General features: G+C 46.3%; 1 protein-coding gene and 1 pseudogene across 1 annotated transcript; both read left to right on the top strand.

The window, feature by feature from the left end:
* The first annotated feature begins 34,430 nt into the window (after window positions 1-34,430).
* On the top strand, window positions 34,431-95,489 carry LOC120845831 (phospholipid-transporting ATPase ABCA3-like). The gene is made up of 6 exons (XM_040217400.1): window positions 34,431-34,582; window positions 47,330-47,585; window positions 51,052-51,239; window positions 59,384-59,557; window positions 89,500-89,719; window positions 95,136-95,489. The coding sequence occupies exons 1-6, from the start codon at window positions 34,431-34,433 to the stop codon at window positions 95,487-95,489; spliced, it is 1,344 nt and encodes a 447-aa protein (XP_040073334.1).
* A 45,776-nt stretch (window positions 95,490-141,265) lies between these two features.
* On the top strand, window positions 141,266-143,511 carry LOC120845827 (annotated as a pseudogene).
* Window positions 143,512-144,179: the final 668 nt, after the last annotated feature.

Raw genomic sequence — 144,179 nt, 5'->3', positions numbered from 1 at the left:
CAGATGTAACTTCAAGCATCTAAGTTCCGTCATGCGGGGCCAATGACCCCTTATTCTGAATGATGTTTCCTCTTATGTGGCACAGCACCGCTTTAAAGTCAATGCACTCGAATGCTGTCCGTTTGGTACGGGATAACTTCCCCTAGCGATGCTATCAATCAACCACTTTGTCAGGCAAATGAAACGTTGCTTCTTTGAAATTAATCGTCACCGTTCAAAAGACTCAGGCGCAGTGCGAGTTCAACAAACCATCTCAGTCGTGGTAGGCGACGGGACCTGAGACTGAATGTAACGTTTTGTTACTGACGACCAATAAATTAGCAGTTGGTGCAATTCAGAAACGTCAAAAGTTACAAACTGTGCGCGTAAATAGGCCGCGTCAAAACAGGTACTTTTTTGTGCTAATTTCACAGTTAGGAGTCGAGTTGAAGGTGGATAACCTCTAGGCTTGAGAAGTGTATAAAATGAGTGGGCGAAATGTTATCGCCATAGCTCGACCAGGAAAGAACCTGCAAACAAGCTTCTGCCATCAACATCCTGAGGTAAGACGAATGCTTCAGACGTGATGACTCCGTTAACTGACACGTCATGTGCAGCACGGAGTAGACTCTAGGACCATGCTTTCTGCCATACTTTCTTGTTTCGTGAGATATTAGAAGTTTCTGAAGTAATAATATTTTTCATTATGAACTGTGAAATGATAGCCCAATGTCGAAGATAAGTTCAACGATACTCTCTGCTCAAATTCCTTGATATTGCGGAAGCATGCATTAAAGTTTCGCACATTTACTTTGAACCCGTATTGAAATAACAGTCTTTTTTTTTCAAAAATATTTCCTTTTACATTTTGTGAAAAAAATTCAACATGATATTTTATCTAAATATTTCGAATGAATTAATTTTTTTTTACTTTTTTTAGATCATCGTGCATTTATATTGTCAGTTAAACACGTTGAGTAAGAAGGTGTACAGCAGCACAATGTTGCAAAATGTTGTGCAAGAGAAAACTAAGAACATTTAAATATCAGATTGAGCTTTATTTTCTTTAATTACATTTCGTAAGACACCACACTACCCGGCCTATTTCGGTTAAGAACCAAATAAAAAAAAAGTGTTCTTAACCAGGTGACTAGAAACGCTCCAGACTGAACGCAAGTTCAAAGAGAGACATTAGCGTAAACTACTTAATGAGTCTTTATCAGCGAAAACAAAACATATCAAAAATTGTTTCACAGATTTTCATAGCGTTGGGAGAGGAAGGATGGAAGATCAACGTTCTCGAAGACTATGGGAGAATTAGAAATAAAAAATAAGAACTTCGTTTTTTTTTAACACGCTAAAATAGACAAAATGAACAATCTATTTGATATGACGTGAATTGGGAGCTACAATTACCTTCTTGTTTTCGTTTTAGAGATAATCCCTTTTTTTGAAAATGAAGTTCGGTGCCTGCGTCCTCCCTTTCGCTCTGGCTATGCTCGTGGGTAAGATCCTTTTTTTCCCTTTATTGCGAATAAACCTTCTGCTCGATAATGACAACATATACCTGAAAGTTTTGGAAATCGTACGTACTGAAGCACCACATTTGGAAGCCGAGAAATACCAGAGAACTGTGTCCGGATAAACTTCTATATCAACATAAAAACACACATTCCTTCTAGAATGTTTTATAATCAGAAGCTAGTAGTAGTGCTACAACTGAAGCATGAACAGCCTGACGATAAAGTAAGGTGAACTACCTACACATAACTCTAAAGCTGAACGCATACATTCCTCCTTTCTGTCCTCTGAAATATGTGAGAAACATTAATGGGAGGAATGTCCTCGTCCATAAAACTAGTGTAAGGTTTCCTCGAAAAAAAGAAACATTCGTATATTTGTGGTCGTGCACACAGTCAACAAAATACAATGTTGAATCTCACTTTATTGTCCCATCCTTCACTCCGTCACCCTCGCATTTTATGCGCGCGAGGCCCAGAAGCCCTCAGCCGTTTCACACAATAGAGCACACACAAAAAAAATTCAAATATTTAGGAGTACTTTTCCATCAGGGAAATGTAAAAAGAAGTGTCACGTCAGATAAATTCTATTTAAGAAGAGGAGTTGTAGAAAACTGATACCTGTGACCGTGCACTTTATGTGATCGCGCACAAAACACTGTCACCGCTGAAAATAAAGATTATGAAAAGAAATTCAATTGACACTTCTCTGTTAAAATGAACACACTTATTTTATTGCTAAACACAGAAGTGAAACAATTTTCAAAGCTCATGGAACAAGACATGGCGTAAACGCAGTTAAAAATAGGCAATATACAGGGTGTGCAAACAATATTTGGGCGTAAATGAATTCTTATATACAAGCAAATAAAAAGAAAGGGCTTTAAAACGTTTTGTAAAGGTGTCTTTAAGTGGTGCATTAATAACACATATAGTAATAGAGGTTTTAGAAAAAGCAATTTAGCCCAGAAACGTTTCTTTCTTATATTATCAAAGAATAAAACGACCAAACATTCTGGCTGATGCTGCCACTATCAAATGGCACCACATACTCTTGCATCTGCTGGATCTGCTTGAGGGTGTTCATCGGCATTTGGTACCATGTTCATCTATAAGACACATTTATGTTTTTGCTTTATGCTGTGCTGTTTTTGAGCAGCAGCGTCCACAAGAAGGTTTTTGCTGTTTCCCTTCTTGACCCTACCAAGAAAGAAACATTTCTAAATTTGAACCGGTTTCGAAATGGCCGGCCCTTTTGGAATCCCAGCAGGTTGCAAAACGGTCAACCCGTTCACGTCGTGAGATTTCGGGATACGGTTATCCGTTTTCTATCGGAACGCGTTTAATAAGAGTGCCCATGGGTATTGGTACTCGTTTGATTACGGCACACGTTGAATACGACACCCTTTTGAGGGAAATTTTTAGTCAGCCCCCACTGGGTACGGTTTGAAAGGGGTCGACGTGGCACACGTAATTAAGGCACCCTTGACGCGTTCTTCGGTATAGAATTTTATTAGAGCTCGTGACGTACCTCTTGCGAGTAGGAAAGTTACAGCAAATTCGATAGAATTCGTCGTCAAAAAAAGACAGGCCTTAGCATTCCGTCGATCATGAAATTTAGGTTCAAACAAAGACATGTCCTGAACATTACAAAGTACACGGGGACACCGCTAAATTATTTATAAGGACACAGCAGAAAAGTTACACGCAGAGACCCATTAAAATGAACAATGCACTCAATTAAAGCAACGCGAGGTGTTGAAGTTTAAAGTTCAAAGTGCCAAACTGAAAATTTGGAGTGTAGCCGCGGGTGGCAGGTGTAAATGAGATTAGAATTCCTAGACGCGGCCAATGAAAACCTACAATCTCGCTGCTCTATTGAAGCTTGCGCTGCGTGCACATTTGTTTTCTTTCTTTGTCTCCCGGGTGCACCTCTTCTGGTAGCGATTGCCTCTCGTCGACCGCACACGTCGTCTGTCTGCTTACTCGCCAAAATAACTGTCGTTGTCTTCCCTTTCCGAAGATTTCCTCGGCGCTCCTAAGAAGAGATTTGACCGACCTTGAAAGTTCCCTGGAAAGCTGTCTCCGCCTTCGCTCTCTCTCTTCCTTCTTCAAACCGGCCCGCCACGCCGCTTTGCAGTGTGAACAGGTGTGCATACCTCTAAGGTCAAACATTTAAACAGTTTGACTGGCAGCTTAGTAGTTTGAGCAAACCTGTGAGCCGTTTCAAACCGGGCCGCCACGCCGCAATGCGGTTTCATCAGGTCCGCTACCCTTAAACCTGTGAACAGTTCGACTAAGGCGATGATTAGTTTGATCGAACCGGTTTCGTAGTGAGGGTATACTGCTAAACGACGTTATGAACCTGTTTGAATTTCATATCTGTTTTTTTTTCAGTCGGGGTGCAGAAGTCAAAACAGGGTTTTTAGAAATAATTTTCTGAAACCTACATGAATAAAATTTGAGAATGGGAAGCACACGACAGAAGGACATTTGTGTGTGAAGTTTAAATGTACTCCGTTCATTATTCTTTTATACGCTTTTTTATGCCCGAATCGCGCTTGAAATTAAGCAGTAAATTGAACTCATTCCTGGACATTGAATCGGCTGAACTTTTTTTGTTTTTGATTTAGCTCACTTCCCATTTCACTCATGAAACGCGTTTCAGTGTGTGAACAAAAATTTAATTAAAAGAATGATACGACCTTAGTGGGTATTGCTTTAGAGCACTATAGGCGTATAGACAGTTTCTGTTCCCATATTATTATTAAAACTAATATCTTTATTCAACCCTGGAGGTGGACAGCACCACGGAAAAGGCGTTGGCCCGTATCTGAGGCCTGTGGTGGCGCATTAATTCAAGAAACACACCTCGTCTAAACTAAAAAAAGACACTCACACATAAAATAAATATACGCAAATTAAAGAAAATAAAGGAAACAAGAGATGTGGTTCATTGTCCCTAAGGAAAGTGGGATTCCTCCTTGCACCAAGCTTTTGAGGTGTTCCTGCTTTACGGGGAGTGCACTCCGCCATGTCTTTCGGTAGAGAGCGCCAGAGCGTCCCAGTTCTCATTAGGGACGAGTTCTTATGCTCCCCGGTACGCCAGAAGAGTCGCTGCAGGCCACCAAACCTGACAAGTGCTAATTGTTGGGCAAGCTGGTGTGGTACGTTAGAAAACATAATTGCGCTTTGAAGGCAGGGACATAGGAGAAACAGACACCACAGAGCGCTAACTTTCAACTGATTTAATTCAAGAGCCTCAGCGTAGAAACACACTGCGACATCGCACCACATCTCAACCAATCCGTCGCCCCGCCACTGACCGCAAGTACGCCAACTCCTTATCCGCCAAGTCAATTGAAGCCACACTGGCACAACACGTGCCGGAACTATTTATAGCGTCAGCCTATAAGCGTATGCACCGCTCATGTTTCCATAATAATATTAAAACTAATATCTTTATTTAACCCTGAAGGTTGACAGCACCACAGAAACACCATGGCCCGCATGTAAGGCATGTGGTGCCCTATAAGTACAAAATCTCTTCCAACCTAAAAAAAACACCCACACAAAATATCAATATATACAAAAGAAAGGAAGGGAAGGAAACGAGAGGTCGGGTTCATCGTCCCTCAAGGAAGCGTGATTCTTCTTTTCACCAAGCTTTTCAGGTGTTCCTGCTCTGTGGGGAGTGCACTCTGTCATGTCTTTTGGCAGAAAGCGCCAGAGCGCCGCAGTTCCAATTACCAAACGAGCTCCTATACCCCTCGGTACGCCACAAAGATCGCTGCAGGCCACAGGACCAGGTTTGGCGAAGATACCGCAGTAGCGGGAGCTCGGAGTCCCTCTAAAGGAGGCAATTTTCCGGAGCTGGAGGGTTTCCCCTTGTCGAAAAAGTGTCAGATAGGTCAATCTCAACACTTTCAAAAGCTCTTGTGCAGAAAGAATGCCACGGCAGCGTGTGACGCAAAGGGAGGCACGCCGCCTTCGATCTGCATAAGCAGCGCGTCGCTGCACAGTTGTGAGGGATGCTGATAACGCGAGTTGATAGGGGTCCCAAACCGTGGCACACAACTCCAGGTGTGGTAAGACTACTGTAGTGTATAGGGGTCGTAGAGCTGTATCGTCAGCTCCCCCGTTAACCCGCAGCAGGAAACGAAACATCTGCCTGGCACTGGAAGCCGCCTCATCAATGTGAACTGAGAAATTTATTTAGGGCCTATTAGCTTTGCGCGATCGATAGGAGGGAGTGCTGTTTCTTTGAGCTCCAGACTGCTCATCGGAAACACGGCTTCTGGACGTGGTATTCAGGGGTGATCTGTACTTGTTAAAATTATGGTAACATCGGTTTTTATTAACCAAGCGCGGAAAACGTACAGGACATACTGAAGTTGATGGTGCTCGAAGGAGTGCTGGACTGTCTATATAATGACGAGGTCATCGGCGTACAGACGGGGAATGCAATGCTAGAAGGACGTTAAATCATAAATGAAGGTGTTGAACAGAGTTGGTCCAAGAAAATTTCCTTGAGGGATTCCCAAATGGCGAAGTTTAGCGCTTGAATCTGCGTCTCTGAAGGCAGGTCTTTGGAGACGATGTTGTGGAAAGACATATACAATTCTCACGACAGCCGTACTGTCAAGGTGAGAGTCGTCTGTGCTGCTGGATGTGGGCCAGGAATTCGTGTTTTGCTGAGGATTCGTTCTCTAGTCCTGCACATGACGGAGGCTTGTCAAAATGGGCCCGTATGCGGCAGCCGATGATGTTGGGGAACTATTCCCTTTATACCCCGGCGTGACCCGAGTCAGTTTACACTGGTACGGGGCTACTAGCCTCTAGAACGTTGATGAACAGACTCGGAAAAACCATGCTTAAACGTACGGAGCAGGGACACAATAGGATGAAGACCATCGGGGCCGCCACTTTGGAATGGTTTCGGGTTTTTCAGTGCTTTTTAAACTCGTCGCCTTCTATGCCAACATGGCAGGGTTGCACTTCACTTTAGCTTGGAAGGATGCGAGATGTGTGAAGGATGTCGGGTGCAGTCCTGGCTAAAAAACTTTCGTCACTAAAAGAATGTCAATGGCTTAGAAGCTTTGCAGGATGTCTCATTCAACCGAGGGCGATGAAATTCCTCAGTGTCTGACATACGATCAGAAGAGTTTGAGACATTTGACTGCTTTCTGCGTGAGTGTGTTTACGCAGAAGCTATGTGAGGTCCGTCTGGGCCTGTCATGCTTAACTGTCATGCTCTTTTAAAAAGAATATTTTCTTCTGTCGGGAGAGCAGCAGGATGCTCTTGATCATTTCAGGAAACTCTGTTGTACACTGGTAGTTTTGGAGGGTAAACAATTATTTGAATGTAAACTTTTTTGTATTGCTATTTGTTATACTCATATACAAAGTTAGAGTTAATGTTTGGTTGACATTCGATAAACTATACTCAACTCAACAGGTAGGTAGAGGTAACGCTGGCTATAGATTTGCACCAAAGAAATATTACATGAAACAATGCCACTGGCACTCACATCTTGCAGGTGTGGCCCAAGGCCAGTACGATGTCGAAGGTTTTGTGAAAGGTAAGTTTCACCGGTTCGGGAATAAATAAACTTGGAACAAAAATGGGCTCGTTCCAAAGGAGGGCTCTATCAGCCTGGAACTTTGTTATTTTCAACTGTTCTTTTCAACTGGCGTGTTATTTATATATACGCTGAACTTGTAACCGTTCACTAGCAACAAAAACTTCTCGAACATACCAAAATTTTAAACCTTTGGGATATCTCACGTATTATTCTACTGCGGAAACCATCCTGTTTAAACTTCACGGCCTCGCAGATTCCGTTTTGTTTTATATTCGACGAGTGCAACCTGATCGGCGTCACAGACAGGTAAACTTCACCACACTAGGTAAACTACATAAGAAATTGTAAGTGCTAAAACAGTTTTATACATGCTTAATGTATGAGTGAACATTCAGGTTTTGAGTTTTGCAGTTTAGTAGCGCTTTTACTGTCCTCGTTCATAGAATATATTGCAAACTGAATTTATTAGAAAATCAAGAGTGATAAACCACCAGGCCGAAAATGTGGCACTTTACTATGATAAAACTGTGCAGAAATAAAAAAATAACTCCCAATGTAACTTTTCTACTGGGAAGCACTTACAAATTAGTTCAGCTAAGTGGTACAACCACGACTTGTATTTTCAAAGGCACCTGGATATTTTCATGAGCATACTTGCAGCATCTAAAGTGTCTAGCCGGAAATAGTGTCTCGCCGGAAATTATTCGTGCCACGAATGAAACATTTTTTTTCTTTTAATTTGCAAACCCTTTGGTTGTTTAAGCCAGAACCCTGAATAACCCGTAGTAGTGTAAAATTCAATTATTGCTGATTTTTTATATTGCGGTTAAAGTTCGCTCCTGCTCTTAGAAAATATTTGAATGAATCTGAAAGTGTTAGAATAGGATGATATGTGTAGAAGGGAAATAAATATTGCATTTTGCTTCCATTCAAGATTGAAACGTTCTATATACAGTATTGATGCTTGCTATGATTGCTTTGGTTGATAGAATGTTTAAGGAAGTTGATTGGCTAGGTCTCCCTATTTTGTGAAATTCTTAAAACTAAAGCGTTTTAACATTTTTTTAATGTGCCTACCCAGATGCTGTCCCGGCCAAGAATGTCAGCGCCAAAGGTAAGCTTGCTGGTGAACACAATAGCTTAGTATCACTTAATGAGTCTGATGCGAATCTGACTGAAATATTTTTTAATAATAATAATAATAATAATAATATTTTTATTACGTGACAAGTAAAAAGGTACAGAATCAGGCCTGCCAAAGCCACATCGGGCTTGTCTTAGTTACAAATGTAGTTCTCGAGTTACAAATGTAGTCCTCGAGTTAAAAGTGCCACAAAAAATAACAAAGAGCAAGCAAACGAAAACAAAATTGATCGTCCTCTACATTTTGACACCTGAGAAGCAGAATGCACTGTGTCACTTACATATAGCGACAATAGTGATTTAAATTTTCGATTCTAAGTTTTTTTGTGCAAAGCACTCCTATACACAAAAATATTTTTTGCTGGTGTTCGGATAGTGTAGAGGCACGAACCAAATACATTTTTCTGTATTAGATTAAAATTAGATCTACGAACTCGGTCATTGTTTGATCACAAATCTTTGTTGACATCACAACTTTTGCTTTAAACAATTTCTGGTAGTCTGAAATGTTTATTTCTTTTTAGGTCAAGACCTACTCTTTCGTGTGGAATACATCAAAGGTTAGTGAACCACAATACTCAACAGAAAACCCGTTCATAATTGTTCGAGACTTTGAATGCTACAAAAACGTTACGAGAGATGAGTCACACTTGTGAGCCTTTTGCTCTGGCCTTTCTTTTGGATCGCGTACAAACAAACAACAAAAAAAACTTCCGGAGATGTTACAAACACAGATACGCATATACTGCAACAATAAACATTGCTATTCTTAGTTAGGGAAGTTTGCTTTCTACAAGGAAATAACACGCGTTTCAAAAGTAATATTTTTAACTTGTTTTTAAAAAAGGCATTGTTTCCTTCCTATTCCAGGAAAACTGTATGTCGGCATTAATGACCTTGGTGAGTCACGGATTAAATAAAACTTTTATTATAACACAAAATTTGCTTCTTTTTTGTTTTGTTACTGTGTATAAATTAGTTCATCATACTTTTAATACATTAGAATCGGCCACATCTGACCTGCTATGTTCGTCGTTGTACAGCAAAGCACACATAATGCTGCTGATATTAAGCTGCTAAACAACTAAAAAGTATTGTCAATTATTTTTATGTTTATCTAAATTGTACATTTTTCTAAAATATGTTCAATCTCAAAAGGAAGATTTATATTCGAGGGCATTATATGACACTGACCAGGCTCTCTATGCAGTTGCTAATAAAATGCATTATCGAAAATATTTTTCAGGCTGCATGGTTACGGATCCTTGAAAGTATAAACAACATAAATATATTTTATAATGTATATTATCATGAATCTTTTGTATTAAAACAAATGGCATCGAATATTATACGAAACATCCTGAAGTATGGTTTACAGATTGTTTCAGTACCTCTAGGTGGAGTAGTGCATAAAATTAGTAAAATACGGTACTGCTGCATGACACATTTTTGCTTTACGCAGGACAACATGTTGCATAAAGAGGGCGAAATAATATAATGATTGAAAAATCAAACAGATAAGTTTTTTTCTGCGTTTGATTTATATGTTTCAAAAGAAAGATTTATATTATATTATTATTATTATTATTATTATATAAGATTTATTTGCTTTAAATTAAATTTACTTGAATTAAAATTGATAGTTTGAATTAAATACCAGTAGCAAGAGAAAAAGTGATACGTTAAAACTAGATATATCTCTCAACATGGCAGATCGAATGATCAATTCGTGCGATCACTGATAATGATGGGAACAAAAGAATTATTAAAAATAAAATGTACAATTTATTTTAAAACGTTTTATTGATGTAATCTATGCAATCTAGAACAAAATCGCTTGATGATGCTAATTGGATGAAATCATTCAGTATGTTTTTTTTGCGTTCTCAAATGAATGCAAAAGAACATTACTTTTCCGGTTTTCGTTTATTTTGCGTTCTGGTTTAGTTGAAGTAGGTTGGCACGTGACTGACGAATGGATGGAAGGTGGAAATCAAATTGAACACTCCGATGTGCTCAGAAGAGCACTTAAGTTTGCTTGTGTTTTGTATGATATCAGTCTTGTTTGCTGCATGATTCTTTAATAGTAAATACAAAGAAATGCCTATAGAAAGCATCAACTGATAGACAAGCGTTAAATTAAAAATATTGGTGGAATTAATTTGGCGCCATAAGCTTGATTTTCATCATCATAGTAAAACTGCTTTGACTTAAGCCGCACTTTGAATCGCGAATTTTATTATAATTTAATTCCAAAAGGCGGAAAATGACATAATTAAAAAGAGCACCGATTTGACACAACAGAAAGAACTTTTTAATTAGAAGTACCGCCTCCTGTGGGAGAGGCATCGTCAGTAATTACAAAGCAAATGCAAGAATCAACCACACGTCAAGGCTATTTATCAGGAACGTCCTTGTAAGCTTCGTAGAGAGGGCGCGGTTTTTGTTGCGCACGGATTTTACTCTGCGGACGAATCACGATTCTGAGTGTTTTGGGGGACCCCACCTACCCTCCCTCGCCAAGGTCGTGGCAGCGGCAAATTCATGAGAATGGCCCATTGTCGACGCATTGTCCACCAGTTAAGTTTTCAGTCGCGACGTCACAAATGCGTTGTTTGAGCCTGGTCTCTCTCGTGCATGCGGTTTTACGAAAGTGGGACGCCGGGCAGTCACTTCAGGGGATCTTGTAGATAACGCAAAGAGAGGCGTTATTTACAACATCAGCTGCAGTGACTGCCCGGCGTTCTACATGGGTGAAGCCGGACGCACGAGATAGACCATGCTCAAACAACACAACTGTGACGTCACGTACGCGTCCCACGGTACGCGACTAAAAACTGAATTACTGGGTCATGCGTAGACAATAGGTCATGTCTTTCATGCATCACTAAGCAGTATGATTTATCAAGTTTTTTCAGAGTCTTCCAAACGTAAGAACTGAGGTGTTGAATTGGTTTTGGAGGTAATGTGGACAGAAGTGGGTCGGTGCTGACACTTAGCGGGAAAGAAGAACACGCATGAGAGCGTAATATTTACCAAAATTGAAAAAAAAAAAAACTCGAATTAGAGTGTTTATATGCCATTATTGAAGACCGCTGTGACTTGAAGTTTGTTCCCAAAAATATGTTGTTGGTTTTTTGTTTTTTTTTCACCACCGCCGAATTTGGAGGGATTTTCGAAAGCATTTGCAGATATACGTTCAATGTAATATTTTCACTCGGATAAAAATATGACCACAATGAATATATTAAATTGCACCCGAAATTGAGGTGCCACAAAACCGCATTTCAACTTTAAAGTGTGTATATAATTGAGTTTCCTCCTTTTTATCGAGATCTTTCAAACTGCAATTGCTACGCCGATCAGACCAACATAGCAAAGCATCTGACAGCACCGTAGTAAACTCGGTTGGGGCAAACTGACAACGGAACGGGGCATCTCTTAAACACTGACATCGGTGGTTCCGACAGAAAGAAAGAGAGCAAAGCAATAACGAAACCAAGAGTTCATGAAGCGAATACGCAACCAACATGTGGCAAACACCGCCCGGTGGCGCCTGCTCTGCGTGCGGCGCGATACCACTGCTGGTTGCCCGCTCATAGAATAAGCGTGCCTCTGTTCTACGTTGGTCGGCCTTTAACTGCGTATTCACTCCAAACAATTAGGCCTTTCTTCGTTTCTTTTTTTATGCGACGCGGTGAAGTTATATAATTAATAATGTAGGTGTTCCGCGGTGTTCGGCCTTCGCCAGATGATTCTGTAGGAAAATATTGCAAATCACAACACTTTTAATTTCGCCTACTCTCTTCTGCTATCTTTTATACCTCTAAACACTATAATAAACCATAATGCATTGACATCTCTGTGTTTCAGGTGACGTGTACGATGAGATTAAAGCTCTTTTCACCAAGGGTAAGTCACTCTTTAACGACGGTCAAGTTGTTCACTTGTATCTTCGTCGGTTTAGCTTCAACGGCACAGCAGGCCTACATTGGTTTGGGCTTCAACCTTTCTGCTGCATCGTGGCTTTCCTGAGCCGAAATAAATAATGATAATATTATCATTGTTATGATCCCCCTTTCTCAATACCGAACAGCATTTTTTTTTAAATTTTGTATACCTCAAAAATATATAGAAGCAAACAAGTTTAAACTTTTAGACTATTGTTTCGGGTCTTTGGGCTCTATTTTTTTTTTTTTAAGAAACAAGGTTATAATAATTCTACCACGAATAGATTGAATAATCTAAATAAACAAGATCATCTTGACAAACAGACTTCTATACGAAGGTGTAAGAACTCATAACCTAAACAATGAACCTCCTTGACTTTACAGACGGTGTTGATTTCAAGAACAGCGTCCAAAACACTGGTAAGGAATATTGTGTATCCTTAGAACCGAGAGCTGATGTTATATTATCTCAGCTTGGTCTGAGCGAAGACAGAGTGCTAGCACTGACAGACGAGCATAAAGGGAACTTGAACAGAGATTCGGTGTTCACAAAACAACGCTGAAACGATAGGCATGACGCTGTGAATACTGAAAGTGCAACGTAACTACGAAAACAAATAAGCAAAAATCTACATTAAATGTTTTTATTTAATTGTTTTCGTTACCGTAACGGTAGTCCAAATACCCAATATCCGCTGAGCGTATTAAATTTTAAATAAAGACGGCATCCATGTAACCCTCGCCCAATAGTTTCTTAAAATTTAGTTTAAAAAAAACATGAGAGAATGTTAAATTATTCAAGAAAAAGTTTCGTTACATGTAAGGCAAAACTGAAGTGTAAACTAGCCCTGCCGTATCGGGCGCATAGCGTAGTAATAGTATCCAAGATTGAGAAATATAATTGAAAAATAAATAGCTTTTTATAACTTTTTTACGTGAATTAGAGCAATATTGATCAGCGAGATGGTGAATATAATATAACAGGTACAGGGCATAAATCTCCCATATTTATAAGCGCGCTATCGCAGGAGAGATGGTATAAATTCTATTGAAAGGAAACGTGACAGAACGAACCATATCATACATTGAATGCAATCCTGTTGCTGTTTATTGTTTTCTTGGTTCTGAAATACTGGTCACGATCATGAGTCCCTATATTTAACATTTATGCTCAAAAACGTTAGGTGACAATGTTATTCGAATTATTGTGAAGCTGACAATCAATAATATTTTTATTTAAACATGTTTGAGCCAATGTACCACAATATGCTGAAAAACATATCTGTAGAAGTGTCTTATCCACCAGATGAATCTAAGATAATCTCCCCCACAAATATATTTGAGTGTTTTAATGGAGGTTAATAAATTACCTATACTTCAGCTTCTAACATAACTTATGCACAGTATTCCGCTTTGCTAAATTGCCTTCATTTGCTTTCCCCCGTACAGGAATGAAGTTGATGGAAAGAGTGAAAGGCACGACTGGTATGACTCATCGTTTTCTGCGTCACGTATTTATGTCAGCCCACCGTTTACCCTTCTTACACGTGTTATACTAATACCACAATCGTGAGGGGAGGACATCTATGGCTGTAATTTATACAAACAAGCCGTTACATATAAGCAGGGGGTTCCAGTATTGATATATTCATCTTCTAAATAAAAAGACTCCGCCTAAATTTTCCTCATAACCTGGTGCGCGAATGCCAGTCTGAACAAATCATCCCGGAACCTACTGTTTACGAAACAAGTAATGAAATGGGCAATCTATCCATGAAACGTGAAAATTCGGAAAGTAGTTTTTTTATCAACTTATAAATGGCAGTGCTATTAATGATACACATATAATACATTAAAGTTTTCTTTCACCCACATGTTTAAAACCGGGGCTGTACTTCTCAGATGCTTCGATATAAAACACATCAAAATTCGAATGTTTCGCTTGTCTTTTATAATGCCTATAATGTGCGGATTCAATTTCGATGAAAGAAAAACAACAAATGCCGCACAATTTATGCCCTGCTTTGTAAGGGCCACCGGCATCTTTTTTGGTACGTCAAGCATGATGATGCTTAGTCGGGCACGTCGTTGGGTTAGTTGGTTCATCTTAGTTAAACATATAAAATAGCGCAAAAAAGACAAGGACAAGAAGTATACAGGACAAGCGCTAATCCCACAACCCACGGGTTGAAGTGATAAGAATAGGAAAAGTTTCCTGTGCCCAAATCGCCATTGCATGCTCATTCGTTTTGAAGGGACGACCGGCGATTTTCAGGGGGTGACTTAAAGTGCGTCCGAGTTTAATATAGGAGTATGGACTAACTGTTGAGCGAAACTAAACATGCTTTTTTTAATGTTACTGTGTTCAGTATAATATGTTTTGCCCTAAATGCTATTACGTAATTACCTTAATAGCATATCAAACCGCTCGTTACTATCAGTTCTAATGGACGCTTTTTTTTCTTGCTTTTCAGCAAAAGTCAACGTGGGAATAGGCGATCTTGGTCAGTGATGCTCATCAGAGTTTCAGCGCCTTGGAAATAGTTCCCACCTTAACTTCACCAAAGCCCTATCATCGACCGACTCCCGTTCTCTTCATAACCTTGCAAAAATAGATACTGTTCAGAATATAATTCTAAATCACGATGAACGACAATACTGTTGTGGCATCGAGACAGTAAACTCCTTATATTTATTTTGAAGCCCATAAACCATAAAATTATAAAGATCAAAGGTCCACGGCACTATAGAATCTCATCAATTGGCATGCATGAAGTCGCACCATAAAGATAAATACTAAAGTTAGGTTCAGCAAAAACCCAGAAAAAACTAAGTGAACGTTGGGCTGAGCCCCGTACTATCTGCTACATGTTATTAGACTATGTCTGTTTATGGGCTTGAGCTACATGAGAACAAATTTTTGTATTATCTGGCAAACCTAATGAGCTAACATAAAAAAAGTTTCGTAGATGACCGAATATATACGATGGAAATATCGCCGCTGCAGGTTTATATCTCTGCTCATACACCAACAAAATGTTTCATTATCCTGCAAAAAAGCATACATTACACGAAAAACATAAAGAATGGCATCTGAAGAATAGAGATGAATAAATACGCTTGTAAATTGCCGCAAGTTAGTAAGCCATTAGGTGGTGTTACTGTCTCCTGTAAACGGCTAATTTACCTGACATAACCAGAGGCAAAGGTCTTTAATTTGAAAATTTAGATTTTGTTGGTATTCCGGCGTTTTCTCTACAGTCCCAGATTTGCGGGAAATTTTGATGAATACAGCAAGAAACGTTGCTGAAATAGTAGCCTAAATATTCAGCCGAAAATAATTTTTTACGAAGTTATTGAATTAACAATTTTGGTCGTCAGCATGTTTTTCAAAGTGAAAATCACTACTTGCTACAATAAGAAAGTCAGGTCAGCGGAAGTCAGGTGTTTAACTCTTTTGGCTTGTAGACTTTGTTCCCACTAATTACAAGCAGCTTCATGGTGTAAATTGAATGATTTGTAAGCTCGCTCCAGAGTCGGCGCAGCATCACGAAACAGATGCTCGGCATCTTCCATTTATAGAGAGCCCAGTCGACCTGAAAGTGTGCCTTCAACTGATATCACGGCAATCAAAAAGTGCGGGTATATTTTAATGTTAATTTTGGCATAATTTACACTTGTTGATTTCACTGTAACTATTTCTCGATACTGAACAGCATGTGGGAAAGGTAAAGGCCGGTGATTCCGAAGATTTCGTTAGTTTAGGTAGCTCAAAAAATTGTCGGAGAACCTCTTTAGCGATATGTGTCATGGTTTATAAAGAAGAGATATAAAGGCCAATTAGAAATTTCTATGCATTATATTTGCGCACTTTGAATTTTTTTAATCACTCATAATGTGTTATTATTAAAACATCTTTTACAGTCCCCAAATCTTGTTAAATTCAACATTTAATAAAAAAATGCGGCATAAAGCCTTCCCATCAAGTATTTCCTGACGTGCTTGCCCAGCGCGTTAAAACCATTTATATTTATTTCACACCAAGCGAAAGTTTCAGAAATATGTTCTCTAAACAATTTGAACACCTTCGGCTGGTTAACATAAATCATTTAAAATAAAATGGACATAAAAACCGGGAACGTCTATATTACATATGTGTAATTACAAATCACAATGTTTATCGTTTTTTTATCACAGTGGTCCTTTACAATCAGCTGGGCGAAATTGTTCCCAAAGGTAAGCGACATGTTATCAAACCTCATGCGATAACTTATGCGGTAAGCTCGGTCATTCTGGCTAAAACTAAGTCACAACGAAATACTATATGTAAAAGACCGCTGATAACAGCACAACTAAAGCGGTTCTGTAATTAAAAAAAAAAAAAAAACTTAAATCGCCTTTACATGGCCCGTAGTATTACGAATATCAAGATTATATTTCAGATTGATGCGCCAAGGAGCCACAAATGCGCTTTCAAAATAGCGCTGAATCCCCTCCTTCCCATCGCGTTCGGTGCAAGAAGGGAATCATGACGCATTACACAGAAGTCTTAGAATGTCCGCGCATTCTGCAAGCTTTACACTAGCAGGCAAAATTGCTGCCGGCGTTACTCCCGAAGCGGCATGCGCCAAGCAGCAAAATCTTCTGCAAACGACGTAACACAAAGCGTATTTCCCCACGTCTATAGATTCGTTAGGGTCAAATGCTTGCGATATTCAAAATCATGGATGCCAGAATACACCAGAATTTCGTTCTTATTCTAAAACATACTCAGCGGCCCTTTAACACTGCATGCGCTTCGTCATTATCTCAATTTAAAATTACTGAACTTTTGTATCTTAAGCATAAAACATTAAGCTGAATTTTCTCGGATAGCTTAATGCCCTTAAGCTTTTGAACTGTCAACACTTGAGGAAAAAAAGGTGTATTCATTGACAGTAATCTGCAATAGAGAGGTTTTCTTTTAGCTTTATTTTGTCATTCTGACGTAGACCACAGAGCAGACAATGCTTGAACATGGTTAAAGCTGCGCGACAATAGGAAGGAACAGAGGAGAGAGAAGAGACAATTGCCTCCCTTGTTCCTTGCTATTTGCGCGCAATTTTAAACATGTTCAATCATTATCAACTGGCCCAACTAACCACCGTACTACACACAACCCTTTCTTAAGGGAAAGTTAGTTTTTTTTAATAACATGTTTAGCAATCTTTGAAACTCGGAAAGTAGAGAAAGGATCATTGCTTTCAACTTAAATTTAGTTCTTTAAGCAGTATTTTCGCACCGCAGGTTCACCTTCCAGCGGAGATAAAGGGAATTCTCCCGGAAAACTCGCAAACCCCAATCCATAAATGCGATTGAAAGGGCCGCTCCCGAAGGTCGCTCTAAGACCTTTCAAAGATTCAGTGGTCTGTTACAGCACAGCGTGTCCACGTCCCGGGGTACTCTAATGGAAAATAAACTTTGATCTAAAACATCAACATCCAGTATTTTTGCACACCTTTATTTGTAACAGTTAACATAGTGTACTATCGGGGAAAAATGAAATGCGAACAGAGGAGCGCGTGGCTCGCGGTACAGGCTGCGCCGCCTGGAAGTGAACCTAGGGGCGAGGGTGCGTGGCCTACTTCGATGTGTTCACGCCCCTCGATTGGCGCTCCACCAGCTTCGGCAGTGCGCCTCTCAGTGCGCTGAAAGCTGTCACCGCTATCTTTGCCTGCTCGGCGAGTGCGGCGAGCTTCTTTGCACCGCACGCGCTGAGCCAGCAAAGATAGCGGTGATAGCTTTCAGCGCACTAAGAGGCGCACTGCTGAAGCTTGGGGAGCGCAGATTGAGGGGCGTGAACACGTCGGAGTGGGCCACGCACCCTCGCTCCTAGGCTCACTTCCAGGCGGCGCAGCCTGTACCACGAGCCACGCGCTCCTCTGTTCGCATTTAATTTTTCCCCGATAGTACATATTGTTTGTTTGCAGATAAGTCATACACCATTTCCTACAGTTTAAAGATTGAGACAAAGGCACTAGAAGGAACTTACTTTTCGTGCGTATTCCTACGGTCAACAGTGGTCGTCGTAGTCTTCTTATTATAAATGACGACACGTTGAAGACACAGAAATGACAGCAAGAATGGCAACAAAAAGTATGTAAACTCTTGTAGTTTGTTTTTATATATGAAGATACTATTATAAATTGATGCAAAAATGTACACTTCGACGTCATCTCCATATCGCACGAAGTGGCTGATCATATGATCAAAGTTATGATCTGTGTATCTAGAGTGGCGCGTGTGGCCGATTGAGGTTTTACCTACGGGAATTATTTTGTGTGCTGCTGTACACTAGCCCAAAATACAAAATATAAACCTTCAAGTGATCGACGTCTTTGTCCGCGCCTACTTATCACATTCCCCAAGTAAACAAGTTAAATGTGTTTTATAAAATGGTATCTTCGTATTTAAATTACCGCATACATGGAGGGGTTGGCAACGCGCGTGGCTACCATGCGGCGGAACGGGGTTAGAATAATGCTCGGCCTGGATTTTTTTTCTTTTTCTTTTTTATAAATACAAGTCTTTTTTATGTTTCTCAAAGTTGCAACCTATTATCTTATTGTTCGTTCTGATTCAGAACATTTCTGAATGTACCGCGTGTATAAGAGCAACGGCAACACGCTGATCCGGTCAGTCACTCTTTACTATGCAGAAGGTTTATAACTGGTTCAGGTAGCCCGTTTGTTTAAAAAATCTAATATATGATGAAAAAGAACTAAAGGTTTATCTCCCAGCAGGAAGGTTGGATGAAATGGAAGATATTCGGAAAGTGAAGGGAAACTTGTTTGACGTTCTTGATCAAAGAGTTTGCAGTGCCATAGAATGTGCAATATAGTTAGCGATTCACCACGATGCTCGCCGAATGGCGTGTCCTCCCTACAGAGAGACGTCGATGAGTCAGACGTGAATGCCCATTTCTCAAACGACACATTAAAACTTCAAGGTGACGGTCTCTATGGTGCGAACTCTTCCATACCCCCAAACGTGGTTTGACAACATGCAGCTTATTATCTATTTCTTTGTAACAATCTAGCTGCCAGGCATTATAAATTGCTTTTTTGAGAACTGGTGTAAAATCTTCTTGAGGCAGCCCAACGGGTGTATCCAGAGCATCCCTGACAGAGGTTGCTAACCTATCCGCCTTTTCATTACCTGAAATTGCCACATGGCTTGGTACCCAGCGCAGCTTGATAACTTATCCCATTTGGGAGGCCAGGTTTAACTCTATACGTACTTGTTGCACAAGCCGATTCTTATGGCGAATCCCACTGGGCGTTTTGGAGCGCGCCGGGTTCAGTTGACCAGATCCGGAATGGAGCACACGATCCGAACGGGGTCGCGCCGCCTACGGATCCCCCGTGGAACATGACCACTGCTCCAAGATCGGCGGATGCCTCCCCGTCATTCACCTGACCGGGAATCCCCTTTCCGCGGCCGCCGCGGTCGTTTCGAAGACGTTTTCGCAATCGCGGCGCGTGTTTGACGCACGAGCCGCAAGAATTGCTCATTCTACTAGCAAAGGTTGCCGGAATGCCGGTAGCGCGGCAAAACCTTCTCTTCTACTTCCTGAAAAACGAACCGGCTGTCGAACCAAGGGGCAAGCAAGCAGCCATTACGAATTCTCCTGAGGCGAGATGGGCGAGATCAGGCGAGATGCCCCGCAAGAAAGGAAGTCACGTGTGTGCGCTGGCCCGGCTGGCTCCCGGTTGAATCCTCCGAAATCGTCGGAGCGACTTTTCTCGGATCCAGATCGAGATCTGGAGCGGGAGCTAATCCAAAACGACCAGTGAAACACGTCAGTCTCGATCCCGATGGCCCAGTGAAATAGGCTCGCTCTCGAAAAGTCGATCACGGCACGCTCCAAAACGACTTGGAATTCGCCATTAGAATCATTGAGGGAACAGAGAGAGAGCGTAGAGCACTCTAGGAGTCCACAAACAAATTAGCTTTCCTGATATTGTTGCCTAATGTATATTTAATAACCATGAACACACCATAAAGCTCTGCTGTAAAAAGGCTGGCAACAGAGTCAAGCAGTCGAGCTTTCACAGAGGGCTGCGATGGCCACTCCTTGCTTAACATTTTTAGAGTGTCCGGAATCATAAGGAAGAAACCCTTTTCCCGATCGTGCTTGGTATGGCCAACAGACATGCCCTGCTTGGAATTTCAACCCAAATCAAGAAACCGAATTGATCTATTCACTGGAGTTTCATGGGTGAAAGTAAGGCCCATGCAGCTTTTTTCGAATTGTGTCAAGGTGGTTTTGAGGCATCCATCAGCTAGGTCGTCGACTTCCATGGTGCAAAAAATAAGAAAATCATCTACATACCTAAAAATAACCCCTATGCGTGCATCTTGTGTGACTTCCTGGATGGCTTTTCCACACCTCGCAAGAAAGATTGCGCATAGATGCGGGGCCACTTGAGAGCCAATGCAAATGCCACTCTTTTGCACATACTGGTGATCTTGTTGGGCCACTACCGTCGATAACAGGTAGAAACTTACGATTTCCAAGAAGGTGCCTAAGCTCATTCCTGCTGTGTTTTGGAATTTTGTGAGCCCTTTTTCTTCGATGGTGGTTTGGAGAACATGCATGAGGCTTGCGTGCGGAATGGACAAATTGAAAAACAAAATATCAAACCGGCAAAACGTTCAAGTTGTGAGCTCGGCCCCCAATAAGCCTTATTCTCTATGCCGCTAGATCACTCAGACACAAACGGACGAGAAAGACATGTGTCACACCCGACACAGGACAAAATACCTTCCGTGCCAAAAAAGAGTTGTTTACAGCATACCGTTCACGTGTCGACGATGCTATATTGGACAGACCGGGAGATGCATAAAAGACCGCACACGAGAACATGTGGCCAACGTTAAGAATCTCGCGGGACCAGTACACCTCGCTGCCCATAGTCGAACTTGCAAGTGCAAACCAAAGTTTGAGCCAGCTAGCATCATAGGGCACCATAAAATCCAGCTTGCAAGGAATATATTGGAGGCCTTGGCTATAGACAACGAAGAAAACTGTGTGAGCTCCGCCTCAATAACCCTGCAACCGCAAGAAAAGCTTTCTGAAGGGCGCCCTCTCTGCTAAGTAAAAATAGAAATAAGAAAAAAAAAACACAATAAAAAAATTGATACTCATAAGATTTGTAGAAGAGGAGGACGATTCATTAAAATAGTTGGTAGTGCACCGATTGGTTGTCTTTTTTCTTTCTCCTTCCTTGAATGTTCAGCTGGTTCTACCCGCAAGTTGACTCTCTGGATGGCAGATTATACTTCGTTTCAGCGTCGGTCCAGACGCAGCCGATGCTACAAGCGCGAGCATGTGGCCCAGAACAGTGCTTGCACCGCACGAGCGCGCGTGCTTGGCAGGGATGCTGAAAGCCCGGAGGTCGCGCTTGTAGCTTTGGCTGCGTCTGGACCGAAGCTGAAACGAAGTATAACATTGCACTGTATAAACGTTCAAACAACCAATTTATTTTAGGCTGTTTTTTGCGGTTTCTCTGATTCTGGTGGAAGTTCAAGCTTGTATACTTGGCTCTTTAAATTTCTTTAGCTATAGAGGAGCCAATTCATCAGCAGGCTTTTTTTTTTTTTTTGAGGGGGGGGGGGGGAGGCTAATTACCTATTTTCTGTGTGCTGCACTGGAAAGAACTCCTGATGACATTTATCGGTTACTGTAAATAACCAAATTTTTATTAAAGCTTTATTTTTGAGAACTTTAAAAAATGAAAGCCGTTTACAACTCCCTGTAACGCCGAATTAGAGCGCAGCCCTTGAGGAGGAGGAGGGAAGGATACTGGGGGGTGGGTCAAGTGACCTCGGGGGGCGGGGGGTCACGTGACTTTGGGGGTCAAGTGACCTTGTGCGAGTCACGTGACCTTGTGGGAGTCACGTGACCTTGGGGCGTCACCTGACGTCGGGGGGTCACGTGACCTGGGGCCATGTGACGATGCCGATGACGTCATCAGTGACGTCACTGATGACGCCATCAGTGATAATGATGATGACGATGCGGATGCCGGTGACGTCATCAGTGACGTCACTGATGACGTCATCAGTGGCTATGGCGTCAACGGGGGTCACGTGACATCGGGGGTATCCCCAGGTCACGTGACCCCGGGGAAGTCACGTGACCTGGGTAACCATCGTGACCCTCGTGAGGGTAACTCTCGTGACCCTCGTGAGGGTAACTCTCGTGACCCTCGTGAGGGTAACTCTCGTGACCCGCGTGAGGGTAACTCTCGCGACCCTCGTGAGGGTAACTCTCATAACCCTCGTGACCCTCGTGAGGGTAACTAACCCTCGTAACAATCGTGAGGGTTGCGAGGGTAAGTAACCCTCGTGAGGGTTACGAGGGTAAGTAACCCTCGTGAGGGTAACCCTCGTGAAGGCAACCCTTTTGAGGGTAACTAACCCTCGTAACCCTCGTGAGGGTTACGAGGGTAAGTAACCCTCGTGGCCCTCGTGATCCTCGTGAGGGTAACCCTCATGAGATTAACCCTCGTAACCCTCACGAGGGTTAATACACAAGTCCTTAACCATAAACACATCTAAAACTAAGGCTGTCATTTTTAGGTCTAGAAACTGGAAAGTAAATGTTGAAACCAATCTTATGATTGGCACCTCGAATGTGGATATTGTTCCTTTAGTAAAAAACCTGGGAGTGGTCTTTGAAGAAAACTTAGTTTGGAATAAACATATTGAGATGGTTGCAAATAAACTTGCCCGCGTTGTTGGAGTTCTGACAAGGCTGCGATATTTTCTACCAACCAGTATAAAATTGATTATTTACAACTCACTTTTTCTCTCGAACATCACCTACTTAGTTTGGGGGAACACAACCGTGACAAACACTTCAAAAATATTCTTGCTACAGAAAAAGCCGTTCGCGCAATCTCTGGTTCAGCCTACGATGCTCACACAGAACCACTTTTTAAGTGTCTTAATGTTTGTGCTGTACAGTTTTTATATAATGACTTGCTGCTCAAGCGATACTATGCGGAAAAAAACAAAATAACAATTTTATTGAGCAATTATCGAAATTAAAAAGAAACGCTAGCAGCTATAACTAGGGTGTGTACTTTCCGGTGTTTATTTGTGAGAAAAATCGGCGGATGTTTTTCGGTGTTCATTTATTTTAAAAACACCGGTGTATTTCGGTGAAACGTCTCGCGACGAGGCTAAAATCGGTGAATATCGGTGAAAAAAAAGCGATTGATCACAGACAGAGAGTTCCAGCTTTATTCACATAGTTCATACACTGCTTCTCTAGGAAGCAACTATTTCTCACACACAGTTATTATAGGGTGATTTCAGATAAGATCGACCAAAGGATGGCTAGTCGACATTTTCAAATCAACTGATGTTTTTATATGTTATTGTCTAGTGTCTGGTATGAACGAATCCAAACTTAGTTTTGACTAGAAAAAATACTTGGGGACAGGAAAAATCGTAAGGCATGAGGTGGTGGACAGTTGCATTAACGCGCACTGATGGAGGGGGCCCGTTTGAGAGTGAATAACTAAAGCGATAACATTAGGAGAACTCTAATAAGTTTTAGGCGCAAACTATGGGTATAGCTTGCATGTAATATGAAGTAATCATATTTATTTAAAATTTATTTATTTTTCTAAAAATTGACAAACATGCCTGCTCGAACGACAAATGGCAAACTTTGGAGGTCTGTATCTCATGAAATAATTTAATCATTATGATATAATTTGCAGATATTATTTTACTAATATATAGCTAATATTTAAAAAATAACTAAGGTATCTGTGTGATACAATAGTTAGGATATATTTAGTCAAACATGGAAAAAAAATCAAACAAAGAAAAATTCCGATGTGAATAAAAAAAAAACACCACCCTCGATTTTTTTAAAATTTAGGTAACCTGTTATACTCTATTTTGGCATTCATTTCCATTAAAAATATGTTGCATCATTTTATTGAGAAAGAAGATACAACTCCCCAAATTAGGGTCCTTTTTCAAAGCCTACACTTAGCAGTGTTTTATACAAGAACTGACTCTGAGTTCCAGTTTCATGAAACCAACACACATCTTTTATATATTTTTATTCAGATGAGGCCAATGATAACTAAAGAAATCGTTCACACACTTAAATTAAGGAGAAACTACTGTGTACAAAGAGGTATCATATTACGGACTAGTGATCCGAGAAAAGATCATGCAGCCATCGGCCACTAGGAACTTTGTTTACTTTATTCTCCTGCGACACTATATGCTATTCCCTCTTCCGCTCTACCTTCATCTCTCTCTCTCTCTCTCTCTCTCATATATATCCCTGATATATATCCAGAACAAAAACATGTTCCAGCATTCCCTTTCTGCGTGGTAGTGTTCCGTGGCTAGCAAAAATCATTTCCTCGCTAAGCTCACGATTATGGCAAAATAGTTGCCGGAAACCGCAGACGACACTCGTCGCTAGTTCTGGCAAAACGGCCGATACAATCTTTTTTTCGCATTTCCCCGCTCGCTGTCAAGGACAAGGGGGTTCGCTTCAACCAGCAAAACATGGCCGCCGACGCCTGTTTACTGAGCAGTCATGCCTGTCGCCATCTCACTCGCTGGCGTCACGGGCGATAATATCAGGCACAAAGGGGCACACCAACCGGCAGCATTATCCCCAAATACTCGAGCCTCGCGTAAATACATAGAGTGTAAACGCTGTCGCCATGTTATCGTAGTAAGACCGCCCCCCCCCCCTCCCCCAACGGGGGACTGCAGTACGCGACGGCGTACTAACACAACGGCGACGATATCGACATCGCGGGCTCCGAATTTTCCCATAGTTCTACTCCACGGGCATTTCTCGAAACGCTTGATATTGTGTACGCCCGCCTGGAAGGATTTCAGGCGCGTAGTTAAGATAAGGCGGTTCTCCGCGGCAAAAGAAAGCAATTTCACAAAAGCTTAAAAGCGGCGGCGACGCGTGTGCGGTGGACGCTTGTAGTTTTGGTGTAGACAGGGTGTGTGTGTTCTCGTTGTTGACACCAGCCGGCGATAAGGCACTGCAGGCGGTAGCTCAGTACAGCAAGGGCTAATCCGAGTGACCATCAACGTAACCCCACCGCCAACCCCTCGCGAACCGGTCGCCGACATGGCTCAGGCTGTGTCATGAACCACGTGGTAGAAGCTCGGGTGCTTTCATATCAGCGCGTGGAGGGACGACAGTGCGATTCCGAAAAGTCTTTTTCGAAGGCCGCTGACCACAATTTTTTGTCTGGAGACTTTCCCTCTTTCTTCCTTTGACGTGGATCAAGCTTTGCCGACAGCCTCAGTTGTGACCTCTCTTTTCAAATGTACGTTTGCAGTGAGAGAGCTCCTCAGCCTCGGACTTGTCACTTGTGCACCCAGTAGTTCTTTCACTTGGCAATTATATGTCATCAGTTGGGGTTTAATTTCTATTATTTATGTATACATTATGAAGACGTTTTGGAGCTCCGAACGAGTGTTTTGTGCAGATTACTTTTGCAAACACAAAAAGACTATACCAAAGCAGCGGAATTTTCGAAGTGCTGGCGAGTTGGACCTAAACTCGTTGAAGCAAATTCTTCCGCCTGACTGTTCCACCAAAGTGAGTGCGACGGACTGCCTGTGCTACCATTGCTTCATGCACATCACTAAGGAGATCTCGATGCGAAGCTCAGAGCAGTGCCCTGACATATTTGTGCCAGCTGAAGAAGCAATTGAAGATCTAAATCGCAGCATACTACCTACAGATGTGTCGCCGCTGAGACAACCAAGCTTCGTAAGAAGTCGGGACAGGCCTGCCTATGTCAAGAGAAAGCAGACAGAACTGGAGCAGGTTGCTGTCAAGAATATACGCTCAAGGCTACGTATTGCGTACGACAGGGACGCACCATCGGGGTCGTCCGAACCAACATGCTCCACATGCACTGAGTGGGTGGACAACTTTCGGCAGGCCTTTGAAACCGCCACCTCTCTCCGGGAACGTTGTCAACTGCTTACACTCCTGCCGTCAACACTGACGAAGAGTGAGGTTCAAAAGATGATTCCACAGGCTTCAATGTACCTCATCAGTAAATCCCGAAAACTCAAGGAAAAGCATGGCGTGTGGTATGAGCCGGATCCTTACACGAGGTGCAAGGTGAGCCCTGAGAACCTGTCTGCTGCCCTAGAGTACTTCACGAAAGACGAGCTACAATGTTCGCGCCAAAGTCCCAACCAGAAGGACGTCATCTCTGTCATGCTCCACGGAGAGAAAACGTTCGTGCCAAAGCGCTTCATGACACGCTCAATACGAGAGGCCTTCCGTATACACAAAGACAAGCATCCCGATTCCGGCGTTGGGCTAACGAAATTTTATTCGTTGCGCCCTAGATGGGTCCAATGTATTCCACACCAGGAAGTGTGCGTTTGTGTGCGCTGCGCCAATTATTATCTTTGTATTGCCGCTCTAGAGAACGTTACAGGCTCAACATTCAACACTGGTGAAATGAACTCGGCATTTCTGTGCGACCCAGCAACAGAACTGTGCCTTCAAGGAGACTGTGATCACTGCCCAAAAGGCCAGTTTCTTACACTCCAGGAACTTGATATCCCGGAGGATGAAGAGATTGTGCTTGCAACATGGGAGTCCGGCGACCTTGTGAAAAAAACTTTGGAACCTGAGACTTTCCTAAAAGTCATCCAAGTGACGGTTGGAAGTTGGGTACTTCACAACCATATCCGGCAAACGCAAGGTAAAGCGATCTACGATGAAAAACAGTGCATGCAACGCGGGAGCATTGTCTTTCATTTTGACTTTGCTGAAAACTGGACCATCGTGCTTCCTGACGAAGTGCAAGCATATCACTGGAAAAAAAAACAAGTTTCGATATTTACATGTGTAGTGACGACAAGAAAATCTACAAACAGCTTTGCCATCATCAGTGAGGACCTGTGTCACGACGCCGCTCACGCTTGCTTGGCTCTAGAAAAAAGTGAAGGAGTCAGTTGAAGACAACGTTGCGGTATACTCGTACGTCACGTACGTAAGTGACGCCGCCGCCAGTCATTTCAAGAATCGCTACCAGCTTCACCAATTTGCAAAGGACGATTGCCCACAAGCCCAGTGGTTATTTTCTGCATCTGGACATGGGAAAAATGCATGTGACGGAGTTGGCGGACTCGTGAAGCACCAGGCCACGCTGAACAACCTGAGAGAACGTTCAGTAAGCGCAATTCAGACGGCCAGGACAATGGTGAGCGTTCTATCAAAGAAACTGAAAGGCGTGCATCTTGTATATCTGGACGAAAATGAGGTTGTTCGGTATCGTGAACAAAAAAAAGAAGAGTGGCTGACGGTGCGCGCCTTCCCTGGCATTCAGTCTTGGCACGCGTGGCGGCTCAGCAAGTCATCAACAGAAGGGACCTGTGGCGTATATGTAGCACGGACAGTCGGATCTGCTTGGAAGCAACTTTATTAAATGGGTACAGCGAGGAAAACCTTAGCGTAAAGTGCCGAATTTGATTTCCCAAGGACTGCTCATTTTGAATGCAGGGACATCTTATTTATCACATTTTTCTTCACGGGGTATTTAACCTACTGCTTTTGTTGGTGGTTACTAATAATTTTTATCTGATCACTATAAAAAAAATCCCAAAATGTTATCCTCGAGCAGGATAAAATATATCGGCTTGCCACGATTCATTCATACACCGAGAGCATCGAAGCTGCTCCAGTTAGGCACTATGGCATCCGTCACCTGAAATTGTTTGTAATCGTAAATACACAGCCAACCTAAATATCTTACTATTATATCTTTGTTTTTGTGTGTGGAAGTAAAGTTATTTATTTTACTCTAGATGTAAAATATACCGGAAGGTACAACTTGACACTGCATCATCTTTTCTCAAATCATTAGTCTCTAATATGATACCACTTTGTACGCTTATGTAAAATGCTGTATATAGTTTCTCCTCCCTTTTACTGTGTGGCCGATCGCTCTTTTTATCAATGACCTCATCTGAATAAATTTATATAAAAGATTTGTGCAAGTTTCATGAAACTGGAACTCAGAGTCACTTCTTGTATAGGACACTGCTAAGTGTAGGCTTTGAAAAAGGACCCTACTTTGGGGAGTTGTTTCTTCTTTCACAGTCCAATGATGCAACATGTTTTTAATAGAAATGAATGCCGAAATAGAGTATAACAGGGTACCCAAATTTAAAAAAAATCGAAGGTGGTGTTTTTTTTTTATTCGCATTGGAATTTTTCTTTGTTTGATTTTTTTTCCCATGTTTGCCTAAATATATTGTAACTATTGTGTCACTCAGATACCTTATTTATTTTTTCAATAATAGCCATATATTAGTAAAATAATGTCTGCAAGTTATGTAATAATGATTAAATTATTTCATGAGATACACATTTCCAAAGTTTGCCATTTGTCGTTCGAGCAGGCATGTTTGGCAATTTTTAGAAAACTAAATAAATTTTTAATAAATATTATTACTTTATATTACAAGCAAGTTGTACCCATAGTTTGTTTGTAAAAAGTTTTAAAATTCTCCTAATTTTATTGTTTTAATTATTCATTTTCAAACTTGCCCCTTCCATCAGTGCGCGTTATTGCAACTGCCCACCTCTCCCTGCCTTACGATGTTTCTTGTCTCCAAATTTTTTTTCTGGTCAAAACTAAGTGTGGATTAGTTTATACCAGACACTAGACAATGTCATATAAAAACATCAGTTGATTTAAAAATGTCGACCAGCCACCCTTCGGTCGATCTTATCTGAAATCACCCTATAGTAGATGCAAGCATACTTCCATGCTTGCATCTACACGCAAAGAACGTGCTGCCGTCATGGGAGCACGTTCCTTGCGGTTCGCAACCCGCAATTATGAAAACGCACGCTCCTGTGCGACACGGACGTTGGCAGTGTCTTCCAGGAACCACAGCAACCTCTGAATATATGGCTTGCACCGACATCACTTGGCCAGACACATTAAGGAAAAGGCACGTGAGAGCCTACCCTCCACTGTGTTAATTTTTTTCACAAAAGGGGGCCATGGGAGACACAATAAGGGAAAGGTGTATGAGAGCTTAGCTTCCACTGCGTTCACTAGAGCTTTTGACCCCCAGAAAGGAGGGCGGACTGACGCCACCTGCAAGCCATGTATAAACACGGGAAGAATGCAGGATCCACGAGATAACACGTTTGACGAACCTCTATGGGGAAAGAGTTGCGCTAGGTCGGAAACTAGCAACGACCGGTGTTTTTCGGTTTTAAACAGGGCAAAAATATCCAACCACCGGTGTTTTTCGGTTTTAGCCGATTTTATATTTTCGTAACCGACGGATGTTTATCGGTGTTTTTCGGTTAAAACCGGAAAATACACACCCTAGCTATAACACACGTCACAGTGAAATGTGGAATATACCCTTTGCACGTACAAATTACGGTACTCAATCAATTCTTTACACACTGGCATCATTACTCAATTCCTACACTCATTAGAAAGTAGATGTGTTTTTGATGTTATTATGTTTCCTTTTATACAACCTTGTTTTTCCGGTTTTTGTTTTCACTGCATTGTTGGCCTGACATATGCTAAGTTCTGTTTTGCCAACTGCTGTATAGATTGTTACTTGTTCCTTGTTTACTATTGTATAATAGCCGCTGTCGCTAATTAGATCAATCGGGGGCACAGACCTCGTCAAGCCACACTCCAGTGGCTTTTTGTCTGTGCTCCCGACATCACCATTCTTGCACGATGTGGTGTCAAATAAATTTGATTTTATTTGATTTGATTTGGTGCTGATGATACTGATTTTGTTCATATGTAGTGATGATGGTGCTGATCTTTTTTTATTGCTCATAGGTAGCGCTGAGTTCCGGGTTGCGTTTCGACTTCATTATTACAGCTTTATGGTCGGTCAAATGCAGAGCCAGTGGTTGTTCTAGCGGATCAGCTTGAATCCGCTAGAAGCCATGGGAACGCATCTCCACCGCTTAAGCCAACGGTCCATGTCAGAAAGAGAATGTGTGGTATGGATCCTGGTTATATACGCAGTTGAGCGTTTGACCGCAGCGCCCTCTCGTCTATAAACGTTGAGCCAATGCATTCAAAGTTTAACGCGATTATATACGCATTTGACCGCAGCGCCCTCTCCCGTATAGACTTTGAGCGGCTACATGCAACGTTTCACCCATGACATCCCCAGCCCTTGAGTTACTACCATATTTCAGATCCCCCTACTCGTCCCGCAGTCGTGGCCTAGTGAGTAAGGCGATGGACTAGAAATTCATCGGGGTCTCCCCGCACAGGTTCGAATCCTGTCGACTGCGCAAACATTTTATTTTTATTTTTTTAAGAAGACAGATGGGATGGCAATCGATGTGAGCACGGACGCCGGACGGACAAGGCTAGACACTAAGGAGCTTCGCCCCTACAAATACTGGATTACAAGGAATCCGTTACTTGTAAAGGATTACTTCCCAAGTCGGCTTCAAACGTGCAAACATGTCCGCCAACCCTTTGTGGCGCCAAGACGGGGGTCCTCTTCGCGGGGCCGTCTAACCGTATCCAACAATCACCTGACAGATCATTTACATACCTGCTTACGATAGGGTGCGCACTATTTGGATCTTCGACAAAACTGAATCCTGCGCTTTCAGTGACTTCATAAGACGAGTGTGAATTGAACAAAGCAATGAAGCTCGCTCCTGCGCTGGCACGCCTCGTTCGAACGTTCGAATTCTACAAAGAAAGACCGTCATGACTCAACCTCGTCGGTAGCCGGTCAGGCGGCTTTCGTCGGACGGGCGCTCGCCCACGCATGCGCGATGAACGACAAGCGCCTCGCGAGTCATACGCGGAGACCAATTAGCAATCTCGTGTGCGCCAATCAAAGCAAATCACAGCTGTCAAAACTTGCGGCACCATGACAGAACAGCACACGGCAAAACAGCACGCGACAAAACAGCACGGTCAAAACAGCACGCGTCAAAACAGCACAGCGTCAAAACAGCACGGCGACAAAACAGCACGCGTCAAAATAGCACGCGACAAAACAGCACAGCTTCAGAACGGCACAGCGACAGAAGAGCACATGCCAAAAAAGCACGGCGTTAAAACAGCAGAGCGTCAAAACAGCGCAGCGACAAAAGAGGACAGCGTCAAAACAGCACCGCGACAAAAAAGCTCAGTGTCAAAACAGGACATTGATAATATAGCTAGGGTTTGGCGTTTTCGGTTTCTATTGTTTTGAAATTCGGCGAACTTTTTTCCGTTTTTATCCAAACAAACGTTTTCGGCTTATCGCGGTGAATATTTGTAGACTCATAAACTTCTCGGTCCTTTTCGGTTTATTGACGAAAATCAGGATACTGACGAAAATTCAATATGTAAAAGCGTTTCTTTGAAATGTATAGTAAGTAAACTAGGTACTGGTTTTGTTCTTTGTTGCTGTCTGTGGCAGCCGACGCACTGGCAGCCGACGCACAATCACGACAGGGCGCAAGACGCACTTGCGCCCTGTCGTGATTTGACATTATCGTCGTATGCTCATATTTGTATAATGGACTACCACTTCGGTCGGAGAGGCAAATATCAAAATGCAGAAATTTTCAAGCATTGTACTCAGTGCGTTTTTTTCCCCGATTTTCACGACTGCGAGAGGTGGTAAATTTGTGCCGACCACAGAAACGACAATAAAACAATCGTATTTATGCCCTCCTCTAGTAGATGGAAGCTAGGAGTGTCATAAAATGTGCGGCATTTACGGATGCCCTTGATTTTCATTTTTCAGTTCACGAATAAACTCTTTTCTTTGAACAAAGAATTCGGCACACAAAACTCAGGTGAAAAGATTTCGCCTTGAAGACCCTTGCGCCTCCGGAGCTTTTGTTGAGAGTTAAACTGATCTCGGAGACAAGCTGAAAGCTGCGAAAGGAAGTGGTCATACGGTCATTAATAAGTCACATCCCCCCACCCACCCCTCCGAACGCCGTAGAAAATAATAACCTTTTTCAGTTAAAACCGAATTTGGAAAATTAATTCGGCGTACCTTTACCGGTTTTATGCGGTAAACGCTGAACCCTAAATATAGCGTATGGAGTTAAAAAATACATGTTTCAAAGTAGGTACTGTAAAGAAATGAGGGGTCTCGGCCGATTCGTCGAAAGCCAACACGTCGACGGCCAATTTGTCGAATCCGTTCTGTTGGGAGCAAGTTCGGAGTGGGGAGTATACTCGATATGGTGGCACGTGAAGGCTTTCTGGGCAGTACCGAAGCCTCCGCTGGTGCGTATTCTGGCTATTTCTCGAGCAGTTCCGCTAATTTTGGCGCGCAAGTTTGCTGGTGATGTCGTCTACAGTAAATAAATCATTCGCACGGCATGTTGCTCTCGTTAGTTAAAAGAAAAGAGAAACAGAAAGCGTCTGCGGCAACGATGCGCTCAGCACATGCTGTAGGGCAACAGCATTGAGGCTGTGGCATGTTTCTGCTTCACCGGTTTTCACTTGATCGATGCCTTCGGCGGCAATAATCTGTGAATTTAACTCAAAGTAACTTCTCGCCTGCAAGCTGGAGCCGCGTGTTTCGGGGACATTTTATTCACGGCGAATGAACCCTGCAGAATCAGTGCCCATGTCCACCTTGAATACGCTCAACATTAAAGTGCCTTATCTTACCGGTTGTACCAATGCACCTGCAATCAACGCATCTCCCACTTTTCTACTCTTTTGTTGTTTTTTGTGTTTTTTTAAGGGGGGGGGGGAGGGGCGTTTTACGCTTAGGTGGTAATTATGAAACAGCGAGTACTACGGAACCTCACCGGACCGACGCAAACCAGGCGGTTCATAATTTGAACTTATGGATTTCTTTTTCCCAATAACTTTTCCTCTTTCGCTAATTCTACAAAAAAAAACAAAACAAAAAAAAACAAGACAACGCGGCTAACATCGCCACGAAGAAATCACCTCTAACTACCCAATCTCTTCAGAGATCACCGTAGTTAAGTAGTGGTAGTAATAGGCTCTCATCCTTTACAACCTAGCGACAATAAATGAAAGCGTCAAGGAGGTTCGAAAGTATTCGCGCAGAGAGAGGTGAAGAGCGAGCTCGAAGTTGATAAATGCGTGCTGTTTTGTCTCCGTGCTGTTTTGGCACGTGCTCTTCTGTCGCTGTGCCGTTTTGACGCTGTGCTCTTTTGTCGCGTGCTCTTTTGACGCGTGCTGTTTTGTCGCCGTGCTGTTTTGACGCTGTGCTGTTTTGACGCGTGCTATTTTGACCGTGCTGTTTTGTCGCGTGCTGTTTTGTCGTGTGCTGTTCTGTCGCGTTCCCAAAACTTGCACCCTTTGGGAGGTAATATTTTGCTTACTTTTAGAGCCCAGGTCACGCGACACCCCCAGGTGCGGGCGTCACGTGACCCCCTCCACCCCCCCTCCCCCCGCGAGATCACGTGACCCCCGTGAGGGGAGGAGGACGGGGGGGGGAGCAGGGAGGTTGAGCAGGGGGGACGAATCGGAATTTTCATTACTCCGAAAAATGATGTTAAAAGACTTATCTCTTGTCCCTCGGCCGGCTTCCAACCGGAGCCCTTTCGTTCAGGAGTAGCAGGCAGGATCACGAGGGAGGAGAAGGATGGAGGAATATACCCTCCCCTCAGTACCCTTCAACCCTCCTCCTCCGCAAGAGCTGCGCTCCAATTCGGCGTTACGGGGAGTTGTAAACGGTTTTCATTTTTTACTTCGAGCGTTACGGCGGTAATGGACGCTAAGAGGTAAAAGTTCGCCTTCCCCTCTTTTTCGTACTCCTTTAAAAAAAAAAAAAATGAAGCAGAGCCGAGAAAACGAGCTCATTCGACAATTTTTTAAAAGCAGTTCTTTCTAAAGGCTTTCCAAGTGCCCACGCTGTCCACAGGAACCTCTTTGTGGAGGCGAAAATCTTTTTCATAAAACAAGTTCATATAAAGTAAGGTCAAAAATGAAAATGATCGAGACGCAGCCTTCATCAAAGCGCACATTGAGAAGGAAGTGGGCTTCTGGCAGGTGTGCCGCATCCTGAACGTCTCCGACAGCCAAGTGCGTGTCGCGCGGCGCTACTGGTTCCTGGCCCGCTGCTGCAACCGGCGACTGGCGTGCATGTCGGGGGCTGCATGCCACTGGCCCCGGACCTACCTGCTGGGTTGGAGCCCCAACTCCCTGTGGCCGGAGATCTTTAGCATGTGCCTGATCGGGATGATGGCCCTAGCCGCAGTCTGCCTCGCCGAGACCGACCTCTGGAAGATGCTGAGCCGCGTCTTCTACAGCACGCCGCACCTGTACGTGTCCCGCACGCCCCTGCATTGCCTCCTCTCCACAGAACAGGAGCGAAAGTGAGTATAGCGCAGACACGCTTTGCGAGAATACGCGTGCGTATACCTGCCAAAGAGGTCGAAAAATAATGCAGGAACTGAAATTGCACACCTTTTTATGTAATGTTTTTAGTTTACCAGTCACTTCGTACTAGCCATGTCTTACAGATGTCTGCAGCTCGTGGCTGCAGGATAGCTAATTGAATGACAATCTCTTAAGTGGCTGCATAATAGCTAGTTGAATGAGTGTGTCCTAGCCTAATAAAACAGTTTTCGCAAATTCCGTCCACCGACCGCTTAAACGTCATCCTTTCGTTCCTACGCATGACCTTAGAGAGAAGGCAAAATTGATTCCATTCTTCTGCAGGCGTCCAAAGAAAAACAAAGTCAAGGCGGGCAGAATGAATTGAGTTTCGTCATAGGGCACATTGCAATATTCATTGACCGCCCAATTTTCGGTTAATTGAAAACTAGATAAATGGGTGACTCCAATTGTACACGCGACGAGTGATATAATGGAGTGTCAGTGAGAAAATAGGCAGATCTGTTACCGCCGAAACCTCATGGCCATTGATATGTCGGATTTCCCCCTCGCTGGTGATGGCGCTTAAAGTAAGCATTAGGGATTTTCATAAAAGTGGACACTATTTTAAGAATATTTTTTTTTAGAAAAACATTTATGTATTGTGGTTCCACACCCTCTAAGTCGACAAGACCAGCCATGAACACCCAGTCGTCGCAGACCTTGACCGCACCATCTGTCGTCTGTATGCCCGCCGCCCCAAGAAATCTGACGCCTTTCCATGATGAGGCCCACGAGGATGTGGAGGACTGGCTTAAACATTATAAACGCATAGCCCGTCATAACGAATAGACTACGGAACAGCGCCTACAAGATATTTACTTCTGCCTGGAGGAAACTGCGAGGCACTGGTTCGAAATCCACGAGTCTTCGCGGACGTCGTGGGACGGCTGCGTCACCGAGATGAAGCAGAACTTCATGAATCAGCATTGTATGCAGACTGCCACATATCATCTCCAGGCGAGGTCTCAAGCACCCAACGAAAGCGTCACGAGCTCTCTTAAAGATATTCTGCGGCTGAGTACCCGTGCAGGTCGTTAAGCCACCGAATAAAAAATACTGCGCGTCCTTATAAGAGGCCTCGTCCGAAAACCTCCAACGGCAGTCGATGGGCTTGTTTCAGAAGCAAGAAATATCGAGCGGGCGCTAACGGTCCCAGCTTACCACTATCGTCGGCTCAACGACGTATCAGCTATGGCTTCAGCCCGCTCAGAGCTCAGCGCCAAAGCCGACGAACTTTGCGAGATCATCTGCGACGTTGTTCGCGAGGAACTCAAGAAACGTCTGTTGGCAGTGGTCCCTCCAACATCCTTGCTCATCGCCGAAGTCGTGCGAGAAGAGCTTCAAAGAGCCAACGAACCACAAGCTCCCTATCAACCCTGCGCCACTCGAGCGACCGGCGCTCAGCTACGCCACCATGGCACCACGACCGCTGTCTGCTACCCGTAAATACCAGTCGCTGTCCCGACGGGAGAATCCAACACTGCAGTGCCCGCGACACCAGGAAGAACAAGTCTTGTGCGTCTGACCAGAGCGTCCTTCACCGAGAAAAACCGACACGTGGTGAACGCCGACAAGCACCCGCTTTTCTACCATTGCGGGAAAGTCGACTACATCTACATCCCATGCCCCTAGCGACCACGGGGCTGCGCGTATTCCACCCGAGCGACCCGCACCCAAGTTACGGCGAACGTCCTCGCGACATCCATGAGTACCTCCGACGCTCACCACCCCTAGCCCCGTCTCTCCGCCGTGAATCCAACTCACTATCGCAACGACGTTCAGCGTCTCTAGCGCCACAAACCGTATACGAGAAAAAACTGCCTCCACTGCGGCACTGGAAAAACTAAGTGCGACAACGCCTGGAGGTGGCGTTGCCGATTACGATCGAAGAAAAAAGTGAAAGCCGTTTACAACTCCCTGTAACACCGAATTAGAGCGCAGCTCTTGAGGAGAAGGGGGGGAAGGTTACTGGGGGGGGGGGTGAAGTGACCTTGGGGGGGTCAGGTGACCTTGGGGGGTCACGTGACGATGCCGATGATGTCACCAGTGACGTCACTGATGACGTCATTAGTGACGATGACGATGCGGACTCCGATGACGTCATCAGCGATGATGACGATGACGATGCGGATGTCGGTGATGTCATCAGTGACGTCACTGATAAAGTCATCCGTGATGATGACGATGCGGATGCCAGTGACGTCATTAGTGACGTCACTGATGACGTCATCAGTGACGATGACGATGCGGATGCCGGTGAGGTCATCAGTGATGATGATGATGCGGATGCCGGTGAGGTCATCAGTGACGTCACTGATGACGTCATCAGTGATGATGACGATGACGATGCGGATGCCGGTGACGTCATCATTGACGATGACGTCACCGGGGAGGTCACGCGACCTCGGCGGGGGGTCACGTGACCCTGGGGTGGTCACGTGACCTTGGGGTGTGTCACGTGACTTCGGGGGTGACCTTGGGACCACCAAGGTCACCCCAAGGTCACGTAACGCCCAGAGGTCACGTGACCCCCAAGGTCACGTGACACCCAAAGTCACGTGACCCCGAGGTCACGTGACGCTGGGGGAGGGGTCACGTGAACTCTGGGGGTCACGTAACCTTGGGGTGACCTTGGGGGCCGCGTGACCTTGGGATGACCTTGGTTACGCCGACGCCGACGCCGCTCAAGCCGGGAACGGGCCCCTAAGAGCTGCGCTCCAAAAACTGCCAAGAACACCGGAGCGCTCTCACACTCTCTACTCCACGCATCAAAACGACGTTCCTGCAACGGTGCCCAACAACCTAAACGTTGTTATCGACGGCCACGACACATCGGCACTCGTAGACACCAGAGCAGATTATCCAGTCTTGAGTGGGAGGCTCTCTCGCCGCCTGCAAAAAGTTACAACGGCCTGGGATGGACCACACATTCGAACCGCCGGAGGACACCTTATTACAACCGTCAGAAGGTGCACTGTCTGAGTCCAAATTCACGGCGAGACGTGTGATGTGAAATTTCTCGTTCTATGTGACTATGCCAGAGACGTCATTTTCGGCATGGACTTTCTGTGATTACGGCGCCGTCATCGACCTTCGAGAAAACAGGTTAACGTTGCCGACACCTGTTATGCCTTTACAGGAACCCCAAACGACGTCAGTTGCCACCCGAGCCGCTGCCGAACACGTAAACCTGACGACGTGATCAAGTGCTCTTCTACCTGTCGTAACCCATGCAGTTAGCTGCGGCAAAGTTGTTAAGAAAGTCAACATTCAATTGCTCCAAGGAAGAAGAATAGGTGTCGCAAGGGGTGTAGCTGAACTTCAGGATGGACGCACTGGGGTCCTCGTGACGAACGTTAGACAAGAAACGCAATACCTCACGAAAGGTGCCGCTGTGGGCCGCGTCGAGGAACTCCGGAACTCCGCCGAAATCGCCGGGATTGCTGGAAAATCCTCGCCGCCTAAGCAAGAAAACAAGTCGCCGGCGCAGCTTGACATTGAAGCTTTTGGGCCCGAAACGACGGCAGCTGATTAACTTCCTCGCCTAATACAGCGTCTGCTTTGCGACATCGTTGAAGGTGCCCCAGACCGCAGTTTCGAAGCACCGCGTCGTTACCGAGGACGACGCATCAACCGCCGCACAGAGTTTCCGTAAAAGAAAGGGAGGTCATTTCAGAGCAAGTCCAAGAGATGCTGAACGACGACAGAATCCAGCGTTCAAGCAGTCCGTGGGCCTCCCCAATCGTATTCGTTAAGAAGAAGGATAGAACGCCTAGGTCCTTCGTGGACTACCGGCAGCTGAAAGCGGTGGCTAAAGAAGACGCCCATCTAACTACACCGCTACACCGCGGCACGTCTATTCACCTACACCGCTACACGCTACACCGGCTGCGCCTCTCTCGGTACTTTTCATCCACGAACTTGAAGAGCAGCTACTGGAAGATCAAAGTCAACGAATGGGGGACCGAGAGAAGACAGCCTTCGTCACGCCGGAGGAACTGTATGAGTCAGGGTGATGCCCTTTAGATTATGCACGGCGCACCAACTTTCCAAGACGGTGCCCTTTTAAAGTGGGGAGTAATGTCACGCGCGTTTCAGGGCAAGCGTGCCCGTGGCTGAATCATTATCGTGCTTGGCTGCCACGCAAAGGCCAAGGTTCGATGGCTGGTAGCAAAAGCACATTTTTGTTATTTTGGTAAATGTCGCGTTCTTGTAAATTCAAGGACATTGTTGCTTATTCGAGGTTCTACACCCCAGCCTTCTACGCCGCTTGTTCCAGAAGCCCTCACGTGGGCAAAAGGATTTCCGCGTGGCGAGCCGGGGGCAGTCTCGCCCCGGCGTCCGATTCTGCTGGTTTGCCGACATCGACGGCTGCAACACTGAACTTCTATTTAGTTTTGGGCACAAGATCGCCCCATTAAACGTCTAGTTACTCGAGTTATTCGCCGTCTCATCAGTTGTCACTCGTGACAATATGTAACTGGACTCCTAGAAATATTTTCAAGATAGTGCTCTGGCACAACTCCATCCCCAAAGGAAGGTCCATTTGGCGACAGCCACGCGGTGGGAAAAACGATGGGCGCGTGATAACAAAAAAAAAATAAATAAAAAGCTATTTCCACACGAAGCTGGGCATTACTTCTGCAACCTCCACACAACAAAAATACAAACATTTCTTCCCTAATATAGGTGACACCCTCAGTATACACTGAAAAATGATACGAAAGGTAGGACAGTCACTATTGAATATCCCTTTGTCAACGTCATGTAAGTAGCCGCATTGGGCGTTACACACCGGTGTTCCACGACTCCAGCGCTGTTCTCGTGCCAAAGTCGTATCATTGTCCAAGTCGACTGAGTGCCCCGTCATCCAACGGTGTTCGACGAGTTCAGTCTTTGTGCTTGTTGTGCGAGTCGTTTTTGTCATGTCTCTTTTGTGTTGTCACACTTTCCGTTTTGTTCTCGAAATGTGTATAGCGTCAGAATCCCCACACTGTACTTTATATTCCACCCCACTTCTAATGCCCCCATAGGTAGAGCCTTTTGGATTTGTGAAAACATTCACCAAAGTGTAATATGAAACAGCTGTACACCCCATGAATGTAAGGCTCTTCTAACAGTGAATGACACTTGCTAGACATATGGAGTAGACACAGTCGATGTTCTCCTTCCCTCACTCTTTTTTCCTAGCTTCCTGGCTGCACCTTCACGTGTAGCAAATAACTGAGGATAGTGATGCTGACCTACTAGCCTGATTTGTGAAGTTTTGCAACCGCGGATGTTCGCTGGATGAGACGTCTCCAGATTGAAGAATGGGCGTTGGGAAGCCAACTGTTCTTAGAGCGCAGCTCTTAGGCGCCCGTTTCCGGCTTGAGCGGCGTCGCCGTCGGCGTCGGCGTAATCACGCGGTGCATTATGGGTCAATTTCCCCGCTGAATTTAGTGGAAAAATTACCCCGCTAAATATAGCGGAAAAATTGCCCCGCGAAATCTAGCGGAATATTTTCCCCGCTAAATCTAGCGGAAAAATTTCCCCGCGAAATCTAGCGGAAAAGTTTCCCCGCCAAATCTCTTCTAATGAGCTCACTGACCTTTCCGCAGTTACAGAACTAAAGCAGCTGTCGGTGTCAGTCAAACCACCCTGTAGGTTTGATGCACCAACCAAGTTATAATGGTCATCGCGCAAGGCAGCCATCTTGACAGGCTTCACAGTCCTCCTGACGTCTAAGGTCTTTTTTCCGAAAAACTATCCTCCATCATCACGAACCAGCGCAAGTAGACAGTTATTAAAAATCCAAACACACAAAAAAATACACTCACACAGCGCTGAACTATCAACTGAATTGTATTTCAAACTTCCTCTTCTTCGACCCCAAGGAATAGGTTGCCAAGGAAGAAAAGGGGAAAGAAAAGGCAAATGGGGGAGGGCAAAAGAAAAAGAAAAGGAAAACAGATGAATAGAAGACAAAGAAAAGGAAAATAAAGGAGAAAAATACTAATGCATCAGAGTCCAAGAGTTACAAAAATTACAAAAATAATTACAAAATTAATCACGCACAGGTATAAACCAGGTGATATGCCGGCCTACTGTCGACTACACTCTACCATTCAACTCTGCACATTCCAAGCTTGTAAAAAGAGGTATAGTGAGGTCATGCCTTAAGGACTCTATTAGCAAGTCATGCTTACATTCAATGCAGGCAAGCTTCGACGCTCAAGTATCAAGGCTAAGGTCCGCTGGATATCCTCTACAAATATTGACGTCGGTAACCGAGGTTCTCCTCAGAGAAATCAAGCTCGGTAGCGCCGCAAAAATACCCAGAGACAGGACAACCAGACCGATAGTCGTGCCATATATGCATAATATATCGCATGGTCTAAAGAAAATAGCGAACAGAGTAAATGTAAATGTAGTGTTTTCAGCACCACACAAACTTCACAGCCTCTGCAAAAAAGTAAACACCTCCTCAATCAGCACCGTCAGCTGCGCAAAGAAACACAGATCCAACTTTGTCCCATGTGTTGAAGGGGTAGTCTATTCGTTTCCCCTTTCCTGTGGAAAAGAGTACATTGGACAGACGGGGCGGTGTTTAAAGGGAAGATGGGGCACTTCTAGATTTGAGAAAAAACGCTTGAATTGCGTTCATTTGGCCTTTAGAATAACATATATCAAAATTATATTTCAATGCGACGCGCCGGAGAGCCATAAGAGCAATTTGAAAATAGGGCTGAAGCCCCGCCTCCCTAGCCTTGGCAAGCCAAAAGATCCGTCGATGACGTCACGGACAGCGACTCTCTTTCGCGTTTTTCTCCCGTTTAACAATACTTACGCGGCAAATGGTTTTGGTATTCGGGTTCACGAGGTAAAAATACACTTGAATTCACTTCTAACTAATTTTTTTCAAGAAGCTCCGTAGCTTCCCTTTAAACGACCGCCTGCGAGAGCACAACAACAACATTGCCAATGCCAACTCCGGTCACCTAGGTATTCACTGTAGGGATTATGGCTGTTTTGCGCGACTGGACAACTGTGCTGTGTTAGGCAGGAGTAAAAACCAGCTCACCCGAGAAATTATAGAAGCGGAGAACATTGCAAGACGAGAAGCCCAGTGCGTTAGCACTCCGTCCTTAGCTTTATCGGAGAAAGAACTACATTATTTAGACAGAAGGTGTTTAAGACAATAAGCCAGTATAACCACTGATTTTTGTTTACATCTTATATTATTTAACAACTAATTTCTGTAACTCTTGGACTTTTTGCATCACTCAAACTATTTACGCCGAGAGTGTAGTCGACAGTAAGCCAGCATATCACCTGGTTTATACCTGTTCGTGATTAATTTTGTAATTATTTTTGTAATTTTTGTAACTCTTGGACTCTGGTGCATTAGTATTATTCTCCTTTATTTTCCTTTTCTTTGTCTTCTATTCATCTGTTTTCCTTTTCTTTTTCTTTTGCCCTCCCCCATTTGCCTTGTCTTTCCCCTTTTCTTCCTTGGCAACCTATTCCTTGGGGTCGAAGAAGAGGAAGTTTGAAATACAATTCAGTTGATAGTTCAGCGGTGTGTGAGTGTATTTTTTTGTGTGTTTGGATTTTGAATAACTGTCTACTTGCGGTGGTTCGTGATGATGCCTTACCAACTCGCCCAATCTGCAGTATCCTCCATCATTGTGTCACAATCCATGCGAAACCTCCCACAACTATTACGCGTTCCTTATCGCTATCCACTCGTGGATACTCTTTATGCTTCGCGCACCATTGGGTAAAAGTCCTCAATATTCTGATGGTCACGTGAAACGAAAACGCAAAATTTTCGTGCGAGAATTATTTGAGATATTTGAGCACGACATACGTCGGCATCTATGTCAATGTCTGTCACATCTCGCGCGATACGTGCTGAGCCATAGCCTTTATTCTAGAAGGCCTATCAATTCCTTGACGGAGGCAATGAGCGCGCGGCCGCTAGAAAAAGGCTATACAGCTACTCTGGGTTACCCCTATAGGGTAATCCAGAGGGGTAACTTATAAAGCATATACAGCTACCCTGGGTTACCCCTCTGGGGTAAGACAGGGTAGCTGTATAGTTTTTGCTTAAGAGCCAGAGTAACGCGCTCCTTTTTATTTTGCCGCCAACTCCGTATTGGCGGAGAGGCGGTCACGTGCACCGAGCTGGATTCGACGTTTGTGCGATAAAGCGACCTTGCAGGAGCCGAGTTTCGGGCGGATCATGCTTCTCGCTTTGCAATTCCGAAATATACAACCTACACTAAAACAGAAGGGACTGGAAGCTTTCTTGACCCTTCAACATTTTGTGTTGCCACTGGATACAGTATAACTGCGTTGTTTTATAATGCGAGCGATGTTTTAAAACATGTTTTCAAAGTCAGGGAAGAAGACGACATGGAGGACGATCGCGTAGCTCTCACAGCCGGGGCTCTTGCAAAAGTGAAGGTCGCTTCCTGCAGTGGGGCCTTGGATTCAACATGGCCGTCCTGGAATCACCATTGCGGTACTCTGCTCCGCAAGGCGCAGTATATACAGTTACTCTAGAGGTGACCTTTCAGCCAGCGCCAACAATAGGCGCGGTGGTCTCTCTGCGAAACAACAAATCAGAGCGGAGAAAAAACAAAGGAGGCTGTCGGTGCGTGGACAAACGGGAGAGGGGCGGAATAAAAATTAATCGACGCAAAATGTTCCCGTGTTCCGAAAAAAAAAAAAAGGAGTGCTTTTGTGTTTGTCTGGTTTTTATCGCTGTGCATTGTTTGGCGCCACCCGAGACAAACCCCGTGAGCGCCCTCTCCGTTGATCTCCTTTCCACTTTACAGAGGCCACGCCCCTTTGCGATATGACAGGCTTTCTATTAAAACAGAGGCTATATGGCAAAGCAGGTTCCATTTATTCGTCGTCTGCCCAGGCAAACGTGGCATACGCCACAATTTCTCATTAATCAGCTCCCACAGAACGGTTGTCGCGGGTAAACGCGTCTCGCACCGCTGCGCTCGGCCCATTTCTGGGTGCAGCCATGTTGACGTCACGTGACCACTAATAGGGTATTGTAGTAGACCGTTCCTGCAGCCCGCTAAGCACCCGGATAGCGCTCCGTAATCCGCCACAAGACCTTGAACTATGCAGACAAGGCTGGCGGCGCAGATGCGCAGCTGCGGCGTTTTCTTCGGGGATACCGGAGCGGAGGAGAAAAACGATCTACTACAACTCCCTAATATGCCCAACGGGAAAGATATCGGAAACCGGTAAGTTGCCATTTTTGGCCGCCGGTGTGCAGCTCTAATTTCCCGAGATGCTCGTGACGCATTGACAGGTAGTCGTCGTGAAGGGTGTCGATGGAGCTATAATGAGTTAGAAGGGTAGCTCTGGCAATCACTCGCTCCTGTTAGCGGCCGAGAGCGGTTTTACGCTTCATATGAGTCACTGTCAGAACCAACCACAACGTCGCAGCTCCACCCCGCTTTGCATGCGCAGTTCTGAGCTACTCTCGCCCTTATGCCATCTCCCTCAAACACTTTGACTCTCTCAGAAGCTCGGCGAAAGGATGGCCTGCAACGCCGGAACTTGATGCATCTCCTCTTTTCTAACCTTGAAATATTAACGTTTTCAAATTCATTGCACTAAACCTTAAAAGACACGTGCAAAGGATTTTTCAAACAACCTACAGGGTGATTCAAGGAGACGCCAGGCTCTTTAAATCTACCGCAAAATTCGGTTTCTTAACCTATCGCGCTACGACTTTGTGCAGTGTTGCCCACAGATGGTGCATTTTTTTGTAAAATTTGCAAAGAGCGAACCTACCTGAGGAAAAAGTGAGCAAAGAAAGAAGCCTTAGCTCTTATGGAAACGCAGCGACGCCACCGGTCTTCAAACAACACGGCACCGTTTCGCACGGAGACAAGAGATGGCGCAAGTGGTCGCGACGCCAACTGCCGCCAACGAACGAGCATACGACGCATAGAGCCGGCGTATTTAGCAGACAAGGAACTGCAGTTCCTTGTTGTTACCGCGCCTGTTTTTGTTTCTGTGACTGTCGCCGCCTGCAGAACGCGCGCCGCTTTTGAGTCGAAAAGATCGTCTGCTAAAGACGCTGGCTCTCGGCGCCGCATGCTCGTTCGTTGGCGGCGTTCGTTGCGCCATCTCTTGTCTCCCGTGCGAAACGGCGCCGTGTTGTTTGAAGACCGGTGGCGTCGCTGCGTTTCCATAGGAGCTAAGCCTTTTTTCTTTCTTTACTTTTTCCTCAGGTAAGTTCGCTCTTTGCAAATTTTACAAAAAAAAAAAAAAAAAAAGCACCATCTGTGGGCAACGCTGCACAAAGTCGTAGCGCGATAGGTTAATAAACCGAATTTCGCGGTCGATTTAAAGAGCCTGGCGTCTCCTTGAATTTCCCTGTAGATGAAAAAAGAACGCCATAAAACAAAACTTACAACGACAAAACTATTTTAGAGCTATATTTACGGCGCGAAACGAATTCGTATTTGGCGCCCCCTGGCGCTCGTGGAAAAGTGGCCGCTATGGTCACGTGACTGGCCACTATGGTCACGTGGTACTTGCGCTCTTTCGGGAGCTTCATATGGACTCTAACAGTTACTTATTAATCTTCGTTTTAAGTACAACAAAAACGAAAAAAAGAAGATTAATAAATAACTGGGTATGACGAGAAGGCGTCCGCCGATCACGGAGGAGCGGTCATGTTTCATGGGGGATCGGGAGGCGGAGCAACTCCGTTCGGGTCGCCTGCTCCATGTCGGATTTGGCCTACTGATCTAGGCGCGCTCCCAAACGACCAATGGAATTCGCCATTAGATATGTTTGCGCATGCGTTCGCCTCCTTCTCACCGCGCCGGAGCAAAGGCTCGCAGCGCAGCATCGTAAATCGCTAAAATCACAATATTTAGGCTTCATTTTCACTAAGATTAAAATACAATGATAACGTATCCTATTCAGTTTCCTGTAGCCTTATTCATTTCTTGCTATCGGCTTTGAACGCATTGCGTGGCCTTGACCTGCTGGTTACGGGTTTTCGTTTGTCTTAAGGGATGGATCTCGCGCTTGTCGCGTGAGCTCCCAGCCCAAGTTATGTCCAGCGACGAAAATCACCAGATAACGAAATAAAAAAAGAAAAAAAGAAAAGGAAAGAAACAAGTTCAAAGCTAGCTACAACCTCCTTCTGAATGCCACGGAAGTGAACATATTAGACAGTTTTAGTATAGCGTTGCTGGCTCTTACGTACGCCATAGGCAATAGTATAGCGTACGCTAAAAGTGACCTGCTCGGACTGAATTTATTTGTGCGTTACATTTTCGAGTGAACACCGCGCATGATTTTGGTTAAATTTGCAAGAGCCGTAGAATTCCGCGTGCTTATAGCGCAGCCATGCTCCTGGAAAGAAATATTGAAAATGAAAACGTGTCAATCATTTTATTTCAAATTAAACCAAGCCGCAGCTGCTTCGTCAAGCGCGCTTTTCTGCGGGGTACAGAGGCTACGAGTACGAGTGCGTAGCCAAATTCGATCACAGAGCCTCCCTCAGTCGTCCCGTGGAAACGGCACTTTTATCAATGCTATCGCGAATGAAATTCATGACCTACTGATGTCCACTGCATAGCGAGAAATTCGGCGATTTCTTTTAGAGTCGTTCGTCCGTCGGCGATGAACTATGCGAATAGGCTTAGCGTTCAGCAGATCGCACCGTTGAGGCACATTCCGAGCGGCGAACATTTTCACTGTTCACTCCTTCAGCTGCACGGCGATCTGATTCGACTGCGGTAGGTCCCAGAAAGCATTGCCGAGCTGAACACCACGCAATTTCACGTAACACAGAACTTCGAAAACACCACGTTGCCCCCTTGTTGCGCCAGTCGAGGTAACCGCCACCTTGAAACTGGCGCTCTCGTCGGGTCCGAGATCTCTCGAGAGCGTCCCGAAAGCCCGCTAGCCCGCCAAGCAAAATCCCCAGCGTTGCGTTCGTACGCAATACGCTAGCCTTTCTACTGCGTTCTGCGCACGCACACTCACGACCCGCAGTCTCCTCGCGTACGCAAAGCTATAGCGTACGGTCCACTAAAACTGTCTGTTATGTATGCTGACTATTCAAGGAAGATCAAGCAAAGTAAAGCGTAAAAGTTGCAATGCGGGAACAGTAATTCATTTGACTAAGCCCCTTCTTCAAAAGGCCAGGTGATGTCAGCGCGAACCAGCTGCGCGCAAAGAGGTTAGGCGCTGTCGCGTGTACCTGGAACAAGTGGTGTAAGCACATAGCTGCGCGCTCGCAATGGCCTAATGTAGGGGAGCTCTTAGCAGCGGGCGAACAATCTCTAATGACGGACTCTGAGCCAAGGTTGGATGACTGCGCTTAACGTTTCGCCTGAGCTCGGCTCGGCTCGGTAGAACACGGGTGGTGTGTAAGCGCGCGGCGAGTACTCACATTCTTCGTGCCAGGATGGATGAATGAATGGATGGATGTTGAAAGTTACACCATTTGTAGCGGGCGGTAGCTTGCGCCACCTAGCAGAAGTCTAAAAAGACAAGCATACGATTTCTCCCGCCCTTCTAAAACCAATTTTCTTTTCCTAACAAGAAATGGTGACCACCAGTGTTGGTCGATAAAATTTTGAAAAGAATCTACAAGGAAAGCATTTATGAGCTCTAAGTCAAGGCCGTACGTGCGTTTCCAGACTCAGGCGTCAGCTGCCTTCCAAGACGCTCGCGTGCGAAGACACGCTGTACGTGAGCCACCTGCGGCAGGAGGCTGGGCCGTACGCGCCATTGCACGACGTCACCCTGTGCCTGCACCGGCGCGAGGTCGTGTCCGTCCTGGGCCCCACGGGCTGCGGCAAGTCGCTCCTGCTCGAGGTGTTGGCCGGTCGGCAGCTCGTCACCGACGGAAACGCCTACCTGCTCGGGCTCAACCTTTTCATGCACACCAACCAGGTACACCTTCTGCCGGATGGCCGTCATCCCGGCGTAGAGTAACGGCTCCTATACTTTGTTCACCCTTAAGGTGAGACTTGAGCCAAGTCTACGAGAGCGACAGAACGGTATCTGGGCTTTGAAAGGCTCTTCCGCAAAACAAGCTCAAGCGCCAGCAAGGCACGTTTCAAAACAAGGTGCATGGGTTAGCTCCTGCTTACACCTTTAACTGCAGCCTCACCTTAATGGTGAACGGAGCTGAGGTGGCGTCGTGTGAAGTCATGTAACCGTGTTATCGCGTCTCCCATCTACGGGGGCAAGGAAGATAGTGGAAATGACAGACTTTTGTATCGTCAATTTAGTATACTTTTGTTTTAGTGCTCATAAAATCCTGGTTAATTTTGGAATTCCCCCGGGAAGACTCTTAGCGTCTATTTTATTTTTGTTATTAAAATCTAATATTTGGAATAAAATTTCTTGGAAGCCGCGGTTATACGTCCAATGACCGCGCAATTGATAAGAAAGGGAACGATTTAATCAAGCAGTACCATTCGAATCGGAAAATTTGGGTTTGATTGAGAAGTATCGTAACTCAGGAGAGATGGGCATAACTTATGGAAGAGCGTTATGTCCCTAGCCCACGAATTGAAGCACACTCGTGTTGGCTACATGCTTGGAAACCCGAGCCTTTCGGAGGTTTCAGATTTTAAATATTCTGAGATATACATAGTCTACCTTTTAAGCTGCATTAAGCATATTACCTGCGTATGTCAACCTCCTCCTAAATTTACCAAAAACTAACTTTATAAGATATAATATTAAAAATATATGTTCCTAAATTATGAATATATTTTTCGGCAGTTGCGGGATGATGCTATCGGGCTTCGGGGAGCCGTTCACGAAACCAATCTCTACGAAGTTAAAAAGGATTGAGGATAGAATGGGTAGGTTTGTATATCGCTAACCAGATGACGTCAGTGGCTGATCTACTTCAGGGAGCTGGTCTGCCATCAGTGACGAAAATAAATTGAGTATTCCAATAAAAATGCTTACGTCAAGTCACATATAGGTCTTTATACAGGGGGTGCGAGTGCTCCAAAATGCTTGTTTGGCGAATGCAAGGAGGAGCACGCCTATCAAACGGAAACACACGGAAGGCGCAGCCAATCGCGCAGCGTTCTTGGTTCAGGTCGAGGTGCTCAAGGAGCAGACGAAATTGCACGCCGTATAGTAGTGCCCAATAGTGAAAAGGAATACCTGTTCTTTTTACCCGAATAGTTAAAGTATACGCACCACAGAAATCTACAACTTCGTGTGACGCTATAGCGGTGCCGACAGAATGGAAGTTTGAGTACATAACATTAACAGAATCGAAACATTCAAAACAAAGACATTTCTCGTGAGCGGACGTCGAGTTATTGGTAAAACAAACTTTCAAGAAATGTAATTGTCGGCGCCTGTGGCATTAATTTCAGCTAAAATAACCTCGTTTCATCACGAATAGAAGCAAGACTGTCCTTTTTGCTGCAAACCCAATGATCGAACAAATCCACTCGATTCATGAACTGGAAATTTTTTTTTTAGTATGGGTATACGCGAAGGCGTCTTCCCACTATATTATGGACATTAGCTTAACCCTTCCTCTACAGCAAAAAATAAAAGAAAAGAAAGCGCTGTCACATTTTCCGGCTTTAATATCCCATAAACAACATCAGCGGCAGTAACCTATGAAGTTCCAGCTTTATAACAATTGAACTGCCATTGAGCTTCATTCGCGCAAGTAGGAGTCGTTGTGGTTGAACTTTAATTACAATGAAATTCTAACGACAACGTCGGAAGTGCTCTGAAAATGGGAGCTAAGGACGAGAGGAGGAGGAAGGGTGTTGAGATATATATTCAGCTTTCCGAAAATCAGCTATAACAAAAACTAAATATTTTCGTCTAAATGCAGCCAATCTACTTAGGAGAAGCTAAGTTTATGGTAGCCCTCTTGCCTGAAAACGGCACGCGTTTTGTCGCCAAAATCATGAGACGCATGGAATGCAGTACTAACGCATGAAAGGCTTTTTAACAGAACCCCCAATCCCAAAGTTGCGTCCGTCTGTCCGAATGTCTGAGCATTTTCTGCTACATTTAGCTTGAAAACTGAGATCACGTGACCGATATACCAACTGAGAAAATTAACATTACGTGAGCTATTCATCAAGTCAATTTCCCTGCTAAATTTAGCGGGAGTAAAAAAAAAAAAAAAAAAAAAAAAAACAAGAGGATATTATGATAATGGAAGTATTGCAAAGGTGCAACCGAACTGGACAAGAATTACGATAATAATCCCTGGAGAAGGCTAACAGGAGGCACAAGGGACAGACACTAATCTCCAAACACAGCTAGGGGACTGGTGCGCGACCGAAAAAATCCGCCTGGTTTAGGTATCGAACAAGGCACCTCTCCGTTTCCAGTGGCTACCAACTGAGCTAAGCAGGAAATAGACGTCAGTAGAGCAAACGGGTTTTATATAGGGAGACTTCATGTGCGCTTTGCTGGGGTGATGCCACTTTTTGTAATACCACTCGCCGACAAACCAGCAGCCATTTTGGTCCTCGGCGACAATCTGTGGACCTGTAACCCTCCCGGAAACAAGCACCTTATCTCACAAGTTCGGAGCAGCGTTGTGGAACCCACGGAGGGAGGATTAGCACTTCCCCCCTCGGATGGGAGGACCGATGGACACAAAGGCCACTTTCCGGCGCACGGGGAAACAATGAGGAACAAAATGGCGGTGGACGAGGGTGTGGGAAAGGGAAACAGGCAGTTGGCATCACCTTATGCGAAGCGCACATGGAGGCATACTAGTTTTATCAGCTGCCACGAGTCTACCACCAACAAGGTTTGTTGGTGTTAGATTGGTGGCAGCTCATAACACCCGTTTGCTCTACTGACGTCTAACTCCTAGTTAGCTCAATTGGTAGAGCGCTCCACTGGAAATAGAGAAATCCTTCGTTGGATACCAGGACCAGGCGCGTTTTTTCGGTCGTGCACCAGTCACCTCGACCTGTTTGGAGATTTATGTCTGCCCATCGTCTCCCTTGTTCCTCTTCTCCAGGGATTATTATCATCGCCAAGAGGCCCTGGGTTTGATTCCTGGTGAGCCAGTGTTAATTTATTGTCTGAAAAAATGATTTTCCTCGTTGCCTTACTTATGTGGCTGTGGTACCCAAACCGGTCGTGCTGGCAAGCCCTACCATGGTGTACCTGCGGACGGATGGACGGATGCCGGTACGGACGAATACATTTTTGGCACTAGAAGGTTCTGCTTTAAAGCATTTCAAATTATAAAATACATGTGTCGTTCAAATTAAGGTGGCCATCGCTATCACGTGAATTGCTTGAGCACGCTCTTGAGTAATATAAAATTGTGGCAGAAGTATTTCTGCGGCTGTCCAAGCTAACGCAGAGCGTTTGGTTAATCGCGCCTTTTTTTGCGCAGTTTGTGCGTCAGCTCGGCTACATGCCCCAGGAATTGGGAAAGCTCTCCTGGATGACGGGACGGCAGCTCATGCAGCACATGGCCAGGATGCGCCGGATTCCTGCAGCTGTCATCTATAACGTCGTGAACCAGGTCATGTACATGCTGGATCTTTTCGACGATGCCGACAAGCCCATCGGACATTTCAGGTATATCTTTTATTTCCTCATCTCTATTTCCGCCACCAATCAAATAAACACAGTATAATAGATAAAAAAAACAGTGTATATTGGCGATGCTTTGCTACAGACTACGTCGAAAGGAGAAATCATTGCTTGTCTCCCGTAGTCAGTGACAGGTTATGGAATTTCCTCCCACCTCTTGCAGAGCAAACGCTGGAGAGGACGAGACCTCCTCTCCGACATTCGCTTTAATAAAGTGGAAAGAGGTGGGAGGAGCCTCTAGTTTACTCTTCACTTGCCACCGACTAGTGTACTTGAACAGCACGCTTGTTAGGACTATTTTAATGATATTTTCTGGCGGCCCTCTCGCGCGTCGAGCACAGTCACACTGAGTAAGTTGGCGCTTCCTTTCAGCCATTTCCGCGCAGGTGGGCAATAAGGAGACGTGAACGGCACATTAACTTGACTTTCCCGCGACCCGAGCATATGTGAGCTATAATGGGAGCATGTCTCCGGCAGCGCATGTACACCCGCCGGCAATATGAAGATGAACACTTTACCTGGTTTCTTGCCTGTTTTACGGGTCCCTAAAGCTCTATTAACTCTCAGCGTCTCAAATGGTACGTGGCCAAGGGTCTAAACTTTGCGTTCTAGCCCTCTTCTGGGACAGAGCTTGTTCCAAAACTTGCAGGATGTCAAAAACAAGAGGGCTGTTCACCTTCATATCGCTCACGGGTGTAAGGGCGTTTTGATGTGGTGATCGAAGTTTTGGCGGGGAAGGGATGACTAGACAAATTGACAAGAACGAGAAAATTGCTACCGCCTTCCAAAGAAAATCGAACTCAGGGCACCAACGTTTTGAGCCCGGCGATGAATCACTACGCCGACGGGAAGTCTCGGGATGCGGTATTTATTATGTGCCCCTATCCTTATAAAGTGCGTGTCGGGCCAAGGTCCGAGGCGCTTTCTGGACGTGTCGCAGACATCTCATCTGGAAAGAAGAACGAGCGGTGTGAAGATAAGATGACTGAGCAGAAGCTGCGCCGTGATGAGTTTGTCTATCTTGAATGGGTGAAGATGTACAATATTCGACAACTAGTTGCCCGATTATGGGTTTGTCGCAATTTAATAGAACTCATATGAATGTAATCTACAGCAAAGAACTGTAGAAATACAGTCGCGATTTTATAATCTTTATTTGGTCTTGTTTCCCAGTATATACAAAGTGCATTTGGTATGATCACTGGAATATTTATTATATTTATTACCCATTTTGTGTTCGTTTTGCAACCGTTTAATAATGACATACCCCTAAGAAAAAATTCATCGTACAAGGGACGTACCATATTGATTTACCATTTATTTTTACGCTTCAGATACCGGTCACTTAGGGGTCTGTACATATGTCAACATTCTCAACAGACTGACCTTGGTGCCCAGTGCCCTTGCACTATCTGTGTAGCTGCCTCTCTATGCCTTGCTGGAACCACTTTTCTAAGTGCCTTGCACCCATGCCTGGAACGGTGCTTTCAGCTTATTGATCACCTTTAGGTGTTGTCTTTGCAGGGAGTTTTTTCATGCCACTGAACGGGTAAAAACACGTGGGGGCTGTCGTGCCGGGCTGTGGCCGGCGGTCAAACCGCACGGCCCACCAGCGACGGCAAGCAAGCAACTGAGCCAACTGAGCGTCCAGAGCCGGGAACCAAAAAGCATGTTTATCTCACGAGGCAATGGCTTTTTACAGAAAACGTGGGCACAGTGTTCGCAACCCAATTATCGAAAGTGTCCTAACTTGGCACTCACGCCGCCCACAACATCTCCCCCCTTAAAAATGTCCGAGAATGTCCCGGGCATTTTAGCTGTGAAAAAAAAAAAAAAACAGTTTTACAGATAGTGTCTTTTGGGAGCAACCACTTGTCTCCCAGAATGGGTCGTGTAGGCTTGGCCTGTGTCATAACCACGAACACCTGGTGGTAACGCCGGACGAGGCACATCACAATGAGGGGAGTCGTCAGGTCCCCCCGAGGCCGAACCATCGCCGGAAGCTGGAGTAGCAAACGGCGTCGAAGATGCGCTCCTGTCACTGCGTCAACGACATAAGACCTCGGGCGTTGAGCCGGGCTTAAGGCAGTGCCACGCAGCCTCTCGGGTTCAACCCAAACTCAAGTGCCCTGTTAAAGTCTTGGAAGAGCACGGGCTCGATGACGGCTGTTGAAGTCTGCTGTCTGTTTCCTACAGTAGTCGGAGTCTCGGGTGACAACCAGGTCTCGTCCCGGATTAAGAGGCTGTAGCTGCTCCTTCCTCTTCTGAACCCGCGTTCGAAGCTGGCGGCCCATCAACAGCTGTGCTGGGTTGTAGCCGGTGACACCTTGCGTGTCTCTGTAACTGAGGAGCGCCAAGTACGGGTCCTTGGCCTTGCGAAAGAGGTCCTTAATGGTTCGAACCATTCGTTCAACTTCACTGTTTGACTGGGGGAAGTTTGGGCTACTGGTCACACGTGCGAAGCAGCAGGAGCTTGCGAATCGGCCGAACACCAGAGACAAAACTGGGGGACCGTTACCAGACCGGAAAGTCTTGGGGATTCCGTGACGATCAAACATACTCTTGAGGACGTCAATGACCTTCCCTGCTGTCGTGCTTCGTAGCGTCGCCCGGGGTACCGGGAACAGTAGTCAACTAGAAGAATGAAGGTTTTGCCGTTCAAGTGGAAGAGGTCGACACCGAGGACTTCCCTCAGAAGGCACGGGCTCTGGACTTGCAGCGGTTGATACCTTGATGGCCTTCGTGGATCAAGGCTAGTATCGTCGGGCGGAGTGCTGCTGAGATGACGATACGGGTTCCCTTCAGCAGAAGACCATTGCAGACTGAAAGTTCTTCCAACACGGGTGCATACATTGCAACGTGCGTAGGTAACTTTCCCTTGGATGCCAACCGCCCTGGAAGGATGAGATGTGGGTACTGCATTCACCCTCGGATGTTTGAGCCATCTTGAGATCTTCTATGGAAGCTGAAAGCACCTCAGAGGAGCCGTCCACTTTTTCTGCAGCGAAAAGCTCGATGGCGTCCAGCTCTCCCGGCCCGACGATGGCCTTGCAAGGGATTCGAGACAGTGTGTCGGCCGTGACTAGTAGTTTTTCAGGAACGTGCAGCATTCGGAATCGATACGGCATCAGTTTCTGCCGCAACCGTTGAATCCGCGGTGGCACGACGTCGAGCTACATCTTTCCGAAAAGGGAGACCAATGGCAGATGATTCGTCTCAACATCAAAGGAGATGCCATGCCTATACTCACTGCATCTCTGTACAGCCCAGGTAACCGCCGAAGCCTCCTTCTCCACCTCTCTGTAGTGCTGCTCAGTTGTTGTCAGGGGTCTTGGCGCAAAGGCGACAGCTGGACTTTCTCCTGTTGGTTGAGTCAGGAGCAACACCGCGCCTAGGCCGAAGGAGCTTGCATCCGCTGAGACCGTAGACGGGTAGGCTGGGTGGTAATTTCCCATACAACGGTCGGACGTCAGCAGCTTCTTGAGAGCATCAAAGACGACTTCCTGTTCGTACGATCAGGTCCACTCCGTGTTCTTGCTAAGCAGAGCCCTGATCGGCGCTGTCACTTGGGCCACGTGTGGGAGGAAGCGGGCCAAGTGATTCACCGTGCCGAGAAGTCGGCGTACCCCAGCGACGTCCGTTGGTGGGTCCATGTTTTGCACGGCGGACAGCTTGCCGGGATCAGCCCTTATCCCTTCCGCTGAGACAACAACTCCCAGGACTGACACTTGGGACACTCCAAAACTGCACTCCTCCCTTTTAAGGGTAACGCCGGCTTCGGAGAGACACAACAGCACCTGCTGCAGGCGTTGGCCTTGTTCCTTCTTCGTTCTGCCAAAGACTAGGACGCCGTCGACCATGTTAACTGTTCGGTCTAGGCCCTCTGAAATCCAAGCCATCTGTCGCTTGAAAAACTCTGGGGCCGACGTGATGCCAAATGGGAGGCGGCAAAAGCAATAACGCCCAAACGGCATAATGAATGTCGTAAGCTCTTGCGGGTCCTGGGGAAGCTTGACCTGATAGAAGCTTCAAGTAGCATCGAGCTTCGAGAAGACTGCTGCATCCCCCAGAAGTCACAGGACTTGATCAACAGTGGGGAGCACATGGCGGCCTCTCAGGACAACTTGATTTAGCTTGGTAAGGTCAACACAGAGGCGGGAGCCTCCCGACGACTTTGGAATTACGACCAGTCCAGCGCACCAAGGTGTGGGGTTGGTGACACGCCAAATGACTCTGTCTTGCTCCAGTTTGGCCAGCTCCGTTCGCACCCCCTCGCGCAGGGGTATTTTAATGTCGTCCAAGAACTTGACCACACCAAGAGCCTGGATGGCTTGGACCCCAAACTGGGGCACGGGGAGGGACTTGATCACGTACAGACGCTGACGACGGGTCTTGCCTCGCCATAAGAGGGTAGCCAAAAAAAACCACGACTAGCGACTGGTCTCCCGGTCCTGCCAGCAGGTCGTCGACCATGTGCAGATGACGAGGTCAGTTCGGAAAGGCTTTCGAAACAGCAGACACGTCCGCGCCGGAATCTACCTTGAATCTCGCCGTGTAGTTGTCGACAGTGACCTCGACGTACTTGGCCTTGGCTTTCTCAATCTCGAGGATTGCGTGGAGCTGTAAGGTCGCCACCTTGCTCTGCTTTCGTTTACGAGCGCGAATGACATCCACGAAGTGGCCCTTCTTCTTGCAGTAGTTGTACGGAGACTGCCGAGCAGGACAGTCGGAGCGTGCGTGGGGGGGCTCGACCGCAGTAGCTGCAGGAACCCCAGTCGTTATCGCCACGTGAAGACACGGCTGACGCGTCGTCTGACCGTTTCGTTGTCTTGCGCTGGTGCGTCGGACCACGACGAGACTTCGTAGCGTCAACGTTGACGGTAAGCTGGCCTGACTCACGCCCACGAGTAGTCTTTTTTTTTTTTTGGCGTCTTCGGCCTGTCTCGCCTACGTCCACGCGTCCTTGAGGCTCAGCTTGGCGTTCTGGCAGAGTTGGTCGGACAGGCGTCCGTCGCAAAGACCGACAACGAACCGGTCGCGAACCAGACGTTCTTCGACATCGGGGGACGGGTAGTTGCACGGCTTGACAAGCTTGCAGAGCTCGGCGTGGTAACTGTCGACGCTCTCTCCCGGCTGCTGTACCCGCTTGTGGAACCTCGATGACTTGTACACCTCGTTGAGGGGGTGCACAAAGCGTTCCGAGAAGCGTTTGACTACCGTGTCGTAGTCGTTCAGGGAGGCGGCGTTCAAGCCGAACGTGTCGAGAAGGACCCGAGCTTCGGGGCCCATACAGTAGAGAAGTGTCCGCACCTGAATGTACGGTGGTGCCTGGCGATGTCCGGAGGCATAAGCGTAGCCCTCGAATTGCGTAAGCCACGCAGTACAAGAATCGGTGTTGTCGAAGTTGAAAGCAGCGGGCTGACGTAGGGAGACGCCCACCCACGTTGGAGCTTCTTGCGAGTTCGCCATGAGAACATGAGACTTAGGCCTAATGCGCTGTCATGAGGACCGAAGGTACGTATGCCTAGTGGACTGCTTCTGGCACTATGTCGTGCCGGGCTGTGGCCGGCGGTGAAACTGCAAGGCCCACCAGCTACGGCAAGGTAGCAACTGAGCCGACTGAGCGTCTAGAGCCGGGAACCAAAAAGCATGTTTATCTCACGAGGCAATGGCTTCTCACAGAAGACGCGGGCACAGTGTTCGCAACCCAATTACCGAAAGTGTCCAAACTTGGCACTAGCTCCGCCCACAACAAGGGCCAGGCCATGCCATGCCATATCCATGCACAACTAAATGTTCTACTGGTCGTACAACGCGTCAGAAAGACGACCGCACTCGGTCAGGTGCTGGTCAGTCACGGCCTTACTCAATGCACATGACAGTGATTGGCGGGAGCTTCATCGGGTGTGGCCGTCTTCCTGACAAGTCATACGACCTGTCGGGTGTTTGTTCGTACATAAGAACGGCCTGATCGGGCCCCCAGTGGTTATAACCTGTGACGTGGCATCAAACAAACCCTGCGAGAATATAATTTTGTTAGGTATAGCTGTCAGCTCGAACATAAACACGAAAACAAAAAGGATAAAAAGGGACATGCACACCGATGCGTACACACCACTGTGCAAACAGCGGTGTGTATGTCGCTTTCTAACCTGTGTGTTTTTTTAGTTATTTTCTAGCTGACACTTATACCTAGCATGTACCAGCTAGCTCAACTTACGACTGTATTGCACAGTAAAAAAAAAAAAAAACGTGCTTGACGTTTTTGATTACAGATCGTTAATACAACAATATGTGCAATACAGTAAACAACCCAGCACAATGCGCCACACAATGTACGAGTAAAAAAGATAAAATGAAGGAAAGAGGGCTCATTCCGGAGCGGATTCAGCACGGTCAAAAAGCCTGCGCTTGTGACGCCAGAACTGGCCGCCAGTTTGGGAGACAGAACGACAGATTGTAAAATAAAGAGCACAAGAATAGTATTGTTCTCCGGGAGAGGCGGACACATTCCGAAACACATTTCTATTCCTTTCTTTGTTTTTTTAAACTAAATTTTTCTGGAGCTTTTTTTACTTACGACGTATCATCTCTCACTACAACTTCGCATCCTTACACTGCCACTAGGAAAGAAGGATAAGGATTAGGCCTTTTTAGAGCGCATCTCTTAGGCGCCTGTTTCCGGCTTGAGCAGTGTCGCCGTCGGCGTAATTGCACGCGTTGCGTATGGGACGTCACAGACCTACACAGCAACTCAATTTCCCGCTAAATTTAGCGAAGAAACTGAATTGGTGGGCAGCTCTGTGACGTCCCATAACGCAACACTGCGGATTCAATATCCCCCGCTAAATTTAGCGGGAAAACTAACGTCGCATGAGCTCAACCCCAATTCAAAGTCCCCGCTAAATTTAGAGGAAAAATTAATTTGTGTTTAAATCACGTCGCGTCAGTTTTTCCGCTAAATCTAGTGGAGGAACTGAATTTGTTCATAGGTGACGTGACACAAAGTCATAAGACGTCATTTTCCCCGCTAATTAAAACAGGAAAGTGAACTGGGGTTGTAATGACGTGCCATCAATTTCTCAGCTAATTTTAAAAGGGAAAGTGTGGGCGGAGGGGAGGGTATGGGAGGAGGAGGGGAGGGTACGGAGGAAGATGGGAATACCCTCCCCTCCGTACCCTTTCCTCCTCCTCAAGAGCTGCACTCTGATTTCGAATTCCAGAGATAGGTAAACGTCTCATTTTTTTAGAGCGCAGCTGTTAGGCGCCCGTTTCCGCCTTGAGCAGCGTCGCCGTCGGCGTAACTGCGCTTTGCATGCAACGCGCATGCAAAGCTTGCAAGCGGCGTAACCGCGCGTTGCATTATGGGCAGTTTCCCATAATGACGTCACGAGGGTTACCCTCGTCAGGGTTACGAGGTTTACTCTCACGAGGGTTACCCTCACGAGGATCACGAGTGTTACCTTCACGAAGGTCATGAGCGTTGACGCCACGAGAGTTGCGAGGGTTAGTTACCCTCAAAAGGGTTACCCGCACGAGGGTCACGAGGGTTACTCTCACGAGATTCACGAGGGTTATGAATTACCCTCACGTAACCCCCGCCTGAGATCACGTGGTTCCCCCTGAGGTCACGTGACCCCCACCCTGGTGTCACCTAACCTCAGCTATTTTTCAGTACCTTTCCATCCTCCTCCTGAAGAGCTGCGTTCTAATCTGGCGTTACAGGGAGTTGTAAACGGCTTTTATTTTCTTTGTTTCCCCCACAATATGCAAAACCAAACGAGAAGTGGTTCGCCTTGCGACACCTATGCGGCACTGCCTTCAATATGCTCTCCTTTTTACCTACCACATCCGCCTCCCCTCTTTTCTTGCAACTTGGCTGTATAAAGTACTGTCACCGAGGGTGCAAGCTTTCTCTCTTTGTGGTAGGCTATGGCACGGTAAAGCGGAGCATAATCCTAGAAAAAGTGGTGATGTTGAGGGCGATTATTGGTCAATTTCCTCTGTAGATACATATCATTTAGAAAAAACGACAGCTGCACCACACAAAAAATGCACTTTAAAAGAAAAAAAAAATATCAGCTTCATTGTATTTCTTAAAACGAGCCAAACGTGCTCTCTGTTTGCAGCTCGGGGGCCCTACGCAAGCTGTCGATGTCCTTGGCAGTCTTGGGAGCCCCACAGGTGCTGCTGCTCGACAATCCGACCCAGCATCTGGACCCCGTGTCGAGAAAGCGCTTGTGGCACACCATCATCACCTTCGTAAAGAAGACGCACGCATCTGTGCTCATCGCCACAGACGAGTGAGCTTTAACCTCCGAGACCGGAGGTTGATGCATTTAGGATCTGTCACGACTAGGGATGTCGTGATTGTTCGTAGGACCTTGAGGTTCGACTGGTCCAGCGACTTTTCACATGCTTAGCAAACGTCGACAAATTTAGGCTTCAAAGAAAAAATTTGACTTCTTGGGGAAACAAAAAGTTGGAACATGCTTAGAACTTGAGATAACAAGAAAGAAATTTACACAACATAAAAACAAAGAAATAAGCATTTCCAAATATTGCGGATTTCAGCGAACTAAGGAGGGCACTCTGGTTAGGCAAAATGTTGGAAGAAAATAGGTCAGTTTCATCATTTAGCACGCCAAACAGCTTAGACGTCTAGCGTTGCATCGTGCAGTAGATTTTCGCTATAAAAATAAAGTGCTTTCTGGGCGGTAAATACCTTGCTTTTTGCGTATCTGTTACCCGAGCCGCCACCAGTCGACGCGTCCTCCGAGACACCATTGCTGACCTCCACATATGATCGCGCGCCTGCTCTCCCAGTTTACAGAGCCATCGTTTGCGGCCGCTAGCGTCCGATACGCGACAGCAGTAGGACGCGTAGACTGCGTCTAGCGAGAAAAAAGTGATCAGTGCTAGTAGCTTCCGAAGACTGCGGTGACGACGTTGGGTTCAGGAACCACGATGCAGCGCCCATGGACTGTCCGGGGCTCTCAAAGAAGGCCGTTGTCGCAGCAGCACTTTTCTGTCTGAGCCTTTTCTTCATATCTGCACTTGACACAAATTACAATTGCCAATGTGTCAAAAAAAAAAAAACAATCCTGAATTGAGTTTATGTTTTACGTTGGGGAATAATACCTTTTCACGATGTCTTCTCAGAGCTCCTCACGGAATTTTGCGCCCAAAACAACCTCCGGGGCGTAAGAACTAGCAGCAGCGCCCCCTAGCAATTCGAATTTGCACGGGAGCTGCTGTGACGACACAATCGAAGAAAGAAAAGGAAAGCTGAGGCATTTTCTGCTGACGGAGAAACGTCTGCTTCGATCGTCCGACTGTGTCGTCACAGTCGCTCTTTCTTGTGTTCATGCATTAAAAGAAAAATAATGTAATCATTTTACTTATCTTGTTCTTCTTTCTGTCTTTTTGAGACTTCTCTCAGTAGTGAACATGCAGAGTAAACAAAAGTTTTAAATTGTATTCGGTGTCCCTTAGGTTACTATATGCTAAAGCCTTTGTAATCAATTACTTACCAAAATCATAGAAGTTTAAGTAACTGATCGTATTGTTGTTGCATTTGAACAATAACGTTTACAGCTCCACTCAGCACAGCCATGGTATGCTGTAGTAAACAAAACCTGCCAAACAAACATCGAGCTGTTTATTTATGTTCTTATTTGTAACTAACTGCAAACCCCTGGATCTTAACAGGATGGGCACAAAGTAGGAGAAAGAAATCGCACAATCAAGCTAAACAATCAATGCCGCTATAAAAAGCAAACATCGTTATCTGACGCTGCAAATATTAGGAAGTTTTAGGGACCCGTTTTCGCACATCCGATACGGTACGATAGGCCCTGCGGTAGCGCATGCGCAGTTCGTACCGGAGGGCCCATCGTACAGTATCGGATGTGCAAAAACCGGTCCCTAAAACTCCCTATTACGATTGTACACTTAGGCAAACAACGCGTAAGATATAAAACATCACTATCCAATAGGTTTACAAGGTATTGGCAGTGGCGAAATTATATGACAGTTATAAATCTTTATCTTAAACAAAAAAATGCACACAAAAGCGCACTCAAGCAAACAGCGCAGTACATTAAAAAGTGTAATAATATAATCACATTTCAATAACGCTTTCTAGTGATGATGCCAAATCTGAAACATGAAACAATTCAGCCGACGTTGCTAATGGAACAAACCAAGCCGCATCAAATCTACAAGTCACTGGGTCTTTTTTTTTTTAAAGAGTGGTTCAGAGATGGTAAAACATGTACAGAAAAATGGCAAACGCCATGATGGTGCCCTTTTGACGTATGATTGGTCCTATAAGCTCGTATTGTCCGCTGCATCTAAACTTAAGGTAAAGCAAAGCATAGGGGCAATATATACCACTCATTTTCTCTCTGCGGAAAGTATGAGAACATAAATATATTAGTACGCGCCAAATATGAAGTTAAAAAATAAGGCTCCAGTCCACGCTGTGATGGTGGTTGGACAGCGAATCTGTGGTATCACCTGCAACGATTGCCCACTGCACGATAGACCCTTTTTATGGCAAACGTCACCAGGTGGTGCTCCAGCCTTTGACGTGCCAGAGAACTTCCGGTTAAAAAAATTAACAAAGCCGCTTGAACACCACCGCTTGAAACGTCGATGAAACGTTTAACCGCCGATTCTCCAGGACAACACCAAAAGAACGAGAAAGTGCGAGATCTGTTAAAATGTTTCGACTGGTCTTGTAAGTCAACTTGCCTTCCCCAAGATGCAATATTGTACAGGCGAAAACCCTCGTTAAATCTCAAACTTCGTTGTTCGTCTAGAATTTATGCTTTCCAGCACTGGTGACATAAGCAAGCTCAACAGGTTTGCAAAGACGGTGCGACCGGAAGTCGCCTGGGACTCAAGCGGCAGTTCATATTGGTAAACGGCAAAAGGGTCTATACCAAATGAATAACTTAAGAAAAGCAAATGCACTGCACCGAAACCTGTTTATAAGCTTTTCGTTCTTTTTCTAAGATTTAGAGATCTGTTTAAAAAATGCCGTGAAAGTTGCACTTACGCGGTTTGTGCGGTTGATTTATACAGCCAGGGGGACATTATGTGGGCGGTAATCTTTGCGATAAATCGGCTAATTACTTAAAATTCGTTAATTAACTTTTTAATTAGTGAAAATAGTTATGTGATTTCAATTAGAAACTTATTGAGGGCCATCAAAAACCACTAAACCAACTTTTTTTAGAACTACTTGCAGCTCGAGAGGAACTCAGCAGCACAGCAAAGTTACTACTAATGCAGCAGGCGCAAAGCTAGAAGTGGCAAAACGCGGATGACTTTACCATCGCGTTCCCACACTTCAAGCTTTGCGCCTGCTTTACGAGTGATAAGTTTGGTGCGCCCCCAAATACGAGCATCAAGTCGTTCTAAAAAGAGTTGATTTAGTGGTTTTCGATGACGTTCAGTAGGTTTCTAATTGGAACCGTATGTCTATTTTCACTAACTGAAAAGTTAATTAACAAATTTTTATCACTTAGTCGACTAGTCGCAAACATTGGCCACCTACATAATGCCCCCCTGGCCGTATAACTCAGCCGCAGAAACCGCATCAGTGTAAATTTCACGGCTTTTTTTAAACAGAAAAAAAAAGAAACCAAAAAGAAAACAGCCTGTATATGAAAGACTGTGCGCTGCAGCTTATGCAACCGCAATATTTACCGAGAAACGAATGCGGGGAGCGCAACGTGCTTATCATCGTTCGCGCGCGCCTTATAATCTATCACGTGGCTTTGACACTTGTTTTTTTTGTTTTTTTTATTGAAACAAGTCTCAAAACCGCATGATCAATGATAAGGCGCGCGTGTGGGTTATTTGTCGACGGACACGGAAAAAGTCCCACCTGCGAATCATATACAGCTTCGTTGTAAAAGTGTTCATGGTTACGTCTATATTTCGTTTTACCTTAAGTGCAAATGTGGCCGACGCTACGAGCTGATGGTACCAATCAGAGGGTGTTCAAAATGCACAATCATGGTGTTCGTCATCTTCCTGTACGCATCCTATTGTTCCTGAACGAATGATAAACAGAAAAGCCCAGTGACGCGCTTTTGACGCTGCTTGATCGGTCCCATTACCTCGTATCAGGGAGATTTAGCGAGTCGCTTTTCGAGCACACGGCTCCGAAATCACGAACGGTGCAGCTGGTCCGTTCCGTGAAACCGTATACGTGAAATTTGACAAATTTTAGCGAGTCGTGAAACTGGCGCAACTGTGTAAACGAGGATGATGATTGTGTTTGACGGTGGCGCCATCTTCTAGTAACACGTCAAACATTCTGCAACGTGTAAATCCGTGCCGGCTTGTGTTTCCGGCGTACGATTGATGTAAACAAGACAGCCGACGTAGCAAATGCCGGTCAGAATTTCAAGAACTGCGAAGCTAGATAGAGTAGTAAAGTGGTAATTTGAGCTAGTTGGTACATCTTTAATATTAAACAGCGCACAAAAAGTCGGCGGAAGAGAAAAGGACAGTAGAACGAAAGAGCGCTGACTCCCAACTGATTAATTTCGAAAGAAGAGAAAAGAAGGTAAAAGAAGCCACGAAAATTGGACCGCACGTAAAGTGAAGAAAAGATAAAAGAAACAAAGAAAAGCGAAGAAGAAGAAAAGGAAGAAAATATGTACAGTGGGATCTATAGATTTAAGAAAAACAAGAAAAGAAATATAAAGGTAAAAAAGAAGAAATAAATGGATAGAGTAAAATGTTTCTGAACAACCGTAAAGGTATAGGGAGTATTCACTGGACGCCATATTTGTGGGTACTGTTTAAAGCGCATGCTCAGAACGAGCTCACATCAATATGGCTAAGGCCGGCACTCTTGACCGGCCTGCAAAGGCCGGCACGTTGCAAAAGAACTGTGGAAGCTCGCCATCAGCACGCGCTCAGCATTCGCGCACACAGCTATGGCCGTCAGTGAATACTTCCTATATGGTGCGTCTCCGTCATCTTGAGCGCGAACGATCGTCCACGCTGTGTGCCGTCGAACCCAATCATTTCGTCTGCTCGCGGTCGCCATGGCAGCTAGTCTGCCCGCATATTGCAAAAATTTACTAGCATGTACAGTTTACAGCCTTCACGATCGCTTACCATTGTGGGCAGTCCTAAAAATGATTTGGTTCAACCTCTCAAATAAAGCAGACAAACAGGATGGAAAATCTCCTCCCGCTGTCCTATGCCTAACGAAGCAAATCGCCAAACCGACCGCCATCGTTTTTGTCCCCCGAGAAGTGAACGGTACTGGCTGCGTTGCGGTGATGACTCCAGCGGCCGGAATGGGGGAAACGAACGAGAAGAGCCTCCCGACGCCCCCAACAACTCGCACGCGCATGCACAGTGGCGTCGCCGATGCGCTCACGGACGAACCGTTCGTGTGGATACGACCTGCTAAAACTACCTAATGTCGGCTACGTCTGGAGTTGCAGAAGAAACTGACAAGTTGACATCACTGAAAGCTGCCTTAAAGGCCGACCTACAAGCAGAAAGGAAGAAAACTCTCTTTCGATTTCTCCTTTCCTTTTAAATAAAAGGGAGACCATCCTCGTTTCGGCGGGGAGTATTTGAAACTCGGTATTGTGTGTAGAGGGGACGACAATGCGAGAGGGAATGGAAGGAAGGAAACTGGAAACAGATTTCATTCAACCATTCATGTAGATATTCCAAGTAATTACTACAGTTATGTTAGATGGCTTTCCGCACTGAAGCCAGATAGAAAATTTAGCTGTTTGTCTCACTTTCTGCGGGTTTCGGGAGGAGAAATAATTCCGTCATGTTTCGATTCTTCTGTTTGCGCTAACCTTTTGTTGGTGCTTCTGTGCACTTTGCACTTTGAAAATGGTGGAAACGCAAGCAAGCTACTGCCAGGTTACCGCGGTATGAGACGTGGGGGGGGGGGGGGGTGCTTGCGTGTCCCAATAACTATTTCTGGCTATACGGTCTATGAGACGTGGGGGGACGGTGCTTGCAGGCCCCTATAATCCTTTCGGGCTATATCGGCCAGAGTCACTCAAGCCGAACAGGCCGGAGGAGGTGGGACAGACAAGCAGAAATACCTGGGCAGAAACCCATCGAAGCATCCCGTGCGTAGGATTATATTGCAATGCGGGGGAAAAGGCATTTTGGCGGCAGAGCTGTCCCTGATGATGATTTGTACCATTCAGAGCCCCTCGAAGAAGGCAAAACTCCGGTTTGCACTTGGTGCCCTAGATGCTGGCCCTTCAACCATGTGCTATTCGGAAGGCATTCTACTTCTTTCTTCCCTTTTACTTTTTCCTTTTTCACTGTCCTATACAAAAATGGTCTATGGTCGGCTATACAAAATCCTTTGTATGGCCGGCTATAGCAAATTGGCCCAATTAGCTATAGCCGCTTCTATGGCTGTCTATAACTTTTCCTATGGTCTCCCCTATGGTTGTCAATAGCTTTTTCTATGGAAATTTCGCCATCGAATTTTGTATGGTTTTATCAATGGGTCCCTTTAGAAAGGATGCTATAGGCGCCTATGGCTTTTTTTTTTTTGTTCTTCTGGCCGTCTATAGCTTCATGTAAGGACTTCTATAGAGATCTCTATGGCTTACTTTATGGATCTTTTTAGACACCGTGCTATAGCTGACTATGGCTTTTCCTATCGTGTCTTCAGCCGCATATTGCTTTTTGTATCGTCCGCTATAGCTCCCTCTATAGTTCGTCCTATGGTTCTCTCTACCCATCGTGCTATAGCCGCCCATGGTTTTTCTTTTGGTTCCTTTGGCCGTCTATAGCTTCGTGTAAGGTCTTTTATAGAGATCTCTATGGCTTACTTTATGGATCTTTTTTAGACACCGTGCTATAGCTGCCTAAGGCTTTTCCTATGGTTTCTTTAGCCGCCTATTGCTCTTTGTATGGTCCGCTATAGCTCATTCTATAGCTCATCCTATGGTTCTCTATACCCATCGTGCTACAGCTGCCTATAACATTTCCTATTGTTCCTTTAGCCGCCCATAGCATTTCGTATGGTCTGCTATAGAAATCTCTATGGCTTACTCTATGGATCTTTTTAGACGTTGTGCTATAGCTGCCTATGGCTTTTTCTATAATTTCTTTAACCGCCTATTGCTCTTTGTATGGTCCGCTATAGCTCATTCTAAAGTTCGTCCTATGGTTCTCTATACCCACCGTGCTACAGCTGCCTATAGAATTTCCTATGGTTCCGTTAGCCACCTATAGCATCTTGTATGGTGTGCTATAAAAGTCTCTATGCTTTACTCTATGGATCTTTTTAGACACCGTGCTATAGCCGCCTATGGCTTTTTTTATGATTTCTTTAGCTGCCTATTGCTATGGTTTGCTAGGTTCTTCTATATCTTGTCTTATGAGTGTCTTTACCATCGTGCCATAGCTGCCTGTAGTTTTTCTTTTAGAGCGCAGCTCTTAGGGGCCCGTTCCCGGCTTGAGCGGCGTCGCCGTCGCCGTCGGCGTCGCCGTCGGCGTAACCAAGGTCATGCCAAGGTCACGTGACCCCCAAGGTCACGTGACCCCTCCAGGTCACGTGACCCCTCCCAAGGTCATCTCAAGGTCACGTGACCCCACGTCTCCCAAGGTCACGTGACCCCTCCCAAGGTCATCTCAAGGTCACGTGAGCCCAAGACCCCACGTTACCCTTTGAAGGTCACGTGACCCCCAAGTCACGTGACCCCTCTGAGGTCACGTGACCCCCGAGGTCACGTGGTCTTCTCCCCAAGGTCACGTGACCCCTCCCAAGGTCATCTCAAGGTCACGTGACCCCAAGGTGACCCCCACGTGACCCCAGGTCACGTGACCCCCCCTCCCCGAAGTCACGTGACACCCCCCCCCCCCCCGAGGTCACGTGACCGCCCCCCCGGAGCATATTAAAGAATGAGGGGAGGAGGAGGGGTCTACCCTCCCCTCAGTACCCTTCACTCCTCCTCCTCAAGAGCTGCGCTCCAATTTGGCGTTACAGGGATTTGTATACGGCTTTCACTTTTTTTACCGCAATCGTATGAAATGTGAAACAAATTATTTGTTGTCACTGGACATCTTAAAAAAAACCTTGTAAGACATGCCGAACTTCATAGCCCCATTTAAAACAAAGAGCTAACATTTCAACAAAACAACAACAAAAAACAAATGCACTCACCTAGGTGTTTGCAAAAGCACAGGTAAACAGACACAAGGTATTGTTTTCAAATCTCCTAGAAGTTTATCACACACAGCCCATTCTGTAGACAAGCACGCACTAAGCAATCTGTACTATGTGAACAGGTACCACTGAGCTGTTATACAACTGAGAATATTGCAAAACAAACAAGATCCAAAGGTAATTCCTGGGTAGTGTCTAGTCCCCCGGCAGCCGGCCGAATTCCCCACTTCCCCACGAAATTCTAATTCCAGTCGCCACTCATTGGCGCTGCAATCAGTTCATTAAAAGACGTTTCATCGAGATAGTTTCATCAACACGTGATGTTTATAAACAACTCAAATTATGTTTTTTTTTTTTTTTTTTTTTGTAACGAGTTGCCAAGAAGTGGCGTGAACGGGTGGGCTGAGTCGGTGAGCACGCGCCTCAGGAATACAGGCGCGACGAAATGTCCCTGCAGCGTGCAATTCGCATAACGAGTGTCGACTAACCGTGTGTCCAGGAAACGTGTATCCACGAAAAGGTGTCCATGAAACGTCTTTTCACAAAACGCAGGGAGAATAAGAATGTAAGTATTCTAACTGCAGTTTTCACATGATTTCAGAGAGCTAATGGCAGGCGACTGCGGTAGAATTACGGGAAAATTATTCTCCCATCTGTCAGAAGATAGGCACTGTCAGGAGATAGACACTACAGAACGGTCAATTGTCACCGAGTAGGTTGCAGCGCACTTACGTTCAAAATACCGGACTTGAAAGATGTAATCCAAAATATACGTCGACACGGGCACTGCAGACGAACCACTCAAACACAAAACCGAGAAGGAAGGGATCCGTGAAGATTCACCACGATGTAGCACAAGCTCTCATTTGCCGAACCGAACACTGAACGCATCACAAGAATGTCTTGGGCTTCTTTGAAGAAATCGCTTGTTGCCGACATACGGGTAGGACTTTTCGATCGGGATGCCTTTTACCATAGAAGCGAAATCAACAGCAGCCCCGCGGGCCGCACGACACGCGAAACTAGGTCCGCAAGCAGCCTCATTCAGGGACTGGCAGCTGCTAATGCGTCATCCGTAACCACGTGATCACGCTCCTTCCGTTATATGCGCACAGAGAGCAGAGTGAAGCGATAAAAAAGTCTACGGTTGATTGGTCCGCCGAGTCCGCACCTTCTACAATGCTTTCAGCTTAGGGAGAGAAAGAAAACAGCAATTGAAAAACAGAGCTCCTTCAAGGCCAGAACGGGGTTGCGATCACAAAGACTAATTAATCTTCGGGGGCATACCAACAATGAACACAACGCGAGAATGTGTCACTTATATCCTGTTGACAGTTTGAGCCAAGGTTGATAGTGCAGTGGATGCTATGTGTGGCCTTGGGCTTAAGGCAGGTGCCGTGTTCAGCGTTATCACCAGCCTCGAGACAGTTGTCACGGGACCCTAACCGGAGACATGATTGACCTCAAACACGCATAGCGTCTACTCTGCTGTCACTACCGAGTGAACAGGACAGCTCCATGAAGGCCAGCTTTTGGACTTCTAAAGCTGCACTTCCCAGAAGTGAGGGAGGTTTGAAGATATCATATTTTACGTCGTGGAACGCACATTATAATTTAAAATGAATAATTAATGGCGAATACTTTTTTTTTCGCAGGATTTCCACAAATAAATAAATAAATAAATATATATATATATATATATATATATATATATATATATATATATATATATATATATATATATATCTTTTTCTTTTTTTACCAAGCACTTTTGAATTATGTGTACACTGCTAGGTTCGCATTTTTAAACTCCAATATTTTTAATCTTTGCATCGTTGTGGCATTTCTGATTGCGTGGTTTAAGAAATTTGTGCCGTAATACGTTTTTAATCCGTGAGTTCAGTCTATATCACTGCCATCAATTACAATCTCTGAGCACCATGATGCCACATGGTGGGGCTTTGTGCTCCAAGAAGCTCCAACGACTTTAATGTCTTATAATTTAACAAAAAAGAAGAAAAATTAGCCACAGCACTTGCTGATTTGTTGAATTCGCAGAACAGAGATATAATAGGACGCACCTAGGGTAGCGCGTGCCAAATGATATTAATTTCTTTTCGGCTGTTATTTGTGTATATTTCGCCGTTCTCGAGATGGGCGTTGACGGACATTGCACCGCTGCTTACGCCCCTGCCGGGGTAAGCGTTTTTGTTGTCACGACACTCTATCGCGCTATAGACGCGTCGATTTTACGCTCATGAAGTCTCGAAAGAACTGTCAATTGTTTAGTCAGAGCAACGACGCAGCAATCGCGAAGTGAGAGACGACTGCCCCTCGATCTGGCTGTCCGCCTTCACTCTGATAAAATGTTAGCGTGGGACTCTCGAGCAGCGTTAGCTTGCTGATGGTACAGGACGCTGCTTTGTCGTTGAGGATCATTGCCCTGCGAACGCCGGCGAAAACGTTCCAGTGCTCGGCGTACCTTAGGCAGCAGCGCCTGTCAGCGACCGCCCGCGCAGCATCGCAACGTTTTTGGAGCCTACAGGCAGTCTGCGAGCGCCGACGATTTATCGTCGCGACTTGAATGGGAGCATTTTATGAACTCCTGCGGCGAACATGAAACACCGCGAACATAAACTCCCGCGAACATAATCCCCGCGACGGCGAACCGCCGGCGCTCAAAGACGGAGGGTTCCGATGCTGTGCGAACGGTTGTTGGAGGACGCTGCGTAGGGTATACACCGGGCGCTGGAACGGCTTTGCAGCCATTCGAAGGGCAAAGGATTCGCGACGACAAAGTAGTGTCTTGCATCTTTAGTAAGCTAACGCTGCTCGAGAGTCCCAAGCTTACATTTCCACAGAGCGAGCGTGGCCGGCCAGGTCGAGGCGCAGTCGGCATTCGCGTCGCGATTGCTACGTCGTTGCTCTACCTACACTGATGACATGTGCACCGGCATTCGAAACCGCCCTCTCAAGACTTTATTCGAGTCCAATAGACGACTTTATAGCGCGATAAACCGTCGTGACAAGAGTATAAAGCTCACCTCTGTAGTGGCGTAAGCAGCGGGTTTATGTTCGTTGACGCCGCGTCGAGAACGACGAAATATACACAAAACATAACATTAAATATATTTAATACAGCAGGCAGAAAGAAATACAAACATGGCAGGGACACGGAAAAAAGTAGAAGGCGCGCTACGAAATAAATATTTACTTACAAAATACACTGGAAACGACAGATAATTAGAGCTAAAAAACGGAAGATTGAGATGACGTCAACGCCGAAATAAGGCAATGTGCAGGGAAAGCAGCCGACAAAACTGCAATAGTCCTATAGGCAGTTAAGGACGCTTTTGTGATCGCAGGTGTATAGCCGCGGCGACGTACGCCCCGTTAACCTGGCTGAAGAAAATTCTCGCCCGATCGAGCGCGTGAATGACTCTCCTTCCACTTTCCTACATCTGCAGGAAAAAAAAAAAAAAAAATGGTCGCGGGCCTATAGCCTAAGCAATATACCCCATTCACAAGGTCAACATAAAGGTACCTTTAGCATGGGTCCCTTTGCTACCGGCGAATCAGCCCGTCGTCTTGTGTCGCGAGCACACGCCACGTTCGGAAGATCGTTAATTGATTGGCCGCAGAGCCTAAAAGTCCCTTAGCTAAAGGTACTTTTACAGTAGTGTGAATAGGGTAAACCATTGAGCCGGCTAAAAAAATTGGATGGTCGCAAGTCTATAGTTCGGGAGACATACATCCCTTTATAGCCGGCTAAAGCACATTGAAAAGTCGGTGGCTATAGCTTTGGTGACATAGAACACTATTGAGTTAACTAAAGAAAATTAAATATTCGCGATTCTATAGATGTAGGGACATACAGCCCTCTATAGCCGGCTAAAGAACATCGAAAGATCGGAGGCCTATAGCTTTGGTGACATAAGACACCATAGAGTCGGCTAAAAAAAATTCGATGGTCGCGATTCTATAGGTTCAGGGATATACACCACTTTATAGCCGGCTAAAGCACATTTAATAGTCGCGAATTTATAGCATTATGGACATATATATTTCTATACCTCGCTAAAGATTACTGAATTATCGCAAGCCTATAGCTGCATAGTCATAAATTATTCTATAGCCAGGTATAGAAATCGAAATGGTCGAGATTCTATAGCTTTGAAGATATACATTTTTCTATAGGTTGCTATAGCGTGTATAATGGTTTCTTATAGCTGACCATAGAGGGCCATAGAGGGTGATAGCTCACCATAGGATTTTACGTATACGTCCATAGGCTATTTTTTTATGGGCTTATACTTCCCCTTTGCCACTAGACATCCAAAGCTAACCTTGTTTAGGAATATCATCGTCTTTTGTGACGATTATGTGATGGGTCATACCTTTTGCTAGCTTGTTTTTTTTTAAGTATCGCCTCTTCTGGCAAGGTGCACTCGAGATGCACCTTTATTGAACTCCATGCTGGGTGAGCAAAGTCAGTGGTGAAGTGAACTTACCTCTTTTGACAATATCATGCCAAACCCTCATGACAGGAAATCACTTCGGACAGAAGAAGACGAACTAGTCGAACCTAAAAAATAAATGTACACAACGTTTTGAGAAATAACGAGCAATGAGCCGTATTATCCAATGAGTAAAACCTCAGCATTCCTTAAAAGAAAGTTACGAAAAGGAATCCCAACTGTCACAAACATCAAGAAAATGACCACAGGCGACTTCCCTCTGGGGGCATCATCCGAGGCGGCAGGCACGACGTTCCTGAAAGCCAAAGTTCTCGAGTATATCCCGGCCACTGTTGCACGCCATCGCACTCTCAACTCGACCTGAGGGGTGATGCATGCGTAGAACCTCCTAGACAACTCCTCAAATACAATTCTCGAGCGGCCCAATACTTGCTCATCTTCCAAATACTTGACTCACCTTTACTCACCAAGCTTGTCTACCTAAGATATAAAATTTCGCCATACATGAAGCAAAAAAAAAGGGGGTGTTGTATAGCAACGCATTCATTCTTTCTTGAAACCAGTCCGATAAGCTTTTAATTTTGGAATAACACTATATAGTAATAAAGTGTCCGGGTTAAAAGTTTTTAGGGCTTTTAATAATTATTTTCGAGATCTGGTTAAAACATCAAATTATACTACAGACCTGCTTGTAACATCGTGATTAGTTCTTAATGAATCTATACCCTTTTTCGTACTACAGAATATAAAATTATTAGTACTTTTTAATTCTTAATCACACCCAGATCGCAATACATATACAAACTGCAAATTAAACCAATTAAATATGATAATTATATGTTTGCTTCATCTCTTACGTACATTTTTAACCTTGCCTAAACGACCAGTGATTTTCCAAGGAATGCAAAAAGTAAAAAATAATGGTGCTACGTAAGGGTGGAGATAAAAGTAACCTAATTAACCATAGTCCAATATCAATTTTACCCGTACTGTCTAAGGGTCTTGAGAAAATAATTATTGTAAGACTTACCAGCTTGCCTAAAAACATAATCTTCTCTATAACTCACAATTTGGCTTTCGAAAACACAGATCAACAGAAACTGCATTATTAACACAAGATTAACTCACTGCTGACGCATTTGAGGGTAAAAAGCTTGTTCTAGGAATATTTATTCACCTCACTAAGCGCTGGACCCTATAAACCATGAGAAACTAAACTTCAACTTCCACTTTATTGTATTAGAGGAAGTCCAGCGTTACAAATTCAGTCTAACTCGGAGTACCGGTCTCAATATGTTTGCATAAATTCTATTTTTTCTCCGCTTGAAACCATTTCAATCGGTGTGCCCCAGTCAGCATCTTCTTATACTTATACTTTTTACACTTTACATTATCCTCTTATTTTTAGAGCGCAACTCTTAGGGGCCCGTTCCCGGCTTGAGCGGCGTCGGCGTCACCGTCGGCGTAACCAAGGTCACCCCAAGGTCACGCGGCCCCCAAGGTCACGCGGCCCCCAAGGTCATCCCAAGGTCACGTGACCCCCAAGGTCACTCCAAGGTCACGTGACCCCTCCCCCAGTTTCACTTGACTGCCAAGTTCACGTGACACCCAAAGTCACGTGACCACCCGAAGTCACGTGGCACCCCCCCGAGGTCACGTGACCACCCCCAGGGTCACGTGACCCCCGCCGAGGTCACGTGACCTTCCCGATGACGTCACCGGCATCCGCATCGTCATCATAATGATGACGTCATCACTGACGTCGCTGATGACGTCACCGGCATCCGCATCGTCATCATCATGGATGACGTCATCAGTGACGTCACTGATGACGTCACCGACATCCGCATCGTCATCGTCATCATCGCTGATGACGTCATCGGAGTCCGCACCCTCATCGTCACTGATGACGTCATCAGTGACGTCACTGATGGCATCATCGGCATCGTCACGTGACCCCCCAAGGTTACGTGACGCCCCCAGGTCACTTCACCCCCCCCCCCAGTACCCTTCCCTCCTCCTCCTCAAGAGCTGCGCTCTAATTCGGTGCTACAGGGAGTTGTAAACGGCTTTCACTTTTTATATCTTCTTTTTATACTTTACGTAAATGACGTTTTCAATATAGTGACTTCAGCAGGATTACTACTCTAGGACGCCGATATAACTCTTTTTTTTTAGTGGTACAGACACGACTACGGTTTGAGAGACGAACAGTTCATTTTTTTATTTAAAACAATAAATGGATGCAAAGTATCTAAAAAATGGACCATACCAAAAATATAGCCATTTTTATAGACGTAGAAATGAATTAATTAGTGTACAAAAATATGTCCCCCTTGACAACCAGAAAATAGAAAATTAAGAGAAATAATCTCTTTCGGCGTTCATTTTTCCGAACACCTCACATGGGACATTCACGTTAATCACGTCTGTACAAAAATTAACAAAATAAACAGCCTGATGCATAAACATACATACAGCCTACCGTTTAATATTATAAAAAAAATATTGTACAATGCCCTAGTTATGCGACACCTAACTTATTGCCATATTATATGGGGTACAACTTCAAAGCAAAACAAACTTAACCTTCTTCCTACGAAAAAAATCAATTATAATAATAGCTAATCTCACATGGAACGAAAGCACAGTAAACTATTTTCAGCGGCTACGCGTTTCAAATATATATATTTTTTTTTTCTGTTCTAGTTCAAACTCACCTGGCCTTAAAGATATGTTTTACTCACAAAGTCTCGATACCCTATTGGAAAAACGTACAAGAAACAAACCTGCTGCTTGTACAGTTCTGGTCTGACACCAGTATAATTTCTTGTTATTATGTATGCAGCTAGTTTGGTTCGGCTTTTTGCATAACTGGAGATACCGGCACCGCTATGGTTCCGGGTCTGTCTATACTGGCAGCCAGTTTGCTTCCCGATATGATTCGGTGTGCTGGTATGATTTTGCGGCCGATGACGTAGGCGACCGCAATCTTTCCAACAAAAAACGCTTATACCACACCACCACCGTTATATCCAAATCATACATGAAGAGACGACCGCCATCTTACAACAAAACGTCCATCGTTTACCACCGGTATCGTTACATACACCATACATGTCGAAAAAGAACATAAGCCGCGTTTACATGAATGCGACTTAGTCGTATTGAATCCAGTTGCCGCATTCCATATGCGGTCATGTAAACGGCATAATGCGCAAAGCGCATCGCATTAAAGTCGCTAGACAGAGGTGGATCGAGATGTCGAGTGCGCATTCATTCAGCCCATGTAAACGGAGATCGCATCGCATTTTGGAACGGGGAGGATTATCGGAAGGCGCTCGCTGCGGGAGCGAGTGAACAGCTGAGAACATGGAGGCGGCCAATCTCGTCGGCGGCGCGGAGAGCGGTCCCGCAATTTTTTTCCCGAGAAAAAACGCAAGCTTTTATTGTGATCATAACTAAGCGGAATATAGCGGAGCTGCTCGGTGTGGGCGGCCCCGTCCAAACCTTTGCGAAGTACGACTTGCGTGTCCGAAGGGGTCACAAAGACATCGGTGCAAGCACGAACGACACCGAGAGCCCCGAGCACTGTTGAGCACTGCATGGTAGCGCAGAACGAGCAGCTCCTACCTCGGTGCCGTTCCCGGCTGCGCAAGAGCCTCTCGGACTCGGGGTCCGATTGGTCCGGTCGCGATCGGCGAGTTCTGGCGCGGCGAAACGCGGAGGCTTCCTCAAAGCGTGCGCACACATGTCGCCTCTCGTTCAGAGTGAACCGGCGGCCCGGCCTGGAGTCCTAAACGCCTTGGTTTCGATGCTTCTTCCGTCTCGCAACTTCTTCTACAGCACCGAAGACAGCGGGCACCATCTTTACGGTCACTAAATGCGTCGAAAGGCCTCCACGTGCGATGCACCGGAAAACGTGGTGCGGCTGGTGCCGGAACGGAACTGCGTAACTTCGAGCTTTGAGTCAGCGTGCACGGCAACAAACCGATCGTGACACCAAGCCGCGGATACCGCATCGCCGGTCGACAGCGGCAAACGGCCCGTTGCTCGTATCGTGGGCCGTGACTCGTACTCGGCCAACTCGGCGTTTTTTCGTGGCCCCTCGCGTCGTCGCTACCAGCCGCAAACCCGGCGTCGGAGAAAAGTGAAACCGAAACGTAAAGCTTCCGCCCAGTGGCTTCCGCTGTCGCGCCTTTTCAGACTTTCCGGCTTCCACGCTTCCGGTCGTCGCGGAGATGGCGACGTAGTGGTTTTGGCGGTTTTGGCATCGCTGGCTCGTTCTGCGTTTTGGGGGACAGATGTTTTACGGTCCGTTTCTACTGCGTCTCTGGCTCTCAACTCGACGGCGCCTCTCATAGTTCAACCAGGCGTGGTCAACCTGTGTCAGGCCGGCTCGACTCGTCCGATCGCCGGACCGCAGGCGACTTCCCAGTTCGGCCGTCAGGCCTAGGATCCGAAGACGTCTGTCTCCGTGAAGCGGTAAGCGAATCTCGTCCCGTTTTCGTTCTACTTTTAAATTACGTTAGGTGCGCTACAGTGTAAGCATGCGTCCCAAGTGTTCGTGACAATTTTGAACTAGAATAATTGTGCTTCATTGCGGTTTGTCATTTACGGAAAATATAAATCGAGCAATGAACGAGGAGCCATGCTTGAAAACGATGCATGTATGTACGATGTTAACTTCTACCTCGGCGGCTTTAAAAAAAAAAGTCAAGACTGGTTACGGTTGGATGCGAGGCTGGTCCCAATGCAATGGTAAGCACTTAGAGCGCCTTTCTGAACGGCATGTAAGCAATATAGCGATCAACGAGACGAGCGACGGCGAGAAGCTACGAGTGCCGGCGCCGAGCGACGAAGATTTCTCACTCTCGCTGCTTGCGCCACTCGGTTCTTGGGCTTCTCAAAACGTCGCTCATCGCTTTGGTCGCTCGCACCAATCGCTTTCATAATGTGTGTCTCGTCGCGCGGCTGACTACCGTGTTCATTCAAGTATAAATCGACCTTTTTTTTTTTTTTTTTTTTTTTTTTTTTCGGAAATTGCGATTAAAGACTTTTGACCTACATTCGCGACCAAATTTTGCGACCCTACCGGAGGCATGGAGCTATCGAGTCACCGAGCCGGAGTTGCCGTAGAGCCGCGCCGCTTCTTGTTTCAATACGCTTTTGGTGCACGAAAACAACCGCGGTGGAAGATGGTTGTTTCGCCATCGCGTTGTTTCGCCTGGTTTCGCCATCGCGCCTCTAGCCACTACCGTTCCCCTTGCTGGGCAACGGGGAAGGAAAGAAACGCGATGCGCCATGCACTTTGCCCTCCATCCTCGCAAACGCGCACAAAAAAAAAAAAAAAAAAAAAAGTTACTTTTGTTTGTTGTTTGAGGCGGCTCGGCTCGCGTGTTGCTCATGGCGACACGGCGGCTTTGCTTGCGTCTTTGTAGTTCGTATTTTGTCGCTTCGCACCTTGTTTCGTTTCTTCTTGTCGCCATTTTACCACGGTGTCAGTGAAGTATTGTTGCGAATTTGCGAGGATGTCTACCAAGCTGACGAAGCTTCGGACGACGATGACATGTCCAGAAGTTCTGACGGTGATTAAGTTTTTGGCATCGCCCCGTGATTTAGCTGAGAGTGATGTAAATAAAGGTTTGTTTCTTTTGCCCAAAATTTCCCCCGTTTTTAAAAATAAAAAAAAGGTCGACATATATTTGAACTATTTATTTTTTTTTATTTTCGGTGGGTCCAACAAATAGGCTTCGACCTATTTTCGAGTAAATATGTTAACTTTAATTTTTATTTTGGGTTACGTCGGACGTAACTCGAATGCTTGACAGTTACGTTGGGCGTAACTTTAATTTTTATTTCGAGTTCCGTCGGACGTAACGTTAGACACTGCGTTAAACTTAAGCAAAATAGGGGCTGCTGGTTCATCATATAAACCAACCATTTGTGTATGATTAAAGCGCATCACTGGCCTAAAAGAAATACTGCCATCCTATAGGAATGTAGCGCTTCATATAAATTTGTTAATTTTCACTTTTAGTCCCTGCCCCACCAGATACAACATCTGACCTAAAGCAGTGTTCCGGATCTCCTTCCAAGACCTCAGGCGGGTCGTCATTCAATCCAGGAGTCGGCGGCGTCTCATGGGCGTGTTGCTGGTGCTTCTTACTGGATGGTGCTACCGAGGGAAAAGTGGTCGTGCTTGGGAAAGGCAAGTATGGCCGCCGTAAGTATAGATATTGTTTTTACCTTTGCTCGAATCCACCTTTAAGTAATGCACAGTTCGCATGTGTGCATCTCTCAATGCTTCTACAGTCGGCTGTTAATATTTGGAGTGCTCCAACTCTGTTAGCGCTAGTGTCTCTAGATCATGCAAATGGGATGCAGCAATAAACCACATATGCTCTCGCAACAAACAGCGCTGTGCCGAAACACTGTGGAATTTACTCTAGCTTAATAATGCAGCACAAAATAGTTGACGCCAAGTATAACTGCTTTTGTGACTCCGTTTTACCAAAAGCTCTGCCGAAACAAACTTGCCGCCTTATAGGTAGTGCAAAAGAACCTCGGTGTGCCTAACCTGGAGAAGGACATTTTTTTTCATAGGTCAGTTTTTTCTTAAAGCAATACCTTCAGCCTCCTTGAAATGTTAACATCATGTGACACTCAGAAGAACAGTAAACCCCTTAATGTTGGCGACCCTTTAATTTTCGTGGCCTGTAATTTTGCGGAATTCAGTGGCTGTGATTATGTCCTCTGTGACCGATTCGAGAAGAAATAGGGGCCACCAAGATAAGGGGGTTTTACTGTACATCGGAGGAGAGAGGAAGTCACTTTTGTTTGTATGCAAGAGTAAAACCAACAACAACAATCATGGTGTCGACACTTTGTGAGCCTATCTGTGTCTATTGAATGATATCAATTTTGTTTTAGTTCGTTAAACATTGTTGGCTGTACACTGTGGGATGTCGTCTTCAACAGGAGCAGTGGTTTTCCTCTGAAGCAGGCAGCATGGACGCGTGCCGCAGCACAACATAGTTCATTTGCAGGTGGTACCGCAGTTTGAAGGATGGTTCGCACAATATCGGGGAATCGCAATTCAATGTTCTACCTCGGGCGTAGACAAGATTTGCTCATTCTAAATCATTTTGTCTACAAATCGGGAACTTGCAACGAATGTACCCGCATGGTTGGAAGGGCCAGACAAGCCTTGTGAGTGCTTCGTTGTCTAGCCTCTCAGTCCTGAACCTACTCACGTACCATATGTGTAGATGTTACGATAGGTGGGAGCACTTACTTGGAAAATGGTGAATGGCAACTGTTGTTATCTTTAAGGTGGACTGCATATTTGCAGTACTTTTCCTCACTTAAAAATATGTCTTACTAAAAATATGTAGTATAGCCGATGACAAAAAGAGAATGGCTGGGCGTCCTCCAGCACGTGCTTGTGCTTTTCACCCCGCTTTGGACAGATGTGCTCGCTCTAGGCTCATCAGGCGCTGAAACGTCATCGAAGGCAGCAGACGGGCTGGAGGTGGAACAACGGAGACTTCTCCCTGCCTTTCTGATGGTGTCAGTGAGCGTGTACTTCTATATTCTAACTTAGCTTAACCTGCACAGAGCTGAGTAGAATAGGCTTGGCAAGTGCCCTTATTGCATATGCATTTGTACAGCTGAGGCACTTTCTAAATCAAGAACATTGTGTACCTTACCTTCAAAAACACATCATTTTGGGGGTGCAAAAGGAATTCTAAGGCATATTTTTGTTTGTATTGTCCTATTACGCATCGACTCCTTCAACTTAATGCAGAGTCGACCCAGCCTCTTAAAAAATTTAATGCTTGCCAGGTAATTGTTTTGCATTTAGTTGATATATCAGTATTCAGTTAGGTATCCCAAGTCATTAGTCGTTGAGGTGGAGTCTCTCTGTAAGTCAATCATGTTTAACATTCATAGAAATGCTTGTCAAATAATGGCACTGTCGAGGATATCTATTCAGCTCGGAACAATCGCTTTGCACAAGCTGATCGTGTGGTTACAGGCAGCAAACATCCCGGTTGGAACGTCCTATTTCGCAATGTAGCTGCAGACTAGGTGAGGGCCCCACTCATAAACGTCTATACTTTTAGTCTCTTTAAGCTGGACCACTTTTGACACTACAAGCCATTGCAGCTAAAACAGCATGACACATGATTATAAGCTAGACGTACCATGGCGTCCAACTAGAAGGTCACATGGCTTGCTTTGTGCACTGAATTTGCAAGGATGGCTTGAAGCTTCTGTCGTGGTTAACTTTAAGCTGAGATACTTTAAAATAATGCTCTCAGTTTTTAGTGTTGCCCGGCATGGTTAACAAGTTGGTGATATAGCGCTGCATTGAAAAGTCTGTGCATTCATGACTGTATCACCTTATGAATGCATACGAGCTATTAAACTCTTCGTTTTTCAGAGAAATGAAATGCACTTTGCTTCCAATTGCACCTGCTTCTGTAACTTCATGGTATGAAGCACCTTACGGCTGCAAGCTCTGACCGATCTTGTTCTCTGGTCTGCGCAGGCCCATATCAGGGAGTCGCTCAGAGAGCCTCACCAAAGTTTCCTGCCCGTGGTCGTTCTAAATTTTTTTTGTTGTAGGTATGCATCCTTTCTGTCTTTCCCTTAATTGTACTCAAACGTCTTCTTTTCATTGTCGCCGATTTGCCTCAAAATTGGTTAAGCACGCAAATGGACGCTGTACAACTGTATTATACATATTTTGTTCAAGGTAACTTTTCTTTGCCACAGTTACAGATTTTTTTTTATGAAGGTTAGTCTTTTTTGTTTTTATTTACAAATTTATGTGAGTTTCCATGGGCAACACTAAAACGTTATGCCAGGAGCAAGGAGTTCACTGCTGTAATTTGTTCTCAACTGATTGCAAGAAATTTCGTTAATGTCGTGAAACCTCCTTCCAGCGCTTGCTTTGCAGCATAAAAAAAATTATACATAGGACATACTCTGTTTTTTAAACTGCTTGCTCAATCTGCAGGTCTGCCTGCCATAGATGTCGTGCTACTGGAGAGCAGGCAAATTCGATTGCTGGTTTTGCCATTGCTTTTTTTTTTTTAGCCGTTGTCTTAGTAGTTCTTGCAAATTTAGAGATTTTCCTAAAAAGCAAGCCGGGAAGAATATTTAGTTTAGTTAGGTAGCTGAAAGTAATGATTTAGTACCCCTTTGTCAGTAAAATAGATACTGTGTGCCGCTGTTAGTGTCAAGCCGAGATCCACGCTTTTTTGGCATTTTGCTCAGAGTAGTACCCATTCTTATTCGTTAGCCTCTTGGTGTGCCAACTAAACTCTTTGTATACAGACACCTGCCCTCTGCTGGTACACTCTACCCTCATGTTCAGCGAGTGTATGAACTGGAGTTGTATCCACAGTCGACACTCGCTGAGCACGAGGGTAGGAAAATCTTTCCATTGCAGCAGAGCCATATATGGGGAGAGTCTGGCAGTCGATGATTTCGCTGCCGTAACGTCTTCCTTCCGAGTGAGCTGATCAGCCCGCGGCACAGAGCAAGAGGCGTGAGCGCATGCGCGTGAACTCTAGGCTGCTCCCAGCTGAGCGGGGAGGGCCGCCATTTTCATTCATTCGCCCGGCATGGGATCGATATTCAAATTTCGGTTCTTTCCTTTTATTTGGCAGGCTCTGGCAATAAAATGATATAGTGTTATTCCTCGGTGGCTTAAAAACCTAAAAAAAGAAGTTCCTCTATGTTTGAACGGACTTTTATTTAGACAAAAAAAAATAAATAAGCCCGTAGCAGACGACTCATAGCCTCAACAGTGCTCCGTGCCGACAGCTTTGCGTCAAAATGGCGGTCATCTCTTTGCCTCTTTGCTGCCTTCTCTATCCCTCCTTCGGCGTTCTCCTCCCTTTCCTCCTCTCCGGCGCCTTCGTTGCCACACCCGCTGGCTAAACTCTCCCACTATACGGCTTTGCATTGCAGTAGTAGTTTTATTTGTAGTCTTTACAGTTGAATGTGAATATTTGACAGAAGTCTCTCAGGTTGGGGCGAAAGGGGGTTAAATGAATGCATTTGATCATTCGCCTAAATTCGGTACCCATCATTTTAACGCCTACGTAGCCTTGTCCTGGTGGGTGACTATGACTAAAATAAGAGGATCTATGTGCTGATCACGAAAGAATATGCTAGCCATTCTAATGTAGCTCTGCCAAGTACTTGATTGTGATTTGTTTTTATTTTCAGCTACTTGGGTGCCTCGAGATCTGGAGATCCTAGTGGCCACAAGCTTGGACTCAATCTTTTTCTGTGGTCTGGCCAGGACCATGGGGGAGGTAATCCCAGCAACAAGAGCATTGCAGTATCTCCCTGCCTGTGACTTTCGATCAGCGTCACGACAGGGGAGTCCTCGTGCCACCAGGCGTTAGGTATGCCACTTGAAATAAGCATTTTTCTTACCTATTAATAGAACAGCAAAAGCACTACTAAGCCTAAAATGCAAAAAAAAACATATTCAAATCTTGGGTTGGATGAAATTCCAATTACAAAAAGGAGTCTGCAGACATGATTATCATGTGAACTTAAAGCCCGCAGATGTAGGTTCGACGGTGTCACAGAAATAACTTCTCGCAGATCGCCTTGCTCGTGCTATACCCAAACAAATTCTTAAAATAATCATTGTGTTTCGTTGGTGTCATCAATCTTATGTCCCTACCACACCCACCAGTCGGGACATGTGAAATATAGAAAAACAGGAACTTGCACGTTGTCAGCTCTGCAAAGATTTATATAGTAAACAGAGCATAGCACGTTCAGCTTAAGAAAAAAATTTAGTGCAGGCCTATATTCATGGTTCACATATGTGTGATTGCTCTTTATAATGAAGTGAAAACTGCTTAAGTTGTGGCCCACTACAGGCTTTCCATTAGTGTTAAAAAGTGCGGTAGAAAACATGATTGAGCTTGGAAGACGGGGACATAGGAAGGACAGACACAACAGAGCGCTAACTTTCAACTGATTTAATTCAAGAACCTCAGCGTAGAAACGGACTGTGTCACCGCACCACATCTCAACCAATCAGTGGCCCTGCCACGGACCGCAAGTACGCCAACTCCTTATCCGCCAAGTCAATTGACGCCACACTGACACAACTTGTGCTGGAACTATTTATAGTGTCAGCCTCCATAATCTCGCTAACAGTCCTATCTTTGTGCCTCTCAAGAGCAGTAGACGAAGCAAATAATGGTTTGCACCCGCAGTCATGACAGTGACACGACAGATCATGACTGCGAGTGCAAACCATTATTTGCTCAGTCTACTGTTCTTGCTAGGCACAAAGATATGACTGTTAGAGAGATTATGGAGGCTGATGCTATAAATAGTTCCGGCATGTGTTGTGTCAGTGTGGCGTCAATTGACTTGGCGGATAAGGAGTTGGCGTACTTGCGGTCCGTGGCAGGGCCACGGATTGGTTGAGATGTGGTGCGGTGACGCATTGTGTTTCTACGCTGAGGTTCTTGAATTAAATCAGTTGAAAGTTAGCACTCTGTGGTGTCTGTCCTTCCTATGTCCCCGTCTTCAAAGCAAAATCATGTTTTCTAACGTAGTCAGCACTTGTTAAAAAGTGCTCTTGTGTTTTAAGCAGCTCGTACCAAATATTTTCTTGAAATACATTGGTTCATGCAAATTATTATGTAGATGTTGGCAGACAGTCATGGTGAGGCCAATCTTTAATGCCAAGTGGTCCACTTATTCAGAGTTAATTGAGTTTGTAAATATTGTAGGTCGCAAATTAAATTTTTATGGTACGCAATGGGCACAATCATCCGTAATGACTAGCTCTACCTAGGGGAACTTCATACGTTTACTACGGCAAGATGGTTTCGAAAAACAAAGTATTTAGTTTATTCAACTCCTGCACTAACCTTGTCTTTAGAAACTTTTTATATTCTTTGCGATGCTGAGATAAGATTCTGGAAATAGTTTTTCTAGAACTACTCTAGATATTTCCAGTTCATCATTTTTCTCGCAAAGCATTCGAGAGAGCCAAACCCTGTAATGTACGGAGGGAACTCACAGAATGATGCGACTGACAGTTTGGAACATTCGGCACTGTAACAGTAATAATGACATGTCACTTATGTAATGCTCATTATCGCAGATCAAACTGCTTTTTCCGTCTACACTCATTTTCAGTAGACTCATTCAGCGAACTCCCACCTGAGACTGCAGCGCTGGGTTCTGCAAAGTAATTTGAATGAATATAGATGCAACAGGTTTCTTTGAGCGTGCATCTAACACACATTCTTCATATTGAATCTGCTAACTGTATTCATGACCATGTCCATAATTGTATCCACATTCCAGCTTATTTTTATTTTGACATTTGAGTTTTCTTCAGTACTTTTCTCAACATCTGTGCTTGCTGAGCCGTACTCAAGTCCATACATCTTGTCTTTCGCTATTACATTAATATATAAAACTGTTGATGCCAAGTGAGAATTCAAGGTACCGAATCTGTCGTGCGAGCTAAATAAGAGCCAATAAAAAGCTCTACAAAGGAAATTTTGTTAAAGGATGCTGTATGAGCATTAGAATAGTACATGCCATGCTAAAAAAAAAATACAAATTCTTGTTAGGTATGCGAGGATGACAGTGCTGTGCTGTTTCTGATGTGTCACAAAAAAAAAAGAAATCAGTGCCATACAGTGTTCCTTATGGGAGTACAAACTGTTGAATTCGAAGCCCAGAAGTTTTATTCAAGAATGTTCCTCAATACAAATGTATTTAGAGATCTGAGCTACTGACTCATACATGACTATGTGGCAAACATTCATTTTCATGTGGATTATAGTTTACAAGGTCTAGTCTGCATTGATTTATTGCATTCATGCTGAAACTGGGAGGGGTTCTCTGTGTATGAATAAAGAGATAAACATTTCTTGAAATCAAAACATTTGAGAACGGACAAAAGGAAGGATCTGAGAACGGTATCTTAGATTCTCTTCTTTTTCTTACAGTATCTCTAATGTTCACTTTATTTCACCTGATGCATTTAGTTTTTAGCGCAGCTCTTAGCACCCGTTTCCGCGTTTTGCGGCGTCGCTGTCGGCGTAACCGCCCAACTAAACTTGGCAGGAAATTGAATTAATGTTGTGGTCATGTGACGTTAATATTTCCGCTAAGTCTAGCTGAGAAACTGAATTTTTTTATGGATGACGTGACACGGTCATGCGACGTCATTTTCCCCGCTACTTTTAGCGGAAAAACTGCATTTGTGTTGAGGTCATGTGACATCAATTTCTGCGCTAAATTTAGGGGGAAACTTAACCAGCTAAATTTAGTGGGGAAATTTTCCCGCTAAATTCAGGGAAATTTCCCGCTAAATGGGAGGGAGCAGAAGAGGAGGAGGGGAGGGGGAGGAGGGGCATACCCTCCCATCCTCCTCTTCAAGATCTGTGCTCTAATTTCACGTTACAGAGAATTGTAAACGTCTCATATTTCATCTCATGTTTATTCAACTTTTATATTGCAGGTGCGCTCGCAGCACAAATCTGGGTTATGCTGATCCTCCACGCACAAGTTAGGAACTCCTGAGTGGCAAGAGTGGGAGTTTGGTCTGACAGCTCAAGGGACACCATTGTTCAGTATTGAATTTTTAATAATCTTCTTTTGAGCAAAGTTAAGCTTTGCTGCATGCAGTTCTTGTAAAAATAAATACCTGCAACCAAATTTACCAGGTCACGACATTTCGCCTCTGCTCTTAGTGCTCTTGGTGAGCCTCGGATAAGAGCTTACTGGTGTGCAAACATCATGCTTGTTTGAAACCACTCACTGATGTAGAGACTCGCTGACATCCAGCATTCCAATGAAATGCTGGATGTCCACAAGTCTTTCTTGAACAATGCAAGCGGGGAAGGAACCATACAATCGTATCGTATTGGGGGACATTCTACAGTGTTTTTTTCTATGTTTTACAGATTTTTTTTTAAAAAAGCCGTAAAAGCTACATTTACACGGTCTGTGCACGTGAGTTATATGGCCAGGGCGGCATAGTATAAAAGGCTAATTTGTAATGATCCGTCGGCTTATTACAGAGATGTGCCAGACTTCTTTCAGAAAACTAGATGGAGGTTCATTCTAGCGTAGTTTTATCCCGCGAATCTGAATATCCCGTTCGTTTTCCTCAAAGATATAACTAAACGTCAGAAAACACACAAAAACATCCTACCAACAGTGACATCGTAAGAAGACCTTTCGGCCGCCAAGCGTGTGTCGCTTAAGGGCCGCTCGTCCAATCGCAAGTTTTCTAGGTATATTCTCCGGCATTGGCACCAGTCGTGACACATTTTTCTGCCCTTTTAAAAAATAGCATGTGCGTGCATAGCTTTGATAGGCGCTGAAGATGCGTGAACAAAGATTTTGAAAGCTGCTCTTGTGACGTCGCTCTCTAGGGAAGTGCTTTCACAGCGCTTTAAAAATGACTATGCAGCCTCGATTAATTAAATTAGCAAATAATTTTGATATTTGAGATTCTGGAGGTCGAATGAAGAAGATTTAAGTGTTTTCTCAAATAGAAAACTGCTTCAGCCTCTCTCTAAGTATAGTATGTTCGTGAAATTTTTAATCAGTTAAAATAGACCCATGGTTCCAATTAGAAACTTGCTAAGCATCATCAAAACACACTAAATCAATTTTCTTTGTAAAGATATAAGACAAGAGTAGCATTTTATGGCGTTCTAAAAAAAATGGTCAATTTGGACGCGTTTCCAGACTTCGGTTTCTTACCAGAGCGCATCTTTGCACCTGCGGTCCAGCTGCCCAGTGGCCACAGTGCGAAGCCGCCCCCTCGCCTCCCTCGTAGGATGAAGGGAAGCAAGGCGCACGTGTGTTGCGTGTCTAAGCCCCTGGGGAACAGGACCGTGGGCGCAGAGATGAGCTCTGGTAAGAAACTGAAACCTAGAAACTCATCCAAATAAAGCTTTTTACAGAATGCATAAAACGCTACCCCTGCATTATATCCTTCTAAAAAAAACTTGATTTTGTGGTTTTCAATGACTCAGCAAGTTTCTAATTGAAACCATATTTTCATTTTCACTAATTAAAAAGTTGATTAACAAATTGTATTTAATTATCTGACTGATCGTTACGACTAGGTCCCTATACTACGTACGCCTGGCCGTATAACTCGCCTGCACAAACCGCATTAATTTAGCTTTCACGACCTTTCTAAACATATATGTAAAGCTTAAAACTAAATCGCCCTGTACAACAGTGAAAAGGCGAAACCAACATGCTGGAGCCATATGGCTCCACCATGCTGGTATCGCCTTTTTGCTGGTATAGGATGTCCCATATTACGTTATGCATGTATGGTTCCGTCCACCTCCATGGTTCCGCCTTAATCCACTATGCTGGTATAGGATGTCCCATAATACGACACGCTCGTATGGTTCCGCCCACCTGTATCGTTCCGCCTTATTTCACTATACTGGAGCCGCCTTTTTCGCTTGTATAGGATGTCCCATATTACGGTTACGCTTGTATGAGCCTTTTCCGTCATCTTTCCATCATCAATATTTTCCAACAGGGTACTTTAAATTCTGAATCTGAACCAGCATTTCACACTTCATAATACACGACATAAATGGTTTGTCCCGAGATATCAAACAACATATGAACACCAATAAGTGAAACAAAACCTACCTGAATTACTAAACGAATTGGTACAATATCATTTCATACCTAAAGCTGTCACAAAGTCGCAAATGATTTCCCTAGGGTGCCTACATGTTTCCGCTCCGCTTTAGGGTGGCGCCAACTTCTTGTTACCCTTTCCCAGATCCTCTCCCACCACCATTCTTTCCCACTTCTTAGTTCGCTAAACGTACACAACGTTGAGTTTCTGTAGTCTCGACACACCGGCAACACTGAGGCCACTTCCGTTTCCGTTCATAAGAGGGGTCGGAGGCTCAGCGGGATTACGGTGTCCACCGTAGCGGGATGGCGGTATTCGTGGCTGTCGCTCTCTTTATTAGGGTGTTTCATATTTTGAAGCTGCGAGCAAGAAGTGTGCATTGCTTTTATCGAAACGCGAGTTTCCGCGACAAAATGGAACGCCACAGACCGGCATTGAACGCCGAAACCTCGCCATTGGAACGAGAGCGGTGAGCGCTCCCTAGCCCTAACGAGGATTAGCGGCGTAGTCCGAGCGCACGACCGGCGAGGGAGACAAAATGGTCGACCAAAACAGCGGAGCTTGCCATGGTAACGAGGTAGGCAACACTGGTTTGTCGGCAACAGGTACCACAAACGTTGTCTCCACCCTAAACAGCGGACTGGCGGAAATATGTAGGCACCCTAGATTTCCCTATCTGTGATGTTCAGCCACTAACGCATTCGAACCCACTTAGCTTTTTTTTTATAAATGCTTCATTTTATAGTGTGTATAGTTATATTTTTGCTCGTTTTCTATGTATGCATCACTGCGTTCCCTACCCTTTGAACTCGGGCAGGGATCTCGTCAAACTACTGAAGTAAATTTTTGTCCCTGCCCTTCCACTCACTGGAGAGGAAATTAAAAAAAAAAAAAAAAAAACTAGTATAGCCCACTTCGTTGCTTCAAGTGAAATCGGCGCGGCAACCAAACTGCACTATGTCGATGATTGGAACGCTCTGCAGAGTGCTCCAGCAATTAACATTATTCTAAGTAGTGCTCTCGCTCTTTCCATTGTGTAAACTGCGGGGGTGAACGCCTTATCTACGCGCGCAGCAGCCGATCCAGGCAATATAAGAATAAAATTGTACGGCTCAGGCCCTACAAAAGCTGAGCTACCGTGATGCACAGAAAGTAGTATCCCCACCTCTTTTTCGGAAATCCTATGCAGACGCACTGTGGAAGGAGGTACAAACTGCCAGTATTGGAATTGAGACCACATTTGTTGACATCCCGCCCCAGCTACGTTGTGGTCATAAACCGAGAGCGGCCATAGACAAGGTGTCGAACCAAGTGGTTTGCTGCCAAGAAGATGAAGCCCACCAATTGACTGACTAGATTATCACCTAAGAAAACAACCACGTTTATACACTTTTTTAGTCGAAAGTATAAATGTGGAGATAATTCATTGTTTATATTAAGCAAGTTAGTTTTAGCAAGGGTTCAGTCAAAAATTACAACAATTCTCCTGTGAGAACCCTTTTATGGGCAGCCGATGTATATGTGTTGTTTAGAGCGGAGCTGTTAAGGGCTAGTTTCCCGAGGATCGTGTCCGTCCTCAAATGACTTGATGACACAGAACTATTGACAGCTACCGCCATTTATGCGCGACGGCGACAACCAGGAAACCGGGAAGCCGGTTGTCTGGTTGCCGCCATCGCTCATAGATAGCGGCAACCTTTCGAGCCTCTTCACTCTGGCTTGCCGACTTGCGGCCAGCTTCGCTGGTCTTCCTTCTTACCAAAGTAGAAAGGCTAAAAGATTTTTCTCTCGGTTAGCTTATATGTTGTATTGCATTGAGCAAGTATTTTTATGATCTATGACCGGATGCATAAATCGAAGACCCGCTCGCAGCATCGAGGAGGCCGAGGCCATCGGAAAGCGCACCATGTTCCTGCACCGTGGTCGCGTGCGACCCTCGACGCTGTACGAGACGCGCCACGCCGAGACGGGGTACGAGCTCACGTTCTCGCTGGCGGGGCTGGAGGGCCTGGCTGACGCCGCCGAGCAGGCGATCGCCGACGAGATGGAGGGGCTCTTCCCTGAACGGGACATTTTTGAAACGAGGCTACAGGTGAGCTGGTCGAACATGGTTCATGTAGTCTTGCAGACAGCTAGGGCTTTAAAATTACTCCTAGAGTGCCCTTAAAACAAGGTTGCAGACAATCACGTTAAAATGCACAGTGCTCACCTAATTTGCATAAAACGCGCGAACTTTCTTTTTTTGAAGGAGGGGGAAGGAGAGGGGGAGCGCTCATTTTGTGCGCATAAGCTCACGCTACGTAAATCCAGGCATAGCCGAGCTAAGCCACCGCAATTTTTGTATACAATATTGGCATAGAGGTTTCACCGTTGGCTGAACCAACATTGGCATCCAGCGCTCCCGCGGCAGAAGTGAAACTGGTTCATGACGTAGCGCTCAATGAGTGAGCGGACTCTTCTGCCCAAGCAGAGAGTCCGCTCTCTCAAAGCCGGAATCGACCCTGGAGCCTGAGACACATCAGCGATTTTGCCGGCCGGGCAATTTATGCTTATCGCCACCCCGCCGCACTACGATGATTAGACGGCTACCGAAATCCCGGTGTTTACCGACCAGCCGCGATTACGACGATAAGCGGGCACATATCCGCTAGGGATGCTCCATTGAATGCTACGTCTAAAGGTGTCTTTCGATTGCCGTTAGGTTCCACGAGATAAGATACAATACGCGTGTTTCGTACAAGGTAGGAGAGAACTGTACCTCAGGTACGCATCGAGGCACTCATGTCAAGGCGTACATAAATACAGACGTATATACATATGTCCGAGTATCTTGCTACGTATACTCCGTTTCACTTTGAGTGTGAGCGTAGCAGAAGATACAAGAGCGAGCTCCGGGCATTCAACGCCCCTGCCAAACGCGCGCTCTCGTGCAGTGCAAGCACTGCCATAGCCTGCTGTATTAGCGGCGAGATGTTTCGGTGGCGCCCTCGTTCGGTTACCTTTCGTGACGTCATTACCTTGTGAACAACAAGTTCGATGGTGTTTGTAACGGGCATGGTGGAAACCTGAAATCATAGCGCTCTTAAAGCAACACTGCCAACACCGTAAACATTGAAGTTCTTACAATCCTCTTATTTCTGTCGATGAGAAATCCTTTGTTGACGTCATAGTCAGCATTCGGCCAATCCTGAAGGGCCGACCACAGCGACGCTTTCGATCGCTCACGTCGCCTATACTCACAAAGACTGGCAGTTCGACGAAGGAGGCATAGATTGCACGGTCGCAGATTTGGAGAGCGAGGATCGGATAGCACAGAGCATCAAAGAGCCATTTCTCGGAGAACCTGGATGTCAGCGCACAACTTTTGCAGCGTGAGGACCCGAAACACACTTGTTCGCTCGCGAGAAGTGTGTTTCGGCGTCTCGCCGAAGCTGGGCGCCAGTCAGGTGGCTCTCCTCTCATCAGTTGTCTGCATTCCACCTTTTCCATTTCGGTGGCCGCTTCTCGAGGCGATCTGCCAGGCTTTGTCAGTATAAAAGAGGCTATGGCACTGTGCAGGGTCATATGCCCGCGCATGTAGCATCGGCTGCGTCTGAACTTAAGATAAACGAAGTGTAGACAGCACGAAATTATATTTGAATATCTATTCATCACAACTTTCTAATAATTAGAAGTATAATATTGAGGCTGAATGTCGAAATTGTGACATTCATGCGGATAGATCCTACAAGTACAGCCAGTGCCTCCTATATAAGTTACACTATGCCTGTCGGCTTCTCTCCACGAGATGTGCGAACGGGTTATAAGTTACGCGATGCCCGATACTCCATCCCACGACACGCACGAACGGGTTAGTGACACCTCCAAGCGACTGTTTGAATGTTTTTTTTTTATTGTGGTGTATTTGAATTATTATTACAAAAAGAAATGGTTTCTAACTTGTGCAATGTTTCTACAAATGTGGCCGCCTTGTTTCCAAGTGAGTTCGGTGCGACATAATACCGAAACATAATCAATCGCGACCAGGAAGCTCTGATGCAGTGCAAACTAGCGCGAACGCTTGGTCGTCTGCTTCGTGCGTCGTGCGTCCGTCGATACTTGGCTAGTTGGTGATTCAAGCTTCTAAAATATGCCAGCTAAATGCAGGAAGAAGTACGAAGAAAAGAGAGAGAGAAAGAGTATAAACACACTGCTGGTCTAGCAACCATTCACTGATGATCTTCTCCCACACCCATTAGTCACATATCTCGGAACGAATGGATGAGGAAGAAGACGAGGTTTATCTTCAGTAAATGGTTGCTAGGTTAGCAGTTCCGAGCATGTTTCTCAAAAAGAGGCAGGCACCTCAGCCAATCCGAAGAGTTTACGCGAAGCGGAGACGAAAGGAGGTAAGTATTGCCAGTTGATCGCTGGCGAGTTGCTTCGTAGCTTGCGTTGGGCTTCACCGCACAACAAGTTTGCGAATGCTTCTTTGGCTCCACCACACGGCAGCGACACGTATTCTTTGCCCCCTTCCTTACGCTTGCCACTACTACTGTTCGCAGCCCACAGGAATAGTGTAACTTAAACAGGAGGTGCCAGTACAGCGCGGGGTTCCCGTAAACTGTTACACATATTTCGATCTCAAGTGACCTAGAGACAAAACGTCGGCACTACAGCAAGAAGTTTAAATTTAGCAACCATTCCTCTAACAGCATGGAACCCTAAACATTTCTATGCGTTCATTGAGCACGGTATTTATTTGAGGTTTGGAATCCCCTAATGAAGCATTACGTGGCGCCTTGAGACATCTACAGAAAAACGTCCCATGTCCGCTTTAATACGTTGCGGAGTTGCTAACTTTCAGTGCTAAGAATCTTCCATCAAATGGAGGACGTTGGGCAGGTGACCTCGTCAGCGGGGCGGTAGACACCTAACCTTATCAGCTAGCTGGTAGTCACGCGCTGTCATAGCATTACCTGAACACGTGACTCCAACCAGCTGACCACGTCACGTTACGTCACTCACTACACGACGCGACACCATAAACATACTGTAACCCCGTCTATCTGATGACGTCACGTGGCCACCATCCGCTAACTTTGGCGGTCTTCGGGTCAGCGTCTGTCAAATTCAGCAACACCCAGCGCACCTGACAACACGCTGCGCATTTAAACTTTCGCCCTGATCAGTAGGACAAAGATACATATAAATTTTCACGTAGAATGTCTTTAAAGGGATCTTGAACCAAAATTTGGATTTCAGAAAACAATGCAAGAGCTGTAGGCGGGACGCTACAATCCCTAGAACACTACTCGTAAGGCGATATTTCGTATGGCCGGCCGTATTTTCAGAAAAAGAGGTCGAAATTAAACGACGCCGACGAGGCGACGAGGCGCGTGATGTTAAGAAATCTCATTTCCTCTCCTCTTCGCTTCGCCCCCTCAAGGCGGCGAGGCGTACAAGACGCGAGGCCGTTCTCACTCCTTCTCGACTCTTCTCGGAGAAACAAAACGTCCATATATCTGTCAAATGCGCCTCCTTTTTTTGAAAAATACGGTGATCTGTTTGAGATATCGCTGTACGAGTTATGTTTTGTTGTTTTTAACATCCCGGTAGCACGCTTTTGCCTCCGTGTCTTGTGGAATCCAGATTTCGGTTCCGCATCCCTTTAAAGGCTGGATTCTAAGCGAAACTAGTAAAACTAAAGCAAAACGAGAGACCGTTACACACCCGCCAAGGACCACATCAAGCATACATAGCCAATACTGCTAGGCTTTACGTAAGTGCACGGTGTCAAAAAAAAAAGAAGAAATATAGGGTTTTTCTCACCGCAAAAATAAACTAGGCATCGCTGAACGCTCATTCTCCGCCCAAAGGTAGCACTAGAGGTCACAACCAGATGCCAAAGTTTCGGCCCGATGCGATAACTTTTTCAAAAGTTATGCGTGCTTTTCTGAGTGTTTCAATGGGAAAATGGAGCCTATTTTGGCCCGTTTTCTGTTTCTGGTGCTATAGAGACCCATGTATACGAAAACTCAGTGGGCCGCCATCCTCCCATTAAAATTTTCAAAAAATCACTAATAAATTTTGAATAACTTATCGGATCGGGCTGAAACTTTGGCATTTCGTTGTGACCCCTAGCGCTACCTTTGGGCGGAGGATGAGCGTTCAGCGATGCCTATAGTTTATTTTTGCGGCAAAAGAAAAACCTCGTAATTTTTCTTGTGACACCTTGTATACAAAACATACTGGAGGCATACTTAGACATAGTGATTTACACTGAATCATATAGAAGCGAATTAATCATACCTAAACGTTGTTTGAGGTAATTAATTACATTTACGAAGCGGTTCAGCGGGAACCAAAACGGAAATTCGCAGCCCAGAGTCTTTTCACGGCTCCACGACGGGAAGAGGGGGGGGGGGGGGGGGGGGCGGAGGGGGGGGGGGCGGAGTGCAAGCAGCTGGACTAAATATGACTGACGGGAGGCGCACCTTGCTGGCTCTGAATCACAAAGCGTAACCGCACACGTTCTCTCAAGACGTCACGTTGCGGATCACGCACCAACGCTATTAGATGAGCTCAGTTACGGAACTGCCCATAGACTAAGCGTGCACACGAGCAATACCCCACCCCTCTCCTCGCTGCTTGCCTCCCGTCGTTCGACACCCCCCCCCCCCCCCCCTTTTTTTTGGGGGGGGGGGGGGGGGGGACGGCTGCTATAGTAACTGCAGTGTAGCCTATGGAATAGGCACGATTCGAAGCACATCGTTTAGATGGCGTTACACCGTACTCTATGGAACACACAGTTTTGAAACGAAAGTCAAGATGGCGCTTCAAACGGCGGGAGGCGGACTGAAGGGAGTGAGGGGTGGTACCCTCCGCCTTAGTTCCACAACTAAGGTGATCTCATAACGTCGTCACGCACCAAAGGATAGAGGAGGCATCTGACGTTACAACTCTCCATCACATCAAAAAAGTATTTTTTTTATACCTTCGTTTCCTGCCACGTAGTTGGGAAATCCGGGATAAGAAAAGCAAGGCTTTACAATTTAGAACAAGTAAAAATATATTAAAAAAAAAAAGAAACAGTCGCGATTAAAACCTGAGCTTCTCCCAGTCATGTGGCCGGAGCAAAACAATGTTTTCCAGCCTGTCGGAAGTTCCGCGTTTCAAGATGGCGGCGCCCGTGTAGAAAAGTTTTATAGGGAGCGTAGCGAATGGGGACAAACCTCATCCTACCGCTATACGACGTCGCGTGAATCAGCCACGTCGCTTCCCTGAACATCAAATACTCGCATCATTCGACGGGATGCCCGGTCGTTGAACGCATTCACAACCACGCTAAGCTGCACCAAACCGAACATAACAAAATCAAAACGCACGCAAAAAAAAACGATAAATCGCAGTGAGTAAAAAGTATGGAAACAAGTGCGATTTTTACACAGTACCCCACTAGGTGATGAAAGGAACTTGGCCTAGAATATCTAGATAGGCAACCAGGCGCGCTGGCTTCGCGCACGCAGACTCGCGTGAGGTTCCGCGTCACGGACGACAAGGTGGACTGGGAGCGGATCATGCTGTGCCTGGAGGAGCTGCGCCGCCAGCTGGGCATCGTCGAGGAGTACGTGCGCGTGACCACCACCCTGCAGCACGCCTACTACCGCTGCCTGCTGTCCCAGCCGACCCCGACGCCGTCGCTGGCCCTGTCGCCCGGCGCGTCGGGCGCGCCCTTCGTGGCCCCCGCCGACGCTCAACAGCTGCCCGACATGTACCGGGCCGAAAAGCCGCGCTCTGCCTTTCCCCAGGCCGCCGCCTACGGGAGCCCATCCTCATACGTCCACTCTCCGCCTCCCCCAAAACACCCCATTTCCCAATAATAAAAAAAAAAGAATTTATATTTGGTTATTGGCAGAACAGCTCGCATCAAAATCGAATCGCGACCTTGACCAACACCGGCTATAAGACCATTCCAGAAAAGGGCTTCTGGCCGTTGCCATCTTCTGGGTTCGTTACCTATACGTACCGTATGCTTTGCTCGCTTCCCGAAGCCACGGATACGTTCGCTCTGTGGGGTCGCACGCTGGGCCGTCGATTTGAAAACAGTGAAAATGCCTCTACTCGGCGTCAACTATTGTGGCACGTTTTCAAGGCTAGCTTATATTTCTTAGTGCTGCAACTGTCTCCTTCACGCGAGAGGGTGTCCCTGCAGCAGAATAGAACTGCAGCACCGCGGGAGCTAAAAAATGCATTGACACGAAAGGAGGTGTTTGGAGAGTAGCATCACCACGGACCACAGCCACGCTGGCCATCATACCCGCATGCAGGGCTTTAATAGGTGCTTGGTGAGTGGCGTCAATACAAACCCCGAGCCTTGTGGGTTCGCCCCCCCCACGTCTGGCTGGGCGTGGCTTAACCCGTGTCCGGGAAAAAGGGGATCCTGGTTGTTGAGCTGAGCATGGGGTACCCTCGGCCCCTGCTTCTCGTAGACAGCTTGGCCTGACCAGGATGGTTGAGTCAGTCGCCTTTCTTCTCTCCTATATCTAACCTTCTTCTTATCATCTTCCTTCCTATTTCACCTTCTTTGGCGGCCACAGCTAATCTTCGGTGGCAACAGAACATACAGAGACAAGCCAGAACTGTTATGAGATGTTACCTATCCTATCGTTGGATTCCGTGGTGGGTGGTTCGCTAGATGCCGAAATTTCTGCCCTTCATAAGGCGCCCCTTCTCTCTAAACCCGGTTTAAGGCAGGCTTCCAAGAGGCCTCGCCCTGAGCAGCAACTCATTGGGGAAGCCCCTGAAATGGGGACATTTACAAAGCTTTTTTTGTGATCCACTCGAACCTCGAAGACAAACCAGTGTCCAAACTGTCCCCCCTGTGGTAGCCAAGGTGCTAGAAAACCTCATCAGGTTCTTATACAAAGCAAAAAAAAAAAATTTACTCCGGCGACCTTCTTGTTGAAGTAAACACGGAAGTCCAAAGTGAGGCACTCTCCAAGATGACCAGCATAGTTGACGTCAAGATGTCCGCGAGTCCTCACCGGAAGCTCAACACGATCCGTGGAGTCATTTCTGAAGACGGCTTCCTCGACGCTAGCGAGGAAGAAATCCTGGAAGGACTGAATATGCCGGTGTTGTCGCTTTTAAACGTATCATGTTCCGGAAGGATGGCAAGGAAACCTCATCAAAGCACGTCATCTTGACTTTTAAGAGACACACCCTCCCTGAAACTGTGAAGTGTTGTACCCGTCCCTATGTCCCCAACCAGCAACGCTGCTTCCGCTGCCAGTGCTTTGGGCATGCGACATGCAGTTGCCGAGGGAAAAAAACTTGTGCGATATCTGTAAGCCTGGAACATGTTGTTGACATCTGTGAGGCAGCGGCCCGCTGTAGTTACTACAGTGGGCCCCACCCAGCTTACTCCCGCACCTGTCCCATTTGGTGTCAAAAAAACGAAATTCTTTCCCTAAAGGCAAAGGAGAATATCCCCTACTTGGACGCTAAGAAGAAGCTATCCTTCCTCGCAAAAGGAGGTTACACGGAGGTGGTGCACAGGGGCCCTGCACCACGCTTGCAGACTAGGGCCACCCAGGCCTCTCCTGAGAACTTGGCGGCTGACCTAAAGGCCCCATCATCGCAACAGGAGCAGCATGCTCCTGTTGCGATGATCCCTATCTTCAAACCGGGAAAAGACAGAAGTAAAGCCTCCAGCTATAGGCCTATAGCCCTGACTAGCTGCCTGGGAAAGACATTCGAGCGGCTGGTTAACAATAGGCTTATCTTCATTCTTGAACGGAACTCGCTTTTAAGCAATTTACAGCGTGGCTTTCGTGCCGCCAGGTCCAGTGCCGACCACCTCGTACGATTGGAAAAGGCCATCCGAGAGGCCTTTATAAACAAGCAGTTCTGCCTTTCAGTATTTTTTGACCTTGAAAAGGCTTACGATACCACTTGGCGGTACGGTACCCTTCAAGACCTTATCAAGATGACTATTGGCGGGAATATGTTTAATTGCATCGCAGACTTTTTGCAGGATCGCACCTTTCAGGTGCGATTGGGAACAACCCTTTCGTCATGTTTCATCCAGGAGAATGGAGTCCCACAAGGATGTGTCCTGAGCGTTACCCTCTTTCTTATTAAAATCAACTCTCTGTCCCGAGCAATACCACCTTCGGTCTCCTACTTGCTTTATGTCGATGACGTCCAGGTCTGCTTTTCGTCATGTAATTTAGCTATCTGTGAGCGCCAAGTCCAAGTAACCATTAATAAAATGAGTAAATGGGCTGATGAGAATGGTTTCAAGTTTTCTGCTGACAAGACCGAGGCTGTTTGCTTCTCCCGGAGAAGGGGAATGTTTCCCGAACCATCGCTCCACATAAATGGCACACCCCTTCCCGTCCGACCGGAACACAGGTTCCTCGGTGTGACGTTTGACAGCAAGCTTACTTTCGGCCCCCATATCAAGGCACTGAAACTGAAATGCCAGCAGAAACTAAACATTTTAAAAGTTCTTTCACATCGCACCTGGGGCGCGGACAGGGTATGTCTTTTACGAATTTACAGGGCTGTAGTGCGCTCTACCCTGGATTATGGAAGCCTTGTTTACGGATCTGCGAAACCATCCGCCCTCAAGATGCTTGATCCTATTCACCATCAGGGGATCCGTTTGGCAACGGGGGCATTCCGTACGTCGCCGGTACTTAGCCTGTACGCTGAATCGCACGAGTGCTCGCTCGAGAGACGTAGACTTTTTCTCGCTGGTCAGTACTTTCTAAGACTCCGTTCTTTTCCGCAAAATCCTGCTTATGAAATAATTAAAAATATAAACTATTAGCGCTTATTTCAGCACAAACCATCTATAACCCCTCCCTTTGCACTACCTGTAAGAATTGCTACAGAACAATACAATTTTGATGACCTCTCTCCTGTCCTTGAAATTCAACAAAGAACTGCACCCTGGAAAGTTGCCAATAATTGTTGTAATCTTTCTTTGACCAAGCACAAAAAAGATACAGTTGACCCTAGTGTTCTCAGGCAAGAATTCCTAAAGCTGTGTACCTCGTACAATGGCTACAAGCATTTCTTTACTGATGGATCAAAAACCACAGACTACGTTGGCTGTGCTGCTATCGGCGAGGGCTACAGATCTGTAAAAAGGTTAAACGAAAATGCCTCAATTTTTACTGCCAAGCTTTATGCTCTGATAACTGCAGTTGACCACATTGTCAGACATCGATATAGAAAATCTGTCATTTTCTCCGACTATCTGAGCTCACTGAAAGCACTCAACTCTCCAACATCTTGGAAGCACCCTCTGCTTGTGCAACTTTGTAATACACTAACACAAGCACTGGCAAAGAAAATACAGATAGAATTCTGCTGGGTCCCTAGCCATATTGGCATTGAAGGCAACGAGCTAGCTGACCGTGCAGCTTCTGCGTGTGTAGATAGGACAGTTGACCATAACAGCATCCGTGCTACTGATTACGGAGTACCACTAAAAAGGCAAATAAAATATGCCTGGCAGAGGGAATGGGATTCCCAGCTGCAAAACAAACTCCATATGATTAAGCCCATCCTGAGCGAGTGGCGCAGTGCCAGACACCGAGAGCGTTTTTATGAGATAGTTTTATGCCGATTGAGAATAGGACATACCCACCTTACCCATAGCTACCTCTTGCGTAGGGAGAGTGAACCGACCTGTGACTTCTGTTCTGAACCATTAAGTATACTTCACATTTTGATAGTTTGTCCACACTTTGAAGAGAACCGTCGAACCTGGTTTTCTATATTCTATCGGAAACATGTACCATTTCACTTGGCACTCTTACTGGGTGACGAGCCTCTTGTCCCAGTCTCACAAGTTTCCAATTTTTTGGAAGAAATTAATATTCTGCGGAAATTATAAGTCTAGTTCCTAGTAAGGTCCGCTTTGAGGCTTTAGTCTGTCCTTAAAGAATGTAGGCTCCCTTTACACAATGTTTCTAGCACACTATGGCCCGATGCTGCTGCGCCGAAAAACCCCAAAACCAAAACCAACCTGTCGAGATAGAGAGGTCATCGGCCCGTGTCATCGTTGACTAGTTGCCACACACGTCACTCAAACCGTAGCAGGACTTGTTTCGCGAATCCCCGTAAATGCTGTAATATCAAGCGAAAAAAAAAAAAAAAAATACCCGAGACTGTGGTGACGAATACAAAACGACGGGTATGAAGATAAAAAAAAAAATAAAAAAAAAACCACACACGCACGAGAGCAGCAGCAGCAGTGTGGGACGAGCGGCTTAAAGGGGCCCTGCAATCATAATTAAGCGTCTACCTTTTTTGCGGTCTCCACGTCTCTCGGGGTTCGAGCAAGCCAGCGGGCACGGAGAGAGTAACGAAACATCAGTGCGTCATATTTTAACCGGACGAGGCCGAAACCTCCTCCACCTACGATGGCGAACCGCGTTGCCGAAAGCGCGCAATATGTGACGTCTTCGGTCCTGGGCTTACTACTGGTCAGAGCCGCTAAAAGCTTTTCTTTTTTTTATTTAGTCGAGATACAAAATATAAGTGTCGCGAACCGTTTCGATTATGTATGAAAGTAGTTTTTGTTCAGTATTTTAGACCAGAAAAGAAGCAAATGCAGTTTATAAAGCACCGAAACAAGAAAAGACCCGTCGACAAACCCGCCACCAAGCGGCAGAGATACAAGGCGCATACTAAAAAGTGCTAGTGGGATGAGGCTCCGACGAACGGCGCGCGTAGAGAGGTCCCGGACATTTGCGGCGGCGCTGCGGTCGTATACCGGCTCGAGGATCCGACCGGTTCCGAGCGTTCCGAAGGCCTTCGGCGCAAGTTTGGTTGGCGATTTAGCCATTTGCCGGTATGACAGCGCGAAGTGGCTCCCGTTCTCAACTAATCTTTACCCCGTCTTTGCTGTCGTTTGTGGCCAATGAAGTGTTATGCCGAATTAGTTTTTAATCGCGCAGCAAATGCAATGCGAGCCGCCCTGGCCGCCCGCTTCATACAGCCTATCTAACACGTGCTTTAGTGGCGCCCTCTCGAGCCGTCGACACGGAGTGCGGCAGCCGTGAGCGCTCGATGAGCTTACCAGTCCTCTAGTTCACCGCCACTCAAGCCAGGACCTACGACGTTATGAAGGAGGTTATTTTTTGCTCGTTTTTGTAGTTCTAAATTGCCTATAACTTTTAAAATAAAGCGAAATTTGAGAGAAAAAAAGTTTCTTAAAGTTACTACGTTCAGTGCGCTCAGGCTCGGTGCAAATTAAAAACCCATCAAAAAGTTGCTGCAGGGCCCCTTTAACATTGTCGACCCATTTCTTCTCGTGTGCGCTCCCTGCGGCGATGACTGGATCGTTTCGGTTCCTTTCCCTTCTGAAATGTCTCAGGGTTCCTTTTCAGACAGTCAGCAGCTCGCACACGACGTAAATTTACCAGAATCGGAGCCCGTACCAGAGAAAATGCCGCATCGGAAATTCGGAGCCGGTTCATTCAAAAAGTGCGGGGAGCAGCGGGAGTGCGCGTAGTCCCGCGGTTACGGGGATGATCAAAAATATAAATTTAGTCAAATTTATATATATTGTATATTGTAATAAATTGTAATAAAATATAAATTGTACAAGACTGCGCTTTTAAAGCGTATATTAATGTCGGATAAACGCGCACGAACACTCCCGCGCCTTTCGAGAAGAAACATTTTTTTCACGTCAATATGCGTCGGTAGCAGACATTTTCTCACGTAGTTGCGCGATGGCCTTCCTTCCTCCGACATTGTGACGTAATTAATCGGAGCGCTACGGCCTTATTTTTAAAAGGTGTTGGTCCCCAGCTCCCCTCCCCTACCCCTCCCAAGAATTTCCTGCGCAAACTACACACAAAGCTATACACCCCCTTCCTCCTTCTTCTCGTCCCCCCCTCCCCCTCTCTCCCCCTCCCCCCTTTCCCCGAGTTAAAATTTTGGATAAACCCGTGCCCTGGTGGGTGTTGGACCGGCCCTGGGCATCGTTATCGCGGTCGTGGGGACGGTAAGGTAGATCTCGACTGTCTCGCCCTCAAATCACATCGCTCCTCACTCAGCCCCCCCCCCCCCCCTCCACCGGCCTAAAACGCGAAGGAAACAGGAATTGTCATACTCCGCCCACCATTGACTCCGTAAGTGTGACGTCATGGGTCCAAACAAACCGTTGCTAGGGTCGTCGTTATGGACAAATACATGTGGCTAGGTTTCGCTACGAAAACCCGACCGTTCAAATATAAGGAGTACGATTTAAACTTCTAAAAATCACAAATATAGAAAACTTGAATGTTTTATATGTTTCGATAGAAGTGTACCGGTAATCGCTTGTTTCTGCAATATTTACGACTGCAAGTTCCGGTCCTCAAGATGCCTGCAGCAGACGACGAATGCAAGAAGTATGCCGTCTGCCACACGCCTGCCGGCCAATCCGGCGCCGTCGTTTGGATCGTGTGAATAAATACAATATTCTGATACTGCATTTGTTTGAAATATAATGAGTTTCAGACACTTTAAGAATTCATAGTGGAGTGTGATGCAAAATATGGTTTATCGAAAGTCCGGGCGTCGATCAAGATGATCGTCTACTAAAATATCGCATTGCACCCGTGAGAAAAGCACTTCAGTCGATCGGTTGAGATCCCGAATTTGGTTTGCGGACTCGTGCTATGGTAGGGTGCTCAGTACCTGGCTGTAACTAAAGGTTGTAACCATCCCGCGGAGAAAGATTCTTCAAGTTTCTTCAGACTTTCGCAAGACCCCAAAGCGCGGAAGGACTGGATAAAAAGCATAAGGGGAGTACATGTAGCACTGGCGGACAGTTGCATTTATGTAAAAAAGGGCCAAACTATTGCAACCAAGAGAAAACCAACCGAGAATCAAGGGAAAAAAGCGAAATACTGCAAAATCTCGATAGACATGCAAATCTTCAATAACCCGACAACCTCAATAATAATAATAATAAGCGACTTACCTCAACGGCGCACGATTTGTTTCTCCCGCTGGACTGCACTACGCCGGTAATGCACTTCAGGTCGTCGTCGTAACTGACATGCATGACGTAGCTTGATTTAACGGCATTTTCACCCCCCTGAACTAAGCTGGGTTCTTCACAGAAAAAAAGAAAAAAAAAACGCACATTGCGGAGGCCTCTACGGCCATGGCGATGCACTTGTTTTTGTCGCTCGTTTACGGACGCAATTCAGTGAAGACGCCCGCTGGAACAGAAGCCAGCAAATCTATCGTGTCGTCTGCCACCAACGCGAAGCGGAGAGTAATACTTCAGAAATGGCTTTCATCGTGGCAATACGACACTGAGACGACAAGAACATCTTCATAATTAGATATGAAGAAGTTAGTTTGTTTACAAAAAATTATTTACTTACTTGGAAGCAAAAATCTAGCCTCATGTGGAGTCTCCATGCATTCGTCCATAGCAATGCCCCTAGCAACAATTTGTTTGGCCCCAGACACCATGTTGTGACGTAGTCACTTACGGGGTAAATTACTTAGTCTACTGGTTACTTGGCTGAAGTAGGGACTTCAGACCCATGCAAGCCACCACGACCACTTGCCGTTACACAAGGTCAGCCGTAGGCATGAATACGCGAGAGGCGCTCTCTTGAGCTCTCTGAGTGACGGGCCGCGCTATCAGTTCGCTCGCGACGAAATACAACACAAGGGCTTAAATCAGGTTTCGTGAGAACGTTAAACGGCGAACGGGAACTCAGAAGTGCGACCGTCGTCATCAAATACGAAACATCTCGGCTGGAAGACTCCGTAGTTTTTTTTTTTTTTTCACCCCTACGGGAACCCGAGTTTCAGAAAGGTGGACCCGTACCTCACGTACAAAACCAATATTTACGCGCAGAGAAACTCACCGTTTCGATCAACAGATCGGCCTTTTCATCTTGAGGTTCAACACCGAGGACGTCTAAGCGAGACCACGAGAAGACCGACGCGAGCGGGAAAACCCGGCAAACCAGAGTACGGTATGGTTCAAAAAACAACCGCATCTCCACGTAGTGAATGATGATTGGGGCGAAGCTCTGGTGGTGCTTGTCTGCGTAGACGCTGGGCCGCAGCATGCCCAGCCTTTCGTTCGTTTTCGTCCGTGTCACGCTGCGGTCAAATGCTCAAATGCGTATTAAACCACATTCCATACCACACATTCTCTTTCTGACATAGATGAAAACGAACGAAAGGCACGGCATGCTGCGGCTCAGCGTCTACGCAGACAAGCACTACCAGAGCTTCGCCCCAATCAACATCATTCACCACGTGGAGATCCGTTTTTTTTTTTTTACCCTACACGAGCACGGGAGCACGTGCACCCGACAGCGGACGGACATAAGGACATGGCTAGCCCCTAAGGAGCTTCGCCGCCAATAAATAAGTGATAGTAAGATTCTACTAGACCAACACCGCATCTTCTTTTGCTTATAACTAGCGCCACCTATTGCTTAAAGTTATCAAAACGGTTTAAGAGTATGTTAAATGATTTTTTTTTTCAAACAGGGGATGCGTTGTATAATGTTCTACATCTAATAGAACGCTTTTAAGCTTATCGTGGGCTCTCTACTAAATTGTTCAGATAATTGTAATTCTAGACGAACAGACAAGTTGTCCTTAAATACGATTACGGACGAGTTCTCATTAGCGGTAACGGAGAACCTATCCTTTTATTTACGGAACTTTCTTAAAGTGCACGCGACTCCCAACAGGTCAATGACCGACACCTCACTGAGCTTCTTTAGGTGATCATGTACCAACTGGCCCAAATTGCTACCATAACGCAGTTTATTTCTTTTACATCCGGCTCTTTTCTATGTTACCGCGCTAATCATCTTACTGTTTACGCCCTTATTAACCTCACCGCTTTGGCATGTTGTCGCTCAAGGGAATACACCTTTGCCATTCGTTACGGATGCTACCCCTTACAAAAATGGCATATCTGAACTGATATTAAAAAAAAAACAAAAAAAAAACGGATATGGTTATATAAAAAATTGGGCAGATCTAGCCATATCAAGCATATCAGTTTAAATAAGGCATATCTGCCCAGATATGTCTAATTTTTTATATATCCATATCTGGGTCTGCCAAATAGGGGTATATCTGCCTCCATATCAGGCTGCAGATATGTCCAAATCAGGTAAGGCAACCTTTATAAGGGGGATTTTTTTGTTTTCATTCTTTCAGATTTGTTTAAAAAAAAAAAAACAGTGAAAGCTACACTTATGCAGTTTGTGGAGGTGAGTCATACGGCCAGGGGGACATAGTATAGGGAGATAGCTGCGACCATCAGTCGGCTAGGCTAATTAAGTAAAATTTGTTAATTAACTTTTTAATTATTACAAATAGTTCCAATTAGAAACTTGCTGAGCATCATTGAAAACCACTAAATCAACTCCTTTTAGAAGGATATAATGCCGGGGCAGCCTTTTACGGCATTGTGGAAAAGCGCTCTGTTTGGACGCGTTTCTAGATTTCAGCCTCGTATCAGAGCGCATCTTTGCGCCCGCGATCCTGCTCCCCAGTGACCTAGACGCGTAACACACGTGATCCCTACTTCCCTCCATTCTATGATTCTATTCTATGGCTGTGCGCCGCGATTACCGGTGGGCAGGACCGCGGGCGCAAAGATGAGCTCCGATAAGAAAGCGAAACCTAGAAACGCGTCCAAATGAAGCGCTTTTTTTAAAACACCGTAAAATGCTTCCTTGGCGTTATATCCTTCTAAAAATAGTTGATTTCGTGGTTTTCGATGAGGCTCAGCAAGTTTCTAATTTGAACTATATGGCTATTTGCACAAATTAAGAAGTTAATTAAGAAATTTTACTTAATTAGCCGACTAATAGTTGCGACTATCTCCCTATACAATGTCCTGTTGTCCATATAACTGTCCTGCACAAACCGCATAATTGTAGCTTTTGCGCTTTTCTATTAACAAATCTGAAAGAATAAAAAAACACCCTGTATATACGTTTTCTAGAAATATCTACCAAAAGTTCCTTCTCATCCATATGAAAAAATATAAATTGAATAATGAACATGTACAAAAAATTTTTTTAAATTTTTACACAAGCTGCTTGACACCGCACCTCATCTCGCTCAGCTTCGTTCCTAGGGACAGGAGAATCACCTTCTCATTGTAGTCCCACCCTCTAGTCTGGCACATGGCCTTCGTGTGCGCTGCAATTGAGATAAAAAAATGTACACACTTCAGCTTTGAAAAACTAAGTGACTGCAAAAAGCACTTACTGATGGAGTTATACCCTTTATATCTTAATTCTGCAAAGAGATATTCGAATAGAAGTAATAGTGCACCTGCATGCCTTTTTTACAGGGCCGTGCAACGATTCTAACATTGCAAGAATCTGCACAATGTTAATATTCCTTAGATTAGCTTAGCACCGTGTATTGCAAAGTAAAAAGATTTGAATTTCCAGATGTACAGTAGCAAATGGCTGTCAAGGATTCATGCGACTGTGAGAGACACTGCAGAGAATTAGCAAGTCGACAGATAAGTTTTGAATTTGTGCCAGTTTAACGTAAGCAAACATGCCAAGAGCCTTTTATTGTCGTCAAGATTCATTGGACAGAGTGTCAATGGTTCAATCTGCCAGACGTCAACAAAACCATTCCACAACTGCTCGTTCCATAATGAACGGGCAAACGCCTGTTAACACTCGTGCTTTCCTGCTCGACCAAAAACGGATACAAGCTGCGAACATCAGCAATGCTGACTAGTTGTGGTTTTCCGACACGATAGAACCAGAGCTTGAAGAATGTTCCGATTTAAGCCAAAAACCTTCAGAAACAGAGCAGACTAAAATAATGCAAAAACTTACACAAAATAGCCGTGACGGCTAAGACGTCCAGTGGGGGCCGCTGCTCAGATGGCCCATGGGAGCCCTTGGCCCGTTGACCTTTGACCGAGCAGATCACAAGGGGCTGCTGTGTGAGAACTGCGGCGAGCAATCCACGCGCCGTGGCTGTCGCGGTCTTCGAGTACGTCTCAATACTCCGGAGCTGGCTGCTTTCGATGAAAATTGCAGAGCCAGGCCCTAGCTCCACAACCTACAAAATCACACCACAGAGAAGAATGTTTGAGAGAAAACTCAAGAGCAGAAAAAGACGTGATGAACTGCCTTAAGATTGTCTGAGCAGGAATTAAATAAAAACACAGTCGCTCTAGCTCTTTAGTTTCTATTTTCCGTAATATTACTTCTGTTGTAGCAAGAAAACAAGCCACTATCATAATTGTGCTAGTCACACGACTGATAATTTCTGAAAACGATGGGTTGATAATATGCTAATGGTTGGTGTCAAAATGCTTTTCAACTGTCAGAAAAAAAGCATTAATATTAAGTGGAGCCAACTTACACTGTAATACAACTGCCACATAGATATTTGACCCCTTAACTGCTGATGTCGAGGCATCTTGTTACGTGGGTTCGTGGGCGTGGGCGGCCACTGCGAATGACGAGAAAACCCGTCACTACACTTTCTGACCGATGAAAAAAAACTCTGCAAAGATTTTTTCAAGGAAAACATAAGCCGCCGAATGTGGATCCATGTCCTCGAAATCACCACATGCAGTATTTCATTACGGGAAATTTCAAAAGTAAAGGACATGATGCAACTGCAGAGAAGTAGAGGACATGTTCTAAATTTAGCAGGGTCACATGGTCATGTTACCTCGATTCACCAACAAAACTTTAGGACTGGGGTTTTATAAAGTGCACTCCATGCCGAAAATCAGACTATCATAGAATACCGCGTATCTGCCCATTACACACTAAGCGCCCATTCCCAAATTTGCGAGATCTGAGAAAATACGTACAGTACATTTATGTTATCCAAAATTGATGACTGGACAAGCGCCCATCCCTCATTTTCTTGTGATTATCTCAAAAGTATGAATGGGCGCTTGCGCAGTATTTTACGGTACTCACACCAGCATCGTTCCAAGAGTGAAGCAGCTGTACCGCTCAAAATGTGTGGCTGTGTGGCCATCTAGCTGCCTAGTTGTGTGGCCATCTAGTTTCCCTATGACTCCCAGATACTCCTGGGGGACATGTTGGGCCTCCCTGGGGGCTTCCAAGAATTGTGTAGCCTCTCTGAGGACTGGTGGGCATAGGTCGGCATTTTAAGTTGTCCTCACTCAAACTCACGATCACCATTTTTTCCTCAATCAGGACTCACGCCCACTCATGATTACGATTTATTCAAAATAGGGTCATCACCAGGACTCACCCTCACGGTTCAACACAGAACCAAGACTCACTCGCCGTCATCATCACGGTCGTCACGCTCACAGATTATCACGGTCATCACGCTCACAGGTCATCGCGAATAATCAGACTCACAGGTCATCACTCACAGGTCATCACACCCTCACAGGCCCTCAAGGTCCTTACACTCACAGGTCATGACGGTCCTCGCACTCAGGTCCTCACGCTCACAGCTGTTCACGGTCCTCACACTCACAGGTCCTCACGGTCCTCACACTCACACAGGCCCTCACGGTCCTCACACTCACAGTCATCACGGTCCTCGCACTCATAGGTCCTCACGGTCCTCACTCACAGGTCATCACGCTTACAGGTCGGTTTGTCTTCGCGTGAGTCGTGCGGCGGGGAAACTACCCCAAAACAGTGAACTATTGAACCGCTTACCCAAATTGAAAGAAATGTACTATGTTTATGTTTATGCTCTGCACATTTCTATCAAATTCCGTTCACCTGGATTAAGTACGAAATGAACTAATTGCAAGCTGACGAAATTGGGTGTGTTGAACTTTCGCCTGTTGACAAGGGCAGCGAAAGTTCAACACACCGAATTTCCCTCTGTTTCCTCCATTCCTGTATCGAATGGGAAATAAACTTTATTATTATTATTATTATTATAAAACACAAACGCGCCTTCCGACAGGTTACACAGACAACGCCGCAGTGATTAGAGCATCGCCTCGCTGTGCATACCTCGCTCATTTGTACACAAATAAACGATTATTACATTTATCACCCCCGTTTCTTTTTTTTTTTTTTTTTGTGCCACCCACACGTACTTCTACGGAAGTTTATGCAGGATATATACACAATAAACATATGCATCGACCAAACTTTTTTTCTTTTTTTTTTTTGGGGGGGGGGGGGGCGGTAATATTAGGTAGAGTGATGTACCTCTGGTTTGAAATCTCACCATAATCCCTGTTGGCAGCGGTGTCTGTCAATCGTATGCCATTCTATGAGGAGACCGTTAAGGGCCGAGTTTTCCTTCTCACTCGAGTTGTTTCTGCTTTTGTTGATCGACCGTGCTTGCCGGAGTGGGTTGCGATTTAAGGAATCATCAGCCGGCATGGTTTTTAGTCATCTCGGCATTTATAAAATACTGTCAGCATTTATTATCTTGATACGTGCAGCCGTCCTTGGATTGGTTTTATTTGGATTGGTTTGGCATGGCTGTGCTTAATTTGGTTTGGTCGTTTGGGGTCGGTCCCCATGTGTCTCTTTGTCGCACTCTCGATCAGGTACGCCACTTTTCATGTGGCAAGCAGCGTCATTCTTGGCGCGCAGTTCATCGAACAAGGTTTCATAGACAGATCGTTTCATCGAAACTGCGATGTTTCATCGGCAGGTCGTTTCTTCGACATTCGATGCTCGACAGAGTTTGCTACATTTCGCCGACACTTTTTTTTTACTTGGACGTTTAGACGACATTTCTCTTTCTCTCTCTTTCATCGACGCGGCGTCGGCTTCTTGACGTCTCGCGTTCTTCGCGTGCTCGCAGCGCACTGCGGTTTGGACAGGGCGCAGGTGGGGCAAGCGCAAATACTCCTCACTCTTTGTACGCTGTGCGCTGTGCGCTTACGTTGCTGGAGTGGTGCGTGCGGCGTGGCGGCCTTTTGAATACGTTTGGCCGTACGGGCGCGTGCTCGGACTGTCTAGCGGATATTTTTTTACGTAAGAAGCTTGCCCTATGAAGCTGAGGCTCGGCGCTCGGCAGCCAGACGGCCGGACGTAATTGTTGCTTTCTATCGTGCTTTTGGCTGCGTGCAGACTCGAAGTTCGCGAGATGCATAATCGTTCCAAACTTTTTCTAAAGGGTTGTTTTGTGCCCAGTAATGGACGCGAAATAGCAAAACTGACGTTTTGCATTGTCGTCTTGCAAGTGTTTCGAAACAGGTAGTGACGTAGAAATTAACCTGACGGTTTCAGTAGCCTTTAAGAGTCGATATACGAGGTATTTACATTGTGGTAGTAGAGTCGGAGCTGGCGGAGATCTATCGTCTGCGTCGTCTTCTTTGACATTGGGCAGCTGACCGAGTCTACGTGCTCGAACTTATGCTGGAAGCGTAATCCTATTTATATAGTATTCAACAGTGTTCATTCGTGTGTACTGTGGTGAACATTTCAGGCACGAGATATCAATAGTTTCTTGTTATTAACCAGAAAAAAAAAAAACCGCAATATTTGTAAACACCTCACGACAAATAATAAAAACCAGAGCTCGCCGTTCGCTTTGACCAATAGACCTATCTCACACACTTTCACGGCTACCACAATAACAATTGTGGTAGCCGTGAAACGCGAACTTAATCGCACCGCCGCTTCGCGGCGACGCGACAGACTTGTGTGAGTCATATGAATCTGAAAGAGACACAACTACCAGCTAGATTGCGCGCGTCGCTGTTTCGCAACATGTGACTTAAGCACCAATTCCCATATGAACTATGATCTGCCAACCGCTCCACGTTTCCTCTCCTTTTCCCTCACATGCGTTGATTGATTGGCACCCTTCGGCATATTTGCGGCCAACTATTTTTAACAAACCCCTCACATCTTTTTTCCCCCTTCCCCATTGCATATTCGAGTCTTTCCTTTTTCTGGAGGATAACAATCTGCATAGGCATTAAACTCTTTTTTCCCGTCTTATACAACCCCCTTTTTACCAACCGTCTGGAGCGTGCGTGACGCAGCCCTAGTTGTACTTAACAGGAGGAAGCGGTAGTGCACGAGACGGCTCGTGATCGACATGCGCAAGCCTTCAGCGGCGTTGACCCTCGTGCGGAAAGACTACAGTTCCCGGAAATGCATTGCGCCAGAGGAGGCGTAGCGAAACTGGCGGTGGGTCGGTCTATTACCTCAAGCCCGGTTCATAAATCTGCGTTCCGAGCGACAGAAACAACACAAACGATATGACGCCGGGACGATTCAGTTCGCATTACAGAGCGTGAGAGATAATGCAAAGAGCAGCTTTATCAAGTAATCATGTGTCACGATTGTCCCGGTGTCACGTCGTTTGTGTCGTTTGTGTCGTTTCTGTAGCTCGGAACGCAGATGTGTGAACGGGCCTTTAGAAGCCTACTCTGATGTTACGCTTGAACGTGAACGTTCAAGCGTAACATCAAAAAGGCGGGAAGACGCTTGAACGTCTTCCCGCCTTCTTTTTGAGGCGTCGCCAAGGGTACAAATACTAGCGGGTCTATTTAAGTGATTTGCTCGGCACACAAGCGTCAGTACAGGTTATGACTATACTCCGTTTCACCTTATGTTGTACTGCAGCGAAGGCTAGAAGCGCGAGCTCATAGCGTTGGCAGCTGCCCTTGCTGCACGAGAGCTTGTGCCGCCGAGATGTGCCCTACAGCAAGGAGCTCGCGCTTGTAGCCTTTCCTGCGGTACAGAACAAGTTGAAACAGAGTATAGGGATGCTGCGAACTTTTTCGAACCGAAGGTTCAATGATCGATTCAAGCGGTTCGAAAGGGTCAAAAATTTTCGAGTTTTGGAATTTCTTATATTGAGAAATTCGACGGGAGTCGAAGTTTCGACCTTCTTAAGCTAAGAAGTTCGACGCTTTTCGAAATTTCGAGCTTTACACGTTCACAAACACAATGTTTTTCGAACCTTCGACCTTATTACGCTAAAAAGGTCGATCCCTTTCGAACTTGCTACGCTGCGAAATTCAATGCTTGTCGAACTTTCGAATTTGATAGACTAAAAAGTCGATGACTTTCGAACTTTCGAATTTCTTCCACTAAAATGTTCGAAGCTTTTCGAACTTTCGAACTCCCTACTCTACAAAATTCGATTATTTTCGAACTTTCGGAGTTCTTTATCTAAAGAATTCGAAAATTTTCGAACTTTCAAATCTTGAAAAGTCAAAAGGTCGAAGAACTTCAAACTTTTAGGGTAAAAGTTCGAAGTTCGTCGAACTTCGAAAGACGGGACGATCATTGGGATTCAAGCCGTGATGTACATTCGTAATTTTTGTTTTCGAATTTTTACATGCGGTGCCGCATTCCTTGCGAAAAACAATGTCGTTTATTTCAATGTTCTGGCATGCTTAGTTTCAAAAAAATAAATTCCCGAAGGAGCAAGCAAGGACGACGGCTTTTTAACGATTGTCGTTTGTGCCATATTTGAAGCGCGCTATAGCCGAACCTATTTATGGTAGAGATGTTAAACTTTTTAAGACTTATCTATGTATAGCCTAGGTAAGAGTCGTTTCAAGATAAGAATATTCCTGTTCAAGATGAGTTTCGAAGAAATGTCCAAACATGTATCTTCGGCAATTATACCCTAAACTTGGTAACTGTTTTCGTCTAAATTGTTTGGGGTGTCGCAATTAAATTAACACCACAGACTACATATTACTGCCATCTGCAGAATACTAAATAATGTATTTATTGTTTTTTTCACGTTGAGGAAAAAAATAACTCATGGGAAAGGATTTCAAATATTGTTCAAGTTCAACGCGCCAATAAAAAAAAACATTTTTTTTTACTCGTTTTACGCTTTTGGGACGTGTTTCTTTTAGCCTGTAAACATTTTGGCAGAAAAAGCTTGTTTCTAAGTTCTGGGCCTCTGAATCTGCAAGAATACAACACCTCCGGCAGATTCTTGCTAGTTTCTTTTTTCTCGCCCGCTTTTATTTTCGCATTTATTGTGATGCTTCTTTTTTTTTTTTTATTAATGGCACAGCTATTTAGGTCGCAAAGACAGAGCTTTGAACTTTCGAACCACTAAGCATGTGACGAGTAGTAATTCTGACAACGAGTTTTTAACAATGACCATCTACGCGATCTTTTATGCAGTGAAGAGTGACAGCAGCTATACATATGCATAAATAATTTAAGATTAAAATAAGCTCGACCATGCCCTTTGTCCCCGTATTGTTTTCTTTAACAGTCCAAAATACCCCACTCCCCACTTTTTTTTTTTTGTCCCCCGTTTTTTTTTTTCCGACGCCACTTGTATGTATAAAACGCTCCTCGACCTCGAATTGTGTCGGCTTCTGTGCTTTTTGCTCTGCGTTCCTTCCATCCGGGAAAATAAACCTCCAGAGCAATTACAAACCAAAAAAAAGTCAAGGTGCAGGCGAGCTGGTGTATGTTGATCATGATGCAAAATCCCGAGACTCGGAATGAAATTCTAAAAAAACAGTGTAAGGAGAAAGAAAAAAAGGGGACAAGACAACGTCTCAAACTCAGCTGAGTTGAGTTGAAGACGTTGTCCTGAGCTGAGTTTTCAGCTGAGTTGAGTTTGAGACGTTGTCCTGTCTGTCTATGCTGGTGAAACCTATAAACTAAGTTCATCGTGACGTGGCCATGGGGGAGGAGCCATAACTTCACAAGCACCCAACTTCATCGGGCGGCATCTTCACAACGACGTCACGGTTCGCGGCACTTGTTAACTTGAAACTTCACAGATTTTTAGGAGCGAGGAAGTCCCGAGAGGGAAATCTGGGGAGCACGCGCTTCGTCGACTGCGGTGCTATTTTTTCGGAAAAAAAGCAGAACAAATATACATATTAAATTCAGAGATATCCGTATTCGAAATACATAAATTACATCCGTTATTTTATTATAAATAGTTCGCGTTTATATGTAACTCTAAAACGGCATTCGAGGTTCGCACCGTTCCTGCTCCATTGTTTTTCTCTGACAATGGCGGAGAACAGCGGCTGCGCTTCGACTCCCGCGGCGAAAAGAAAGAAGCAAGGGGCTCGCTGCTCGGACCGACAGCTCGACATGCTCATTGATTACATGTTTTCAAATCGAGTGTTGGTCCGGGCAGCAACCGAGTCCACGCTGACCACGGCGGAGAGGACAGCCCTCTGGGACGTTATTACGGGCCGCCTCAACGCGGAAGGACCAGCCTGGAAGGAGAGGGTTGAATGGAAGAACTTGTGGAACGCCCGAGTGTGTGCCGCTCGGAAGCACGACGGCCTGCTGGCGGTGGAGGCGGCGCGGACGGGCGGTGGGGCCAACCCGGTGGGTCCCCTCAACGAGGTTGAGACCCGGATCCTGGCCATCGTCGGGAGGGACTCATCGAGGGGCTGCGGTGGCTTGCGTCCCAGGCAGTCCCTCCCGTCGTCGTCCGAGACCTCGGTGAGAAACCCACTTTTTATTTAAGGCTGTGTCTACAGTGCCGTCCGACGGCACTCCACTCGCGCCTACAAGTGCCGTCCGAAAGAAAGTCGGACGGCGCGTGTATCACTGGAGAGCTCGTTAACCCACTCCCTGGCCTGCGTTCACGCCGCTTCGCGGTGAGAGCAGTGTTGCCACAGTTCCACAGAAAATAGTAGTAGATTTCAGCTTCAAAAATCAGCAAAAATAAGTAGATTTCTAAATTTCTGCAGTTTTGTCTATTTATTTCTGTTGTACGGTTATTGCATTAACTATTTTCAGGGCACCTGACCACTTGGCCGATGTGAGGCACACTGGTGAGGCAGCAGTGTATCACGTGTTGGAGCCATAGAGTTATTATAATCTACGCTAGAGGTTCAACTGGCACTAGTGTCTATGCGACTTCCGGGAGGCAAATTGAAGCAGACAGCAACCAGTCTACTTTTGCGGTGCTCCTGTGCATTCCTATGGGAAAACGCACGTGCATATTGAAACATTTTGGCCAACCAGCAAGAAAAAACAAATGTTTTATGTTGAAAAGGAACTACACGTTTTGTTGCAATGCAGTAGAGGGGTAGCAGTGATTACAGGGAATCTGCTTTGCAGCCTCCACTGCCAGCAGAGCTTCTCTACCAAGAGGAGAGCCTGGAGGCGCCTCCAGAGGTGCCGCTGCAGCCGGTCAGCCAGCCAGCTCCTTCAGGAGGTGGACAGCCGGCTGCTGATTGTGGTGAGTAGGAACTAACTCCTCTGTTGACAGGGGACACATGCATTCGGCAATTCTTGTATGCATCGAGAAAAGCTATCAATGGCTTGTACAGTCTTTTGCAATTTGAAAGACTTACTAGGAGCGCATGGTTGAGACGGTGGCTATCAGGGTCGCTGCGCACGCTTCAGGTGATTCCATTCTGGTTCGAGAGGAAGGTACTCGGTGCTCAGCCGAGCATGGACACTCTTAACAGTTTTTGCTTTCGGTTTAGTGGAAGCGCGCGCTTCATCGACGTCATGCCCAAAGATATGGTCATGAAGGCTTGAAACATACGAGTTATCAATGCTTTTATCAGTTGTTTCTGGTGTAAAATGTTCGAACAGGCAATGCAAAATAAATAAATATAGAAGTTATACCTGAGTCCTATATTTAAAAGATGAAATTTGTTCAAGAGCGCATTCATTGGTGAGAAGGATGGCATCAATATCGCGCTTTATCAGAGTCCAAACCATCGCCTTGGCTCAGGCTGCTCTGTCAGACAGGACGTGCCGCGTTAATAGGACATAGCCGTGGCATGACGCTCAAACTGCTCTCTGCAGCGAAACCGAAACTAAGTACATATGGCGCTTTAGCTGAGTGATGCCAACCACCGTCTCCGCCACGCACTCCTTGTGGGTTTTTCATTTTGCAGGAGACTACATCTCACTCTAATGAAATCGCATGTCACTTAAGTGACAGAACCATTGTTGCAGGTAATGACTAGTGGTCCACGATCACAGCTTTGACACACTGGGATCATGATGTACTGCTCTAGATTAAAATAATCTCTTACAAAAAAACAAAAAAAAAAAACTCGGCAAGTCGAGCAATTTTGTATTAGATTTGTTTGGGGCTTGGCGATTATTCAAATGCTCTGTCTAAAGATGCAAGATTTATGAACAGCAATGCAAAAGAATGTGCCAGCTGAATCGAGTTGACAGAAGTGATGCTGCCACACATTAAAGGGGTTTGTGACGTGCATGAAAGTAATGTTTTGTTCGTGCCCAATTTATACAGGGTTGACTCTTTATTCCACATTGATATTGTGTGTTGCTTGAGGCCCGTTCACACTGGAAGCTGATCCGCAAAGCAGTTTTGAGTGTGAAGTTAATGTTACAGTAAAGAAACCTGAAGAGTAGTGCAATTTTTACGCGCAGGACATAATCTGCAGCGATAACTGACATAAATTCAATATTTGCCTACATTTCTTGGAGCCTGAGTCCCAGTTAGCTAACTTGCTGCTCGAGGCATAAGGCCAATCACTGAGAGGTCTTCCTTGTCTTGGCCCTTAAAACTCAGGATCCCCCCCCCCCCCTTCAATAGCCTGAACCAACTGGTTTCATACCCACTTTGGCAGTTGTATGAAATGGTTAAAGCTGCCTGCAGTGCACATGACCAACATGAAGACTGCAGTGAGCATCATAGTTATGGGTGAACAGCTGGGAGAGTGCCCATGATGTTCAACACGGCAGAGAGTTGGGCGAGTTGGTTAAGCATCTTAATAGGTGGGAACAGCGCAGGAAAAACCGACGAAGGACGAGTAGAAGAAGTGCATGTCTGTGCACTTCTTCTACTCGTCCTTCGTCGGTTTTTCCTGCGCTGTTCCCACCTATTAAGATGCCCATGATGGCTGGTCTAAATTGACCTCTGTCGAAGTTTTTACCACCGTCACATATGAATTAAAAGTACCTACTAAAAATATAGTGTATATACACTGTGCTACACCGTCAGTGCAAACACGACATTGGCACTTTTTCACACTTAACATATTAAGAGGTATTGGCGGACCTAACATTTTACTGCTTAGATCAGTGCTCCAATTGAGAACCTTTCTCCATGCTAGTAGTTTTGACGACAGACTTTTAATTATCAGGAAAAACAAAAACTAACAATCACTTCGAACGTTAAGTGTCACACAGGTCACGACACATGGGTAATCCATGCCGCATTTTATTGAGCTACATGTAAAGAAAATAAAAAAAAATTCAGTTGACAAGTTCAAGTATTGCTTTGTGGTGAGACTGCATGCCCCACCAAACCAAGACCGGCATGTATGAAACGAACACATAGCACACAACGCTACAGCTACTCGGTGCTCCCCAAATTAAAAACTAGACAAAAGGGCCCATTTGAAAACCGGAATTGAGATTAAGCAAATCAAACAAAAGTGACTACTTTGCAAAAACGGTTGATGCCGGCATTGTGTTCTATTCAGAAGGTGAGCGTTCTCCTTGTTGTGTACAGCTACCCTGGATCCCCCCAGGACGCAGCCACGGAGTGACCCCCCAAGGCGGCGCAATAGGGATGAGCCAACAGTGGCGGACATTCTTGCCGTCCAAAGACTGGTGCTGGCAGCGCAGGAGGAGACTGCTGCGGCTGTCAGCCGCTTGGCCGATGCAAGTATTCTGATCATTGTTTATTCCCTCATGTTGTGACCTCTCATGGCTTCGTAGCAAATTTTGTTCCCGTTATCAATGCTTAATTTCACAGCGTTGCATTTGTTTTTTTCCGTGCCCGTTAGAGGCCTTTTTATGTTTTGCCAATCTCTTATAGACACTTTAAACACGCGCCAGATTGAGCCGCCATTGTCGGCCTTCTTTTGTCTTTCTGAGGTGCCGAACCACTGAAGCAGGCGTTGACAAGCTTCCACAAAGGCAAATGCTGAAGAGAGGTACACAGTAACATCTAAAGTGGCAATTACCCATCCTGCTGTGGTGATGATAAAGTGAAGCGAACGGAATAAGAGGAAACATAAAGTGAAGGTTGGTTAGGTTTGAGCAGCACCATCTGCCCAGTAAAATACACATCTGAGTATTTTACTAGATTTAGTGGTGCGACAACAGGAAGGAAGAGAACAGGTCCGAGCGCAATAATTAACAACAAATATGTTCCATTAAAGTTTAATCTTAAGTGGCCCTTCCAAAAATAACTGGAGCAGATGGTGTACTGGGTAAAATTCAGGATTAGCACTCTGGTCCGAGGGCAGGCATGTAGCCAGTATACACAGCCCCCCCCCCCTTCCCAAAATAAAAAAAAAAGAAAATCTTCCATTTTTTCTGGGGTTTCCTCTTCCCCTTATACAGTATTTTGTCATAAGACCCCCCCCCCCCCCCTCCCCCCTCCCTGTCCCCTTAGAAAAAAAATCCTGGCTTCGTGCCTGGTGCGAGGGGGTGTATTTCCTTCCACTTTGACTCGTTTTCTCCCCTCAGTTGCTATCCAGATTGTACAATAATGCCTCTTTGTACAAAGGATGCAGCAAACCTTACAAGAAACATATAGCTATAAACTTACAAAATGTTGCATGATTAGGGAAAATTGGCAGAATACATTTGTTTCACATAGTTCGATTGCCTATTTGCATTTTACATCTCTTTGCAGGCTATGGAGGCACAGACAACTGCACTCCAAGCGCAGACCACTGCACTACAAGTGCAGTCTTCTGCAGTATGCAGAATTGCGGATTTTATCCTTAGCAAAGGAAGCAGCGATTAAAGAAAGTGTAAAAGGAAAAACAATGTGTTTGCTTCGCTTCATATAATTCCAAAACTGACAATGAAAGCAAGTGATAGAACCAAGCGCCTCAACAAGCTCAAGCAATTGATCCTCACTCTGGGGAAAACTTTGGGTAGACTGCAGGAAATGCTGGAAGTCGTGCAGACCTGACTAGCTAGGCTTGGGACTAACGCTGCACACAAAAGCTTTACAACAGTCTACCATGTATCCCAATGAATGCACTCGTAAAGTGTTGATGGCAACAACGCCAGCAACACTGTAGACAATCTCTAACCACACCGCTCAGTGTGCACCCACCACCCCCTTTGTCAAAACACCCTAAACTAGCAATGGAATTGCAGGAGTTGCGAAAGTAAGAGATGCCTCCTGACACATTACCTGGGGGCGATAAAACAAAAACCAGATGTAACGCACTTGCAGGAGAACATGCGCATACAGAGGTTGACAGGGTATAACACTTGCGAGCCCACAACAACACGGAACGCCAGTGAGCGTTGCCACCCTGGTTATCAAAGCCCTCGTGACTCAATAAGTCGCCCAGCACAATGAGGAGCAGCTTAGTGCCCTAACAATTAATGTCCCGCAGCCAATGCACACAAGCAAAGAAGAACGAAAATTGTATGTTTGTAGTGTGTACAGTCCACCCAGAGCCTACACAGAAGATTTGAAACCCGTGTTTGGAGAAACAAAGTGCACAAACTCAACACACGGGCATTGCGATGCAGCTCTTAAATTGGGTGCAATGTCTGCACGGTCTGCACTCCCTGCTGTGCACGAGGGGCTCGCTGTGAACGAGGGGCCCGCTGTGAACGAGGGGTCCGCTGTCGACGAGGCGCTCTTGGGGCTTGTGGTGTGTGGGCTGGGTGAGGAGCTCGAGGCAATGTAGATGAGCCCCTGCGAGTTGCATAACTTGCCACCTGCCGTACCTTCCTCTGGCGAACCACCATGCCCCGGTCATGGAGACTCCCGGTCAAGGGGTCGTCAGAGTCGCTATCGCTCGAATCGCTTGACTGCGGCTCGACGACAGCGACTGGCTCTGGCTCGGGTGTTGGTTCAGGTGCATTTATGTATAAGCACACATTGTGCAGGATGGAGCACGCCGTGACGATGTTGCACGACCGGATGGGGTCGTAGTGTAAGGTTCTGTACCTCTGCAGGCACCGAAACCGGTTCTTCAACATACCGATGCACCGCTCAACCACGGATCTCGTGGATCGATGAACCTGGTTGAAGTGGGCCTCATCAGATCCCACTGCAGGGTTGCCTGGCACAGGGTTGAGGAGCCACGGCTCAAGGGGATACCCACTGTCTCCTGCATTGAGTATGATAATGGTTTTGCAAAGAGAGCATACCAGCAAGCTGCAATGGTTTGCTGTTATTTCAGCTTCTGGTTTAGGTTGCACGCCAATTTGTTGCTGATTTGCTGCTACCTTCGTTCTGTCTTATGTGTTCACTACACACACTGATCCTCTATTCTGAACGTCGGGCAAAGAAGGGAACCGATCTGTCATGCAACAAAGGTGTCTGCATCTCCGTGTCAGTGATGTAGAATGTGTTCTTATTTGGAGAAAGGGGGGGGGGGGGTGTATTGTATTGGGAACTTTGAGTTCTGGAGTGACGGGAAATGCATCATGCATACGTACATTATAGGGTCGGCTGCATTTCTGGGTCAGGGGGGACACTTCAGCCCTTTAAGCCCCTGCCCACACCACTGCACCCAGTATGCTATACTTCTCAGCACCTGCTAGCAAACACCATTCTAAAAAAAAGAGTAACTGTCATGGTGATTCTAGGTATACACTAATGCCAGCTCTGACATCGCGCTGCTGCAGTCAGGGTGGCGCGTGCATAGACACTTCACTTTTCGAAATACGGTGCGGGTGTGTGTTTGTGCAGTGCCCGCAGCTGATGTGGGCAAACATTAACTCGTTTGCAAACAGTGTGTTGGTATATATCTTGCACAATAAATCAATCTCACTAATTAGTATCGTTAGGCCACCGCTGCCAGCATAAATAAGGGAACTGCAGTCTTTATGCATGCGTGACAACACCTCTGGAGCTCTGTGCAAGCCAAGCAGAAGACTGCACTAGCGATCTTGTGCACTGGTGCCTGTCCCCTGTAAACTACAGTCATGTAGGCGTCACGCGTGCGTGGAACGCTTTTGTGAGATTAGTCTTTTAAGGTAACAGAGGAAACTATTTTTTTTTTAATAGGAGTTATGACATCGATGTAATGTGGGTCGAGCGGTACTGGCCATCAAATGGCTTCTATGTTAATCGCATTACTGGTTGACATTCGGCCAGACCTCAGTTTGGCAGCAGCCGGAATATTTTTTTGGTTTTGACAAGACAAAGGAGATGGCCCTGTTCAGTTAAGACAGCTAGTTTTCTTCCCTTTCAAGAAGTCGATGTGAAATGAACACGGCATGGCAACTTAAAGTGACCAAGAGCAAACCTGAAAATTTTTAGGTCTTTGCCACATGACACTGACATTGTGACGTATCTGTATTATGCAGCTGTTATGTGGAGATCCTTCATTTGATATTTAATATTCTCTGGCAATGCCTTAACTCAAAGGTGCAGCACAGTGCACTACAATTGAAGTATTGTTACTAACAGCACACACTGATTAGCGAAAGCATTACGACCACACCTACCCTCTGGGAATGAGTGCGGCTAGCTGACTCGCCATCCATGCTATCTACCACCTGCTGCTGCAGATAATAGTTAACGGCTGCCAAGGATACAAAAGGATCATTTCAACGACTACATGTGCATGGATTGGAAATGGCTGGTGATTTAAGCGACTTTGACGAAAGGCAGATTGTAATGGCTTGACGGCTCGGAACAAGTGTCTCGGAAACTTCAAAGCTCGTTGGGTATTAACAAGCTGCCATCGTTACGCCCTGGCTTCATCACAAAATGAGGATGTTGGATGGTTTTCCACTTGGTGAAGCAAAATAGTTATTTAACCATGGCTCAACTGACGACTAGATACAATGCAGTTTAAAGTACAAGTGTTTCTGAGCATACAGTTTATTGGATTCTGTCGAATATGGGAATCCGCAGCAGCCGACCTCTGCAACTGTTTTGCGTGCCAAAGGTACACGGAAATCGGTAGGTTTTCCTAATGTTTTTTGCCTGGGCAGTGTATGTTAGTTGGGGTACACAAAACACACTGAGCACTTGTTTACACAGCCTCACCAAGCAGGCACTCGTCCTCTCGTAGGAAGTGGCCTTGCAGGAAGGCCTCCCTCAGGAATGACATCCTCCACACGAAGGAGTCGTGAACCGAGCCGGGAAATGTGGCATCCACGTTCAGGATCCTGAGGTCAGCATCACAAACCTGGGAAAGTAGGCTCATAACTGTGAATATCATTGCCCCAAAAAGATACTTTTGGGCGATCGACAGGGACAAGATAGTTACTTCTGTCACAAACTGACGACACAGCCAGACGGGTTAATTGTACTCGACACCTACGCCTCTCGATGCCGGGTCACGCGCACAGTAGAGAAACTCGGTACTCACGATCATCGCATTCAGGGCATAGTAGTTCTTCCTACACCAGTAGGCTGCCTTCGTGAAGCGTGGATCGTTCTCGGACGGGTCCTTGATGGCGATTTGGGTGCCGTCCACGCATCCTGTGACGTGATAGGGTTATTAGATACAGCTATAGGCAAATCTACTGTTCACAAAAAGAGAGTTCAATGGCGCGACGGGAGTGGCGCAAAAAGCACTCGTGTCCCGAGCACGTCGCGACCACCCCGCGAGCCGTCATTCTTCGACGATCGCTCGGGAATGCACGCGTATCTTTTCCCAAAAAGCTCCCGGACACGTTGGATGAACAAAATCGCTCATTACGTACCGACAACGCCGCTGATTTTGCCGACTCGCCAGTAGCCCTCCTTGGCTCTCGTTTTCTCTTCCTCCGTTGCCGGAAAACGAATCCAGCGATCCGCCAGGCGCTGGACGATCGCGGTTGTGACGGCGTGGAGCGCACGAGACACGGTACTTTGGTGCACCGCCAAGTGCTCGTCGCTAGCCACCGTTCCTTGAAAACCGCCGGCTGCGTAGAAACGCAGGGCGCACAACACCTGCTGCTCGACGGTGATGACGCGAACGGTCGTGCGGTCCGGTTGTAGGTCGGGGCGGAGCTGCTCGCTCAGCCACCTCGTCCCTCCCTTCGTTAGTCGATAACTCGCGACAAACCTGTCGTCCGACAGCAGAAAGGCGTCGCGGTGCTCCCGAAACACTCTGTCGGCACGTTGGGAGACCAACAGCGCACAACAGAGTTCCGCCATCTTTACCGATGAACTTTCTCAACTTTGAGCTCCCAAGCTCTCGAAGTTTTCTTTACAGAAACAACTTCATCGTGACGACATTCTGACGTCACGGCGAACTTTACAATTTTGACGAGCATGCACCAAACTTTATCGCTAGAACTTTACTGCGACGTCACAGCTCGTCCTCAGGAGCAGCAGCCAATGGGCGACTGATGAAGTTTTCTTTACAATGAAGTCTGCGCCACCAGCATAGACAGACTGAGCTGAGTTTTCAGCTGAGTTGAGTTTGAGACGTTGTTCTGAGCTGAGTTTGAGGCGTTGTACTGTCCTTTTTTCTGCCCTCTTACACTTCTTCCTTCGAATTTCATTCCCAGTCTCAGGATTTTGCATCATGTAGAAACTAAACTTACTATATGCCAGCGTCACTCGGGCAGTGTTCGATTGGATTACTACTAGTGTTCAAAGGGGTAGGGAGGCAGTTTGCCAGATCGCTTCAAGGTTTTTCTGAGCCTCAACCACCTGCCTGCCCCTGGCCGTTTCGAACTGGATGAGAATCGTAAAACAGTGTATTCGTGTGATCACTGCTTCGTGATGCACGTTAATGACCCCCCCCCCCCCCCCCCCCGGGCTGGTGGTCACAATTACTAATCTGTGGTCACACGTCACTCTGCACTGACAAATATTCCAGCACATCCGGGACACCTGTCGTCTCATTTTATTGCCTGACCAACTTCGCACAGTCTAAATATCTAAATATGACACCCGCACTTTTCTAAAGCTGATTTCGTGAAAACCACTAAGGCGTGAAAACGTTATTTGAAACTGAAACTGTGGCGGAACATGAAAACTGGATTTCGAACTTTGCGCACTTGGACTTTAAAGAAATTCGAAACCTTCTAATTTTTTTTTTAGTTTAGCCTTAGAAGAAAAAAAACCTTCGAACTTTCCGTAGAAATGAATTCGAAATCTTCGACATTATTGAACTTTATGTCAATAAAAATTCGAAACGTTCGATTTTTGATATTCAGATCCAAAGAAATTCGAAATCTTCGCATTTTGGAACTACAGATTCAAAGAAATTCGAAATGTTCGAGCATTTCGATCTTTAGATCCCAAGAAGTTTTAAATTTTTGAATCTCTCAAATTTCAAGTTAGGAAAGTTCGAAATCTTTGAATTTCTCGAACCTCAAGTAAAAATATATTCGAAATAATCGAATCCGACTTTTTAGAAACCGTGAAAGCTTCGAACTTTTCGATTTCGAAACTCCATGGTGCTTAAAACTTGCGAACTTTTCGAATTCGAACCTCGGTACGGTCGAAAATATCGAAATATTTTGAATTCGAACCTCAATTCAGTTCGAAAATATCGACACCTTTCGCGTTCGAACCTAGGGTGGTTCGCGGCATCCCTGGTTATGACTTTGTCAACATTGCCTGAAGCCTATTCCAATTGTAAAATAGAATATCGAAAGTGTCTTCAGTGTGCGTGCTTGCATGACATGAAGTGTCAAAGCTTGGCGACCACAACACCTTACGCGGGCACAATGTGCACCCAAATCAAAATTGAACTGGGCGGTGCTTTTAAATACAGTATTCAGCATTATTTCGCGCATTTATTTCCGGGAAATTAGCAGCACATTCCGGAAGTTGAAGTTGAGTGGCATTTTTTTTTCATAACTGGCAGAAATTATGACAAACGGTTTCTCTAGTCATTTAGTTGCGCATTCACAATAAATATTATAATTTATGTTACATAATTATCAAACCCGCGTCGTTTCTGTAACCATCGGTTCGAGAAAGGTTCTCCGTCGCTCGGTTAACAAGTGTTCATTCAACGCAGTAGCGTACTTCAACGACCCGCTGATCAATCTTGCCCTCTGCTACACCATTGTAAAATTTGATTACGGGCTTGAATCATCGCGATATGTGTCATAGGCCTTCAAGCGATAAGAAGAATTTTAGAATTTAACTAAAAAAGTTGATTCTCAAATATATTCTTTTTGTTTTACAAGAAATTTTTACCGCCCTCTGAGTACCCACGCATTCAACCATAATAACGTAAAAACGCAACATGAGTAAACAACGGGCAAGGGAAGCGCAGCGTTATGCACGAAGCCCGAGAAGCCCGAGCAATTGGCGCCTCGCATCGCGCCCAGCCGGAGCGCCGGCAACCCGGCCGCGGCCGTGGGGCAGGCGCCGCGACGTTGCGGCGCCGCCGTCCTCTACTTCTCAGTGTAAGCAGGCACACGGCACACGACGAATTCTACTAATCCTGGGGAGCCAGTAAATTCATTGGAGCAAGACACGTGGGTAGGCCAGGGCGACCAGGGTCGCGCGGGGACTGCAGGCGGGCGCATTTAGAAACCACGTGTGAACGTGGCATTTCGAATCGGCGTGAGCCTTTTTGGAACTGTTTTTCGTAAAAGTAAGCGTCAACCTCACGTCCCTATGACCTCACCGGGTTCCTGCGACATATCGCCCTACTCCTGGAGTTTCTGCAAAAACTAAACGTCGCTACTGCTGCGTGAAAGAGTGCCACAGTCGCGAAGGTGACTCAAGCGTCAAACTTTACCGCTTCCCTTCAAGATCTTGGGGAGCGACGCGGCGACAAAGTGGATTACTGCAGTGCGACGCATCAAGTAAGTGCATTTTACATTAATTGTTGAAGTGAACGAAAATACATGTGCAAGTTTGGAAAGTGGTCTGACAAACTCGTTTTGCACACTACTGGGCAAAATAACATATTTACACGAGTTGTTTTACAAGTCTCTGAGACAGCCAAATAGAGAAATACGGTAGGAAGAATCGGGCCGATTGTTGCTTCGCTGGGACATCGAGGGTCAGGCGATCAGCTCTTTATACGAGATGCCCGTCGCCGTATTCCGGCACTCGTAGCTGTAGGCATGCATTTGGTTGCAACCGCGCGAGCCGTTCAAAACGCGCGGTCGCAACCAAAACCTTCCAAACCTGCGAGCTTTCAAATAGTGGACTTTCGTAGAAAAAAGGTTTTTTGTTCGTTTCGGCTACCAAATTTAATCCTCAGTCTGGTAACAAATGTGACGACGGGCAAAAAAAATAGGATGCAAATGTTTTTCTTCAGAAAAAGCTCATGCGAAGCGTAAATATCCTTCTCACACGTGCACTTTGTTGCCTGTCGCCTTTTTACACCAGGCTTGTGTACTGTTCTCTTGCATGCAGAGTTCGGTTCTAAGTACCCACATTTCATTCTAGTGTCGTGGGGGCGTCCGGAGAAGAAGAGTACGGTCGAGCGAGGCGCGAGCGGGGGCCAGCCGGCGAGGAAAGAGGAGGAGCGTGCTGCACGAGGCTCGGGCCGGGCAGGAACGATAGAGCCGTCCTGGCTGGTCCGGCCCATGTCGCTCCCCGGAGCATTCCATCAGCGAGGTTCGGATCAGGAACGGCGGAAATGGCGATCCCTGGCCATACCGTCCTAAGCCATATGACGATCCAGGAGTGGTTCCGCAGCGAGGCTCTGACTGTGATAGCCCGGAACAGCTAGCCTACGCAGCGCTGGCGTGGGAGGACGATTCACAGGCCTGGACACGGACTCTGATCGCGAGCTGTGAAGAACGGGCAAAAAGTAGGGTCGGCGGGTCCAGACTGCCGGCTTTCGAAGACGGGCGACCGGGAAGTGCAGTAAACCCATTCGCTGCCTTCTCATTGTGTTGTGTCACTTTCTGGAAGACGAGCGAAGACAGGCCGATCGGGCGGCGATTATTATAGAGCGACCCCAGAAGTCGTGAAGACAAATTAAACTGGTGTTCAAATGAAAACTCTAGAATATGCTCTAAACACTTCGGCCTATCAAGGCTCCCGATGGTCTTAAAAAAAACGCATAAAATAAACAAGAACATGGCGCGTGCGTGCACACGGGGACTGTTGAAATTGGGGTCGCCGCCGCTCGCCACGGCCCGACGGGCAGACTGGCCGCCCCATTACCAGAGACGCCTCCACTTATGGAGCTGAATGCAGCACTCTCGTGGCTCCGCCTGGCCTTTGTCGACTGGCTATCATGCGCTTGCGCTATCTTGCCCCGAACGACACACAAAAGCATGATATCGCACAATGTAAACAATCTCACTCCAAGCTTCGATCTATCATGACACCACCTTCGTTGCATTTTTTGAGTGATGACTCATATGCGAAAGGTATGGTGAGGTGCGCGGAAAGATAAAATTGTTTGTTTAACTGGGTGCTGATGAGGATCATGCGAGTCGCATAATTTTGTCGCAGCCGTGCGAACGTTACAGTTGACCCAATCATAAAATTCTATGCCCACCGGCACCAACTTGGCAACAGGAGCCGAAATCCACACGAGCCTTTCTATGCCACAGAGAGGAGCGCTAACCGTTTGGAGCGCTTTCCCCAACCCCGACGTTAGCGCGCCGCCTCGAGGCGCTATCAGTCCGATGGCGCATCGCCGTATGCCGGAAAGCGAAGAGCGAACGCCGAGGAGAAACGAAAGCGACCCCCACCCACCCCCATACTCGCTCTTCCCTCCACAGCTGGTTGAGACATTGCAGAGGACGCTGGCAAGGAGGAGCCCGCAAGAACAAACACCCCTCCCCCCCACCCGCTTTCCTCCTCCACCCTTTACAGGACCCAGCGCGCTTACATGGCGGAGGAGCAGGCGAGCGACACCCAAACCAACCCTGAGCCCCACGCAGTAGTTGCAAAGCGGGAGTCTTCTCGCCCACTACGATGGCCCGGGAGCTCAAGTGACAAACCCAGCTAATACCAGCGCTCACCGCGACCTATCATGGCCATGGTCCTCAGACTCACGTCATCAGGCAAACTAATGCAATCACCGGACTCATATCTACCCTAAGGCTCACGTCTTGATTCAGGCTCATACTCATGAGCCTTGAAACTCACAATCACACTCAAGAGATGTCAAAACTCACGCTCATGAGTACTTCACTGAGAGCCCAAGCTCACACTCACACTCATGAGTCCTAAGAACTCGCACGCTCATCAGTTTTCAGAACTCACACTCAAACTCACAGTCAATGGTTTTCAGAACTCACACTCAAACTCACAGTCAATGGTTTTCAGAACTCACGATCACACTCACGATCAAACTCACGCTCATGTGTTCGCAGGACTCACACTCATGAGTTCTCAGAACTCACGTTCACACTCACAATCAGACTCACGCTCATGAGTTCTCAGGACTCACGCTCATGAGTTCTCAGGACTCACACTCATGAGTTCACATGACTCACGACCACACTCACACTTATGAGTTCACATAACTCACGATCACACTCACGAGTTCACATAACTCACGACCACACTCACACTCACACTTATGAGTTCACATAACTCACGATCACACTCACACTCATGAGTTCACATAACTCACGACCACACTCACACTTATAAGTTCACATAACTCACGATCACACTCACACTCATGAGTTCACATAACTCACGATCACACTCACACTCACTCACAATTTTTCGAGACTCGCGGCCTCACTCACGATCACCTCAAATCTGGCGGTGAGCGTGAGTGATCGCACTCATGAGTGAGAATGGCGAGGTATGCTGGTGGGGCCTCCCTGTGGACTGGTGGGGCCTCCCAGTAGACCGGTGAGGTCTCCTTCGGGTCTTTCAATAACCGTGCAGCCCCACTAAAGACTGGCGGGGCCTCTTTGAAGGTTTCTAAGGATTTTGAAGCCCCTCTGAAGACCGGTGGGGCCTCCATGAAAATCGGTGGGGCCTCCTTGAAGACCAGTGGAGCCTCCATGAAAATCGGTGGGACCTCCCCTAAGAGCGGTGGGGCCTCTTCGAAGACCGGTGGGGCCTCCTCAAAGACCGGTGGGGCCTCTCTGGCGACCGGTTGGGCCTCCTTGAAGACCGGTGGGGCCTCCTTGAGGACCGGTGGGGCCTCCATGAGAACCGGTGGGGCTTCCCTTGAGACTTTTGAGGCTTGCAGGGCTGCATGGGAGGCAAAAATAATACCTTGATAACTATGTGAAGGCAAACCACAGTTAGCCACCCGCTAACCATGGTTCGGCTCAACTGAACTGACCAAATGTTGCACATAACTTTTGCTCTAAGTTAAAATTCTCTAGTATTACAATATTAACCTAAATTTGAAGGATATTCATGTTAGCATGCTACTTATTAATATTTAGTGATCATTAAAAAGCCTATCAAAACGTATCAAATGCATGAAGTTGAGAAAAAACCACTGACATTAGGTAATTGCATTGCCATCAACACAATCAATGGTAGCCCGTCAACGCCGTGGATATCTGCGAACACGGACAGCTGCAACGACTTTGTAGAAAATCGCGTACCACCGCCGATTCGCCGTTTCCCCCGTGGTCCGTCAACAACCCGAGTCCAGCCTGGTTCTTTCACGGGAGCGGGATTCCGCTCCCAGTTTATTGGTACAATAACACACAACGCTACAAAACACTCAATATAAAATACAAATACAAGCTACATTACACAAATATTTACAAACTCACGTTAAGCCCAACGCTAAACACAAAGAAGGCCCTTAGGCCTCGCGTTCCGCGATATCCTAGATCCGGTCGCCACCCACCTGCCTGCCTGCGTCTCGGTCTCGTCGGCAGTTCTCAGAAAGCCCCTCGCCCCCTGCTTCACCACGTATATATATATTGATGGGCAAGGAGGTTTCTCCTCACCCGCCACGGGGACGCCTGCAGCGCCCTCAGTGGCTAGGAGAGAAAGCGGCGCGTCGGGAGCCGAATTCGAGATCCCGATCGACCCCGCGGCGACACGACCATGTGATCGTGTCTGAGGCGAGGCAGCTACGCAGCTGCCTGGCGGCCAAGGATTGGGCGAATGGTTTGATGGGCGCCCTCGTGAATACACGGTGCGCCATACTCCCCTCTCCTAAAAATCGAAGTACGCCGGAATTCAGACGTACGGCTATGCTTCGTGGGAACACCGTCGTTTTATTCGGCCCGGAGTCTCCCATCCCTTACAAGTCCATCAGGTCGCCCGAGACCGGAGCTGCTGCCGCACCGATGGCCGCCGGCATGGCCGCCCCCAGCCTCGCCGCAAACACGAGCAAGCACGGCCTCCACCCCCGGGACCCTCTGCGCGCAGTGGTTGAGGGAAAGCACGTGCTGCTGCTGCACGACCAAGAGGCCCCCGCACACGTCGCAGTAGACCGCGTTGACGCCGGGCTGGGCGTCGGCCTCCGGGGCAGCGGAGTTCGTCTCGCTGATGGTGCAACCCCGGAAGGGGTATGGCACCTTGTCCACTCGGGTGTCGGCGGCCACTTGCAACTGCTGCCCCCATGGACGGGCACTCGAGTAGGTGCGCGGCGGCTGGTTCCCGGTCTGCGTCGTCCACGTCGCCACGGTCCTTGTCGTCCGGCTGCGGGCCGGTGCCCCGACTGCCGGCTGCTGGGACTGCCGGCGGAACCGTTCCGGAGAACGACGCCCACGGCCTCGATAAGGCAGGCGTCGGATGCGGTGCTGGTCGCAGTTCCGACTCGATACGCCGTCGGCACGCACACAGTCGATGGGGTGTCGGGGACCCGCTCGTTGGTCTGTTTCGCCGCCGATAACTTTATCGGCGGCCTCCTCCGTTTCCCGGAATCTCCCTTGTGCAGTCGCGCCTATAGTGCCCGATTTCGTGGCACCGAAAGCAGCAGCCTCGCCAACCTGGGATAGGATTCTCCCCAGTGGGACGTCCGATGCGCTCACTCCTTTGTGGCAGCGGGTGGGCGGCAGACTGCTCCTGGGCTGCGGCGATCCGTGGTGCGCCGGTCGGCCGGAATTCCGCCGCGTGGACGGCCGCGCTCCCTCCTCGGCGTGATCCTGGCTCCAAGGCGTCATCCGTGAGCTCCCAGAAATCCCCGCTCGGCTCCCCGATGGCCGCCGCCATTGCGGCCTCCCCCCGTCGACATCCACGTGGCACCGGCCCGTGCCACGCGCATCGGGTTCGAGCGTGTCGATTGGTGCTGGGGGAAGGTGGTACCTGCGCTCCGCCAGTATGTCGGCCTGAACCCTGCGCGCCTCCTGTGCGAGCTCACTCAGACTTCCGAATGGGCGCCCACGCAGATACCGCGAAAAGGTGGGATGCGCCTGCCTCATCACCCGCTCGACCTGCACCTGGTTCGTAGCATTCGGATCGGCGACCTGCAGGAGTTTTTGCATTGCCCGCAGGTACTCAGCAAAGGGCTCAGCGGGAGCCTGCGCTCTTTCATCCAGTTCCCTGCGCATTCTTGGCAGGTAGTCTGCCGGCAAGAACTCTTGTCGGAAGAGGGCCATGAACTCGTCTAGTGTTGCGGCTGACTTGCTCACAAGGCGATGCCACCTGGCTGCTGGGCCTACAAGAGCCACCGGCAAAACCCTGCCTAGCGTTTCCTTCTCGGTCAGGCCAGTAGACTTCCGATATCGCTGGATTTCCAGCAAGAAGTCGGTCGCGCTCAGAGCTTGATCGCTGTGTCCGCTGTACTCCGGCACCGGAATACGGATGAGGGTCTTTGGCGGTGGCGTTTGCCTCTGCATGCTCTGTAAGGCCTGAGCGAACGCCGCAACCAACGCCGTGGATTCACGGGACATCTCCGTGCTTTGCGGCATAGACACTACTGGCGATACCGTCGGCATTTCCGGACTCCGCACTACGGTCATCTCCGCGGCTTTCCCCTCCGCCAACCCCGAGAGCCGTCGCTCTTTTTCCGCTTGTGTCGTCGTCGCGACGTCAGCCAAAAACATTAAATCTGTTAGCGCGAAATTACCCGCGGCCATCCCGAACACTTGTTTGGACGTGCCTTTTTCAACTTCAAAGTGCCGTGGTATAGACCCGCCAACCAGGGGGACCACACCGCGTGAACTTTCACGCAGTGTCGTCGACGGACGTTGCGACCGTAATTACGGCTCGCCTGCCCCAACGTTGATGCGCCATTTGTAGAAAATCGCGTACCACCGCCGATTCGCCGTTTCCCACGTGGTCCGTCCACAACCCGAGTCCAGCCTGGTTCTTTCACGGGAGCGGGATTCCGCTCCCAGTTTATTGGTACAATAACACACAACGCTACAAAACACTCAATCTAAAATACAAATACAAGCTACATTACACAAATATTTACAAACTCACGTTAAGCCCAACGCCAAACACAAAGAAGGCCCTTAGGCCTCGCGTCCCGCGATATCCTAGATCCGGTCGCCACCCACCTGCCTGCCTGCGTCTCGGTCTCGTCCGCAGTTCTCAGAGAGCCCCTCGCCCCCTGCTTCACCGAGTATATATGCATCGATGGGCGAGGAGGTACCTCCTCATCCGCCACTGGGGCGCCTGCAGCGCCCTCAGTGGCTAGGAGAGAAAGCGGCGCGTCGGGAGCCGAATTCGAGATCCCGATCGACCCCGCGGCGACACGACCATGTGATCGTGTCTGAGGCGAGGCAGCTACGCAGCTGCCTGGCGGCCAAGGATTGGGCGAATGGTTTGACGGGCGCCCTCGTGAATACACGGTGCGCCATAACTTTAACTGCAGCTCTCACCCCTAAGCATGTTCCCTCCCACAATATTTTGCGTCGAACCTTGACTGTCAAACCTAGAGCCACTGAATGAGCCATGTTTAGAGTATCTGCAGTACATTTGGCGATTTTATTGTAGGCACCGCCATTTCGATAATTAGTGTAGAGTAGTTGCAATTGGGGATCGTTAGGATTTAAAAACATGATTTCCTGAGGTTCAGAGACAGTATCAGGAAGAACAGACAATATCATGTTGCTATTTCATGAACAGTTTTAATGTAGATGTAAGAGCATTTCTTACGATGATGATCTTAAAGGGCAACTCCGGTCGAAAACGAAACCAAAATAAACGACTGGAATCGCTTTAGTGGAACGAAGTGTGATCACAGCCGAAATATTACGTCAAAGTGAAACCGCATACTATTCTAAACTCGATTTTAAAGATGCAACCCGCTCCTCTTTAGCGGGCAACAAGCGGGTTAACTGTTTGTCAAGAAACACTGGCGCAGGATTCCCCAGACGTCCCACCGTTGTGGGGCTCCCGTCATTTCCACACGTTGTACAGTGTACCGCAGCACCGCAGTAGCGTCACGTCGCGGCCGTATCTGATGATCAATGTTGCCATCTCTGTAGCAAATGTTTTGGTCTCGCCGTAGACACCCGAAACCAAACTTTGAGCCTTGATGTTTATAAAACTAAACGCAGTATGAAAAAGCTTTTCTACTTTTGTGAAGAAGGAAGACCAGCGAAGCTGTACTACGGTGGAAATTAACTATTTATAAATGTAAGGATTAAGGTATAATTTAGTAATTGGGCTTCCAGGCGAGCGATGTGCTCTTCTTTCGCAAGGGAATCTGAAGCTCTCGATGCAGTGGAAGTCGAGGCGACAGTGGTTTTGCGGACCCATTCGCGCTGCTGCGTACGTCGCCGCTCCTTCCGCACCCGATCTCCTTTCTCCGAAGAAAAAGCACGCGGCCAACCCATCGTGAGTCCAAACCGAAACTGATAAGGGCGTAGGAAACAGCACGCAAAACAGACGAGGACGAAGAAGAAACAGGTGACGAGCACTGCGCTCGTCATGTGTGTTACTTCTTCGTCCTCGTCTGTTTTGCGCGTTGTTTCCTACGATGAACTCCCACCAACTCGCCCAACTATCCATTCTTCTATGATAGCTGGAAAGGTTTCTGCAATCTATGATCGACGGCGGCAACTAGACTGGTTGTCTGTTGCTGCCGTCGCTTATGAATGGCGAAGCTGTCCAGAGGCAATTGTGTCGACATTTCTTTGGTACTGGACACGATTTTGGGGAACCTAGCCCTTAACAGCTCCGCTCTAAAAACCTTGTTCAGGGACACTGCCTGAGTTGAAAACAGTCGTAATCCAAAATTCGAAAGTACTGACCGGAGTTGCCTTTTAAACACCAAGATGACTTAAGTGTTACTCTGAAGCATAGCTTGTTTAGTGACACGCCCAAACTAAGCTCGCCATGCTCAATTATTCTAACTAAGGCTAGGGGATGATCTGCAGTCCTATCTGCCGTGTAACTGTGCAACAGGCCTCTCACCAACCCCACGCCATCTAGCTGAGCCTATTCCAAACTATGCGCACCCTCTAAAAGTGCCCATGTGCGCTGCTACCACCCTGTTGAAAATAATTATAAAGGGCCCATCAGCCTTGAAGGATTATGGGACCTCACAGGCCTTTAGAACCTTTCAGTAATACCCCACAGAAAAACCCTTCAGCCAAACCCCTTGGCCCACCAACCTTTTAAACGCGCAAATAACTGTGAATCATAGAAAAAAATGCAGGTCAAAACGTTATTGAGGTTTATTTCAGACATTTTGTTTTACATGCATATTGCAACTCAAAAAGACGATAAAACCAACGTTTGTTCCATCCCGGACGGAAGCAGCTGTAGATGAAAGCGATCACATCAAATAGGGACAACTGAGTTCTTTATCACACAAATCAAATATATTAAAGTACTCACAGTGCCGCTAGTAAATTCCTGATATACGGTAGTTCAGCTAATAAAACCGAGCAGTTGCACGTCACGGACATATATACACGCTAAGTAAGCACGTTTGGCAAAAACCACGATCTCGCAAGCAGCACCCGCCACCGTTGAGAAATTCTGAGCACAGTCAAGGTGTCCCTGGTGCCGTCGTGGCGGCGTCTTCGGCGTCATTCTCGCTAGCTGGATGCTTCTGAAGCTCGACGGACGAAGTGGCGCACGGAACAGGTCCGGACAGCGGCCGTCATCCGCCGTCTCAGGTCCCGCAGAGGCATGATCCCGGTGCGCAGGCGCTACGTGCGGTGGGAGGCTGACCCCGACTGCCTGATTTGCGGCGAGTAGGCCGATACCGGCTGGCGCAGGAGATCGCTGGAGAGGCCGCCTTGCTGAGGGTCCTCGGGCATCGCCTTGCCTTCTAGTGGGTCCCTGGTCACTGCGGCATCCAGGGCAATGAGCAGGCTGACAGGCTGGCCGACAACGTGCACGACGAGCCCCGGTTCCGGACGTCCAGCGTTGGACCCTTCGCCGACGGCAAACTCCTTACCGCCCGAGCGGACGCGGTGGCGCACCCCGACGAGCGGTGCGCGGCCGGGAATCACGCGGCAAGCCCCCTCCCCCCCCCCCCCCCCCCCCCCCGCGGCACGATCCGTCGAGTCAACGCTGTCGTACACCGCATCCGAACGAACTGCGCCATGACCCCGCTGCGGCTCCACTATTTCCGTCGCGACGCCGAGACGCCAACCCACGCTGCCCGAACTGCGGAGAACGGACAGATAAGGCGCACCTCCTCCTCGGCTGCAGGGAGCACGACGGCGCTAGGGCGGCCATGACAGCATCCCCTGCCGCGCTGGGCCTTCCCTGCGGAACGAAAGACGAGATTTTGCTGCCACGAGGCGACAGACGCACCAAGGAAAGAGCTCTAAAGATCCTGCTTACCTTTCTCAAAGATACCAGCCTCATCGTATCGCTGTGAGCCCGTGGACGAGCGGATGGCGCGGCTGGTTGAGTAGACCACCGGGTGCGCGCCTCAAACCGGAGAACTTGCCAGGCGACGAAAAAGGAGCAAATGGCATCCGCGCGGCTTTCCCGAGCTATCCTCCCCCAGCGCAACCGGTCCGGCGACTCCTCCTCGCCCAACGGGGATTTTTTTTCCCCTGTTGGATTCCTGTTGTTCCCTCCTCTACCTCCCGGCTTTCTTCTTCGGCCATTCCCCACCCCTCCCTCGCCTCTATTTTCAACTCTATCTCCCCCATACCTCCCTGCTTTTCTCCCTCCCCCCCCCCCCCCTCCAGAGCCAGTGAGAAATGCGCCCTGCGCCCCCTCATTTTCATTTACAACGCTTACAAACACACACCGAGCGGACGGGATTGCGTTCGCTTGCAAAAGCCGCTAGGCCGGTGCCTCGTCGATTCTCCAAATGGGGCGGTCATCCCCAGTGGCCTCCTTGGAGACCGAACACCTGGGCAGTGAAAGACGGGTCCAAGAGCCGACTCGTGTTTGATAGAAGGGCAGTAATAAAAATTTGACCGGACACACATACGATCGGCATTCTCCAGACGTTTATTTTTTCTCATCGCCAACAATAAGTAGCTTATTAAACTTAAGGAAGAAAACCAGAAGGACGGGCAACTATGAAAGATTATTGTTGTCCATCCTTCTTGTTTTTTTCCTCAAGATTAATTATCCCTATCATCCCGCTCGTTCGGTCCTTAGAGAAGTAGCTATGTTCTAATTCTGCGCAATCTGTTTTCTCCACCTAAGCCGTGGCCCCACAGACATCTCAAGAAGCCTGAAAGTTTTTCCGACCCCATTAGAAAAGTTCTTCACAGGCTTTCAGACATTTCAAGGCATTGTAAAGGGGACTTCATACATTTCAAGAGTGCCTCTGACGGGGCCAACGAACCCACCAGGAAATATCGGTGTCCCTTCAAACATCTCAGAAATTCCTGAAGTCCCCTTCACACCCTTTAAAAAATCCTGAAGTACCATCAGAGCGATTTTCAATAGGGCAGCGGGACCGCGCCTGCCACTACATGACATACGGTGGCAAAGGCCAGTACTCCGTAGTGCCCATACAGCACCTTTCCAGATGCGTTTTTATTGCTCTGCGGCACTGCGCAGGCAGAAAGGAGTGATGGATAACCTCCCAAATAGGACGAGATTCACTGTTGTGCTGCAGTAATACAGCTGTCAACAAAAAACATCTATATAATCCAGTCGTTTAAGTGCGCGCTCCCTACACTCAAAATGAATTAAGTCAGGACATGCTAGCGAGCATGAGGATTCATTTTGACAGCTCGTGCAATAAAAATAATTATCATAGCTACAGCTCTCCCTGTGGATACTTCATTTGGGCACGGCATACGAGCTATTCTGAAATTTAGGTACCCTCGTCTCCCAGGTGTCCCATTTCTTTTCTGTCCGAGCGATCCGTTGTTCATAGAAACCGAGACATTGTTATAAAACGTCAGGGGGGAAACATAATAACACAAAATATGCAAAGCTATAGGCTGAAGCAGTTCGGTAAGGTGGCTACCTCAAAAACGTTGCTGGTAGCCGCCGCCTTTTGATGCAACAAGTTGTTCCTAGTGCATTGTAAACGACTTAATTTTTGCAAGGACTTTTTTTCCACGAATTTCGAGTTTCAAGAAATATTGCGAAAAACAGATCACACAAATTAATTAGACTATGGTAAGGAATACAAACTACCACTCCACATTGCGAAGCATTGTGCCCGCCAAATATTCCCAAAACCCCTAATTCGTAAAATTTGCAAAATATTAAGGCTTCAAAAATAAAGTTCACAATATTTGCCTTCAATATTGCCGAAAGGCCTAAAGGGAGAGAATGTGTCGAAGACCGCCAGAGCTGCCGAAGCAAACATTCTCTGCTGCCGCTGCCAAAAACGCGATTAGGGACGCTATCGTAGACAAATTCGGCAGTGATGGCGTGAGAAGTAAAGGCTGACTCACATAGGGCATATTCTCAATGAAGTTACGCATATTTCAGCAGGCGTAATCATGGCATTTAGCGAGCGCTTTTTTCACAGAAGAGAAAAGGGGAAGGTCGGCCAAACCACACACAGCGCTTTTCGTCGGCATCTCCTCGCCGTTTGGTGCAGAAAAGTGTGAGTCGGCCCGACTAGCGCGTCTCATGAAACAAGGCAAAATGTAAATCGGCTGCTATAGACCCTTTCAGGCAACATTTAATTTGCGCCGCCATCTTGACGTCACGTGACCTTGCCGCCATAGCCGAACTTCAGTTTCTCGCCATTGCTCCGCGTTGTGTGCAGCACCGGCCACCACCGGAGCTTTGATTTCGTGTTCTTTTACGTTCCGCGTTGAAATCGTGTGTTTTCTTTAACTCTTTTTGATATTTCAGGCTTTTATTTAATCATTTGATATCGATATTTCAACATAGCTCCTGTATTTTTTTTATTTATGAGATAGAATCGGACAGCGAATGGATCGACGATCCAAGATTATGGCGTAGGCTTCAGAGACCATGGATGTAAGTTTATAACATTATTTCGTTTTGGTTGCTAATAAAGGGCAGTCAACACCACTGCGACATCTGGAAATTTCAACTGACGCAGTAAGGCTATCGCAGTCGTGCTTCTGGCTGCATGCGCGCGCTTTATACGTCGTTTCCGTATGTAAAAGCCGAACCGCATATAAGCGCTTTAGCGAGCGACGGCGACAACGACAAGAGTCAGCGACGAAGATTTCTCACTGTCGCCCGTCGCGTCGATCGGTTTTTGGATTTCTATAAAACGTCACTCACCGTCTTGGTCGCTTTCTCCCGTCGCTTTCATGCGGTTTCCCTCGTCGCGCGACTGACCAAGCGACAGAGTAGTGGGTCGCTGTCGCTTGTCTCGTTGCTCACGAAATCGCTTGCATGTGGTTTATAATTAATATCGAGTCGCCAATGGTTCATTGCTGTGTGCATAGATATTGATTAAGTATAAACATAAGCGATTTGGCGAGCGACAAGACAAGTGGCGGCGACCAGCTTCGCTGTCGCTCGGTTAGTCGCGCGACGAGGCGAACCGCATGAAAGTGACGGAAGCAAGCGACCAAGACGGTGAGTGACGTTTTCTAGAAGTCCAAAAACCGAGCGACGCGACGGGCGACGTTGAGAAATCTTCGTCGCTTACTCTCGTCGTTGTTGCCGTCACTCGTATCGTCGATCGCTAAAGCGTTTACATGCGGTTCGCCTTTTACTTACGGGAACAATGTCTAAAGCGCGCACATGCAGCCAGAAACTCGACTGTGACAGCCTTACTGAGTCAGTTAAAATTTCTATATGCCGCAATCGTGCTGACTTTCCTTTATTAGCAAAAAAAAAAAAAAACGAAATAATGTGATGAACTTACATGCATGGTCTCTGAAGCATAATCTTGTATCGTCGATCCATTCGACGTCCGATTCCATTTCATAAATAAGAAAATACAAAAGCTATGTTGAAATATAGATATAAAATGATTAAATGAAAGCCAGAAATAATGAAAAGACCTAGAGAAAACACACGATTTCAACGAGGTACGTAAAAGAACACTAAAACAAAGGTCCGGTGGTGGCCGGTGCAGCGCACAACATGGAACAACGGCGAGAAACTGAAGGTCGGCTATGGCGGCCGGGAAAGCGCACTGAGGGCACGCCGACTCGTGGCAGCTCGAGTAACTGACTCTCTGAAAGCGTCTATATTATCGCCTTCCGCAAGGGGACAGAAATAACTGAATGTTAATCTGCAACGAAAGTCTAATTTGCTAGCGCTTGTCTCAAAAATGTACCTTGCCAGGTTGCTAACAAGTGCCGGCAAGAGGACGACCGCAATCTTTGCTCAAAATTTTCCTTTTATAACTTCTACACATGACCCGCCACATAGACGGTCTTTTTTCTCTTTTAATCGTTCATTGCTCGTACAGTTCACCGATAAACCGGCGAACGCAACAAGCGGCTGATTCAAGACAGCCAGCAGGCCTCAAAGCTAGGCAAGTCAATCCTTGAGCAACTTTCGGCTGTTAACTCGTGAGCTGATAGGCCGGCACTGCGTTGTACGCTTCCGGATATGCCACGCCGAAATACGCTGGGGCGCTGAAATCTGTCTCGGTCGGATCACCGAATATGCGTGTATTTACTCCGACCTTGAGGCATCGGGGAAATCTTGTCCCAACACCTGCTTTACGTCAAGATTATGTCCGCCAAAACGCCCATTAATATGTCGAAAATGTACCGTATGTGGCTTGGCCTCCGTGTCCGTGTAAATTGCATCGCCAATAAAGACACGACAAGCGATTCCATAGCCTGCGTGGACAGCGTCGCCAACAAAAAATGAAACAACCTATTCAACCGCCAATGTAAGAACGAAGCCAAAAAAACAAAGTTGCAGTTTCGTGCGAAGACGCCTCCACGTACGTTTCAATCACTAACTTGAACTGCGCCTTCGGTTTATGAAGTAGGGGCTTCACCGCCATGATGCTGACCATTGCAGACGGACTACCGTGCGCAAGGAGAAGTAGACGGTCTGTGAACAAACTAAATTTGAAATAAGGACTAGCGGAGATGGCCGATTTTCTCTTTAGCGTCGAATATTCAGACAATCCTCCCACTAAAAACAAGTTTTTCTGGTCATCTGGTAGCCGTTTTTTTCCTTTGGAACATGGGCTAAAGTACCAAACTGCCGTTAAGCTTAACCGCAGTCAGCTTACCTACCGCGTGAGTCAGAGGTATTGTTGCGTTTTGAAGGGGCAGCATTCATCTCCTAACAAAAGGCTTCTGATTAATGTCACAGCTCACAGATGGCAGTATGCCGTCTGTAATGCTTCCCTTCATCTGGACACTAGCAGATGATGTTACTGAGACAGACGTGATGCCCTCGTTTGTGTGTCAAGTGTCAGTACATGATACTTTTATTCTTACCAATAAAACATAAAAAGTTAACACCAACCTAGAAAAAAGGTATGTTGTTTCGTGCTTCTCATTATTTTTGGCTCCAAGTTGCAGTCTTTAATGGACTCCCTCGTTGTTATTGAGTCTCTTGTCTGCAACATTTATCGGTGCTCTCTTAGGCTGTAAGGCAGCTTCATTGTGCACTTAGCTCCAACAAGTGAGGAACAAGTGACCGAAAACTGTTCTCTTGTAACGTGCCTAGATTACAGTGTTTCCAACTGCTTGATCGGGATCCCATGATTCGTAGGCCGTGTTCGTATTACGAGCTGCAAGAAGGAGCCGAAAGTGTCTGTCGGTCCTCAAGCGTCTCTGCCTTTCCCCCTACCCACGCAATGATGCAACACTTGCGCACTCGCAACCAATCTGCACAGGAGGCGTCTGCCTTTACATTGCAAATACTCTCCAAGCTTTCAGCCGCTTCGCCTTACAGATCTAGGCTCTGTATTCTCTGATACAGGAAGTGCTGCCATCTCTTGTCTGTGGCACCGATCAGACGCATTTTCTTAACAGACGTATGCCGTGAGTAGATACTTCCAGCTTATTGATGTCTAACTTTTTCCTCGGTTAAGTTTGCTCAGACGTCACACGCACAGTGTGACGTCACACGCACAGTCTGGAGCGCACTGCTTCTGCTGTCTGTACGTCCTTCTACACGATAGTGGAATCTTATAATGCACACCTGTAAAGATTTCAACAAATTACCTGGCATGCTTTTAGTTGCACATTCAGTACAGTTTATTCATCTGTACATATAGACTATTTTCTCTTTAGACAATATGTAAGGTAAGATGAAGCAAATGCTCGAGAGCTTGATTTATATCTCCGATTACCAATATAAGCATTAATTGTCAACATTTTTTTTAACTGGTTAGAGGCTTGGGTTCTGAGTTGGGAAGGGTGGTCTTGAGCTGCTTACCATTTCTGCTATTGTCCCTTTTTGTTTGGCAAGTTTGTTGTTAGGTTTACTATACATAATAATGAATTTTATTTTGAATCTTTAATTAAAGCTGCCACTGCAAACCTGTCGACAATGGCAAGCCTCAGCAATGGCAGCCTCCAGTGCAACAACCAGCCCAGCAGTTCTAGACGATGCACCAGATACTGTCCTCTCCTCAATGCTGGATGGTGCCCAAGCTCAATCGTCAAGTCCTGCTTCATGCTGTCAGAGTGAGACGGAGGAACCGATTCACTGTTCCGACTCCGAAACTGACGATGATAAACTAAAGATGAACTCTAAATCTGACGATGATGTTCTAGAGATGAACTCTGAATCTGACAATGGTGCTGCAGAAAGTGATAGTTCAGCTGCTCCTGACAGTCCTAACATTGATGATTCTGCACTTTTTGAAGGCAGCCCTTTCACTAACATTAAGGCTTGCCTCTTTTTGATGACAGTGTTTTTTAAGTGTGGACTAACAAGAGAATGCTTAGGTCAAATCTTGTTGGCTTTTACAACACTTCTGCCATCATCTAACACCCTCCCGAGCACCACATTTATGTTCTTCAAGGCTCTGTTACGCTTTCAAAGAGGCAGAGGAATGTGCAGCCACTTTTTCTGTAGTAAATGCAATGAATACCTAGAGAAAAATGCGACACATTGTCCATGTTGTAATGAGCCGTGCCATAGCAAGGGCAGTTTCCTGCAGATGAAGTCGGCAGACACTTTGCGATCATTTCTAAAGGATGATAAAATATATAAATATTTCATTAAACCAACAAGTTCAGCCAGTGACAAGATATTGAAGATATTATAGATGGTGCGATGTACCGGGCACAACCTGCTTGTTCTTCAAGATTTAATTTCTCTCTTTTCTGGAACACGGACGGTGTTCAGCTCTTCAAGAGTTCGGGAAAGTCTCCTTGGCCCTTACACTCCACTATTCCTGAGCTTCCACCTCTCATGCGTAAGAAGTTCCAGATTTTGACTTGTTTGTGGTTTGGTGTAAAGCCGGTAATGAATACATTCATGAAGCTTTTTTGCGTGGAGCTTATGGAACTTGCCACTAGTGGACTTGCTTGGCGTCACCCAGAGACAGGCAAAACCATAATTTCTTACATTACAGCTCCTGTATCTTCGGTAGATGCAGTTGCGAGAGCAATGCTTCAGGGTATAAGACAGTTCAATAGTCTCTACGGTTGCTCCTTCTGTGAACATCCTGGAAAATCCCTCTCGTTGCCAGGCAAAGGGCATGTCCATATCTATCTGCCTGGTAGCACACACTCCCTCAGGAATGGCCATCGGATGCAGCGGCAAGCTGCAGAAGCACTTGAGAATGGTCACCCGATGAAGGGCGTCAAAGGTCCCAATGTTTTGAGCCTCATACCCGAATTTCACTGCGGTAGCGGATTTGTTGTCGACTACATGCATTGCGTTCTACTCGCGGCGGTGAGAACATTCTCGCATTTATGGTTTGACTCAAAGTACCATGGAGAGTCATGGTACCTGGGCCGTCAGGTACACGTGGTGGATAAGAAACTACTGGCCATTAAGGCACCGGACTATATCACCAGGACCCCACGTTCCTTGAAACACAGATGCTATTGGAAAGCAAGCGAACTGCGTGCCTGGCTTTTGTTATACTCATTTCCTGCTTTGCACCAAAGCCTTCCGGATGTTTACCTTGATCAATTTGCCCTTCTGATTGGCGCAGTTTACCTCTTGCTGTCTGAATCTGTCTCCGTAGAGGACCTTGGTATTTTGGAGAGGCTGTTGCTCGGATTTGTTGATGGTGTTAAAAATTTGTATGGAGAGCTGTTTTGCTCACTTAATGTTCACCAGTTCACACACATTGCTGACTCAGTAAGGAACTGGGGACAACTTTGGCCCACTTGAGCATTTTTATTTGAGAATAGAAATGGGGAACTGATGCACCTTGCGAAAGGGACAAAAGCTGTGGAAAAACAGCTTGCGAGCTTGGTTGCTATAAGCAATGCCCTCAGTGTCATCCAAAATCGTGTTAGAGACCGCTTGCATGTTGACTTTGTGCTTAGCAAGCTAGAAAATTTACATTTCACGAGAGTATCATCTAATGGTATTGTTTTTCATGGCAGACCATGTCAGACAATTGGAGCTGCGAGGACAGCTCTTGGTTTTTTCTTCTCCAACAGAGAGCATGTGTATGTTTACAAGGTCACAATGGGCACAAAGACATTTTCTTCTGTGTTGTGCAATAATCGGAAGAGAAGAAACAATTTCACAATCATGCATGTTGTTGAGAGAGAGAGAGAACTTTTGCATTAATTCGGTGCTTCGCAAAGTATGCTGGTCAAGTGTACATGGGTTATTAACAAACTTCTGGAGTGTGGTGTGCAATACAGGCCTGAGAGGAAGGGATTTTCGATTCCACACATCATTGCTGTGAAGCAGAAATACCATTTGGACGTAATTCCTGTTCCCCCTAAGATGACGAAATGTGTCAAGGTGTTGGATTTTGCGTGCATTTCTCCTAAAACTTATGAACTGAATTTGTAGTTAAAAGCTAGTCTCCTCAGTTCGAGCCCTTTCTTGTCCCATCATTCATATCTCAACAGAAGCTGTTAATGATGTTTGTCAGAAACTTTGTTTAAAAAGCCAACGATACGTACAACTGGCACCACCTTAGTTAAGCATGACAGGCCCAGACGGACCTCATATAGCCCCTGCGTAAACGCAATCACGCAGAAAGCTGTAAAACGTCTGGACGTGTTCTGATCGTATATCAAACATTGAGAAAATTCATCGTCCTCCTCGTAGTGTGTGATTGACTGAGACAACCTACAAAGCTCCAAAGCCATAGCGGATTCTTTAGTGACCTATTCTTTTTAGACTGGACTGACCCGACATCATCCACACATCCCCCATCTTTCCACCGTCAAGTGCATTACCACGCGGTCATGTTGTCATACAAGTTGACGACACTAAAGAACACTGAAAGACCCGAAACCACTCGAAAGTGGCGGCCCGGGTGATCTTCATCCTATTGTGGCCTTGCTCCGGATGTTTCAGCGAGGTTTTCAATAATATGTTTGCCAACGTTTTGTGGGGTGGTTGAGCCCCTACAATTTGAAACTGACTCGCGTTAGGCCGATGTATAAAAATAATAGTTTCACAACATCATCAGATGCCGCATACCGGCCCATTTCGACAACATCCGTCATCTT

The sequence above is a fragment of the Ixodes scapularis genome, unplaced genomic scaffold (assembly GCF_016920785.2).
Source record: "Ixodes scapularis isolate PalLabHiFi unplaced genomic scaffold, ASM1692078v2 ptg001986l_1___fragment_3__unscaffolded, whole genome shotgun sequence".
Taxonomy (NCBI): Eukaryota; Metazoa; Arthropoda; class Arachnida; order Ixodida; family Ixodidae; genus Ixodes; species Ixodes scapularis.
The sequence above is the reverse complement of the archived record's forward strand: the minus strand, read 5'-3'. Positions and strand labels throughout refer to the sequence as shown.

Bases quoted from the DNA above. Each gene is read 5' to 3' on its own strand.
- LOC120845831 (XM_040217400.1), top strand. From the start codon at position 34,431: ATGTGCCTGATCGGGATGATGGCCCTAGCCGCAGTCTGCCTCGCCGAG. The intron at 51,240-59,383 runs GTATATCTTTTA...CTCTGTTTGCAG, and splicing joins AAGCCCATCGGACATTTCAG to CTCGGGGGCCCTACGCAAGC. The intron at 89,720-95,135 runs GTGAGCTGGTCG...TCGCGCACGCAG, and splicing joins TTTTTGAAACGAGGCTACAG to ACTCGCGTGAGGTTCCGCGT.